Source organism: Lissotriton vulgaris, chromosome 9 (assembly GCF_964263255.1).
Source record: "Lissotriton vulgaris chromosome 9, aLisVul1.2, whole genome shotgun sequence".
NCBI classification, from domain to species: Eukaryota; Metazoa; Chordata; class Amphibia; order Caudata; family Salamandridae; genus Lissotriton; species Lissotriton vulgaris.
The window spans coordinates 129299568-129443746 of NC_141697.1; positions in this window are offsets into that span (position 1 = coordinate 129299568).

Consider the following 144179-nt stretch of genomic DNA (forward strand, 5'->3'; position numbering starts at 1 on the left):
CTTGCCTGCTTTGCCAACGCTTGTCTCTGATTTTGTATCACTCTCCGTATTTGCACCTTTTATCATCATGTCTATGTAGCTGGAATCTGCCCAGTAATTTGGGGTAAGGGTGAAGGTGTTAAAAATTCGACTCTTGTAGGTGGAAATGTTCCTGTTCGAATTAGTGCCGCACATTCTTTTCCCGTTGTGCAAACAGGTTTTCCTGTGTGTTTGAGGTTTTATGCTTTGTTAAAAAAAATACTTCTAATCCTTGTAATAATTGTAGGCAAACTGTAGAACAGCTTTTACAGGCGTTTTGTGTACACTTCTCCCCGTTCCAGTTTCTATTCTTTTAAGGCTTCTTTCGATTGGCTTTGTTTTCCTATCTAGCTGGCACAAGTGTATGAGCACGGAAATCGAAGGCATTTTGTAATAAAGGTCCGGTTTTTGGAAAAAATCATCTTGTTATTTTTTTTGGTGATTAGTTAAATTAACATGGAGAATGCCCCCTTTGTAGTTCAGCCCGCCTGCTGGTGAGCAGTAGCTTGGCTAACAGGACCCTCGCATCTCCATGGATACCACCAAAGTTTTCTGTATGCTCCACTTTGAAGAAACGTTACTTCTACATTTTAGCTGCATCGGATACAGGGGTATGATTTTTCTGGGTTCACAGACAATCTGTAGTTTCTTCTTTGCGCTCACAGGGGCGGTGGTGGTGGGTGTAACGATGTGTCAGAGATCGTTTAAAGCAGACTAAGGTACTGTGTCATGAACAGACTAATCACTGTCAGGCGTTTTAACGGTTGCTGTTCACCGGAAACAAGGGCATTTTCTATGACCAATGAGCGGATTATTTAACGATTACTCCACGGCCCTGGTTTATTCCTAGAACAAACAATACTATTTCATAGCTCTCACAACTGTAAGCTTTTTCATTTACTTCAGAAATGTGCTCAAACAAACGTAAACCCATTAGATCATGTGCATGTCACATTATGTGGGAAAGTGCTTAGGCAAAGTGACGAACTGTGAATCAACACAGATTTATAGAAGTCTTAGGCTGCATTTAGATTTGTGGCAGCCTTGCCTCGTTCTGTGAATCCCTATCGCTCCTTGACAACAACATCTCTTCAATTTCTCCACCAGTCACATTACCTGGCGGACATCGTGCAGATTCCCAAGCCCCCCTACTGCCAAAGATCTTTCTAGGTAATAGTAAATGCTGAGAACAAATGCTTCCATTCGCTCTTCCTCTAGCTTATCGCGCCTTGATATCGAGGGAAGCACAATTCCCAATCATTTGGATAAACTTGCAATTAGCAGAAAACCAATGGTGCTTTATATACAAAAAGAGCAGCCTTGAAAAACCTAGTGTGCCCCCGTCACAATAAAAACACTGAACATAATCTTCACAAACGTTATTTACAAAAGTTTAAGCTATTGCCATTTCAAATTAAATAAATTATTTAAGTATTAATTATTTAAAAAAATTAAAAGCCATTGTTATTTGTAATATCAATACATCTAAGTCACGTAAATACAAAACATGTTGCATTACAAATGCTATAGGTGGCACATTTGCGAAAGTTATAACTATTGGTATTGTAAATGACAAAGCTATTAATTTAGCTATTTTAAAAAATAACACTTAAATTAAAAAAATTCATTTATAAGACCAATAGCTCAAACTTTCCTATTGCGAGCCCTATTGCATTTCCAATGCTTGTTTCTTTTTAGTTCTATTTCTTAGTACAAAAGTTTTCTCATTTATCAATGTATTGCATCAGTTTATATGATTTTCAAAAAACACATAGTATAAAACACATCATATTATAATACCATCAGTAAAAGACTATTCCATGCGTATTAATTTGCACTTTCATCTGCGATCCCTCAGACGCAGAATCAAGAATGAATGCAGTATGCATGATAAGAAAGGGGTGTATGTGTTTGTGAGAATGTTTATTGTTTTGTATATCGTTTTCTCTGCATGGAATAGTCTTTTACTGATGGTATTATAATATGATGTGTTTTATACTATGTGTTTTTTGAAAATCATATAAACTGATGCAATACATTGATAAATGAGAAAACTTTTGTACTAAGAAATAGAACTAAAAAGAAAAAATAATAAAATTATAAAGTTCCCAAAAAATATTTTTTCTCTTGATGTTTGCCCTTATGTGTTAAAATACAAAAACTAAAATGTTGGATATGTTCCATTGAAATTATAAAGGTCAAGGGGGAATATATATTATTGGTGGCGGGTAATAACAGGAGGTGTTTTGAATTGCTGTTTAGATGGGAAATACAAGTCGGGTCATCTAATATCCGTCGTTCTGTTGCATAAGCTGGATCATCACTAGGTCCATAACGCCATTCATTAATCACCTGGAGATGTGAGGGTCTTTGATAGGCTAGCATATCTGCGGCTGCGATACCACCACGGTACATAGATTGAAAACATGTACGGATAAAGCAACTGCGTCAGGGATATCATTTTAAAATAGCAGCTCTCTCATATAAGGATAGGGGCATCCCCGTCCAGAGTTTGATGTTGGATCGCACTTTTTCGGTGACAGCACTCAGGTTCCTATCCCACGAGAACAGGGGAGACTCCGACAGGAACACACCCAGATATAGTTTTCCGTCCTTTGCCAATTGGAGGTTTTCGGCCCATCCGTCTTGTCTCAGTGCACTCGGTAGTGTCCATATTGTGGACTTTCGGGGGTTCAGGTATTAGCCCGACGTCTCGCCAAAGATCCGCATAATCTGCAATATTCTGGGCCCGGTTTTATTTGGATCTGTGAGGAAGAAAAGTATATCATCTGCATATAATGCTATGCAATCAGATATGTCTATTGTCCATTCAAATCCCCAAATGAGTGCATCTTTCCGGACCCATATGGCGAGCGGCTCGATGGCCAGCACAAATAGGAGTGGGGATAGTGGGTACCCCTTCCGGGCTCCCCGTCCCACTGGAAAGGGGGTCCAGGTACAATTGGCAACTCAGATTGTTGGAATCAGATCGGTGTACTGAAGTTTGATATATTTTATAAACTGTGGGCCAAAGTTGTAGCGCGGCAAGAATGTAAACAAGTATGTCCAACTAATGGAGACAAAATCTTTATCCATACCTGCTAGCAGTAAAGCTGCAGGTCTATTTAACCGGTCTTCAGCTGCGAATTCATTATGTGCTCTCTGAATGTTATGTCGGGTAGAGCGGTGGGACATAAAGCTAGCTTGGTCCAGGTGGACAATATCGGGCATATACAGTAGCAGCCTATTCGCAAAAATTTCGGCTAAAACTTTTGCTTTGGTGTTTAGGAGAGATGTTGGGCGGTATGAGGAGTGTTGCTCGGGAGGTCTGCCTGGTTTTGGGAAAACCACTATCTCAGCATGCGCCAGTCAGCTGGCAGCTGTGCTTTCTCTACTAATTCTTGGATGGTATTAAGAAGATGAGGGCCCAGGTGAGATATAAATGCTCTGTAGAACTCCCTAGGAAAGTGTGATCGTGGGTGAACAGCGGACTGGAAAATCAGGCGAGGAGGCCGGATATAGTGAGCGATAGTGTTTTATTAAGTTTATGCACAGTGGGTTGCGGTGACAAAGGAAGGGGTCGGGTCTAATGCCGGTCCGGGTGTGTGTCTTCTTCTCTGTTCTTCCAAGTCTTCCGAGGGGTAGATGGGCGTCCGGGTCTTGCGTGTAGCCGTCTCTGGGTGGTCGGAGAACACCTCGGAGGGCAATAAGAGAAGAAATGGGAGCCGTTAGTATTTTGGACTCGTGGTCCGATCCCGTCACCGTTACCCGGTCGTGTGAGGAAACGAAAGGGGAGTGAGGAAGGTACGGGTGGAGGGAGGAACGGGCAAGAGTCGAGGATGGGAAAAAAAAAAGACGTGCACAGGGTGGTGGGGAGAGGGGTGCTCTTTATACAGTGCCTGGTGGATGTCTATATACAAACTGTCTAGTGCCTAATGGTGACGTGCCTAGGATAGTGGGGAACAAATTTACAACGAGAGGGGATTCCTACTATGTACACAGTGCACCTAATGTGCTCTTAAGGGGAGCTGGTACTCACGCGCTCCGCCGTAACTCTCGTCCGAGTTACGGCCGCTCTTCAGCCACCTCCGTGGGACTCCACCACTCTTCGGTCCACTCCTCGCTGTCTCCGTTCCCGTCTTCTCCGTCCGTCACCGCTCTAGCCGAAAGCTCCTGCCACGATCCTTCGACGGCATCAGTCTCTCTCCTTCCGTCTTTTCTGTCTCCGGCCAGCTGGAGGGAGGCGGGACTTCCGGGGTCGTAGGATAGTCCTTCCGGTTCCTCGTTCCACTGGATTGGATCCTGCATGGGAGAGAGGGGCGGGATTTCGGTCGTCATGGACGCTGTTGTTGGGGACCCTTGGCGTCTACTCGGGCATGATGCGGGGCGAGGTGGCAACAGAGGTAAGGGGTTGACTCGGGGTCGGGTGTCCCGAGGAGCGGGATCACATTCCCTTCCCCTAGCTGTCTTTCTTGTACCCGGTGAGGAAACAGGGTATCGAGACAGATAATCAGCGTTACCTTGTTCTAAGCCCTTCCTGTGTACGGTTGTGAAGTGGTAGGGTTGGAGGGACAAGAACCAGCGAAGGACTCGATCATTGTGCCCTTTATTCTGAGCCATCCACTCGAGGGGAGCATGATCGGTATAGATGGTGAATTGTCTCCCTTCTAAGTAATACCGGAGGCTTTCCACGGCCCATTTGATGGCAAGTGCTTCCTTCTCTACCACGGCATAGTTTTTTTCACGTGGGAACAGTTTCCTACTTAGGAAGAGAATAGGTTTCTCGTCACCCTGAGAGTTTTTTTGTGATAGGCCCGCCCCGAGTCCTTGTTCGGAGGCGTCTGTCTGTAGTATAAAGGGTAGGGTGTAGTCAGGGCTTACTAACACAGGATGGGAGGTCAGAGCGTTTTTCAGATCGGAAAACGCCTGTAGCAAGATGGTTGTGGGCGTCCTAAGAAGGGCGTCCGTTTTCACGGATTTCTTTAAAAGGTCTGTGAGGGGCGCTGCTCTTTGGGAGAAGTTGGGTACGAAGCGTCTGTAGTACCCCAATAGCCCTAGGAAAGCACGGAGGTCTCTTTTGGTCTGAGGAAAAGGGAGGGATTGGATGGCTTCAATTTTACTCTCTTGAGGTCTTATTAACCCTTCACCCAGGAGGTAACCGAGATATTTAACAGTCTGGGCGGCTAGAGTGGTTTTCGCGGGATTTATGGTGAAACCATACTTTCCCAGGGAGGTGATGACCTGTTGAAGGTGCTCTAGATGTTGGATCCAGTGGTCACTGTAAATGACAATATCATCAAGATACGCGCCTGCATATAGTGAATGAGGCCGTAAGATTGTATTCATGGCCCGTTGGAACGTGGCTGGGGCGCCATGAAGACCGAAAGGTAGGACCAGAAATTGATATAGGCCATCAGGGGTGGAGAAGGCTGTCTTTTTTTTGTCCTCTTCTCTGAGGGGGATCTGCCAATACCCCTTACAGAGGTCTAGCGTGGAGATATATTGTGCCTTCCCTATACGTTCGACCATTTCGTCGACGCGGGGCAATGGATAGGTATCGAAAGTGGATATTTTGTTGACCTCCCTGAAATCTATGCAGAAACGGACAGATCCGTCCGGCTTGGGTACCAGTACTATCGGGGAGTTCCACTCGCTTGTGGAGGGTTCTATGATTCTCATCTTTAACATCTGTTCGGTCTCCTTTCGTATCACCTCTCTGCGAGCTTCAGGGATTCTATATGGCCTTTGTCTGACTACCTTCCCGGGTACTGTTTGTATAGAGTGTTCGGTGATGGTTGTGTGTCCCGGGGAAGAGGAAAACACATGTCGTAACGGAAAAAGGACTGTCTCTAGTTCCTGTCTCTGTTGTGACGTGATATCGTGGTCAATACAGGGGTTGAAGGAAAGGGGACCTGGGTGGTGTGCTCCCGATAAAACTGGACGAGGGCCTTCCCATTTTTTTAGATGATTGACATGATATATTTGTGTCACCCCACGGGTATGATCAATCTCTATCTCGTAGGTGACCGGGGTCACCTGACGCAGGATGGGATAAGGGCCCTGCCACTGTCCCAGGAGTTTTTGATCAGAGGAGGGTAGCATCAATAGCACAAGATCGCCTGCTACGAAGGTCCTGGGTTTGGTGCCTTTATCGTACTGACCCTTTTGCTTGTTCTGGGCATTCTCGAGGTTCTGGCGTACTATGTCTCTAATGACTGCTAAGTGTGTTTTTAGATTCTCCATGTACTCGGGAAGAGGTCGAGTACGATCTGGTTCGGCTTCCCATGCTTCTTGGGCCATATCCAGCAGGGTACGAGGGGGTCGCCCATATAGCAACTCGTAGGGCGAGTATCCGGTGCTACTCTGAGTAGCGCAACGGATGGCAAACAGGGCCAGGGGTAGCATATCCTCCCACCGTTTGGCTTCCAACCCCAGCAGTTTCTTAAGGGTCTGTTTCAGTGTGGCATTGTACCTCTCGACGAGTCCGTCGGTCTGGGGGTGGTATGCGGAGGTACGGATTTGTTTGATACCTAGGTGGGAGCAGACCTGTTTCATCAGGGCAGAGACAAAAGGGGTACCCTGATCGGTCAAGATTTCTCTGGGAAACCCCACCCGAGTAAAGACTGAAATGAGGGCCTTTGCAATGTTCTGTGTGGTGGGCTGCCGCAAGGGGAGAGCTTCAGGGAATCGGGTTGCATAGTCCACAATGACCAGGGCGTAGCGACATCCGCTGCGGGAGGGTAATAGGGGTCCAATAATGTCCATCCCTACTCTACTAAAGGGGACATCAATCACGGGAAGGGGTTGTAGCGGTGCCCTAGGGGGTCTGTATCTGCTATGTCTCTGGCATACTGGACATTCTTTACAAAACCTTTTGATGTGTTGGAAAATCCCAGGCCAGTAGAATTTATCCAAGATCGTTTGGCTAGTCTTTTCCTCTCCGAAGTGACCTCCCAGAAGGTGACTATGGGCCAGGAAGAGTACCTTCTCCTGAAAGGGACCGGGGACCAGGAGTTGGGGATTCTGTTGGTTCCCACCCTTGCGATATAATAGCCCGTTTTTCTTGAAAAAGTAGGGACCTACGATAAGGGGATCCTCTTGTTCCACAGCCCTTCCCCAGGCTTCCTGTAATAGAGGGTCTTCCTGTTGTGCTGCCCTAAATTCACGGTCCGTGTGCCAAGGATGGTCATCCGGGATCACTGGATAAGCGCCTGTATATTCTCTTCTTTCTCTTCTTTTCTGTGCTTTGGACTGGATTGGTTTACGTGCCTGTACGGGGGAGGACATTCAATTCGGAAAGGGTGCTTCTTCCCACCAGTGGGTCAGGGACTCCGTGGTGTCTCGTAACAGTTCAGGTAGTCCTGGATAATTGCTTCCCAGAATCGCCTGTTCCGGTAGGGTGGGGATCAACCCCACAGTGAGAGCGGTACCAGGATCCTTGTCATGTCGAACCTTTACTTGGGTGGTTGGATAGGTCTTGGTATCCCCGTGAACACACTGAATGGCTACCGTGTTGGACGAAGGTTTAATAGGGTGTGATAAAGCCTGAGGTCTTATGACGCTCTGTCGACACCCGGTGTCTGTTAGGGCCATTAGGGTTTGTCCATCAAAACTCACTGGACATCGAAACGGAGGGGGGGTGGTCCCTGGTACTGAACACACGTAGTTACGTGCCAGACCAACTTCCATCGGTTCTTCTTTGTGCGGACATACTCTGGCAATGTGACCGAATCCGCCACAGCTGTAGCATTGTGGTCCAGGATTGACAGGACGTGGTATCATTGGAGCGGGGAACACAAGTGGTGGGTCAGGCCTTCTGGGAACAGCGGGACGAGGAGGTCGGGGACCGGTAGGAGGGTGTGATCTGTGGGAGTGATCCTCTCTTCCCCTTTGAACTTCCTGGGCCCGGCTATAGGCGCTTGCAATTTCGATTGCCGTGTCCAAGGTCAGGTTGGCATGCTGGCGCACCCATCTTTGGGTGTTGGGATGCAGGGATGATAGAAATTGTTCCAGGTATATCTTTTCTAGAATGTTCTCTTTAGTGGAGGTATCTGGTTTTAGCCAGCGATTGGTTAAGTCTTTTATACGGAAGGAGAGGGCTCGAGGGGACTCTTGGGGACCTTCCTTTACCTGTCGTAGTCGTACTCGGTACGTTTCCTCGTCAATACCCAACCGTTCATGGATGCATTTCTTCACGTCTGCATATGGGGTGTTGCCCTGAATGTTCGCTTGCTGGTAGGCGGCCTGTAGATCCCCTGTTAGCAGAGGTCCGAGATAATGAGCCCATCGATCGGCAGGCCAGGTGGCCGCCTGTGCTAGCCTTTCAAAGTTAGTAAAAAAGAAGTCAGGGTCCTCCCCCGGCACATACTTCTGAAGAACCACCGACGGGAGGGAGGACATCGGTCTCGGTTGACCTAAGACATCGGTCAATTTCCCCATGGCTTGTTCATGGGTTGTTCCCTGTCCCTTTAAGACATCATGGAGTTGTCCACGGTCATCCTCCGCTGTCTTTAGGAACTGCTCCATTAGTTTGCCCAGCTGTTCCTGGGACTCAGCCATCCTCTTCATCACGGCCTCCATACCTCCAGGTAATCCCACTTCTGACACCAGATGTGATCGTGGGTGAACAGCGGACTGGAAAATCAGGCGAGGAGGCCGGATATAGTGAGCGATAGTGTTTTATTAAGTTTATGCACAGTGGGTTGCGGTGACAAAGGAAGGGGTCGGGTCTAATGCCGGTCCGGGTGTGTGTCTTCTTCTCTGTTCTTCCAAGTCTTCCGAGGGCTAGATGGGCGTCCGGGTCTTGCGTGTAGCCGTCTCTGGGTGGTCGGAGAACACCTCGGAGGGCAATAAGAGAAGAAATGGGAGCCGTTAGTATTTTGGACTCGTGGTCCGATCCCGTCACCGTTACCCGGTCGTGTGAGGAAACGAAAGGGGAGTGAGGAAGGTACGGGTGGAGGGAGGAACGGGCAAGAGTCGAGGATGGGAAAGAAAAAAGACGTGCACAGGGTGGTGGGGAGAGGGGTGCTCTTTATACAGTGCCTGGTGGATGTCTATATACAAACTGTCTAGTGCCTAATGGTGACGTGCCTAGGATAGTGGGGAACAAATTTACAACGAGAGGGGATTCCTACTATGTACACAGTGCACCTAATGTGCTCTTAAGGGGAGCTGGTACTCACGCGCTCCGCCGTAACTCTCGTCCGAGTTACGGCCGCTCTTCAGCCACCTCCGTGGGACTCCACCACTCTTCGGTCCACTCCTCGCTGTCTCCGTTCCCGTCTTCTCCGTCCGTCACCGCTCTAGCCGAAAGCTCCTGCCACGATCCTTCGACGGCGTCAGTCTCTCTCCTTCCGTCTTTTCTGTCTCCGGCCAGCTGGAGGGAGGCGGGACTTCCGGGGTCGTAGGATAGTCCTTCCGGTTCCTCGTTCCACTGGATTGGATCCTGCATGGGAGAGAGGGGCGGGATTTCGGTCGTCATGGACGCTGTTGTTGGGGACTCTTGGCGTCTACTCGGGCATGATGCGGGGCGAGGTGGCAACAGAGGTAAGGGGTTGACTCGGGGTCGGGTGTCCCGAGGAGCGGGATCACAGATAGCAATTAGGACTGGGGGCTTTACCCATCCGTAGCTTGGACACAGCAGCTGTGACCTCCTGCATTGCAATGGGTGCATCCAGGGAGTCTCGTGCATCCCCCGGGAAGGTGCACAGTGGGATATCATCAAGGAATTTCTCAATCAATGAAACATGTATCACCTCTCTAGGTCGATATAATTCACTGTAGAATTGCTCAAAGCTACTGGCGATGTCGGTTGGATCCATGATGATCATACCCTGTACATCCTGAATAGGAGGAAGGGGGGTGGATGTCATTGTCTGTTTACATAACCGGTATAATAACTTGCTGGACGTATCACCCCATTGATATATTCGGCTTTGGATTGCCAGCCAAGCTTTTTTTGCTTCTTCCATTAATGTACTTTGGTATTATTGTTTGGCCAGCCGTAGATTCCTGCACGCTATGGAAGATTCGCGCTAGTGGCAGCAACTTTTTAGTGTTGTGATTTGCATTTCTAATTGTAGGAGCACCTGCGTCTGGTGCCGTCGCTCCGCTGTAGTGTAGCTTATTTCCACCCCACGTATAGTGTGCTTCAGGGCCTCCCAAAATATCTCGGATAATGACACAGTATTCTCGTTAGGGGAGAAATACTCCACTACTGCTTTATTTATATGGTCCATATTATTTTGATTTTGTAAGTACCATGGGGAGAGCCGCCACCGGAAAGGGAATCTATGCGGCCCGGTCGCTAGTGTTGGTGTAATTGGAGAGTGATTGGATAGGCTGCGGGCAGGATTGTGGCTTCAAATATTCTCTGAATATGATTCCCGGGTATGAATAGAAAATCTAGTTGAGAAGATGTGTTGTGTACAGCTGAGTGATATGTGCAACCCTTGTCAGTGGTATGCCTGATCCTCCACGTGTCTACCCAACATATTCACAAGAGACAGTAATTATGATCCTGGGATTTTGACTGAACATTATTTATTTATGTTAGTTATTTATAAAATTTCATATAGCACGAACAAGATCCTGAAGGATATCAGAGCGCTTTACAAAACGATGGAAGGAAGGCGATAATGCAATATCGACATCAAAAAAGAATAACAAACATGAATAATTACAGGACAAAGAGGTCACAGGAGAATAATACAATAACTGATAAATGGTGGGCTAAGAGAGGGGCAAACGATGAGGTAAAGAAGAGTAGCATCCAATGAAGGTCTAACGGTTGTAGGATCCGTGACTTAGAGCAGGTGATCCTAACCCATTTAAGGTAAGAACTTGTTCATTAGGAATCTTTTGGCTTACAATTTGAAAGCAACCATGGAGGAGATTCTGCGTACTTCCGGTGGAAGAGAGTTCAAGATCTTCAGGGCAGCACCGGAGAAGGCTCGGTGGCAGGATCTCTTTTTGCTAAAGATGTGTGGTTTCAAGAGGAAAGAGTTTGCACTTCTTGAGGGTCTACCACTCCTGGATAATTCAAGCTTTTGCGCTAGGTAACTGTGGGGGTTGAAATGGAGGGCTATTTGTGCCAGACAAGCAATCTTTAGCTGAATTTGAGCTTCATAGGGCAACCATTTAAGGGATTTTAGGACGGGATATGTGCACATTTGTTTTGGTACCTGTAACCAGTCTAGCTGCAGCGTTCAATGATGCCCTTAGTGGAGCCAAGGTATATTTCGGGAGGCCACAGAACAGAGCGCTGCCATAGTCAAGTCTCAACAACACAAGCGATTGGACCACCTGTTTTAAATCAGTTTGAGGAAGGAATAGTTTGATATATCTGAGTATCCTCATCAAGTGATTAGCACCCTTACAAATATTGCTCATATGATTCTTCATGTTCAGATGCTTGCCCAGGCTGATTCCCAGAGATTCGGCTGAGTCAATATATGTGCAAGGTTATTTTGTTCTGCCCGGCCTTAGGCCCACATGCATCAAAAAAAGATTTCGCGATTCTGAAATAGCGAGAAATAAGGAATTGCTATTAAAGAATCGTTAAACCGTATGCACGAAAAAAATCGGTAAATATTTGCGATTCCTTAAAAATCGCCAAAATATTTACAGATTACTTATTTACCTAAACTGTATTTGAGAATTCGCATTTACAGAATCGGTAAATGCGAAAGCGCCAATCGTCTCATGTAGATGACATCACAAGCAGGAAGTGATTCCCAGATTCCACACACCTGTGCACAGGGAGAGACTGAGGAGGAGGAAGACTTTTGGTGCTCAGTCTGGAAAACACTTCTCCCTGCAGCTGAGACAAACAAGCACCATGGACACAGCAAAAAACCAGCAAACAGGAGAAGGAAGGAAGAGGAAGATCAAATTCAGCGAGAGAAAATTGAAATGAAATGAAATGAAATTAGATTTGTAAAGCGCATGGCTGCCCGCAAGCGTCCCAGCGCTATAGAATAAAAAATACCAAAGACAGTGCCAGCAGCTAGGGGTCTAGGGGGAACAGGAAGGTTTTGAGGAGCTTTCGGAACTTCGGATGGCTCAGCTCCATCCGAATTCTGAGTGGGAGAGTGTTAGACCAGTCTGGCTTTTTGGCGTAGTCCCTCCTATTTATTATTTATTTTGTCCCCTTTTTGCCCCTCATACCCTTGATAATTTTTGTCCACTGACTTTTTCTAGGTGTTGGCCCAGGGGATAGGTGTTCTTTTCCCCCCTCATAATTTTTCACCTCAGGCTCAGAGGCCTGTTCTGACAGGAAAAGTTGGAACCACACAAAATGGTGGCTACCAACTGCCCTAACTGTCAAACTCAGAACTTGGCCATAGCCTAGCATAGGGCGTTCTAGAACCTTCTGGTCCATTCTGGACCACTGAGGGTCAGCCTATATAAGGCGGAATGCGGGCAGCCATTTTGTCTACCTGTGAGAGTCAGCTGGAGGACAGGCTATCTTGGAAGGTGGGGGGAGACTAGTGAGAGGGTTGATCTCCTGGACTGGGAAGCAGCCTAATTAATCCACTTCTCTACTCCTCCTTTGGGATCCTTGTTTTGTCCCCGCTGTGGAAGTTTCAGGGAGATCCTGGGCGCCTGACTGACCCCTAGCTTCAGAATAGTGGGGTGTAAACAGGAGAAGGAGACTGCGGTGCTGTGGAGCGCAGTCCTGTGCCCAGTGGGAGGATCTGAACTAAAGAGGACTCCTGTGCCCTGTTATCTGTCCAGTAAGGAGGGCTGGTGTTCCAGTGCTGGAAAAGTGCACAGTGGCTTTATACTGAGGAAGCCCTTTGATCCCCCCTCCCTTTTGAGGGCAAGAAGTAAGCTATTGGCCTGGGTGGCGCTGGGCACCTCTTACCTGTGTCAGGACTGGTAGCGAACCGACCCTCTCTTAACTTTTAAGGTGGTGGAGAGTGGAGAAAGGTCCCATCTAATCTGGGAAGTCTTGAAGGTTTTCGCCGTGATCGGGACCCCGGGGGTGCCTAGCGCGCTCTGTGTCAGCGCACCGGTGGACTCAGAAGAGTGAGGGCGTTGTGTTCATGCCCGGCGCCAGCGCGCTGTTTCCTCACTGACTGGGGGACTGCCTTGCAGGAGGGGCCTAGGACCGAGCAGGCCCAGTGCGGAGACACTATATCTCCGCGCATGCGCGGAAGAGCCCTCGTGTGGGGGAAACGGCGGCTTTCGCCGCTGAGGGGAGCTGAGAGGAGGCGTCTTCGTCGAGTGCCTGAAGACCGTTCTGCGCGCCGTGGGACAGATCCTTGCTGGTGAGGAGCCTCCGCTCGTGTGGCGGAATCACCGTGACAGCGGCCCGGGTTGCACCTGAGAGGGCCTCCGCTCCTCTGCGAGGGAGCGAGGGGGCCGATCACCGGAGGAGAAGCGTTTGGGAAGCACAGTGGGTGAGCGGAGGAACCGCCTGCCGGCCGCCTGCACAAGTAAGCCGGGAAGAGTGAGGGGTGGCGAGGGAGTGCTGGTTAGGCCTCCTGTTCGTCTGTCTTCTTCCCCACATGGGACAGCACTGACCTAGAGGAAGGGGGTTGAGGGCCTGTAAGAAACGAGTGGCACAACTTACAAAACTTCACCGCCTCAAGAAGCCTGATTGTACCTGAGGGGAGAAGGAAGTATAAAGGCCTCATTGAACCCCGGGCTCTTGACAGTTATGACAGTTTGCCCCCCTGGGTGGAGTAGAATTTGAGAGGAGCAAAAGCAAAGCACACTGCCTATTTAACTGGCCTATGAAGGGATAAGGGTTGCCTGCCAGATATGGGTATGGTGTGTGACCAAATGTAGTGAACTGTTAACCTAAGTTGATAATTTGCATAGCAGGTTGAAAGTATAATCGCTAATTCTTAGACCAACTGTAGAGTACAGGCCATATCTAACCGGCCTATGGAAGTGTAAGCGTTACCTGCCAGACAGAGTTATGGTGTGTGACTAAATATATGGTACTGTAAATACTGGTTGCTAAATTGTGTTAGTAGTTCAAGAGTATAGTAATTGCTTTCAAGACAAATTGTAATGCCTAAATTGTAAGATTCTGAAACCAAAGAGCAAAGATATATTTTTATAAAGCAGTACTTATTTTCCCACATTTTGGTGTAGCGTTATTTTTGTGTGTTATTGCGTGGTTTTACTGTTGGGTGGTTTGCAACCTTCACACTTGTGCCTCTGAAATGCATGTCTTGCCCTAGGCCAGGCTACCCTAGGTGACCTGACATCCCAGGTTCTAACAGAGAGCATTCCACAAGGTCACTGAGTTCACTGAGAAGCGGCGACCCCCAGTCCGCATCCGCCTAACACTCTGAACAATTGCCAGATTGGCATGATTGGAGCGGAGCGATCTAGTGGCCTTGTATGGGCGAACAAAATGCTCTAAGATAGGGGGGCCCTTCCCCTGTAGGGATTTATGAGCAATGCATAGGGCTTTAAATTTGACCCTTTCACGAATTGGTAGCCAGTGAAGGGCTTTTAGTGCTGGTCTAGCTGACGATCTGCGTGAGGTGCCAGTCAGTAGTCTCGCTGCCGAGTTCTGGACTCGTTGAAGAATGTTAATTGTAGATTCAGGGGCTGCCAGGAGGAGATCGTTGCTATAATCCAGTCTAGATAAAATTAGACCCTGGATAAGTAGCCTCCTTGAGATTTCTGGCAGTAGGGGGAGTATTTTTCGAGCAGAACGGAGTAACCCTATGCAAATGCCAGCTGTCTTTTTTGCCTGGGTCTTAAATGTTAAGTCCTGCTCCAGCCATACTCCCAGACCTTTTAGTTCATTCTTTGGGGTCGGTGCAGGTCCCAGGCAGGCAGGCCAGATGGACTTTGGTAGAGATGTTATATGGTGGCCTAACAACATGAGCTCTGTTTTAGTCCCATTCAATTTGAGACGTGAGACATTCATCCACGAGTAGATTTCTGAGAGGCAGGTGTGAAGGTTTTTTGCGCAGTGTTTTTCTTGGGAGAGCGCGACGACCAGTTGGGTGTCGTCGGCGTACGTGACTTTTTTGATCCCAAATGGACTCACCACATCTTCGAGGGGGGCCATATAAACGTTAAATAAGGTAGGGCTCAGTGATGAGCCCTGTGGGACCCCACACTCGAAAGGGGTTATCTTGGAGCGTGCTGATCCCTCCCACACCTGGAAGGTCCGATTCTCCAAGAAAGATGTGAGCCACTGGAAATACAGACTGAGGAAATTGTGCAAAGATATGACCAGATGTTTGGTAAACTATCCCTGCATGTTGCAGAGTCAGTGAAGAGGAAGATCTGGCTTGGGATACAAGCCAGGGTCAATTGTGTGGGGGTAACACACCGTGACATCACCAACCTACAGAAGAGATGGTATGACCTTCACAGCCGGCCAAAAGAGAGAGTGGCTCAAAGGCTGGCCTCTTCAAGTAAAACAGGAGGGGGAATATCCACTCAGTCTGCAAACACCCCACTGGACGACCTGGTGGAATCCATTCTGCAGCCAGAGGCAGTTGTCGAGATCACGCAGATTGACACCTCAGGACATGCCGGGACCTCCCAAGGTAAGAGCACAACCAAGCATATTTTCACAGAAATGTAACCCAAACTGCCACAAATGCAGAACCTGGGTAGTGTAGCAGACATGAGTCCAGTCCATCTCTTTCTTGCAACCCCCTAATGCATTGTGGGAGTTGTATGCATACAAATGTAATGGCTAAGCATGGAGGGAGTAACACCGCTCAACTGCATCAGAGTATAGCAAGACATTGACAACAGTAGACTTTCTACATCACAGAAGTCAATTTATTAGACCCCTGTGTAAGCGCATTGTCACAAGCATGTGCAAAAAAACAATTTTCATTTTTCTGAAAAAAAATTATCTTGCACTGTTCCCCTCACAGCTGCAGCACAGGAGAGTGACGTGCCAGACGTCCACAATTCTGAGGGACATACAGAACAGCCAGATGAGGAACTAGAGATGCAAGCATCCTCGCCCCTACCTGTTCCCACTCATCACAGGAGAAGAGTCCAACTACTGCCGGATTTGGATAGTGATGAGGACACCCAGACATGAGCGGACCCACGGGGCACTGCCCAAACACCCCCACCCCCACCACCAGATGGAACAATCCTGCAACGTCACAGTCCGTTCCGCAGGTGAAGGCCAAGTGCATTTCTGAGGTCTGCTGGGGACGATGGTGAAGCTGCCTGCAGTGTGCTGCAGTCCAAGATGCGGAGAGTCCAGCGCCTGCAACAAAAGAACATGCATATTATGCAGGAGCAACTGGGAACAATGGTCACACACATGGGTGGTATATGTGACTGCATGAAGGAGCAGACAACCGCAGTTGTTGAGGGGCTCAGGGCACACAGTGAGAAATTTGACCGTTTAGCAACAGCCATTGAACAGATGTGCAGGGTCATCCAGGCTGAGCATGTCTCTAATGCCAGGAGGCAACAACATTCTATGGGGCGCATGCGCGGATACACCAGGGCCATCATCAGGCTGAGTACTACAACAGTTTAGCTTTACATGTGTGCAGTCGGCATGCACGTTGAGATGACCCACTACTGTGGGGATGTGGCCAGGGGCCTAATCCAGGTCACCACTGCTGTGGAAGGGCTACAGACAGCAGCAGCCAGTGGGAACCTCATGCATGGAGGGGGGGGGGGGACAGTGAGGAGGCCTCCAGCCTTAGCAGCCTACTTGAGCCTGTGGCACATAGCAGGAGGCGCAGTAGCAGAAGTCAGGCAGGAACAGAAGGCACCATGTCAGATGTAGCTGGGCCTACTACAAGGGCCACAGGAGGGCGTCGCAGGAGGAGTTAGACATTTGGACATTGAAACAATCTGGTGAGGCAACCAGATATGCGTTGCATATTCACACTGTAGTTGCAGTCCCAAGGCAATGAAAAGTAATTGTCTGTACATGGTATGTGTGCATTAACACAACCACACAACTGTCACATTAAACCTTCAAGCAAATACTGTGTTGTCATGTGCTTACTCACCTCAGAAGTAATGTTGCGTGATTTCTGCTCTTCTTTGTCTGCCCTCTGCTGCATTTAGGCCGCCTGCTGCATGGGGTGGTTGTGTCGGCTTTATGTCCTGTTCTGGCTCGCTATCAGAGTCCACCAAGGGTATGCCTCTATTAGTGGCTATGTTGTGCAACATAGCACACGTTGACACAATCTTACAGTATTTCTCCGGACTATACTGTAGTGCACCCCCGGTCTTGTGTAGGATGCGGAATCGTGATTTTAGTACCCCAAATGTCCTTTCTATCACATTGCGTGTCGCTATGTGCGCACAATTGTAACGTTGCTTCCTTTGTGTGGCAGGATTCAGGTATGGGGTGAGTATGTAAGACCTCACAGGGTATGCACTATCACCTACAGCAGAGGTATTCAAACTTTTCCAGGTTGAGCCCCCACAGCTGAATTCCCCAGATGTTGGGCCCCCCCACCACCCGACTGAAACCTCGGGAATCCGGCACACCACATGATCGACTGCAACGCGCACACCACAGGGCATATCCGGCAAACAATGCTCAAAACAACAAGAGTGCCTAGCAAACTGCAGGCCTGTGAGTAGGTGTGGCAAAACGACAGAGGAGTACCACACAGCTCAAAACACAATCCTGCAAGGCAAAGGACGTCATCACAACCCTCCCCATCCATCATGTACACCTTGTCATCCACCAACTCCCCCACCATTCATTCCGTCCCTCCATCCGTGCCCCATCCACATCCAAACCCCTTCAACCACTTGCAAACCCATCCAACATCCATCCATCCTTTCACCCAATCCATCCCCTCACCAATCCATCCACTCTTCCACCCATCCATCCACCCACTCATCCATCCAACCACTCACCCCTTCACCCAAGCTATCCTCCCACTCATCCATCCACTCCTCCATTCATCCATCCACTCTTCCACCCATCCATCTACTCCTCCACCCATCCATCCACTCACTCATCCATCCAACCACCCACCCTCTCACCCATCCAGCCATCCCCCCACCCACTTATCCATCCACCCAGTCACTCATCCGTCCACCCACTCAACCCCCCACTCATCCATCCACCCACCCATCCATCCCTCCCGCTCTCCACCCTCCCCCCACTCATGCATGCACTCTCTGACCCATCCATCTCCATGCTCCTCTCCTCACCCATCCATGCACACACCTGCCCATCCACTCTGCCAATCATTCATCCATGTCCTCACTCATCCATCCATCCATCCTCCCCCTCTCTCTCCATTCCCCCCTCACCCAGCCACCCTCCATCCACCCTTCACCCATCCACCCACTCATCCATCCACTCATGAATCCATCCATTGACCTCTCACCCACCCCTTCACCCCTCCATCCATCCCCCCGTCCACCCACCCTCCTCAATCACCCATCCATCCCCACATCCACCCCTTCACTCATCCATCCATCCATTCATTCATTCACCCCTTCACCCATCAATACATCAATACATCCATCACCTCTCTCATCCATCCACCCACCGACTCATCCACCATCCACCCCCCCCCCATCGATCCATCCATCATTTCACTGATCCATCCATCCCTCCACCCATCCATCTACCCTTCCAACCATACACACATCCATCCACTCCCATCCATCCCTCCACTCATGCATCCATCCTCTCTCCCACCATCCATCCACCCCTTCACCCATCCATCCATCCCCTCACTCATCCATCCACCCCCCCACACATACATCCACCATGTCACCCATACCTCCACCATTCCACCCATCACTCCACCCATACATCCACCACTCCACCCATACATCTATTCACCCACATGGCAACATAACGGACGTCTGGTGGCCGGCTCCACCCGACATCCCTCACACATTTCATGATTCAAATTCGAATATGCAGACCAACATCCCTGAACACAGACACTTCGGTGCCCCACACAAAGATCCTCATGAGTTGATGACCGCAGACCAGAGCTCACCGTCCCGATTCATGGCCCAAACCCGGATTGCAACCTCTCCCTCCCTTCCCTAAAATAACTGAAGGACTCCCGCCGACCCCCCCCCCCTCCCCCTCACTCCCACCCCCCTTGAAAGGCTGGGGCCCTGGGCCAGAGCCCACCCCGCCCTTGCCTCAAACCCTCTCCGGAAACCTTCTCTCCCTTCTGGGAAGAGCTAACTCTCTCAGGAGGGGGCCAATTCACGGCGTCAACAGCTTCAGCTGCAGTGGGAGGCAAGGGGTCTCCTCTGCTAAAGCTGAAAGCGTGTCTGTTTGTTTGCTTTAGTTTTTAGCAGAGGAGACTCCTTGCCTGCACTGCAGCTGAAGCTGTCGACCCCATGAATTGGCCCCCTCCTGGGAGAATCACCCAGACAAAGGAACGGGCACAAAGGGAAGATCGGCGTGGAGCGCGCGCCCCCCCTGGGCGCGCCCCACAGTTTGAAGAACCCTGACCTACAGGATGTGAGAGATAAACATACATTAGTCACTGCTATGTGTCACCATGGCGAACGGTTTTGAACTCCAGCATTATATATATTTACCTAGAAGATATCCTTCTCCAAACTCCCCCGCAAGTAGACGTCTGTGTATACCACTGTGCCGAAAGATGTAGGCGTCATGTGCACTGCCAGGGTAACTTGTCACTATGTCAGAGATGAGTGTTTTGGAGTTGCATGTTACCTGTATGTTGAGTGAATGGTAAGATTTCCGGTTGCGGTAGATAAACACGTTCACTGCAGGGGGACATATGGGTACATGCGTCCCATCGATACAACCAATCACATGTGGGAACTGTGCAACCTGATAAAAATCTAATTTGGTTTGCATCAATTCTTGTGGTGTCGTGGGGAACCTGATGTGGTGGTGTATCCTCTGCAACATGGCATTTAGGAAACTGTTGAAAAAGCACGATAGGTCACTTTGGAAGACCCCTCCAGCTGCTGCAATTACTCCCTGGAAGGTCCCTGAAGATAGGAGATGCAGGGAACACAGGACCTGCACATGGGTGGGTATGGCATGTGTCCTGCGGGTCTGCCGCTGCAGTATAGGGTCTAACTCAGCAATTAGATCTAGGATAGCTGCAGCATTTAGCCTATATTTATCATAGATCTCGTCCTCCGTCTGCCCTAGCAATCTAAATATTTTCTCCTAGATCCTCCTTCTCCTGTGTGCTGCTGCTCTCAGCCTCATCCTCCTCGCCACGACGTAGCGTGCTGCCATTGTGGGTCATTGTGATACATTCTGGGACTGTTTAAGTAGTTTGCTGATCATTTCCACCTGTTTTTACCTATGTGTAATTTTTACCACTTGATTTGATTTCTTCTAGTTTAAAGAATGCAAATACCGATTTTTGGCTAGTTCTGTATTTGCGAAGACATGATGCATCCTATTTAGCGAATTCTTAATTGTGCTTCATAAAATACAGAATCGGTATTACCGATTCTGTATTTTTGAAGTGCTAAAATTGCGAAAAACACAAATTTTTGCGAATTTGCTTAATGCATCAGAAATAGCTATTTTGCGTTCGGAAACAGCATTTGTTACCGATTCGCAATGTTTCCGGTCGCAAGTTAGCTTGATGCATGTGGGCCTTAGCCCTTGGACAAAACATACCGATGCAGCTGTTGTTTGGAGAACGTACTTTGCTTCTTAGTTGGGTACACGAATTAGGAAACAGACACTTGGAAAGGGACCTTTCCAGGGAGAAGAGCGAAACAGCACCTGTGATTTAGATCTACCATCTATAGGATGAGGTATAGGGTCTGCTGACAAAGCCCATAGATCTTCTAATATATAATAATACTGATTGTAGTAAGGGGAGGGAAGATAGGCTCCACAGTCTTTTTATGATGACAACTCCCATCATGATTTATGGACTGACTAACTGCTATTCCGACTATATTTGTATTATGCATTTTCATGCTTGTTGTGGCATGTATACTGCATGTTGGAGCACGTTTGTTAAAATAAATATTTTAAACTATTTTGTGACTGTCAGATCTTATTGGGGGTGAGTACAAGAGTGCTAGCAAAAGGGTGTGCCTTGCTACTGCAATTCCTGAGAGATCTGGGAGTGTTGTGTTCTGGGGTGTCTAATCATTTGCTTCTCTGTGAGTGAGTAGGAGAGCAAGTGAGACACTATAGCTAGTTGGTCCTGGGCTCATGGGTACTATAGTGGAGGGAAGACTCATCCCCATACACCATGGTCCTATAATCCTGCGCATTGTTCTGTTTTTGTGCAGAATCGCTGCAACATGGTGCCACCAATGTTTGGTTTGGTACTTATTCCTGAGACCCCTAAGCAGCGTTTGTGCCTGGCCACAATACCCGCTCACCGTTTCCGAAGATGTGCGCGGTGGGGGGGCTTAGCCTCCTATATTTATAGGTTTATAGGTTTTTCAAGCTTGAATTTGAAAAGCGTTTTGTTTCTCTGTTAGACCTGGTTTTGCGCTACCATCCACACTATTTCTTTGTCCCCTTTCTACTATGTCACAACCGGTAGCTTCCCTAATGCGGGGGCTGACTTAATTTTTGTAATCGAAGTGGATGCGACTTTTACTCTTGGGTTACATTTCCAGCAGTAGACAGGAATGGTAATCTCTTTCATGAATATACACCAGCGAATGTTCCACATAATTATCGCCCTTATCGGTTACTCGAAGTTCCGTTGACAGCCTGGGAGCATACCATATGGTTTAATGCAGTCCGTTTACAACCCTTATCGGTCGATGGGGTCACTTGACCCGTGTTGGCTAGTTTTACACAACATCCTAATTATCTTGTTACACTCGCAGAGTTACTCAATTACATATGTCTTTGATTCATATTCACAGAAGTGCCATACAGTTTGTCACTTAATATCCAAGTGGCTCCGGCTGGAGCCACTCAAAAGCCACCTGCACATGGTGGTGGTCTTGTTCTGAGTCCCATCATGATCAATTCAGTGATGGGCAAACGTCCTCAAAATAGAGATGAGTTTTCATTTTGGTTAGCAGAAAAATGTGAGCAACTCGAAGCGGTTTCCCACATACTACTCCTGTGGAAAAACACATGATACTTACAATGAGTTTACCTAGTGGTATTATTCTGGCTTTAGCTGATTGTACCACCTGGGGGAGGATGTTTGCTGCAGTGCACACACTGTGTTTTGGCACCCCTTCGATGAGTGTTCTACCAAGCGTTCTCAAAAAGGTTCAAGATGAACACAGGGCTGGTTCCGACCTGGAGTTGGGAATGAGATTAGGTAATATGTTCCCTATTGTGTTTGACATGATTCTGGCCAATGTCAAAGTTGAGGCAGTTAGCTTGCAAGTGCGTCAACGCCTATCGACTGTGGCGGACGTTGACAACCAGTGACAGTTGCCGATCATTATTGCAGATGTCTAAACATCTTTAGGACGCAATAGTTTGGGAGTACGACCTTTTACTCAGGTACAAAATAAGAACCCTCCTGACAAGGAGGGTCATCCAGTCTTCCCTAAGAAGGCTTGGAATAAAAATCAGTGGCAGCAACAACAGAAGCCACCTTCTCATGCCGGTTTGCCACCACCAGACGCTTCTGAACGTAGATATGATTTGCGTGACCGCTCTAAGATTTAAACACGAGAGAGGTTCCAGGTTCCTGATCCTTGTTCTCCTCGTTCTTTTCAGGAATCGTCAGAACAGCAGTTCAGTGGGGGAGGACGTCAGGATCGCAGAGAAGGCAAGTCTGCACAAGCAAGACGTGACCCATAGCTCTAGTTTGAAGTGCAACCAAAGCAAGAGGGACCACCTCAATTTCATGCCCCATTTCAGAAGAAAAAAGTAGCCGCTTTGACTGCAAAGTATGGCTCAGACGGTGAGAACCATACTTCTCGACTGGAGATAGGCAGTGACGCTCCTCAACAGCATGGCTGAGGTTACCATAGTGTGGGAGGCACTCCGCCAATGTCTGGGGCGAAAGCAACTGACACTTTCATTACAGTGAAAACGAGTTGCATCCCCCACTAGGCTATATGAGATAGGGCTTCAAATTGAAGGTGATATTTAATGTACAGTTAAGGCGGTCTTATGGAACAACCTTACTTCTTCTTATGATATTTTGGTTGCGGAGGTTGACTGGCCTCTCCCATTTGTACTGGCTTCTTCTAAAGGGGAGGATGTTATTCTCCCGAGTTTTTTTCTGTTATGTTTCGAGGAAGCTAAACCTGAATAAGCACCGGAGTGGGCATTTAGCGCTTGCTCCGGCTGTTTATCACAATCAGGTGGGTTAAGAAAAGGATTCCCCTGAACATGAAATTCCATTACGCTCTATGCTGCTGCTCAAGCTTCCATAAGTGATATTCTTACCCATTTGGAGTACCAGGGTGTTATCCAACCCTGTGTCTCGTCCATGAATAATCCTCTTTTTCCGATATTAAAACCGGACGGTTCGTATCACATAGTTTTGGTTTACCGTCATTTGAAAAGTCATGTTCGTACCTTTGCTGTACAGAACATCCACAGCTCTGCATTTGTTGATAACCTTGTTCATAAAAAATATAAAACAACTCTTGATATATCTAATGGTTTTTACAGTCACAATTTGGGCCCTGAGAGCCGTGACTGGATAGCGTTCAGTGCCGTCGGCAATCATAAAAGGTATGCATGCTTACCTATGAGATATAAGAATAGTCCCAGCACTTTTGCAGCACACGTAGTGTCCATTCTTCATGAAATTGACCCTGATGCCTTCTCATACGTCGATGATATCTATTTGACGGAAAATGAATTGATACCGCATCTTGTGCATGTGGACCACCTCTTAATGTCTTTTGCTACCTTGGGTTACAAATTTAACTTTGCCAAGTCGCACATTGCGTTTTTGGCAGTCCTTTTCCTCGTATATGAGCTTAACAATGAAGGTCGGGGCTTGGCCCCCCACTTTCTGGAGAAATCAACACAATTGCAGCCTCCATCCTCTCTCAAAAATTGCTATCATTGCTGGGTTTTTTAAATTTTGGTAGGACATATATTCCTGATTATGGACAGCGTATCAAACCTCTTTACTCTTTGATACAACCTACTTACTCAGCTTCCTGTTGGTTTCTGGAACACACCGCAATTCTTCGGTCTCTGCAGTCTGATCTGCTTGCGACCAACTTCTTGTTGACATGGGACATTCGATTAATTTAGTAATAGGAATTGTACCAGGCACGTTAGGTTTCACCTACTTGATGTTCAATGAGGGGGACATGGTCCCCATTGCTTACAAATCACATTTGTACACTTCGACTGAGATGCATTTCTCTTCTACAGAAAAAACTTTGATGGCTGTGCAGATGGCAGTTCTTAAGGAACGCGCTCTGGCTCAAGGCAAAAGCATTTGATGGTCTCTCCTGTACCTGCTTTAGAAGCCTTGCATCCCCGTTGGATACAATGGGCTAGTTCTTTGTCGTTGGCTGATGTCAATTTTATCTTTGATCCTTCTTTACAAACACAGGAGATTTTGCAGTATGAACATGCACACCCTCCTCCTTTATCTTTACTTCCTCTGGATCAATACAAATTTATCGTTTACACTGACTGTTCTGCACAACCGGTTCTAACCATGCTTATTCTGCGGTCTGGAAGCAGAATGATTTCCGTGATTCTAAAGGTAGTGCAATTAAGCATAAAACGCTTTGGGTTTGAGTGGCCACTCTTAAGTAACATTTGACACATACACATGTTATCCATACTTTGGGCCTTCAATGCATGGGAGGACACACTGTTGGTAATTCGCTCGCTGATGAGGCCGCCAAATCTGCAGTAGCCACATGTTTAGTAGAAGCAGTCACTAGGTCCATGACAAAAATTGAGGATGATAATCTGGCGGCTATCGCTGCAACGAAGGAGGGAACAGAACTTCCCCAAGGTTTTCCTTCACGTTATATATATCACCTCTTCTGATCAAGCCCCATTTGCAACTATTCTGTCCGTTGGGGATCGGCTGATTCCCAACGAAGACCGCAGACTTTCTTTGATCATTGCCGCTCATGACGGCGTAGCTTCTGCTCACGCCCGAGTGACAGCGACAGTGTCTCTTTTATAGCAACAAAAAGTATCCAGGAGTCCCGACTCAGTGTTTTAACTCGAGACTTACCACTATGTGACTTAGACTGTGTGTTTATTCAAGTGTAAACCAACATTCAGTACGCAGCTTGGGTAGGAATTTTCCCATCAGTTGCCGCTCTATACCACCATTATCACATCATTTGGGTCCTCCATACCCAGGAGTTTGTACACAGAACCGGTCACACTATGAATGGTGTGAGGACTATGTGAGTAAGGAGACCGATGTCATATGTGTTTGTTAGGTGGTGTCTTGAAAGTGATGTCGACAAGGTTTACACCTGAGGGAAGCAGTGCAGTGAGGAAAAAGTGAAGGTGAGTAAAATTAGGTGGACCTGAGTAGAAAAAGTGATTTATTGGTTTCTCTCAGACCCCTAAGACTAAAAACAGGTGAAAAAAAGTAGATTTAACAAAATATCTACAGGCAAGTGGTCAACATGTTTCTGCATTTACCAGGAGTGTTTCCTATGCATTCTTCAGGACCAAGATATTGCTACTGCTTGCTTACATAAGTGAGAGTAAAATAAAAAGGAAAAATTTCACCTGAATATCAGGTGTAGAATCTCCGCCACAGTCCAATGCTTGTGGGGAAGGCGCCTCACCTCACCTGGCAGAAACATGTTGACCACAAATGATGTGATAATGGTGGTATAGAGCGGCAACTGATGGGAAAATTCCTACCCAAGCTGCGTACTGAATGTTGGTTTACACTTGAATAAACACACAGTCTAAGTCACATAGTGGTAAGTCTCGAGTTAAAACACTGAGTCGGGACTCCTGGATACTTTTTGTTGTTGTAACTGTACGAGTGGGGCATGTATCCAGTGTAGAGTCATAAAACAGCCCTTAGACCCTCCCCTAAGTAGTGTGTTTTTTTGTCTCTTTTATAGCAACCTTTCTGGTGGCGTGGTTTAAATTAGTAGACACGTAAATATATTTTTCCTGTGACATTTGTCAACAGATTAAGCTTTCTACTGTTGCCCGTCCACCACATACTTAACTTTTTATTTCAAATCAACTGTTTGGTTGTATCTGTCTTAATCACTGTGGTCCTTTGACTTCTGACACTGCTTTTGAACATATCTTGGTTGCAGTGGATTTGTGCACTAGATTCCTTTGGGTTTGGCCGCAACGTAGTGCTGACACTCGAATTGTCATTAAAGATTTGCATATCATTGTCGGGACGTTTGCCCGTGGCACCTTCCATTCAGACCAAGGTCCTGCGTTTGCATCTAAGGCTTACAGGGATGCGAACAAGTCACTGGGGGTGCAGGTAGAATATTAATCTCCATACCGGCCTGAGGACAATTCAGTTGTGAGGCGAATTAACCATGACTTGAAGCAATCTTTGACAGCGAGAGTCTTAGGTACTGGCAGGGGTTGGCATGCATTAAATAATCTCCTAAGAAGATCTCTGGGTGGGCGAACCCCATACAAAACGATCTTTGGCATTACAATGTTTGTGCCAGACCTTGATGGTCTAGTCGTTGTGGCGACTGCAGCAACCTTTGACGTAGATAACCATTGTGCTGAGTAACAGGATCTACAACAAGTTTGTGATTCAAGCGCAAAGGCGCATTTGCCTCCTTCCACGGATCCAGCGGTAATGATTTCTGGCTGGCTGCCTAAAGTTAGAGATCTGGTCCATGAAAAAGTGGAGAACAAAAAATAATTTGATCCTTCAGACCGTGCACCAGTCAGAGTCCTTGGCTTGAAAGGCACCAGTACTGTGATCCTGCCTCCGTTGCCTGGTCATAAGGAAAATCAATATATTTCAATTGAACATGTCAAGCTACAGTGTAGCTGCTACACCATATGGCCGATACTGAATAGTATGCCTCCAAGTATTCCAGGCCGAGACCTTTCACTGAACCCAATGGCTTCAGCTTCCTCGACTACTGCCCGTGTAATGAAAAGGGGAAACAGAAACTTCAATTGATTTCTTGCCTGTTTTGCCTCCTACTTCTACCAATGCAGACATGGAGTATGCATCTCCTCCAGTTGATATTATAGTTGACATTCCTGAGAGTACCATACATCTGATGCTGCACAACCCTCGTTGCTTCAGCAGGGCTTGAGTGGCCATTATATGGACCGTGACAGCTTTTCTTCAGACTCTTCTTCTTCGTCTGCATATGTGGCAACACCCCCTACACGCACCAGTCTTTTTATCTCCTGGTTCAAAAAGACGTACATGGTTCCCCCCTGGACATACGTCTGGATGGTATTTACACTGCTATTCCTCTTCATGGGGATTGGGTTTGTGACAGTTTTTTCTGCTCATCAATGGTCACTATTTGCCTGAACGCTTTGCTGTGAACTTGGTTGACAGAGTTCTAGCTCCCCATACATCATCACATATAATGAAAAGAGATCAAGCCCGTGTGAACATTTCGACTTTCCCTGTTACTGATGGCATCGTTTGGGATAAAGTAGCTTACGATATTCATAGCCCGAGTGAGCTCCCGAACATTCCATACGTATTCCGTATTCCGTATTTATTAGGAGATGTAGTTTCACCAGACATACACTCTGACTGGTATGTGCAGGCTGTTCATTTATTGTTTTGTGATCTAAAATACTATGCTGTTTTTGACACTGAAGATTTGTATTTGAATTCAGTAAATTATGCAGACTTATTCTGTTATTAACAACATTATGGCCACATTTGTTTACACATAACTGGCAGGTGCAGGGCACTGAAGCTTTGCATCGTGTATGTCTTATACTGTCTCAAATTTCGTTCTTAAATGACAAGGTGCAGCAAACTACTTGTTTTGGGTTAGCCACAGCCAAAAATCTACATATTCCCTCCATTTCCTCATTGGCTGAGTATGCTACATGGCGTAAACACACCAATTACACAATTGATGACTTAGTTGCCATGTTCCAAAATGGAACCATAAATTCTTCTTACTTTGACCCCATGGGATAGCCGACATGGTCCAATGCATGTCAACTGCATTTTTTAAATACGACTAACGGGTTTAGACAAAGCAGATCTGATCCATGCTTCCCGCATTCCCATTTTGTCACCACATATGGTGGGTGAGTTGTGCCAACAATGGTTGGGACACTCTACACTGTCATCTGTAAAACAACACCTGTCCCTTTTATTGGGTGACATCAATTTGGCTGATTTTATTTTGGTTCCAAGATCACCTAAAAGAAACAATTTATTTATGGAGCATACAATGAATTGTGGAAACTGTTGCAGATGGAAGCATGAAACACTTTCCTGTTGGGAGGTTTGAGCCCCTCTGCAGCACATTTCTTCATGAATTGTGGTCATTACCTTTTTTTTTTAGTTTTTCAAAACTTTTATTGAGGAAATTCAAGTCAGACACATTACACTGTGCAACATAGCAGCTTAGATTGAAACAGGAAAAATCAAGTCATGCAGTTGGAAATAAGTAGATTACACCTTGCAACACATAGGAATAATTTAAGGTTGAAATCTTAGCATCACTGCCAGGGGTCACACATAAGGAAAGAAAATCAGTGGGGAGTGCCGAAAGGCGGCGGCCAATAGGGAGGGTGGAGGCAGTCATTGAACAGCACAGGCAGCCGCCACAGGGCGCAGGGCCGGCGGGGAGCGCGGGAGAGGCAGCACCACTGGGGTGGGAACGGGAATGTAGATAAATCACCAAAGGACCCCAAATGTCAACAGTATGGGACTTGGCGGGCAGTAAATCCCAGAGCACTGATAACAGAGTCTGACACCACGAGGCGTCCTCCAGCCAACTCGCAGTTCCAGGGGCAGTTCTACGACCTCAAAACATGGCCACCCTACGCCTAGCCAGGACCAGCAGCATCACAATCAGGCATCGGGAAGCACCAGGACAGAATTATACAAAACCAAGGAGGCACATGGGAGGGTTAGGATGCACTGTGGCATTAGTAATGTCAGAAATAGCTGAACACACCTCCCGCCCGAAAGACCTTAGGTCACAGTTTTCCAAACTGTGTGGCGCAACACGTTTCTGTGTCGCGCCCCATGCATAGGTGTGTCGCGCGATGGGTTACGATGACGTCAGAGGCGGCCGATATCGGGTAATGCGACTCCAGCCTCACTCAGTGTTTACGTTGTGCAATGTGGAGTAGCAGCGGAGCCTCGTGGTCAGGAGCTCCTAAAGCTATACCGAGGTTTAGTGGGGGCATTGTCAGAGTCTCAGCGGCGGTCTCAGTAACGGTGTCCCAAAAGTAACCCCCTCCTCCCGCCCCCAGCAGTTCACTTGAGACCCATCCACCTTCCTGCCCCCAAAAGTGACAGATGCTCAGAGGAAAGTTCGCATTGGCCGAGGGAAGACAAAAGCAAACATCCCCTCCAAGAAACTACAAGAAATGGAGGGCTGTGAGCTCTGCTGTGAGAGGCTTCTACCCACCCCTGTTGGACCATAAACCTCTCACAAGTGCACGGGTTCGGGGAGATGGGGGCCAAAGAGGAATGGAAACTGGAGAAAAAAAACCTGAAAAGATAGTGGGAGGCCTGAGACGCTGGAAAAGGGGTTATAAAAACACGCCTTCAAAAGCTTTTATAGTGGGTGCAATTTACAGGCCAGTCAAGCGTTCTAACACACAGAATAAAGAAAACAAATACAAGGGCCACCACAGGAACATTCCATGCGTCACAAAACCTTAAAGTAGCACATGCATGTACAGGGGCAGGCCAGTTCTTGCATATATGTCAGCCACACTTTAAAACACTGCTGGAAATTCCACTAGACCAGCTGCTAATAGGATCTTTTATGTTCTGCAGCTGGCCTCTGATATTTAGATATTTTATTAATTTATTTCAATTTACATAGCGAAAACATTATCCAAAAGTGTCAGAGAATACAATAGAACGAAGCAAGTTACACAAGGTACACAAGGTATTCATGATGAAGTTTACATATTAACAAGTTACATATACAACCACGATTATACAAATGGAAGGTGGCATCATTGGGGTCAAACAAGTATAGGATACATATTTACAAAATTGGGCTCATGTGAATGCTATGAGAGTCATGACCAGGGTTGAAGTATTCCTGGGAAGGTCTGTAGCTGCCTTGTATTTTGAGTTTATTGTCCAGGTAGCGAGGGGGTGGAGGTGGGTATGACTGTATGGGTGATGCAGGTAGTCTTGTAGATTGACCTGGCTTCAATGGGAAGCCAGCGAAGAGAAAACAGCAAGGGTGTGTGTGTGTGTGTGTATGAGTGTGTGTGTGGGTGGGGGTTTGTGTGTGGGGGTGTGTGTGGGTGTGTGTGTGTGGGGGTGTGTGTGTGTGGGTGTGTGTGTGTGTGGGGGTGTGTGTGTGTGTGGGGGGTTGTGTGTGTGTGTATGTGTGGGGTTGTGGTGGGGGTTGTGTGTGGTGTTGCGGGTGGTTCGAGCCAGCTCTCTGTGATCACTCTCGTTACTGTGTCCCTGAAAAAATGTTCACAAAAAGGTGTGTCACCAACATGAAAAGTTTGGAAAGCTATGCCTTAGGGCATGGCCACGCTAAATGTGCGAAGTCCGCGGCAGAGGCAGCGCAGCGCATACAAGTATCCCTTGGAATGAGCCTGTGGAGCTGAACGGGAGTGTGGTACAACCTATGTAAATACTTAAAATGTATCAGACGGAGTCGGTAGTTGGGTGACAGCTTCTTCGTAAGGTTACAGCAATATAGCCAGTCAGCCTGCGCAATGTCCATACCTAAATCAGCGCCCCAAGCCTCCCATTCCCGATCCGAAGAAATAGAGGCGGACGACAGAGTGAGAGGGTATAATTTAGTAACTAATTTGTGCGGGACGGGGATGCATCCATGTTCAGAGCCGGCATGGTGGGCAGGGCCTGAGGGAATGTAAAATGTAGTTTCCGGGATATAGCGCGTATCTGGTAGAATAAAAGCGTGTCCAGCGGGCCCGAGGAGTCAGGAGGAGAATAGAAAGTGTTCCCAGGGTAAAGGTCCGCCACCGTCCACAGGCCCAAACGTGTTGCATGCCTAGACATGCCAGAAGGCTGAAGTGGGGGAAAATCCGGGTGCTTCGCTATTGGCACAGCATTAGCTGAAAGCAAAGAGAGATTGGAGAGCCGGCGTAGGCCAGACCAGGCCCAGCGCAATGTCTTGACCGTATCGACCTCAGCCCGCGGGGGCACCGCCGGCGCGAACAAGGCCGTGGACAGGGGCCAAGGGGATGCTATATCCGTCTCTACAGCAACGTGAAGTTGATAAGGGGTAGGGTGAATCCAAAAGTACAGGAAGTTGGCCTGGGCGCAGAGGGCATAGATCTTGAAATCTGGAGCGCCCATACCTCCGACAGACATGGAGAGAGTGAGGATGTTGTATGCGACTCTTGGCTGTTTACCAGCCAGACTAGTGAAATAATTAGGGAGCGTAATGTGCGAAAGAAATGAGAGGTGAGAGGGATGGGGACATTCAAAAACAGGTAGAGAAATTTAGGCAAAGCCACCATCTTAGCGATTGCGATCCGGCCAGCCAGGAATAGCGTATTCCAGCCAATCAACGGCACAACCAAAATTAGATCTCCACAGTTCGTCCAGGTCCCTACTCAACCAGATGCCTAAATAACGCGTGGGGCCCGTGGCCCACACAAACGGGAAGTCCGACGTGAATGGCGTGGTGGCATCAGTCAAGGGAAACAACACTGACTTGCTCCAATTCACGTGGATGCCGGAAAGTCCGCCAAAGCGTATGATTTCCCGAACCAGTGGGCTGAGGTTTTCCTGAGGATGACGGACGTAAAATGTAAATGTAAATTGATACTTGTACAGCGCACTACTCACCCGCAAGGGTCTCAAGGTGCTTGTACGAATACCGCTGTGGAAACCATCCTGGCTTTCCCTGTGAGGCGTCCACTCCTGGGCACCCCCAAGGTGGAGGCCAGGCATCCTTAGCGTTGTGGGGGCCGTTGTGGAGATTAAGCAAGCTATTGCCCAGAGTTGCAGAGTGGGGCTCCATGATTGGAATAGGCACCGAGGCGAAAATTATCAGGTCCGTGGAATTTTTGAGCCCAAGACCCACCGAGGCGGGGAATTGAACCCTGGTCCTGGGCTAGACCTCTGCATCAGGGTCTGCCGCTCTAACCATTGAGCCACACTTCTCCACTATAGAGTTACATCGTCTGTGTACATGGAGACAAGAAGGGAGTGGGCCGAGGAACCTATTCCTCTGTGGGTGTGGTGCTGCCGGAGCCTGGCAACCAAAGGCTCCATAGCAATGGCGAAAGCATGGGCGATAAAGGGCACCCCTGCCGGTTGCCAGGAACAATACTAAAGGGGTCGCAGACCTGGCCATTGATACGGAGACGTGCCAAGGGATTAGTGTAGTCGAGCTTGATCTAACACATGAACATCTCGCTGAAGCCCATGCGAGGCAGGATGTCAAACAAAAAGGGCCACTCGAGTGTATCAAACGCCTTTGTAGCGTCTAGGAGAGCAGCCACCGCCGGAAGATTAGGATTGATTTGGTGTAAAATAGAGAAAATTGTACGGAGGTTGTGCGAGGTGGCCCTGCCAGAAATAAAACCAGATTGGTCAGGAAGGGCGATGAGGGGCATAAGTAACAGAAGGCGGGAGGTGATCAGTTTATCAAATGTTATCAATGTTAATTAGGGAAAGGGGCGGTAGGAATCGCAGAGGTCAGCAGGTTTGTCAGGTTTGAGGAGCAAAGGTATCATTGCCTCACGGAGCGACTGTGGAAAGATGCCATTGTTGACGGACTCATTATACATAGCCACCAAGTGTGGTTCTAGGAGATCAGCATACATTTTGTAGAATGAGGCCGGCAGGCCATCCAGGCCTGGAGCCTTATCCCCGGGTAAGCTGCTAATGGCGGCAAGTATTTCCTCCCTAGAGAATGGTTCATCTAGAAATTTCCAGTGATAGTCCTCTAGCCAGATCAGCGCAATAGGCTCAAAATATTAATCAAAGGCCTCCCGTGGAGGAGAAGTTCCGGCAGAATATAGCTTTGTATAGAAGTCCAGGAAGTGGGACTTAATTTCCTCGGGGGAAGTAGTCCTACGCGAACCACCGTCACTTAGGGCCGTTATATAGGAAGCAGCTCGTGGTGGGCAGAGGAGATGCGTCCCTGCCCAAGAAGGATAGTTCGCGGTCAGCTTCTTTGGAGAGTTCAGTGTGTTTTTGACGTATTAATGCCTACGTCTCAGGACCGGAGCTTGCAGCCTGGGCGGCGTCCAGATCCTTGATTTCCGCCTCAAGCTTAGCCAGAGTAGTGCGAAGGGAACGGAGAACACCGGCCTGCTTAGAAATACATTCACCCCGAATGACGGTCTTAAACCCTTCCCACAGTACCGAAGCCGAGTCCACGGATCCCGTGTTTAATTCAAAATAATTAGTTATAGCTGTTTGAATTGCCGCACAAAATACTGTGTCCTGGAGGGCGTTTGGGGGGGGACAGCAAGAAAAGCTTAACCTCACAAAAGCAAGGGAAGGGTGTCATCTGCCTTCTGATAATAATAGGACGTAGAAGCGTCTCAAAAATGATAAAACACAACAATATTCTATAACCCAAGAGAGAGTGTGGTACAGAATGTACACAGTAGGAAAACAAAGATGCAAAAAAGACAAAATTTATTAATGATACAATATAATGAAACAAATCAAAAATACAATATATGGACAGATCAAAAGACAATGCAGATCTCAATCATATACTGTGCTGAACAAGAAAAACATTGAAACCACAAAATAATTTTTGATAATTTTTTGACGTAGACAATTCAAAATATTTAGTCCCCACTGACAGAGATATCTAAAAAATATAAAACAAATGTCTGACACATACAAGCAAAACTCACATTCCACAGTCTACACACTCAGTCAAACCGACTTACATCCAGCATTTATACAATAAATATATATACATATGTACAAAAGAGCAAGAAACAAGACCACAGTCAAGAAATGTAAGTGGACAATAAGGTCTGGGTATTAACTAGAACACCTTGTCCAAGAGTCTCAGTCCTGCACGGTACCGGTTTTGGGGGAGACGCCAGGTGAATGCACGTTGCGGAGAGTGGGGAGGACGGAGGTGGATCTGGACCGATGCATGGTCGGAAAAGGTGCGTGCCATGTGTGCAGCGTCTAAGAGCCAGGTCTTGGCGTCTGGGGAAGTCAGCCAATAATCTATGCGTGACCAACAGCCCCTCGCACCGGTAACACAGGTACCCTCACTGGCATCAGGCCGAAGGTGGCGCCAAGCATCGTAAAGAGAGTTATCAGTTAAGATGGACGTGAGGGCCGCGGTGGCACCTGGGTGGGACGTATAGTAGCCAGACTGATCCAGGGCCGCCCATAGGTTGACATTAAAGTCCCCTCCCCAGACCCAGACACAGGGCCACAAGCAGAAATGAGATGCCAAATGTAAGTGAAAAAGTCTGGATCGTCTGAGTTGGGACCATAGACCACGGCGATCGTCACGGGCTGGGCCAAGAGAGAGCCGTGGAGGGTAACATACCTGCCCTCTGGATCAATAATTGCCTGGGCGGTGTGCCAAGGGAGACCCCTGCATATCATAATGGAAATCTTCCTAGCATAAGCAGAGTAGGTAGAAGAGTGGGATTCCCGCCAGTAGCGCGCTTGGAGTCTGGAGAGGGATCCGGACATCAGATGCGTCTCCTGTAAGAAGCATATATCTACCCTGTGCCGCTGTAAATGTGAGTGGATCAGTCTGGCCTTACGGTGGTCATTCAGACCATGGACATTCCAGGCCCAGAAGACAACGTCAGTCATGGGGAGGTGGTCAAGAGTGTAACGCCATGCAACGCAGGCGGGGAGCGCCACAAGCAGACGCAGCAGTAATGAGAATTTGGTCCTAAGTGCAGTGATATGCAGCACAAGCGGGGGCCCTGCAGACAGGTGTAAGCAGCACAACAGGGATGTCCACTAACAGGGCAACACGGGGAGAGCGCGCAAGCAGCAGACTAGCATTTGTGGCCCTGAAGCGCAGAGCGCGCCGGTGAATAGGGGTGACACCCATTGCACCCAGACCCAGGGAGTGCAACAAGACAGGGGGGAGGGACCAGAGGCGCAACGCGATCACGGACAGAGGGTAACCTGTGACTTGAAGCAAGGCGAGGCAGTAAGCACAGTACAGTGTCGCAATCAAGAGAACAGTACTTAACAAACATACAGTGGAGAACTGAACCCACCTCCCCAATAGGGAGACAGAAAACCCAACCCCTCAAGCGACCAAAAACCCCCCAACCCCACACCCACTCCAACCCCCCAATTAGGCTGAGTAACCCACCCACTCCACCCCGGGAAACCACAACTAGGAGAGGAAAGGCCAACTTTAGAATAGGGAATCATCCCAAGGGGCATGGCAGGACTAGGCATACACCCCTGCATTTAAGCAGGGTGGCCAAGCTTAGGTGGAGTTGGGCTTCACACAAAACAAGAATAAACGAGAATCAATGTTCACACTTCAGTCATTGTCACTTAGGCGATCTACACTGTCAGTCGGAGATTTAGAAGGAGAGGAGCGGGTCGCTTTGTCAAGCTTCTTGGCGAAGGCGAGAGCCTCTCTTGGGTCAGGAAAGACACGTTTTTTTGCCCCCTATGGACTCTCAGTTTTGCAGGGTAGGCCAGGGGGTACGAGACCTCATGCTTTTGAAGAATGCGCTAGGCCGGAAGGAACTCTCGCGGGGCCGCCTGTACGATAAGGGTGTAGTCCGGGTAGAAGGAGAGTGTGTTACCCTGATGGGTAGTGGTGTCCCTATCTCGTGCCGCTCGAAGAATGGCGTCCTGATTCGGAAAATTTAGAATTTTTACAATGATGGGACGTGGAGGGAGCCCGGGACTCGGACACGGGCCAAGGGAGCGATGTGCGTGCTCCACGACGAAAACTGGAGAGAGGGCATCGCCGAAGAGTTCCCTTATCAGCTGTTCCACAAAGTCCTCCATTTGTGAAATGTTGGTGGATTCCGGAAGGCCCGTAATACGGAGGTTGCTCCGGCGGGAGCGGGCCTCCAAGTCCTCGTTCTTCTCCCAGATGCCCACCAGAAATGAATCCATCTGAAGAAGTTTCTGATGGTCCTGGGTGGCAGCATCCTCGATGTCCGACACCCTGGACTCGACATGAAGCAGACGATTGTCGTGGGAGGCAACACAGGCCTTGACCGAGTCCAGACGGGCAGAGAGTTGGTCCAATTGGGTCGCGATGCCAGTCACGGTCGACTTGACATCGAGCATTATGGATTTCAAATCGCCATCGCGACTGGGGAGGGCATCCATCGTGGCAGCCGAGTCGGCACCCTCGAAGCTAGCTCTGTCCTGTCGGGGAGACCTCCGGAGCTCAAAAGTAATCTTGGGCTGTTTTGGGTCAGTGTTCCCCATGATGAAAGACCCAGCAGTTCGGAAGAAGGCCAATGGAAGGCGGAGATGCAACAGAAGACAAAAGGAGCAAGCTGTCCCCCAGTAGCTGGTATTACAAGGTGAGAGGCAGTTCAGCAGAGTCCATGCAGTGGAAGTAGCTGTGGTCCAGTGGATAGATTCCTGGGGCGATGGGGGAGGTCAGGGGACGCCAAGCCAGTGGGTCTGTCTAATGAAAAGTGAATCTGCATCCACAGTCACACGCAGACACTACTAGCAGTTTATGAAGATCAGCAGCCCGAAGGGCAGCCCCAGACACTTCAGCAAGGCACCAAGGACACAGAAGAGCAGGTCCAGGGGGAGATTTCACAGAAGTAGATAGCTGAGTGTTAACACACCCAGTCCCACAACACTCATGGTATGCACAGGAGAGACACTCAGGCAGGGAGAAATGGCCAGGCGGGTCCCCCCTGTCAGGCAGCGTCTGGGGGACACCCACAACAGGAGAAGGAGTGTCCCCAGTGCAGAAGGGCCTCCGCAGAGGCCCCAGCGGCCAGCGGCAGTCAGCAGGAGCCAGATGCAAGGCACAACACGAGGCCGGCGCCGGGAGTCCACAAGGGAGAGGCCCCGCAAGGTATGCACCCGGGGCTGCTCCGCCAGTCACAGGAGCCAGGCAGGCGATGGTGTGCTGGAGCAGATTGAGCTGGGGCCCAAGTAGCAGGTGGGCCACAGGCAGAGTCCAGGCTGGCCACCATGGAGACATTGCAGCGCGGTGGCAGCAACGCAGGGGGTCCCAGCCAGGCTGGGCCTCAGCGGAAGGCAAACGGGGGGCGAGCAGTGCACAGGGGGCAAGGCAGGCAAGAAGACAGGGGGGACCGCTGCCCCAGTCACCGGGCCCGGACGTAGGCGGCCGCCATTGAAGATGGCCAGAGGGAGGCGGGGCAAGGTAGCAGCGGCAAGGCCGCGATAACCCGGACCCGGTGGTGCGGCCCACGGACCATCAACCACGCCATTAATAGCCCCCCCGAGGTGGCGCTTCTCATTGGGGACTCGATGGTCGGACCTCCGATCCCGGCCTGCAGCGGGCAGCGCCAAGAGTTCACGCGACCCGAGAGGAAGTCGTCTCGCCCCACGCAGGAGCCGGATCACAAGCCAGGCGCCGCTTCACAACGGCGTAACACAGCCTCCCGGCTGTGCAGGAGGACAGAAATAGCACCAATCGATTCTCTTGCCGTGGGAACTCAGGACTCGGCGTTGAAGTGCAGGTAGGAGTCGTTAGCCTGCAGGATTATTCCGGATTATAAAGCTTGGTCGGCAGAGCCCACTAAAGTGCGGCCATCTTGCAGCTGGCCAAGCCACGCTCCCCCACTGTGGTCCTTACCTTTCACCTATAGATGTCAGCGCACGGATACAGACGTTTTTCTAAAAGGGTAGGATTGCAATTCCCCAGTAGGACATTCCGTAGTCTGTAAACAAGTTAAATTACACGGCACCTGTAAAGTTTTGGCCCCTAATCTGGCTTGCTTTATAAAAAGGTACGTTGTCCCAGCTATTATTCCCCACTAACTTTGCTTTCAAATGACAGTTATCTAATTTTGAACAACCACGATCGCTGTGGCTTACGGGCCGGCTTCCCATATAAAGTTACAGTTTCACAGCGTGTTACATGTTGTAGCAATGTCCTGTTTCCTACCGCGCATGGAATTGTAGATAGTTCGATTCGGCCTTCCATTCCAACTTTGAAAACAGATTTCAATAAACTATGCAGACTCAAAGCGCTATTGTTTCAACAAAAAGTGGCTCTCACATCAGTGAGAGAGACCTTCGAATTGCAGGTGGAGAGAACCACAAGTGAGAGACACTTGCTACTAACACGAATCTCCCACTCCATTTTGGGGAATTAATACACCAAATATTTACTGCGTCTTATATCGAAGGCCTTGCCCGCTTTTTTAAACTCGTGGGATCCGGCCTTGTTTCTTCCTTTCAGATTATTTTTGGAGTAATACCAGCCTTTATTTATTCTATTTTTTCCAGCGCCTTCGGAGGGTTTCCCCTGGTGCTCCTGTTGGTTTGCGGAGTGCACTGCTGGTTCTTCTATTATGTTATGTTATGTTATGTTATGTTATGGTCATTTATTACGTGCACAGCTGCTCTAGCAAAGGAGCGTCCTGGCGCCCGACAAGGTACCAACACAACACAACTTAGAGAGGGTATAAAAAGGGAGCAGATTTAAGAAAACAGAAAGGTCTTGATGGCGCTACGAAAGGAGAGCAGATCACCAAGGGCATGTATCTCTGGGGGAAGAGAGTTCCACAAGGCCGCGGCGCGTACACGAAATGAGCGGCCGCCAGCACGGCTACGCTTAAAACAGGGGACTACTGCAAGTTCAAGGTCAGATGATCTTAAAGAGCGGACCGGAGCGTAGGGAGACAAAAGATTCAAAAGAATCAGAGCAGGAGAGCCCTTGAGGATCTTGTGAGACACACAAAGTACTTTAAATTGGATCCTCTGCTTGATCGGCAGCCAATGGAGAGAACGCAAGGTGTTAACAGCAGAACAAAACCTGGGAAGACCTACGACTGCTCTGGCGGCCGCATTCTGCACGCGTTGAAGGGAGGTGATTTCGGCCTGATTTAGCCCTACCAAAAGGGAGCTGGCATAGTCGAGCCGAGAAATCACCGTCGCTTGCACCACAAGTTGCCTGGTTGATGCATCAAAGAATTTTAACACAGGTTTTAGGCAGCGCAGAATGCCAAAGCAACAAGCCGCAATGCGCTTTGTGTGGCAGACAAAGCTGAGGGTAGGGTCTAGCCACACCCCGAGATTTTTTATCTCCGACACCGGTATCGGCGTGGGACCCAATTCCGAAGGCCACCACATATCGCCCCAGAGTTCCGTTTGCTTGCCGAAGATCATAATTTCCGTCTTTTTTGCGTTCAACTGGAGACAGTTGGAAGTCATCCAGCTGGCGACCACCCGAAGTCCATTCTGGAATCTAGGGGCATCCACTTGTGGAGCTCCCAAACCCGGCTCAGCTGCGCCTGTACCACGATCGAATGTGGCAGGTTTTTAGTCCTCAGCCAGTGACATCTTTTGCCATCAACTATTGGCTGACTTTCCGTTATGCCTAATTCACCTATATGCAACCTGTGTTTCACTGCCTCCGGTGCGCTTTTCAATGGGCCCTGGATGTCTGCCTCTCCAATACCATGCTCGCTGCCCTGGCTTACGATCTGCTATTGGGTCCTGTTAGACCTGGCATCTTTGGCGTGGTTTCCCTTGACTTTTTGCCTCCACCTCCTGTATTTATGATGTTGTGCTGGATTTCGTTTTTGCTGGTTTAGATGCTTTGGGCACTTTGCCACTGCTGATCAGTGTCAAAGTGCCAGTGCTCCCTGAGTAAATTGTAATGGTTATTGGTTATCCATGATTGGCATATTTGTGTTACCAGGAAGTCCGTAGTAAAGTGCACTGAGTGTGCCAGGGCAGGTGATTCAAATGCTACTAGTGGGCCTGCAGCACTGATTGTACCACCCACATGAGTAGCCCTAAAATTGTGTCTTAGGCCTGCCACCGCGGTGCCTACGTGCAGTTGCTAACTGCCATGCTGCCCTGACCAGTGTCCCCACTGGCCAGGCCTAACCCTTCCCTTTCTGTACACATTGGACACCCCTATAGAAGGCCCTATGTACCCCCCTGGGCAGGGTTCAGTGTATAGGCAAGGTACATGCTCTGGTATATGCTCTGGTAGGGAATTACTGACATTTTCTTTTTTCACTATTGAGAGGGCTATCTTGCCCATAGGCTATAATGGGGAATGCTGTATAATGTTTACCTGCATATCTTCCCATAGGAGCAAGATAGAAGAATAAAGTCTGGTATCCCTGAACTCAGAATTTAATAACACATCTTTTAGGAAGGATGGTTTTTAAATCCTGTGTTTGAGAACAGCACTTTTAGAAAGTGGCTGTTCTCTTGTCTGACCTTTCTGTGTTCCTTGGCTTGTTTGTGAATTGACTGTCTGGTTTGTGAGTGACAGGGGCAGGGGAGCCCCCAGGAGGCTGGATGAGGCAGCCCTAGGCTGAATAGCTGCATCTGCATCATGAGTAGTGGGAGGTGAACCTCGGCCTGAATAGCTGGAAGACTGAAAAAGAAGGACTGTCCTGCTGTGTGCTTGTGGACTGACCTGCAGTTGCTTTGCTGCCAAGTAGTGGGGAAGGACTTTGCTGTGTGCTGTGTCCCCTTGCTTGAAAATATCTCCAAGAGCCTGAGGAGAGTTGGCCTCCTGTTAAGTAGTCCCAGAAACAAAAGGACTTCACCCCCAGCTTCCCCCTGAACTCTGCTAAGAGAGTTCTGCCCTTCCTAGAGTGCTTGATCCAATTGTGGGGCCTCTGGAAGTTGTGCCTGCTGATTGGAAAGCTGCACAAGGAGAAAAGAAGACAATCTGTAATTTCATGCATCGCTCGCTTGCGGAGCACATCCCCGACAGTGCGAGGAAATTCCCACCACTGCGAAGATCGAGATCATCGCAGCGCCTGTTGCCGCTGCAAGAACCGACGCACAGTTCACTTGCGAAACGCATCGCCCCGGTGCAGGAAGATTCCTGTCGCTGCGAGTATCGTCGCAGAGCCTGTAGTCGCTGGGTTAGATCGTCGCACCGCTTGCTTGCGGACCGCATCACGTCGCTGCGAACATCGTCGCTGAGCCATCGCATGGAGCGGGCGCGAGAGGAGAAGATCGACGCTGCGCCGCGCATAACCGCCGCACCTGAGATCGTTGCCGTCCCGAAGATCGTCACATCGTGCCTGTGCGAGACGCTTCCTACCGAACCTGCGCACCGGAATCCATACAAGGTATTGCATCCCTCCACATACAGACCGGATTCATCGCAGCACGCCCGCTGCGTCCAGCGGGGCTGTCACATCGCCTCCCCAGGGTCTCAGGAATGATGTATCGCTTGTTTTTCAACGCTGCAGCTTTGGTCGCATCTACAGGTACTTTGGGCTAAACGTGATGCTACTGTGGATTATATTAACGCAAACCCTGGAACTCTTTGAAAATCATATCCTTGAACTGTGTATGTTGGATTTTTGTCGTTTTGGTCTTGTGTAGTTTAGATAAAGATACTTTCTTTTTCTAAACTGGTGTGGAGTCCATTTGTGGTGTTTTCACTGTGTTACTTTGAGTGTTGGTACAAATACTTTACACATTGCCTTCGATAAGCCTATCTGCTCGTGCCAAGCTACCAAGGGGGTGAGCAGGGGTTATCTAAAGAGTGTATCCCCCTTACCCTGACTAGAAGCAAGGGTCCCTATTTGGACATTGGTACCTACCTCTGCCAACTAGACACCCCCAGATCTAACAGGTCCTTTGAAGGCCCATGATCAGACATGTGCCATGGGCGGGCGCCTGTTGTGCGATCCTCTGCTTGGCCCGACTGTAGGCATGAGTACCTGTACCTGTGTGCAGTACCTCATTGAACGGAGTTTCATTGAAGTTGTTGCAGGTAGCCCTGGCATGCTCCTAGCAGCTTCCAGATATGAGGCTCGTGTGTGCTTCTTCGATCTGCTGAATCAGATGGCATCCCCTTTTAATATGGAAGGTACAGACCACATTCTGGAGTACATGGCTCTCCGCTTTTCCTGCCGCATTTTCGACTCAGAAGAGTACCTATGAATGGATGAATTTTTGAGTGCCCAATCGGTGAAATTTTTGTAACCAGCACTTTTAATTTTACTTCATGACTACCCTAATTGAAATTACTTAGACGCTTTTGTGAGAAGTTGGCCCGATATGCAGCGTTCGCTATTCTAGCGACCGCTATGTATCGTTCCAAACGACCCTTATGATGATTGGTTGTAAGTCAACCTATAGACCAGCTATCCTAGTAGCGTGGATACGAGCAGTCTAAGGCTAAAGACTCGAGAGGGCGTGTTAAGCCAGCTGTTTACCACACATGTACCCCTTGAACACCAAGTGAAAGGACACCACACAAGTGTTATGAAAATAAACAGGATATTTATTAAGATTCACAACAGCCCTGGACTTTTTATGAGGACAGGGTACTAAGCACAAACCAAATCTCTTAGGAAAATACTTCAAGTGCACAATTAAAACAAGTGTCCGAGGACACGGAAAGTTTAGTGGTCTCGGGCGGACCCGATAAGGCAAGTCGGAAGCGAGGGACTCGGGACCCTAGAGTAAAGAGGCTATGCAGGCACCGAAATGCCGAGTTACCTAGCCACGAGGGCTGCGGCTGCACAAGTCTTACAGGCGTCGGGGTCTTCGCTGACGAGCCAGGAGCCGGAAGAAAAGGAGTTGCTGGCCGGCGCCCAGTGATGAATAGTTCGTAGAGATCCAAGCCTGGATCAGAGATCGTTGACACCTGAAAGCAGAGGGGACCAAGTTCGTACTACTAGCCAGTAGTCAGAGGGTACCAGGAGGGCACCGGTTGGCCGTCACCTCGACTAGGTGAGTGGGCGACGCTAGGCTCTGCAGTCTCACGGACCAGGAGGCGTTGTCGGCGACCAGGATGGAGGTGCGAGCTGTCCCACGAAGGATGATGCTGTCGGCGTCGCTGGGCCCAGGATTGGGGCAACAAGCCTTGGCAGATTTCAGGGCCACGTGGTGGGCCTAAAATGGCGTCTTGAGTTGACCAGGAGGGTCCGGGATGCTTCTCGCAAAGATGGAAGCAAGGGCCAGTCTGGAGCAACCAGACCAGCAGTGATGATTGTCGGATGTCGTCACGGAAGGGCACAAGCCAGCGGCTAGTGACCGGACAACGTGCTGAGCAGCGAGCAGAAGGGCCCCACGCAGATCGTGGAGATGCTGGGAGACTGCACTTCGGTGCTGGAGCGGCTCAGGGTCGGGGCTTCTCGGACCCCAGAGCACTCACCAGAGAATTGCTTCGATGGTCGTGCTGGTTAAGAGCGTGCAGGTTTTGATGATGGCCGGTCCCTCGAGGTCTCGTCGCACCCACAGGTCACAGCTGAGCTGATGACGTGGGTAGAGGTCAGAGGTGCCAGGGAAGCCGGTTCTCGTTGAGCTGGGCCGTCGGATTCCTTGAGGAAGGACTTGCAGCAAACCGCAGAGTTCTTAGATGGTGCCCGCTGATGCAGGGTGACTACTCCTTAGTCACAAGGGAGAAATCTTGAGAAGAGTCTTGAATGTCCTTTCGTAGAAAGTAGTTCTTGATTCAAAGATGATCTAATTTGGAAGGGTCCCCGCTCCGGCCTTTATCCTAAAGAAAGGGGTGGGTACATGACTAGGTCCTGCCCTAAGGGTGGGACCAGGAAGGGGGGTAGATACACCCCTCTCCCCTGCCGGACTTTCCCCAGGCCAGGGCTGGCGCCCCTGGAACTGGTTCTGACCGGCAGATGCGTAGTGAGCACCGGGGTGCCACTCCGCAGTCACCTTCTCGCAAAAGCCCTACCTACCCAGAATACACAAACCCTGTCTGGGACGGCGCGAACACCGCCCTCGACAGGAAACCCTTTGTCCAAGCGCTCCTCGCTGGAAGGACTCCCAGCAGCAGGAGGTCAGACTCGTGTCTGTGGTGGCAGCATCCATTTTGTGGAGCTGAGGCTTTAGTTAACTTTAACCGGGGTTCACAGTTACGTACATGTCGTGTCCCTCTAGAAGGGCGGAATGCTAACCTCGTCGCCAGAATTGGTGAAGGGGCAGCATCCCGATTCGTATGACACCTTACTCGACATGTCTTGATAATGCGATACCGAAGTTACCGATATGGTACGCATTATCATGGAACAGCCATTGGGTCTTGATTCCGCAAGCTGCAACCGGGCTCGGCTCGGGCCAGAACACAGTTCACACGAGCCCACGCACTCTGCCTTCAGGATTGTCAAGGCCTGCCATAGGAGTGACTGATAGGAACTCGGGTGTCCATTGTATGGTTAGATATAGAGCTACTATACCTAAAGCAAAGAGTGATTACACGACTTCGCCCCAGCTGTCATGCAGCCAGTTGTGTCAAATTTAGGAGGCCAGCCAGGGGTGGCATAATACATGCTGCAGCCCCTGGCGGCCCTGGGTACACCTATGCCCTGAGTTACAGGGTCTGATAAGGTGGCCCAGTACCAATTGGTAAATGCACCTAGGGTACATGGAATCCATTTTAAAGAGAGAGCAGTAGGCCTGGGGTCCTGATTGGCAGGGTCCCAGGTCGACTATGTCCAAAACCAGCTAAAACACAGGGCAAAAAGTTGGGGGCAACCATAGTCAGGATGATGTACCTTCCTACACAACCCCCCCCCCCCCAAACGAAAGGAGATAAGGCTATCCTTGTCCAGGTAAGCCTCTATTACCTAAGTGGCCATATAAGGAAGGACCAGCTCTGGCTTGGTTTCCCCCTGTGTCATGGTCCACTAGGCAACCCCTCACCCTAAGGGTATCTGAGGGTCTCCACCATAGGGAATCTCTGTCTCTGGTGTGTCTTGGGAAAGAAGAAGGCTGATGCTGGGATGGAGTACTGAAGTGAGGCTCCTCTACCTTTGGGCTCAACTTCCTCCAATCACCATCCATCATGTGTGCCTTCCTTTCTTTAGCTGAGATGCACTGAGCTCTCAGGGTCAGCCTCTGGCTACCTAAAGCTGGAGGCTGAGTCCCTCTGTTTGGCTTACTGGAGGGACAGGTCAGGTCTGGGGTTTTTAGGCCCCATGTTTGGCTGCGCCCAACAGTGTCCAGCTGGGGGAGTTCCCTAACTACTTTTAAGGGGGATCCCTCAGGAGTCGGTTCTATTTTCACTTGGCTAGGTTTACCAGCTTCAGTGATCCTAATCTGTTGATTAAGGGGTTCTTTTGGACAGGGGGCCCTTTTGGGTCCACCGCTGGCCTCCCTGGTCTCTTCAGCCCTGGGCTGACTGAGGCAGGGTAGAGAGGTGCAGGTTACCTGCTCCAGACTGGGTCCCACCTGGGAAGGGTCCACTGCCATCAGGGGCTCTGCCAGGCTAGGCCTGACTACCTATGGGGCAGTTCCTTCAACAGGGGTAGAGTCAGTTCCCTGAGGAGGCTGGCTCTCACCTAGTGTCTGGGAGGGGGAAGACTCTTCTTCCTCCTCAATGCTCTCTGTTTGAGTGGAGTGATCCATTGTTTCAGGCTTCACAACCTCACTATCTGTCTGAGTAGAGGCTGAGACCATTTCAACCTTGCCAACCTTTTCAGGAGGGCACTCAGTCTGTGTTTGGGCTGTGATGTCACAGCCCTCCTATCCTGCTCTGGAAAGTCTGTCCGAGCCTGGGCAGTGGCTACCACTGCCCTTCCAACCTTTTCAGGGAGGAATGGTGCTTGGACTGGGGCTGTAGCTATTACTGCCCCACTACCCTGTCTGGATAGGCCTATCATTCTGGAATGAGTTTCTTGCTCCACCTCAGCCCATGCTGAGAGTTCCAGGTCATTCCCCAGTAAGCAATCTACAGGTAGGTTATCTGTCACTGCCACTCTCATGGGCCCTGTGACATTACCCCAGCTGAGCTTGACTACTGCCATGGGATGCCTTCTCTTCATTCCATGAATGTCCGTCACCTGATAAGTAAAACCAGGGGTCAGTTGAGCAGAGGGGACCAGATGGTCACTCACCATGGTGAGGCTGGCCCCTGTGTCTCTGAATGCCTCAACCTTCTGACCATTCACTAAAACTTCTTGTCTATACTTTCCCAAAATGTGGGGTCCGGTAGTGAAGTTGGCAAACCCCATGCCAGTCTCACAGACAAGAGTGTGGTCAGGGAACCTGGCTAGGCCATAGTCCTCCTGATTGCCCAAAGTAATGCCCACCACATTCTTGGGGGCACTCCCACCACCTGGGGGATTACCACTAGTGGTAACAGGAGGTTTAGGAGTATTACCTGGTGGTATGTTTTCCTTATTGCTATTTTTAGGGCACTTGGCATCACTTTTGTAATGGCCCACCTGTTTACAGGTAGGGCAATAAGGTTTCTTCTGGTCTGAAGGAGTGTTCTGGGACCCACCACCCTTGTTGGAGTTTTGGGGCCCTTGGGAAGTCTTCTCTGTGGATTTATCCCCACCCTTCTCTTGAGGCTTGGTTGATTCCTTTTTCTGGTCACCACCCTGGTTTTTAGGCCTAACCCTGGTTCTGACCCATTTGTCTGCCCTCTTACCCAATTCCTGTGGAGAGGTCAACTCAGAGTCTACCAGGTGCTGATGTAATAACTGGTTCTGACAATTATTTAAGATTTGCTCCCTCATAATTAGATTATACAATCCTTTAAAATCAGTAACCTTACTACCCAGTAGCCAGCCTTCAAAAGCCTTAGTGGCACAATCAACAAAGTCAGTCCAATCTTGAGACTGAGTTTTCTGGGTGTCTCTGAACAGCATCCTGTATTGTTCAGTGGTTAAACCAAACCCATCAACCAGTACATTCTTCAAGATTTGGTAATTGTTAGCATCCTCCACCCTTGTGGTGAGGAGCTTATCTCTACCTTTACCTTCAAAGGAGAGCCACAAGATAGCTGCCCACTGACTCTGGGGAACACCTTGCACAGTGCAGGCCCTCTCCAAAGCAGTAATCCATTTGTGGATGTCGTCCCCTTGTTTAAAGGGGGGCACTATCTTACCAAGGTGTTTTGTATCAAAACTCCTTTCCCTATTGCTAGGTACAATGCTGCCACCAGTTGGGACTACCCCACTTAACTGTTGCTCTCTAGCAAAGGCAAGCCTTTCTTTGGCCAGGGCAAGTTCTTCCCTTTCAATCCTCAGATTAGCTGCCCTTTCTTTAGCTTCGTACACTCTCCTCTGAGGGGACGTCATCCCTCTTTGAGAAGAGTTGTGAGAGCCATTGGTTTGAAGGGATCTGCCAGAGTCTCTTGACAGAGATCTGGCTCGTCCATTCCCAATGTTAAGCTGACCTGATAGTGGCCCCAGGGGTCCCCCAGTACCACTGTCATGTTTGCTTAAGTTGGACCTGCTTAGTCTAACGACTTCTACCTGTCCCTTATCTGCCTCATCCCCAGAGGGATCCTCATTCTCATCATCCTCTACATCTTCATTCTCGGCTGAGAGGAGGATTAGGTCAGGGTCACCTCTGGTTCCCTCGAGGGGAGGCATGTCTCCTTCTGGATTAGAAGGGCTAAGAAGCTTCTCAGCCTTTCTGGCATCATAAGTCTCTAGGAGACCAATCAGAAAGGAGGTGGTGGGGTTAGCCCCTTGCTTAATCTTCCTAGAGTTACATACTTGTCGTAACTCGCGGAAGCTAAGCACAGTATATCTTGAAGGAATGACCTGTGGAGGGTCAACTGACACAAGGGGAGACTCAGAGTTTCCTCCTTTGTCCGACATACTGTTTCTAGTGTGGTGTAAGTGATGCACCTACCTACACTATGTGTTTACCTACTGGTCCCTTGCTAAGAGTTGCAGCCAAGGTGTGCTAGGCCTTGAGGAGCTGCAACAGCTGGTTCAGTAGAACTCAGAGTATTCTAAGCTTAGTTATATGTACTAACAGTACTTATGTGATCTTTCAACAAGATATTCTTAGGATACGTGTGGTAAAACAACAGCAAGCTCAAATCCCAACCGCTGCTCACCAATGTGAGAAGTTGGCCCGATATGCAGCGTTCGCTATTCTAGCGACCGCTATGTATCGTTCCAAACGACCCTTATGATGATTGGTTGTAAGTCAACCTATAGACCAGCTATCCTAGTAGCGTGGATACGAGCAGTCTAAGGCTAAAGACTCGAGAGGGCGTGTTAAGCCAGCTGTTTACCACACATGTACCCCTTGAACACCAAGTGAAAGGACACCACACAAGTGTTATGAAAATAAACAGGATATTTATTAAGATTCACAACAGCCCTGGACTTTTTATGAGGACAGGGTACTAAGCACAAACCAAATCTCTTAGGAAAATACTTCAAGTGCACAATTAAAACAAGTGTCCGAGGACACGGAAAGTTTAGTGGTCTCGGGCGGACCCGATAAGGCAAGTCGGAAGCGAGGGACTCGGGACCCTAGAGTAAAGAGGCTATGCAGGCACCGAAATGCCGAGTTACCTAGCCACGAGGGCTGCGGCTGCACAAGTCTTACAGGCGTCGGGGTCTTCGCTGACGAGCCAGGAGCCGGAAGAAAAGGAGTTGCTGGCCGGCGCCCAGTGATGAATAGTTCGTAGAGATCCAAGCCTGGATCAGAGATCGTTGACACCTGAAAGCAGAGGGGACCAAGTTCGTACTACTAGCCAGTAGTCAGAGGGTACCAGGAGGGCACCGGTTGGCCGTCACCTCGACTAGGTGAGTGGGCGACGCTAGGCTCTGCAGTCTCACGGACCAGGAGGCGTTGTCGGCGACCAGGATGGAGGTGCGAGCTGTCCCACGAAGGATGATGCTGTCGGCGTCGCTGGGCCCAGGATTGGGGCAACAAGCCTTGGCAGATTTCAGGGCCACGTGGTGGGCCTAAAATGGCGTCTTGAGTTGACCAGGAGGGTCCGGGATGCTTCTCGCAAAGATGGAAGCAAGGGCCAGTCTGGAGCAACCAGACCAGCAGTGATGATTGTCGGATGTCGTCACGGAAGGGCACAAGCCAGCGGCTAGTGACCGGACAACGTGCTGAGCAGCGAGCAGAAGGGCCCCACGCAGATCGTGGAGATGCTGGGAGACTGCACTTCGGTGCTGGAGCGGCTCAGGGTCGGGGCTTCTCGGACCCCAGAGCACTCACCAGAGAATTGCTTCGATGGTCGTGCTGGTTAAGAGCGTGCAGGTTTTGATGATGGCCGGTCCCTCGAGGTCTCGTCGCACCCACAGGTCACAGCTGAGCTGATGACGTGGGTAGAGGTCAGAGGTGCCAGGGAAGCCGGTTCTCGTTGAGCTGGGCCGTCGGATTCCTTGAGGAAGGACTTGCAGCAAACCGCAGAGTTCTTAGATGGTGCCCGCTGATGCAGGGTGACTACTCCTTAGTCACAAGGGAGAAATCTTGAGAAGAGTCTTGAATGTCCTTTCGTAGAAAGTAGTTCTTGATTCAAAGATGATCTAATTTGGAAGGGTCCCCGCTCCGGCCTTTATCCTAAAGAAAGGGGTGGGTACATGACTAGGTCCTGCCCTAAGGGTGGGACCAGGAAGGGGGGTAGATACACCCCTCTCCCCTGCCGGACTTTCCCCAGGCCAGGGCTGGCGCCCCTGGAACTGGTTCTGACCGGCAGATGCGTAGTGAGCACCGGGGTGCCACTCCGCAGTCACCTTCTCGCAAAAGCCCTACCTACCCAGAATACACAAACCCTGTCTGGGACGGCGCGAACACCGCCCTCGACAGGAAACCCTTTGTCCAAGCGCTCCTCGCTGGAAGGACTCCCAGCAGCAGGAGGTCAGACTCGTGTCTGTGGTGGCAGCATCCATTTTGTGGAGCTGAGGCTTTAGTTAACTTTAACCGGGGTTCACAGTTACGTACATGTCGTGTCCCTCTAGAAGGGCGGAATGCTAACCTCGTCGCCAGAATTGGTGAAGGGGCAGCATCCCGATTCGTATGACACCTTACTCGACATGTCTTGATAATGCGATACCGAAGTTACCGATATGGTACGCATTATCATGGAACAGCCATTGGGTCTTGATTCCGCAAGCTGCAACCGGGCTCGGCTCGGGCCAGAACACAGTTCACACGAGCCCACGCACTCTGCCTTCAGGATTGTCAAGGCCTGCCATAGGAGTGACTGATAGGAACTCGGGTGTCCATTGTATGGTTAGATATAGAGCTACTATACCTAAAGCAAAGAGTGATTACACGACTTCGCCCCAGCTGTCATGCAGCCAGTTGTGTCAAATTTAGGAGGCCAGCCAGGGGTGGCATAATACATGCTGCAGCCCCTGGCGGCCCTGGGTACACCTATGCCCTGAGTTACAGGGTCTGATAAGGTGGCCCAGTACCAATTGGTAAATGCACCTAGGGTACATGGAATCCATTTTAAAGAGAGAGCAGTAGGCCTGGGGTCCTGATTGGCAGGGTCCCAGGTCGACTATGTCCAAAACCAGCTAAAACACAGGGCAAAAAGTTGGGGGCAACCATAGTCAGGATGTACCTTCCTACACAGCTTTGCCTCTGTTTATTTTACGACCTGGCCAAGGGTAGGGTGTCATGTGGCCCGTAGGGACATTGTCATTTTTCACTAACTTAGCATGAGCACGCTGTAGCTTGCCTGCTGCTTTTGCGCACATTACCACACGTCTCTATTTTTGCTACATTTAAATGCCGGCTTTCACATGTGTTAAGAAAAACAAGGGACCCCAAGTGAGTCAGCATAGGACCTCGGGGAGCATACTTTGTAAAACAACAACGGTCCCATGCATAAGAGGAATATGCAAAGCAAATGAATATAGACAAAATCAATTCTATATTTGGAGCGACATGTCCAGCCGGACAGTGGTCTTCAATTGTTTACTCAATTGAAAATTTACACAAAATATTTACATTCAACAAATCACCAGGAAGCAGATCCCATTACCGACTAACCCGGTTATTCCTGGCATCGCGGAATCACTCTATCGTAACGTGGGTACCTTGTCTAGCACCCGATCCTGGGCTGCTCCACCTTACTTGGCACCCTACCGTCCAGCTTGCTGCATGGTTAGATCAGGATTACTATACCCCGGTATTAGAGGCTTACAACCTTAAGGCATTTATTAAATGTCCTGATGATGGTCCCCATGATTAATTAGTGGGACCGAAACGCCGTCGACCTTTTGTGCACCTTATACAAAAACTTGATTTATTTGTTATGTATATGTAATGGTGCTTGCCTGATTTTTCTGTACACCTGCATTTTTACAGAAATCGCTGCTTTTGCCTTAAAAAGCCCTGTTTTGTCTTCTGACCACCTTCTGTTCTGATCCGATTGTGTTTGGGTACAGGCTTGTGCCCCACACTGGTGATTTGTTGAAGGTAATTCTTTTGTGTAAATTTTCAATTGAGTAAAAAATTGAAGACCTCTGTCCGGCTGGACATGTCGCTCCAAATATAGAATTGATTTCGTCTATATTCATTTGCTTCACACATTCCTCTTATGCATGGGAACGTTGTTGTTTTACAAAGGCTTTCACATGTGAACTCATTGCTGTGTTCACATACTGCCTGTTCCTGGGATTTTGACTGAACATTATGTGCAAGGTTGAACAACAACGTCCCTTGTTATTTGACCTGGCCAGGCCTTAGGCCTTACACAAAACATACAGATGCAGCTATTGTTTGGAGAATGTACTTTGCTTCTTAGTGGGGTACACAAATTAGGAAACAGACACTTGGAGAGGGACCTTTCCAGGGAGAAGAGCGAAACAGCACCTGTGATGTAGATCTACCATCTATAGGCTAAGGTATGGGGTCTGCTGACAAAGCCCAGATATCTTCTAATACATAATAATACTGCTTGTAGCAAGGGGATGGAGGATAGGCTCACTGTCTTTTTATGATGACATCTCCCTTCATGATTTATGGACTAGCTGCTATGCTGACTATATTTGTATTATGCATTTTCCTGCTTGATGTGGCATTTTCACTGCATGTTAGGGCACATTAGTTAAAATAAATATTTAAAAATATTTCGTGACTCTGTCAGATCTTATTGTGGGTGAGTACAAGAGTGCGAGTGAAAGGGTGTGTCTCGCTACCGCGATTCCTGAGAGATCTGGGAGTGTTGTGTTCTGGGGTGTCTAATCATTTGCTTCTCTGTGAGTGAGTAGGAGAGCAAGTGAAACACTATAGTTATAGCTATAGTTATAGCTATAGTTGTAGTTATAGCTATAGCTAGTCGGTCCTGGGCTCATGGGTGCTAATGTGGTGGGATGACTCAGTCCCCATACACCATGGTCCTATAATCTTGTGCATAGTTCTGTTTTTGTGTGGAATCTATGCAGCAGTGCACTATCCCCAGAGTAACCGTCTTGTATAGAGGTGAAACAGGACACTGAAGGAGGGCTTACAACTTTCTTTGACTGGTGGAGAAGACTGGAGAGGGGCTATGAGGAAGTTGTGCTGGGAAGGGAAACTGATATGACGGTGATTATGTGATAGGTGATTGGGTTTGCGTGCAGAAGGGGCACAGGGTCAATATAAGTATTCTGAACCTCTTCAGTATAAGAAAGTGAACAAATACACACTTCTGGTGAGTGATTGAAATGTTTGGAATCAGAAAAACATTGTAGGAGCTCCATCAAGGAAGGAGCTGGAAGGGCAAAGCAAAGTAGAGTAAGATTCCAAGACAGGGACTTATGGGGAAAACATAACCAGAGGCCTCAGGGATCACAAATGAATAAATGATTCAAGGAAGTTTGATGATTTTCTGAGGTAACTCAAGTTTCATGTGGGTTGTTATGTCTTTATCATGTAACAGTTTATGTTCATAGTCAGCCATATAACTTGGAAGACATATAGAAGACAGTGGTTTGGTAGGGTTTAGCTATGCACAGTGTATGGCGTAGGAATATTGTATTTTGTTATATATGTGTAGATTTTAAAACATATGCATACATATGTAATGTTTAGTATGTTGGTCCCTATTTCTGTATTTTTTGTTTATTTTTTATTATTAGTGTTTTTCTTTTAAGTTTTTAAAGAAGGGAGGTGTGTTATATACTTGCTATGATTTAGGCCTAATAGAATGTCGGTATGGTGTTCGGGAGCTTTGCTGCGGCCATGTTCTGGAACACTGTCATCTCGGCAGTTGGCTGCCTGTCTCCCTCCTGATCGGACAAATAAACACATCCTGGGAACTTACTGCTTTGTGCATGTATATCTTTTCAACTATGTTCCAATGAAAGCTTTAAATATACTTGTTTCTGCAAAAATTATGAGGATTACAAATTTATCATTTTATTGTCAAGGATTAACAGTGCAAGTTGTGGAACTGTTAATGATATTCAAAAAAAATATTTTGTAATAATTTTAGTTTACAAAAATGTTGTTTCCGTTGTCTGATGGAATGGTTTGAAAATTTATTATGGTAAATAGCAGTTTACGTATGGTTTAGTCAGAGATACTGATTGTATATCATTAAGGCAGTGCATGCTTGAGTCCAGGTGATGCAAAACCTGGCCACCACATATATACAGACCCGATACAGTCAGGAGACTCCATATTTATTTTTTTATAACCAAATTTATTGATTTTGATAAAAGGCGAGCATAAAGAAAACAGGAAGAAAAAACATAAGCATAAGACCAGCAGCAAATAGGAGCTACAGTGCACATCAATGACATGACAACAGTAGGACAAAAGGTACATCTTGAATGTTCACAGGCGTATGGGGGAACAGCAAACAGGGAACACCTGTCATGTCTCTGACCGCCCCGGGGAGCCTCAGTCGACTATCGCTCCCACCCATTTGCCCCACATTTTACGATATTTCTTAGGGCATTCCCTGGCTGCATACAGGGTTTTTTCTTGCGCCGCACATCAGTCCACCCCTCTGCCCTAACGTGTCAAGGTAGGTGCCATTGGGCACAGCCAACTCGCCCTAATGTCTCTCTTGGCCACCATCAGGGCTGTGTTGAGAAAGAGTTTGTCAGTCGGAGAACCATCCAATCCCTCAGTCACTCCCAGGAGCACATTCAGCGGGCCAAGCGGGACCTCCCAGCCCAGGACCTCAGTGAGTTTTCTAACCACTAATTACCAGTAACGAGTGACTGCAGGGCCAAGCCAGACCATGTGATAAACATCTGCTGGTGAGTGACTGCAGTGGGGGCAAGACGCGCCTGGCCTGAGCCCTGCGTGGTGGAGGTGCAGCGGTGTGAGATAGACAGCATGGAGGTAGTAGATTTGGACTAAGCGGAGCCTCGCGGAAGCTGTGATTGTTTTAGGGGACATTAGCACATCTCTCCAATCATCGTCTTCTAAGGTCCCAAGCCATCCCTCCCAGCGGTCTCTGAGGCGGTGTAGTGTGTTGGGAGTGTGGTTTGTAAGGGAGCGGTAGATGTGGAAAACCCCTCCAGGTCACCGGTCACAATTTGGACCTCGGGTGGACTGTATTCAGGCAGGGAGGTGCCATCTGAGATGTGGGAATGGTGGGGGGTGGCGCAACTGTAAGTAGAGGAAAAACTGTGAAGAGTGTAGGGAGTGCCGATGCTGCAGGTCTTGAAAGGGGCGCAAACTGTCCCTTCCCCAAACATCTCCCAACTGGGAGATCCCGATGAGATCTCATGTTTTAAAACCAGAGAGACTAGCTACCCCCCTCAGCCAAGTGCCCTGCCAATGCGGGGTGTATTGCGTCAGTGTGCCCAAGCAGCAGGTGTAGCGCAAGGAGGCCCGCCACGCCAAAAGCACCCCACGTGTGACAGTAGGCAAAGTTCTAGTGATGGTGCATCCATATAGCATCCCCTGGATGCTGGGTAGGCCCAGCATGTGTAACTCTAGTCTGTACGCTGGGTCAGACCAGCCCCCTTTAAACCAATCATGTATAGTGAGGAGCTGGGTCGCCAGGTAGTAAAGGAGCAGGTTAGTCATCCCCAGGCTGCCGTCGTAGGGTGGAATCTGGCACTGGGTGAGAGCCAACCCGGGCCTTCGACCCTCCCAGAGGAACTTGGTAGCGAGACCGTCAATCTCCCTGAACCACCCCCTTGAGAAGAGCAGGGGCACATTCTGAAGTACGTATAGGAATCTGGGCAGGATCATCATTTTAAATAAGGCTATTCTGCCCATTGGGTTCATCTGCAGCATCTGCCAGCGGAGGAGGTCGGCTCAGGCCTTTTTCACCAGTGGGGAAACATTGAGTGACCAGTCGTGGTCTGGGAGAAGGGCCACCCAAATCCAGAGGTACTTGAAGGACTGCCTCCGGAGGGGTATTGTAGTCTGTCTGCCAATTGAAGCATTCCCTCGAGAGATGAAGGGGGACTAGAATGGATTTAGCAGGGTTCATTTGGAGACCAGAGACCCGCTTGAAGAGAGACAAAGGGCGAAGGCACCGAGGAACCAATTGCGCTGGTTTGGCCAAAAAGAGCAAAACGTCATCAGCGTACAGAGCAATTTTGTCTCCCCCCAATCCAGGCCACCTCCACCTCATGATTTGCTCATCTGACCTTATTAGGCAGGCGAAGGGCTCCATTGCCAATGCTAAAAGGAGGGGGGAGAGGGGGCATCCCTGCCTGGCGCCCCTTCTAATGGGGAAGGGCTGTGACAGCGTCACATTGACCAATACCAATTGGGATTTTTTCTAACGATCAGAGGCTGACAGTAACCGACCCCCTCCATCTTTCATGGTCGGATCATTTGGCCGTTCCCTTTAATCTGACCTATCCGATCCAGGACACTATTAGAAGGGTCCCGAGTACAATGGAAGTGCGAAGGAATTTCAAAAACATCAGGGAAAACTCTTTCTATCCGTGGACATCTAGTCTGTCCACTACTCAGGAGATGGATGTTCCTTCAGCGGTTTCACAATACGAAAAGACCATCTCGGAGGCCCTGGATGAACTGGCTCCTGCTAGGTCCTGTTACTCAGCCAGGAAAAGACCTTCAGCTCCCTGGTTCTCAGAACAACTAAGGCTCCTTAGGCAAAAAGTAAGGAGACAGGAGTGCCTATGGCATTCTAGCTGGGACCAAAAGGATAGAGAAGCCCACAAGATCCTGCTAAAAAGATACAAGCTGGAAGTGATTAAGACCAAACAAGAATACTTTACGGCCCTCACATCCTCACTTTCATCTCCTAGAGAGCTCTTCAGGATTGTTGATTCTCTTACTTCTCTCCACATCCCAGACCCTGTTGTTGCATCTCAGGAGCTCTGCAACAAGATAGCCTCCTTCTTTCAGTCCAAAATTTCAGACATTTACATTGCCTTGGAGTCGCAAAGATCCTCTACCGCTGAGCCTCCGGTGCCCGCTGTCTTGGACTCTAATTTTGCAGAACTACCTCGGCTCGTGGGTCTGGAATCCTTTCCCCCTCTCTCTTGCCAGGATCTTGAGATTCTTCTTAACAAAACCAAATCTGGTTCTCCGCTAGATGTCTGCCCGTTAAAGATCCTCAAGCAGTGTAGAGAATCCCTCCTTCCCCCTTTGGTTGACATCATGAATAGGGCGATGAAGGAGGGCATTTTATCCCAGCAGTGGAAAAATGCAGTGGTAAAACCACTGCTCAAGAAGCCCTCTCTTGACCCTGGGGTATTAAAAAACTTTCGCCCCATCTCACTGCTCCCGGCTCCCGCGAAGATGTTAGAAGCCCATTTAAATAAACATCTTGCTGCCTTCGTGGAGAGTTCGGGTTGTCTGGATCTATCCCAGCATGGATTCAGGAGGGAACATAGCACCGAGTCTGCCCTCACCATAGTGCTTGATAACATCCGCACGCAGGTAGATGGGGGACAGACCTCCCTCCTGATCCTTTTAGACCTCACGGCTGCCTTCGATACCCTTTCTCCCTCGGTATTAACATCTCGACTGACGGAGATTGGAGTCCGGGGGGCGGCCCTGGGGCTCCTTTCCTCTTTTCTTGATCATAGAGAGCAAAGGGTGATGCTGGGTCAGTTTCTATCTCCATCCCGGTCTGTGCAATGTGGGGTCCCTCAAGGGTCAGCGCTTAGTCCTACCCTTTTTAACATTTATGTGACCCCCCTTGCCAGACTTATTAGATCTTTTGGGATGGAGGTAGTCTCCTATGCGGATGACACCCAGATCCTTGTCTCTCTCTCCCAGTCAGTTACGTCGACTGCCGCCAACTTTAGATCTTGCATGGAGGCAGTCGGCCAATGGATGATTCACAATTCATTGAAACTGAACGGGGAGAAGACTGAGGTGATGGTGTTTGGAGGAAAGGAAGAGATCTGGTCAGCTGAGTGGTGGCCGTACTCACTGGGTGCCTGCCCTGATCCTACCTCCTCAGCCAAAAACCTGGGGGTTATGATCGATCCTATCCTTAGCATGTGCCAACAGGTCAACAGGACTGTATCGACCTGTTGGGGTATCATCCATATACTAAGGAAAATCAGGCACTATCTCTCTTTGGAGGCAAGAAAGCAACTTGCCGTTGCCCTCCTGGGCTCTCGTCTGGACTATTGCAATGCGCTGTATGCTGGACTGAATAAAAGCCAGCTACAACGCTTGCAGGTGGTCCAGAACGCAGCAGCCAGATTTGTTCTCGATCTACCGCGACGTGCCTCTGCCACCTCTGCCCGGAAGCAGCTTGTGGTAAATAAAATAATTACCCTGTCGGAATTTCTATACATTAACAAGGATCATGCATATAATGAGAGGCAGAGTCTGTGGTGTCCGATTCAGAAGGGCTTTAATTCAGTAACTCGAGTTAAGGGAGAATCGGGTTCCATCACCACTAGGGATCAGGAAGGATCGTCATCTGAACTTTATTCACAAAGTGCATTATTTATAGTTAAAACATACATTAACTTGCATAGAGAAGGCGGAGCACTCCAGGCGGAGCAAGTGAAAGAGAGATAAGAGCACATGGGCGTGTAAGAATGCGTACACGTGGGTGTCCACTTAATGAGTCATAGGTGTGTCATAGTTGGGTGGATACATGGAGGGGGTCTGCATGGTCAGCAGGAACCTTTACCCTACTTGTGCGCGCAAACTTGGTCATGACGTAGAATTGACGTGTAACTGGGGGAAGCTGGGGGGAGCTGACTTTCGTGCTAGTAGAGGAGTCTTGGATGTCAGGACGACCTGCACCTCTGGTATTATCTGATATCTTGAGTTTGGAGGATGTATTATCTGACTTAAAGGTCGCTCGAGCAAAAGCTGCTCCTCACTAAATACTAGTGTGTGCATATATTTCTTCGTGCATTGCGTGGGGCCATGGGCCTTCTATGGATGCGGGTTCTGTAAATCACTTGAATGGAGACAGAAAGGCTAGGCCCTATCTTCTGCAGGCGGAATATGTTTACCCTTTTCATTAAGCAGGAATGTGTTTCTGTGGAGCATAGCAGATAACTGTAGGCAAAATACTGTCTTGGCAGGCCGAGTTGGGCACCTCTCGGCTGAGCAGGAAGTATGTGAGAGGTCAGGGATACATAGCCAAACTGCAGTTTTCAGAGTGTCAGGAGGCATGGAGCCTGAATTCGGGTCCTGGCTCGGCTGAGCCACAAAAACGAGTTCACCTCGACTTTTAAACGTGTACCATGTAAATGCATTGGCAACATAGGCCTCAGTGCAGAATTAACGTTTCTTCCATGGAGGGCCTGGTAACTGACATATTAACTTGGACGGAAATGCAGAGGCATTATTATTACAGGCATGAGAAGGGAATTGCATGGTGACATGGACATACATGGGGTATATGTATATACATAGGGTGCATGCAGGGGACACACTGGCCACGTAAAAATTCTATTTCCTCATTCCCTCCTTGTCCCCTACTGTGCCCTTCAGGACACATCTATATTCATGATACCATATATCTGATCATACAGCATCATTTGCTCGTCTTTTTTCTTTTGTATACGTGGATGGGGAATACAGGCAGTGGCACACAAGCCGCAAATCGCCGGGCCACATTGCAAACAGAGACAGCAACTGAATATAACTAATAGTATCACCCCTAGGAACGACAATACTTTCCATCCCCATGCTGATATTACACTCCAGAGCCAACCGGACCAAGTCCATGTGCCTGGGTTTTGGTGTATCTCGTGAGCTCTCTTATGGAGTCTTGTTATTGCTGCGTACACGGACGGCGCGTTATTAGGAATAAACACACAACAACTGGAGCCGATCACTCTACAAGCCCCGCCCCTATCTGCCAGGATGACGTCAAGAACAAGGCGATTCTGAAGAACAACAAGTCTCATAGCAGACTGCTCCTCGGTCAAGTTAGCTAGGGCAGAAGTAGTCTCATTCACTACTGCTTCAAGAGTTCTTGTTAACCTGCGTATTAATTTACTGTTTTGGACGGGACCTATGAAAAAAAAGAATCCTTTATTGAAATCTGTATATTGCTCCAAAGCTGTCTCAGTCTGATCGACAACTGGGGAATCAGTCTCCCTCCTGTGTCTAACATGTACTAGTCGGGAATCTCGATGATAATGGGATGGGGCTAGAAAGACGGGTAGCAGTAGGAACGCTATATAACACGTCCCACCCCAGTCTAAGGGCAGACGTACATAGGCTGTCTGACCGCAAATAAAATAGGAATGGCGCTAAGCTTTGAAAGTAGACTTTCCTTTATCATTGAACTCGACCACTGTATTACAATCACTGTGTCCTAAATGCACTGATCCTTTCTTTCTAACGCATAATTCACCTTTTACTGGTAAGACTGTTATGAACGGTGGACCTGTATTTTTCTCGGACTGAACATTCAGAATCATAAAGTTAAGGGAAGCATTTCCTTGTTCGTACACTTCCTTTTCTAGATCTGTTCCTTTTCTCTGGGGAAGACAATCTTCGTCTGGGTAACATGCCTCATTCATTACTTTATTTAAATCTCCCCAAATCCATTCACTCTGGGAATCTGTGAACTTTCTGTCTTGTGATGACATTAAAGCAAACCATGCTCCGCACGAACCATTGTGCGAGAACGGGAAAGGAAAGAGGGGCAGAACTCCCTTCGTTTTCTGATAAGGTGGGAGTCGGCCACATACCCAACAATTCGTTACATTGCTGGTCTGATGAGAATGGTGCAACATTCGAATAAAAGTATTGTTGCTCAGTGCTAGTCGATATGAGAGTTCATGGGGTGGCAGATCACTGAATGTGTGCTCTACAGTGTTGTTAAAGGAAGAATGTATATGTGAACCAATAGGAGGAAAGAAAACATGTAGCATCAAGCTGATACATATAATCGATATACTTAGAAGAAACATAATAATCAGGGTTACTATACATCTACTGCGTAAGGTCTTGCAGTATTTCTCTTTCTTATCTCTCTGTCTGCTATTCTGGTCTACAATCTTATACATGTCAGGAACCTGTCTAACCGATTCACCACAGGGTGGACTTAAACAATTAAACGCTGCCTGACTTACTAGACCGTAATTTGGACCTATACTCCTGTTGCGGAGTCTTTTCTAGCAAAGGGGGCTTTGAGTCACTAGTTTCAGGGCAGTCTTTTGTTTCGATTACAGTTCCGGTATGTCCATGGAATTTCTTGATGTGTTGGGCATGGATCCAGCCCTTACGTCCCTCGACCTTGACGGCAGTCCTCGTTGTAAGCAGTACTAACTTCGGTGTTCGCCAGCGGGGCTCGAGAGGGCTTGAACGATCAAAATTCCGCACCAGCACTACGTCTCCTGGAACAATGGTGTGCTCTTTAACTTGGGTGTTGTCGGGGAAGGCGGCTGCAACCTGTGAACGACGAGAGAGGAGTGCAGACATCAAGGAAGCCAGGTAATCTGTCAGCATATTACTGTCAACATCAGTAATTTTCTTTGGCATAGGCGTACCCCACATATTCGGTGGTCTACCAAAAACCACCTCGTAAGGGGACAGTCCTGTTCTGGAATGAGCTACCATACGCATGTAAAAGAGGGCAACCGGCAGGGCTACCATCCAATCCACGCCTTTTTCTGCACAGACTTTCGCTAATTTTGTCTTAAGTGTCTGATTGTGTCTCTCTACAAGTCCGGCTGCCTCTGGGTGTCGTACACAATGGAACTTCCACTGGTACCCTAACAGAAGAGATACTTGTTTCATTAATTCAGAGGAGAATGGCTGACCGTTATCTGAGTACACGACACGGGGCAATCCGTACCGCAGAAAGAACTCTCGAACCAACTGCCTGGCAGTTGTTACAGCAGTGTAATCTGGGACTGGGTACGCTTCTGTCCATCTAGATAGTGCACATACAACTACTAGGACATATTTGTATCCTCGACATCTGTCCATCTGGATATAATCCATCCGGGGGACTTCAAAAGGGTGGTCAGGAGGATAAAATCCACCTTGTTCCACTGGAATGCCTTTGCCTGGATTGAACTGGCAACAGATCATGCAGGTACGCACTTTCTGTTTTGCTGCTGCTCGCAGGTGCTTGTTGAACCAAATATTCTGTAAACTGTCTAGGATAGCCTTTTCTCCTAAGTGTGCTGGACTATGTGCTGTATTTATGATGACTTGTACCATAGAGTCAGGAAGAAACCATGTAGCTTTGCCTTTTGTCATCCAACCCTGGTCAGTCTGGACCCCTCCTTGTTCAGTCCATTTCTTTATTTCGCCTGGAGTGGCATGTGTCTGTATGTCGAGTACATCTTGTGTGGGATCCCTGACTGTCATGCAGTTTGTCAGTGATGATACTTCTGTCTTTGTCATGTCTATTGGAGTGTCTGTTGGAGTCTGGGCTGTAAGTTTAGCTGTTCGATCTGCCAGGTCGTTACCCTGGGAAATGGTGTCTGTGGCTTTCGTATGTGCTTTGCACTTCATGATGGCTATGGCTGTAGGCATGTGTATAGCCTCTAACAGAGCCTGAATAAGGGGACCATGCTGAATCTTGGCCCCATGAGAGGTCAGGAAACCTCTCTCCTGCCATAACACTCCGAAGTCATGAATGACTCCGAAAGCGTACTGTGAATCTGTATATATGTTTACTTTCAAGTTCTTGGCTCGTATGCAGGCTTGTGTCAGAGCGATGAGCTCTGCTGCTTGGGCTGACAGTGTGTCTATTCGTTGTGTCTCTATGACTTCAGTATCAGTGGTCACGGCATATGAGGCCACTAACTCTCCTGTGCTTGTTCTCATGCATGAACCATCCACATAAAGTGTCAGGTCAGGGTCTGGCAATGCAACATCTGTCAAGTCTTGTCTTGGCTTCGTCACTGTATTAATTACTTCCACACAGTCATGTGGGGCAGTGTCTGCTGTGCTTGAGGGCAAGAGTGTAGCAGGGTTCAGAATATTGCATCGTCTGATCTCTATGTGTGGCTGAAATAATGTCAGTTCATATCCTGTCAGTCTCGCTACAGTCAGATGTTGTGTCTGAGTCCTGTTCAAGAGGACTTCCACTGAGTGTGGAACCTGTACTGTCAGAGGGTGTCCTAACACTATGGAATCACTCTGTCTTATTGCTAGGGCTGTTGCTGCAACTGATTTCAGGCACGCAGGCAGAGCCTGGGCCACTGGATCCAATGTACTAGAAACATAAGCACAAGGCTTGTGTTTTCCTGCTTGATCTTGTGTAAGGACAGATAATGCTGTACCCTCTCGTTCAGTGACAAAAAGCGTAAAAGGCTTGTTGTAACAAGGAGTCGCTAAAACTTTTGCTTGACATAGAGCTTTTTTCAATTCTTCAAATGCAAGTGTATGTTCTTGTGTCCAAGGGAGGACAGTCGAAGACGCTGCCTCCTGTGTTGTTAGCTGTATGAGTGGTTTGGCTAGATATGCATACTGGAGAATCCATTGTCTGCAGTAAGAAGTGAGGCCAATAAAAGCCCGTACTTCCTTTTGTGTCTTGGGCTGTGAAAGATTGGCAATTAACTGAATACGATCTTGTGTTAGCTGTCTACCCCTCTTGGACAGCAAGTGTCCAAGGTACACCACTTGCTGTGCACAGAATTGCAATTTCGAAGGGGACACTTTGTGCCCCTTGTCTGCCAGAAAGTATAAGACTGTCAGTGATACATGTTCGCAGTCTGGTTCTGTTCGTGCTGTGATCAGGATATCGTCTACATATTGGAGCAGTGCAGTGTTGGCAGGCATATGAATACTGTCTAATTGTCTTTTTAATGCTTGGCTGTAAATACTAGGACTTTCTGTGAATCCTTGAGGAGCTCTCGCAAATTTTAAGCTGCGTCCATTTAAACAGAATCCGAAGAGGTATTGGCTCTCTGGATGTATTGGGACACTGAAGAAGGCGTTCTTTAGGTCAATTACAGTGAAGAACGTTGCCTCGGAATCAATTGCAGTCAGTAATGAAGAAATGTCTGGGACCACTGGGTATTGTGGTATTATACATTTGTTCAGTTCTCGGAGGTCAATCACTAGTCTGTAGACTGGTGGTGCATTAGGGTCAGTTCGTTTAAGAATAGGGATGACAGGTGAATTACATACATTTGAGTCAGTTTCTACTACCACTCCCTGTGCAATGAGTTCATCAACAATTTTCAGTAATGCTACTACGGCATCAGGTGGTAACTTGTATTGTCGGATGCGTGGCAGTACTACTCCTGGTTTGAGAGTGACACGATGTGGCGTAATGTGCATGTAACCTACATCAGTCGGACCTTGTGCCCATAAATGCTGTGGTACATTCTGGAGTCTGGGATCAAAATCTTTCAACACATAATGTCCTTTAAAATCACGTAAAAACAATCGCACTCCTTCCGGAGAACAACAAATAACTGCTCCTAGTTCTTTCAATGTCTTTATACCAAGAAAATTTTCTGGACATGACTTAGTAAGTAACAAGTCTGTGGTACGGGACAATGGACCGACTCCTAGGGAAACTGGCTTTGACACTTCGTTAACAATAGGCTTTCCTGAAAATCCCAGGGAAATAGTCTGTGAGCCTGAGAGGGGTGCCCCTGGAACCTCGTCATGACTGATGGTAGTTCTGCTCGCCCCTGTGTCAATCAGAAATTTTCTGTCTTTTCCCAATACACGACTATGTACATAGGGACCCTCTTGATCTACAGGAACTTCGATAAGGGGCAAGCCAACCTCCCTCTCTAGGCTGTTTCATGAGTACTGTTGATATTCTGGATAGTCTGACTGTGCGTACTGGTACATTTGTTGCGTGACTTGTTGTGTGGCAGCTACTGGTGGGGGTAGAACTACTGCCTGTTGCGTGTTCTGTGGGGTGCTATTCTGTCTGGGAGGATACGGTCTTTCTTTAGTTTTGCCTGTAGCTATATTGTGTTTCAGGACAGCACATTCATTTACATAGTGACCTGGTTGCTTGCAGTAATTACAGTTCCCTTTAACAGGTGCCGTGCCCTTTTTATGCCCATCAGCTGGTACCGATTGTGCAACTAGCACTTTCATTTTCGTATCTTTCATGCGTCTCTTTTCATGTTCCTGTTCCTCTCTAATTCTGTTCTGGTGGTATTGTAACATTTGCAACATTTGGGAAGGGCTATTTGCTTGCCAGGTACTCTCAACCTTCAGTACTCTATTCTTGATCGGGGATAAGGAATTCTCTACTAATTTGCTCACAAAAAGATGTGGATACGATTCACTACTTGGCTTCAGGCCACTATTGATAGAAAAACATTTTTCGAATCTAGAATAACAAGCATTGGAAATGCAATAGGTCTCGGATTTATTTGAGTTAGAGCTAATGGCATCTTGAATGGCAATGTCTTTTAGCCATGTGTTATGGAGTGTATGCATGTGGTGTGTAATGGAATTATGTGGTATGGATTGGAATTGTTCACCCTGCGCACTCACTGCTCTGCACTCACTGCTCTGCACTCACTGCTCTGCACTCACTGCTCTGCACTCACTACTCTGCACTCACTACTCTGCACTCACTACTCACTACTCTGCACTCACTACTCACTACTCTGCACTCACTACTCACTACTGTGCACTCACTACTGTGCACTCACTACTGTGCACTCACTACTCACTACTGTGCACTCACTACTCACTACTGTGCACTCACTACTGTGCACTCACTACTCACTACTGTGCACTCACTACTGTGCACTCACTACTCACTACTGTGCACTCACTACTCACTGCACTCACTACTCACTACTCTGCACTCACTACTCTGCACTCACTACTCACTACTCTGTACTCACTAGTCTGCACTCACTAGTCTGCACTCACTAGTCTGCACTCACTAGTCTGCACTCACTACTCACTACTGTGCACTCACTACTCTGCACTCACTACTCACTACTCTGCACTCACTACTCTGGACTCAGGACTCACTACTCTGGACTCAGGACTCACTACTCTGGACTCACTACTCTGCACTCACTACTCACTACTCTGCACTCACTACTCTGCACTCACTACTCTGCACTCACTACTCTGCACTCACTACTCACTACTCACTACTCTGCACTCACTACTCTGCACTCACTACTCTGCACTCACTACTCTGCACTCACTACTCACTACTCTGCACTCACTACTCACTACTCTGCACTCACTACTCTGCACTCACTACTCTGCACTCACTACTCACTACTCTGCACTCACTACTCACTACTCTGCACTCACTACTCTGCACTCACTACTCTGCACTCACTACTCACTACTCTGCACTCACTACTCTGCACTCACTACTCACTACTCTGCACTCACTACTCTGCACTCACCACTCACTACTCTGCACTCACTACTCACTACTCTGTACTCACAACTCACTACTCTGCACTCACTACTCTGCACTCACTACTCACTACTCTGCACTCACTACTCTGCACTCACCACTCACTACTCTGCACTCACTACTCTGCACTCACTACTCTGCACCCACTACTCTGCACCCACTACTCTGCACTCACTACTCTGCACTCACTACTCACTACTGTGCACTCACTACTCTGCACTCACTAGTCGGCACTCACTACTCACTACTGTGCACTCACTACTGTGCACTCACTACTGTGCACTCACTACTCTGCACTCACTACTCACTACTCTGGACTCACTACTCACTACTCTGGACTCACTACTCTGCACTCACTACTCTGCACTCACTACTCTGCACTCACTACTCACTACGCTGCACTCACTACTCACTACTCTGCACTCACTACTCACTACCGCCTACTCTGCACTCACTACTTTGCATTCACTACTCTGCACTCACTACTCTGCACTCACTACTCTGCACTCACTACTCTGCACTCACTACTCTGGACTCACTACTCACTACTCTGCACTCACTACTCTGCACTCACTACTCTGCACTCACTACTCTGCACTCACTACTCTGCACTCACTACTCTGCACTCACTACTCACTACTCTGCACTCACTACTCTGCACTCACTACTCTGCACTCACTACTCTGCACTCACTACTCTGCACTCTCTACTCACTACTCTGCACTCACTACTCTGGACTCACTACTCACTACTCTGCACTCACTACTCACTACTCTGCACTCACTACTCTGGACTCACTACTCACTACTCTACACTCACTACTCTGCACTCACTACTCTGCACTCACTACTCACTACTCTGCACTCACTACTCTGGACTCACTACTCACTACTCTGCACTCACTACTCTGCACTCTGCACTACTCTGTACTCACTACTCTGTACTCACTACTCTGTACTCACTACTCTGCACTCACTACTCTGTACTCACTACTCTGTACTCACTACTCTGCACTCACTACTCACTACTCTGCACTCACTACGCACTACTCTGCACTCACTACTCTGCACTCACTACTCTGCACTCACTACTCTGCACTCACTACTCACTACTCTGCACTCACTACTCTGCACTCACTACTCACTACTCTGTACTCAATACTCTGCACTCACTACTCACTACTCTGTACTCACTACTCTGTACTCACTACTCTGTACTCACTACTCTGTACTCACTACTCTGCACTCACTACTCTGTACTCACTACTCTGTACTCACTACTCTGCACTCACTACTCACTACTCTGCACTCACTACGCACTACTCTGCACTCACTACTCTGCACTCACTACTCTGCACTCACTACTCTGCACTCATTACTCTGCACTCACTACTCTGCACTCACTACTCACTACTCTGCACTCACTACTCACTACTCTGCACTCACTACTGTGCACTCACTACTCACTACTGTGCACTCACTACTCACTACTCTGCACTCACTACTCTGCACTCACTACTCACTACTGTGCACTCACTACTCACTACTCTGCACTCACTACTCTGCACTCACTACTCACTACTGTGCACTCACTACACTGCACTCACTACTCTGCACTCACTACTCTGCACTCATTACTCACTACTCTGCACTCACTACTGTGCACTCACTACTCTGCACTCACTACTCTGCACTCACTACTCACTACTCTGCACTCACTACTCACTACTTTGCACTCACTACTCTGCACTCACTACTCTGCACTCACTACTCACTACTATGCACTCACTACTCACTACTATGCACTCACTACTCTGCACTCACTACTCACTACTCTGCACTCACTACTGTGCACTCACTACTCACTACTGTGCACTCACTACTCACTACTCTGCACTCACTACTCTGCACTCACTACTCTGCACTCACTACTCACTACTCTGCACTCACTACTCACTACTCTGCACTCACTACTCACTACTCTGCACTCACTACTGTGCACTCACTACTCTGCGCTCACTACTCACTGCTCTGCACTCACTACTCACTACTCTGCACTCACTACTCTGCACTCACTACTCACCACTCACTACTCTGCACTCACTACTCTGCACTCTGGAAACTCACTACTCACTGCTGTGCACTCACTACTGTGCACTCACTACTCACTACTCTGCACTCACTACTCTGCACTCACTACTCACTACTCTGCACTCACTACTCTGCACTCACTACTCTGCACTCTGGAAACTCACTACTCACTACTCAGCACTCTGCACTCAGCTGGTGGTGTCTGTGTGTGCATGGCAGTGGTGGTGTGCGTGTGTGCATGGCAGTGGTGGTGTGCGTGTGTGCATGGCAGTGGTGGTGTGCGTGTGTGCATGGCAGTGGTGGTGTCTGTGTGTGCATGGCAGTGGTGGTGTCCGTGTGTGCATGGCAGTTGTGGTGTGCGTGTGTGCATGGCAGTGGTGGTGTGCGTGTGTGCATGGCAGTGGTGGTGTACGTGTGCATGGAACCTACTTGCAATCAGACGTGTTGGTTGTCACCAGAATGCTTCGTTACTGCTGCCGGTAATGCTGCTGGATGCTAGGACGTGAAGAGCACACCACTCACTTGAGTCGGGTCCAGCAACTTTTTAAATATCCGACCTCACTTCCTTCCAGAGGAGGATGCGAGGTCACAGCCACGACACACATAACCACTGCCCGGGTCTCCATACTATTAGGCAGTGAGTCAGTGTTCATCTTTCTTTTCCCGCTCGCCAGCAGTTAAGTCACCCATTCTTTCAGCTCAGTTTGATTCTGGTGGTTAAGTGACACCGCGGGAGCATTTCTTCATCGCTCCAGCGGTACTTAGTAATCGTCTCGGGCGGCATCAATGCTGTAGCGGCTGGGAGCCGACAGAGGGCGCACTAACAGCAACAGTCAGTGAGGTAATAAATAGCATGTGAATAAATGTGACATGCAGTAGACACGGCCCTGATAGGTAAGTGCCGGTGCTAAGCACCAGAAAGCACCGGCACAATTAGCAAAGCAACCCGCTTCTCCCTATGTACTGGCGACCTTAGGCCAGCTGCTTCAGCTGCGGGGGGCGCGCGCAGCCGTGAACGGCGGCTGCGCGCGAGCACTAGCACGCAATCTGAGAGGCAGGAACGGCACGCGACTGGGGCAAGCCGGTGTGTCCTGTTGAAAGAGGGTACCCCTCCTTAGGTGCTCGGTGACTTGTTGGGGGCCTGTTGACGACTGTGCACCTGCCCGTCCTTGTGCAAGACAGTCTGTCCAGTGCTCACCCTCATTTGGCGAACGTCACCATGGAGCGCAAAGACACGCCGAGACGAGGTAGGAAGGGGGGGGGTGTCTCTGTGTGTGCTTGCGCATGCGCTGCGGCGAGGGGGGGATGTTCTGTATGTGTGTGTGTGAGTGTGTGTGGGTGAGTGTGTGTATGTGCGGCGAGGGGGTGGGGTCTGTATGTGTGTGCGTGCGTGTGAGTCTGCTTCCAAGGAGCCATGGGAGACAGGAAGCGCGCGCGACCTGATCCCAGTTCCAAGGTTGCGCGTGCACCTCGCTTGTCTGTCTCCCTTGACTCCTCGAAAGCCAGAATGATTACAATAGAGTCTCGGAACGACAGATTGCTTCGCAATCTGTTCGCAGTTCCGAGACCTAAAAATCACCAGTGTCTTCATCTGGTTTCTGTTTACAGGCTGAAATAGCATCCCAATCTTCCTTTTTAGTAACCAATAATCTTGGCAAGACCTGTATCAAGAGTTCAGGTAGTGCTTTAGCTTTTTCCCCAAGACCAACACCAGGGAGCCGGCCTTTATCCTCATTTTCCAATTCTGTCCAACTTATCTTTTTCTCTCCCACCTCCCAGTCTTTCTCTTTAAGTTTTTCATAAATACCTGCTGGTAACAGTACTTTTAATAATTTAATGATGTCAGCGTACGTGTAATCCCCTATGCGGAGAATGTCTTTTAATTCACGGTGGACCCCCCCGGGTCTTTATCATGGCAGGGCAGCATCCTTTTCATTTCCAGTATTTCTATTTTTGTCAAGGGTGTGTAAACGTATACTCGCTGAAACTCACCCGCTGTATTTTTAATGGGATGAACCTCTCGTACGGGGTTCTGTCTGTCTATGTGTAAACCCTTTCTGTCATAGTGTGGGGCAGGAATCATGCATGTGGTCAGAAAAGTCAAGTACTTATGTCGTTGGTCTAGAATGACATTAATTAATTCGGTACCTAGGCCTATCCATCTCTCTAGGAGTATATCATCCAGTAATGTATACAAGGGACCGGGATCAGAATGTTGACTCTCGTACAACGTGATCAGATGTTGAACCATGTAAATACCAGCCAAACGCTGTTCGTTCGGAGGAAGGCTCAAAAAGGTCTGAGCCACTACGTCACTGTTATATATGTTAGAATTAGACACCCATTGAACGGCTGACCGTGCTAATTCCTGTTCGTGTACGGTGTGGGGTCTATCGCACTCTACTCGTCTTTTCAGTGCGTTCTCAGTAGCTTGGAATAGATGTTCCAGGGAATATCTTTCTTTTATAGGAGGTCCCTGTTTGCGGTAGTCGAGGCACTTAGGCCTGTCAAACTGTCGAGCTTTGCCGACATAATTTATTTTACCCATTTCCTCTGTTTCATGCTCAGTATCTTCTGATGCTGAATCCTCTTTCTCGTCAGACTCTTTCCTGTGTAAGTTTAGAATCTCTTTTCGTATTTTCCTGTACATGCATTCTGTCTTTCCTACTGTATCATGTTTACCGGCAGCTATGTTGTCACTCCAATCAGTCATACCTTTAGTTACTCCTTTATCTGGCTGGTCTTGTTCCCTGATCAGACAGTTAATCAAAAAACGTAAAATTGTGCGTTGAACCTCCACCTTTCTTTGTTCCATGGCCTCTTCTATAATCTCGGGTCCCTCCCCCGTTCTAATGAAATGGTAGATTTTGTCTAAATTGTCCTTCATGCCTGGTAATGTGATCAGATACTCTACAGCGCGTCTTAGTCGTAGTGAGAACACGAGCATTGCACCCACACCTGGTACTGGATCGTATATACAATGTGAAATCGTTACATTATGCTTATAGGGTGATGCTGTCATTTGCGGCGTTCGTTGTAATCCTAACTCTTGCAGTGTTCGCGTTGGTGGCAGTGTTTGTGGCGTGTTTGTGGGCCCCCCTCCTACTGCCCCTTGTCCTAAGTCGTCTTTCACGGTTGGTGGCGGAAGCAGTTGTGCAAGCTGATCCTGTGGTGGGGGCGGAGGGAGAAAAGGATTGTTGACGGATGGGACAGGAGGAGGAAAGTCTGCGTTAACATAATCTGGGGCAGGCTCCGCTAGATAGGAAGAAATAAAAGCCTCAGCTTCTGTCTGTCTATGCCTACGTACTTTAGTCGGTATCAGTGGTGGCGGCAAATTACCGGGTACTTCGGAGGGGGTCACTTTAGCTAGTCCTTCAGCGAGGATGGGATACATACCCGTGATGGGAGCATTTCTTTCTCGATCTGCTTGTTCTGCCTTGACCCGTTCCCCCTCTTCCTTTAGCTCTTTTTCTCTGGCTTTTTCTGCTGCCTCTTTACTTCTCTCTGCTTTGTGGAATTCTTTCTCTGCTCTCCTATGCGCTTCTTTACGCCATAACTCAATGGCATCTTTCTGGGACGGTCTAACTTTCTTTTTCCATAGTGCTTCCTCTACTCTCATAATGCATTCAGCATCCCATGTTCCTGAGGCAGGCCATCTATACTTTTCTTCTAGATCCTTTGTGTGATCTACCCATAAGTCTAAAAACAGTATGGCATCTAGCCCATGCTTCTGATACATGAAATGACCAGGTGTGTCTCTAGGCGGGACGGGAACTGACTCTTCGAGTATCCCTTTCCTGGTCCCTATCTGACGTAATTTCGAAAACAGTGGCATGTTGGAACTAACTTTAACGAAAACACAAAATACACAAGAATAGACTGAAAACAACCATTCACACTACAACATTAAAACATTAAAAACAGATACATCCTAACTAGTAAATAGAAAAAAAACATGATCCTTAAAAACTGTTTACTTTATGTACTGCAAAACAGTACATCCATACCGGTCTCATAAAGAGACACGTCTTTACCGTGCCCACTGAATGGGACACGTCTTTACCGTGTCTGTGTACCCAGACATGTCTTTACCGGACTCAAATAAATGAATCCGTCTCTATGCGTTCCCAATAACGGTACTCACCGGGAAGCAGAACTGAAGGCCTCGGAAACTCGATACTGCGTGACTGCTACTTCTGCTGCTCATGCGCATGCGCCTCGGAACAGGTGAGCCTCTGGATACCTCGGACCTTGCTCTCTCGGCTTGGGCTCTGGTTGGGATGGTCCGCAATCCTCACCGCCTCGTGTGGATGCCTGGTCGCAGTCTCCGTCTCCTCCGTTGGCCTGAGGGAGTAGGCAGGAAGTCCCGCTGTCGTGTACACTTGAAGTCCGTCACGGCTGTAGAAGGGGGCAGGGGGCTGGACCTACATCGCCGGCGCGTGGGGAAGGGGACTAGTTCCTGTTCGGGCGCCAGATTATGTGGTAAATAAAATAATTACCCAGTCGGAATTTCTATACATTAACAAGGATCAGGCATATAATGAGAGGCAGAGTCCGTGGTGTCCGATTCAGAAGGGCTTTAATTCAGTAACTCGAGTTAAGGGAGAATCGGGTTCCATCACCACTAGGGATCAGGAAGGATTGTCATCTGAACTTTATTCACAAAGTGCATTATTTATAGTTAAAACATACATTAACTTGCATAGAGAAGGCGGAGCACTCCAGGCGGAGCAAGTGAAAGAGAGAGATAAGAGCACATGGGCGTGTAAGAAGGCGTACACGTGGGTGTTCACTTAATGAGTCATAGGTGTGTCATAGGTGGGTGGATACATGGAGGGGGTCTGCATGGTCAGCAGGAACCTTTACCCTACTTGTGCGCGCAAACTTGGTCATGACGTAGAATTGACGTGTAACTGGGGGAAGCTGGGGGGAGCTGACTTTCGTGCTAGTAGAGGAGTCTTGGATGTCAGGACGACCTGCACCTCTGGTATTATCTGATATCTTGAGTTTGGAGGATGTATTATCTGACTTAAAGGTCGCTCGAGCAAAAGCTGCTCATCACTAAATACTAGTGTGTGCATATATTTCTTCGTGCATTGCGTGGGGCCATGGGCCTTCTATGGATGCGGGTTCTGTAAATCACTTGAATGGAGACAGAAAGGCTAGGCCCTATCTTCTGCAGGCGGAATATGTTTACCCTTTTCATTAAGCAGGAATGTGTTTCTGTGGAGCATAGCAGATAACTGTAGGCAAAATACTGTCTTGGCAGGCCGAGTTGGGCACCTCTCGGCTGAGCAGGAAGTATGTGAGAGGTCAGGGATACATAGCCAAACTGCAGTTTTCAGAGTGTCAGGAGGCATGGAGCCTGAATTCGGGTCCTGGCTCGGCTGAGCCACAAAAACGAGTTCACCTCGACTTTTAAACGTGTACCATGTAAATGCATTGGCAACATAGGCCTCAGTGCAGAATTAACGTTTCTTCCATGGAGGGCCTGGTAACTGACATATTAACTTGGACGGAAATGCAGAGGCATTATTATTACAGGCATGAGAAGGGAATTGCAGGGTGACATGGACATACATGGGGTATATGTATATACATAGGGTGCATGCAGGGGACACACTGGCCACGTAAAATTTATATTTCCTCAAGCTTCATTGGCTTCCTGTTGTGGACCGTATCCTTTTTAAGACCATGTGCATGGTCTATAAGGCTTTAGCTAAAACCAGCCCTACTGGCATTGGATCTATTTTGTCCCATTATAATCCTGGCAGGAACCTTCGTTCCTCAAACAGACTTCTTCTTTCTGTTCCTCGTATCCGGAAGGCCAGATGGGGGTGTAAAGCTTTTTCCAATCTGGCCCCTAAATGGTGGAATGCTCTCCCTCTTGAAGTAAGGTCTCCCCCCACTCCTCAAGCTTTTAGATCTGCCCTAAAGACCCACCTCTTTGTATGCGCGTACCTGTAGTGGTGCTTTGCAATTTTGATCTTTTTTGATAGGCGCCTTGACACCTTCGGGTTTAGTTTGCGCGATACAAATTGCATAATAAATAAATAAAATAATAAATAAATACCCGGGACCGCGGCCCACTGTAAAGAGTTTTAACCAGGCTAAGGAAGTATTCTCCGAATCCCATCTCAGTCAATACATCTTTGAGATAGCACCAGTCCACTGAATCGAAGGCTTTCTCGAAATCAACGAGAAGGAGCAACAGATACGGAGTAAGTCGCTGACAGTTCTCCAGCGCGACATGGAGACGTCGGAGACGTCTGGTGCCCCGAGAGGGTATGAAACTGCACTGATCGGAGTGAACCAGCGCCGTCAAATGCCGTCGCATGAGGTTGGCCAAGATGGAGGCAAACACTTTGAGTTCTGAGTTGATAAGAGAAATGGGGCGGGAACAGTTCCTCGAAGAAGGCTGAGACTTGGGGATCACTACAATGGTGGCGATGTCGGTTTCGAAGCGAAACAAACCCTTATTCACCGCCTCAGTGTACATTTCTAAGAGGTGGAAGTCCATCCGACCCCGGGGTCTTACCAGAGGCCATGTGAGATATGACCTCATTGATCTCTTCTGGAGTGATCGGGAGGTCCAATGCCTCCATCTCGGGCTCGCTGAGCCGTGGGAGAGAGATCCGATCTCGGAGGAGCAACTCCGAGTGTGAGAGAGTGGGGGGCTGAGCGGAATAGAGGGTGGCGTAGTAATCAGCAAAGCACTGGGTTACCTTCCAGGGGGTGTGTTGAGGCGAGTCATCCGGGGCCATCACCTCTGGTATAATGCGGGTGGCCAAGGGGTACGTAGCCAGGTGATGGAGGAGCCATCCGTTTTTGTCACCAAATCCATAGAGTCTTGCCACCGAGGACAGCTACAACAGCTTGGCAGCGTCCAGAGAAGTCTGGCGAATCTTGTCCCTGAAAAATGCAAGTCACCTAGTTAGGCCGTCAGATCTGCTCTCAGGCGGCTCGCTCTCGATGAGGGTGGCTTGAGCCTCCAAGAGCGTAAGCCGGGCATCTTGCGCAGTATGCTGGAGTTTGAGCTGGCTCTTGGCAAAGCCACAGATGGTGGCCTTGCCTGCTTCCCACAATGTACCAGGTGAGGAGACCGAGCCATGGTTGGTAGCGAAGTAGTGTTGGAGCTCATCACCCAGTCTTTGTCCTGGAGTAACCAGGCATTTAGCCTCCAAATCAGGTGCAAGGACTCCGGGAGGCCATTGGTCTTCATCAGTAGGGGTGAGTGGTCAGAAATGCCTCTGGGGAGGATGCTGACAGCTTGAACTGCGCAACAGTCCATGGTCAGGAAGAAGAGATAGTCTAAACGTGCGTGTGTGTGGTGAGATGCCGAAGTGTGCGTGTATTGTCAGGTCGTTGGATGCCAGATTCTCCAGGCGTAGCACAGCCCCGAAGTGGCTACCTAATTCGCCAAAGCATTGGCGTAAGTGATTCTAGTGGTTGAGGGGTTCCTGGTAGTGTCAATATCAGGATTCATGACTGCGTTGAAGTCCCCCCCCGACAACGGTTAGTCCCTGGGGCAAGGCTACAACCAGGGCTGTGACACGCTGAAGGGTTGAGGTCATCAATGTTGGCGGAGAGTACAGGGACAGCAAGTTCAAAATCCGGTCTCCTATAGTCCCCTCCAAGGCCACAAAGCTACCTGATGGGTCAATAGTGGTCCTGCGTAACACATATGGGAGGGTGCGGCTCACTAGGATGGCTACACCCCCGTGGCCCTTGGCTAAAGCCAGAATGCCAGACCTTGCCATAACCGTATCTCGCCAAGAAGGGGCATCTGTTACCTGCAAGGTGTGTTTCATGCATCATCAGTATGTCAACTGCATGGCACTGGGCGTGTTTCAGGACCGCCGTGCGCTTGACCCTATCCAGCAGTCCATTAACATTCCAGGACATTATAGGAAGCATCCCCGGTCCACTATGAGGATTAGCCATGGGGGACGTAAAGGTGTGGTGAGACTCGCTTCTGCGCGGTAGGTGAGGGAGGAACACTGCACCTGTGCAATACAGTGGATGCTTCATTGTAGTGTGGGCAGTATGTGCGCTTGCTATGCTGCGGGTCATTAATGCCGGTGTGAAGAACAAACATGTCAACAAAAACTGGGACAATGGTCCCTCTCCACATACCCTCTCCCCTCCCTATACTCCAGGGAACGGACGCATCTGTCGACCCGAATAAGAGAACTGGAGAAATTAACCAAACTAAAACGCTGGGAATGGGGAATCGTGGAGGACCCCTCCTCGCATCAGGATGTACAATGACAGTGTCCATCAGGAATGAAAGCAGCGACAAGCTTGAGTGTTGTTCCACGGCTGCAGGCCTGGTCCCAGCCATCAGATCATTGCAGGGTCATGGACAGGCCTTGAGGAGGACCGGACTCCGGGAGAGATCAGTGTCAGTTAAGGTAGGCAGGGGTGAGCGAGGCGGAGTGCCTCCAGGATCTGAGAGATGTGGGGACCCAATACGGCATGCAGATGGTTGCCCACTGGCGATTGCTCCGGGCGCAGAGCACTGACTGGGACCTGGAGGAGTATCCGACCTGGCATGCCGTGTGCCCCGTTTCCTGCGCAAACGACTGTGCTGAGGTTGCAGCTCAGGTAGGACGCTTTCAAGTACCCTCCGTGCGGGTCTGAGAGGACTGGTCCAGGCCGCTGAGCCGCACAGGGTGCTCCTCCGTCAGCCACGTCCAGGCTTCCATGGGGGAGTCAAAGAAGAGGGTCTTGTTTTGGAATACCACACGGAGGCGGGCCGGGAAGAGAAGCCTGTATTGGATGTTTAACTTCTCCCAAGGATCATCGTTGGCCCTGGACCTCCCTGGTATAGTCGGGAAAGATCATGATCGCCTGACCTTGGTACTGAAGACGTTGCGGTTTACGAGCTTCTGCCAGGATGCAGTCTCGATCTCTCAAATTAAGATTGCACATGATGATGGGTCGGTGGGAGGCACCCAGCAGCAGTCTGGGGGCGAGAGAGCGATGGGTCCGCTCAATCGCAAACCACTGGGAAAGGAAGCCCTCGGGCATCCACAAGCTCAGCCAACGTTCTACGAAGTCAGATATGCCGCCCTTTTCCGAGCCCTCCGGGAACACCACCAGGCGGAGGTTCTTCCATATCGATCTGTTCTCGGTATCTTCAGCCCGCCGATGTAATTCTTGGGTTTGAGTCTGAAGGCGGCCAACCTGTCTTTTAAGTTGTTGTATGTTGTCCTCTACTTGGAGATGCGAGACTCTGTTTCTTTGATGCCGGCCGTGGTGTTGCAGAGGTCTTGACGGATTAGAGTAATGTCGACCGAGACCTCTTCGATTTTGCTCTCTACCGAGGATTGGGAGGTGTGGATGGCCTGAAGGACAGTGGAGAGATCCGTGGGGGCATCTTTGTCCACGGGGCCCGCGGTTGCCCCGTCTCGATGGTCGTGTACTGATCCATCTTGATCTGTGTGCCGGGGTGTCTCGCCCCCTGTTTTTCCCCAGTGCCCCAGTTAGTAGGAGGGGCCGAAGCTCCAGGTGCATCTACCAGGGAACGGCGGGGGGACAGGGAGCAAGTATGTCTGCAGCCACTACCCCCCAGCAGCTCTGGCAACGTGAGGGTTGCAGATCCAACCGGGCTCCGGTCTGTGACGCAGGGAAGGATTCGGCAAGTCTCACCAACTCAGGCACCCCCAAAACCGTCGGTCACAACGGGGGCAGGGATGAGGAATCAGTCCGAAGAAGAGCGAGCCGTGACTCCACCAGGCTGGGGTGGGACCCAGGTTGTGACCAGAAGCTGTGCGCACTCTATGCTGACCCTCCAGCATTTCGCGATTTTGCGATTCACGAAATAATCGCGAAATCGCCGGCTGAAAAGCGCGATAGCCGTGATATTAACTATTTTGGCCGCAAAAACAGGTCTCCCAGCAGGCATAAAAAAATTATGTCTTTTATTTGGCTGTACGCGCATACGTCACAACGTGAACTCTGCTGTACAGCCGGAATAGCTGGAAACAGGAGAGCGCCCGTATCTGAATTGCAAAGAAGGGCCATTAGCAGCTGACTTGATTTGTGCCGTCGGCGCCATTGAGCATTTTAAATCCTAAACGAGGCGGCGCCAAACCAGAACAACCATATTATTGTGAGTTAGGAAACCATTCCTATTTATTAAAGAAGCATTCCATGCAGCCATGTGTGTGTTTGAGATTCAACACAAACACTAGATATTCATTAAACTCGTCTACCAGCAGCTGCCAGCCCGGTTCAATTACAGCCCACATCTTGTAGCTGCGCCGCACACTTATAAAGGGGATCATATTGTTCAGCAGAAACCAAACGAGGCGAAAAGCACAGAACACCCAATCATGGATTGGGCCACAAGGATCACAGAGGCCTGGACTCCATCTGCCTGAGATGTGCATCAACCAACCACGCCATTCAGTTTCACACTTCTCCTTTTGTATGTATCCAGACTCTCACCGTGAACACTCAACTGCGGAGTTTGTCTCCATAGAGTAGTTCAGGAACAGCTGGAACCAGGTGTGAGGGAGGTTACGCTTATGACTGATAGCTGTGCGCACAATATCTGCGCTCCTTCCACAGACACACAACATCTAGGCACATTCATGATAATGACAACACAGGTGTTCTTGTGACCCTTTCTAACATGCAACCGAGCTGCAGAGTGTCCTCACATTGGATAAAGATGTACTTAACTATAGAGCTATCATAGTTTGACTATTAACACAAATAAACCAAGGGGTCCAAGCTCTGATTTGACAATCTGTATATTGTGTTATTCATGTAAAACTGTTATCAGAGTTTCAAAAGCAATATCACCTTAGAAACAAGATAAAGCCATTCAGCTTTAGTACCCTCAGAAAATGAAGGCAGAAAGGGGTGGTGTTTTTGCTCATCAGATTGTTCAGAGGCTGTGAGCACAAAGCGTCTAAAGAGCAGGAGGCTGAAATATTAATGGTGAAAGTTGGGATTGTTCTTTGTCGGGACCAATTACTGAGTGCCTGCGTAATACTTAGGAGCGTTTGATGGCACGAAAGGAGAGCGTTGCTGTGCTGAGACATACTTGAAAAAACAAGGAACCTTGATGTGCTATAATGCACACTCCCCGGCACTGCACACTTGCACGAGTACAGGCAGCAGACCAACAGCACAGCCTTAGGCACTGCATGGAAGAGCACAGGCAGCAGGCAAACAGCACACTTTATGGCACTGCACATACAGGCTGCAGACCAGTAGTAAAGAAAATGGTACTGCGCATACGAGAGCAGCCTGGAAACCGATAGCCCACTCCATGGCAGTGCACATACTAGGGCAGGCTGCAGACCAACAGCACAGCCCCAGGCACTGCATAGAACAGGACAGGCAGTAGGCAAATAGCTCACTTCATGGCACTGCACATACGAGGACAGGCCGCAGATCAATAGTACAGCCCGTGGCACAGCACAATTGCGGACACACTGCCTACAAACAGCACTGTTCATGGTGATGCACAAATGAGGACAGGCTGCAGACCAGTAGCACAGACCATGGCACTGCATATGCAAGTCCATGAAGGGGGCAAAGTGTTGCCCCAACCGACCGTACTATTGCATGGCGCCTCTCTGGCAGACACTTTCTTCGTTTTAATTGTTTTGATTCAATATTTTACTTCTTCAACCATTTTTAATCTGTTTATCTGAAATTATCATCCTTTTCTTCCATCCACAAACGGGATGCTCATGCCATTTTCAAGTTTCTAGTGAGAATGCTGTGCCCATCCGGACCTCTTGCACAAACACGACAAATGCAGGGGTTCTTCCAAAACAGCGTTTATTAAAAACCAATGCATTTCGAGCATCTAGTGCTCTTCGTCAGAGTACGCTGTAAACAATACAGAAACACATGTATATTAACTTCATTACAATGCTACGTATATAACAAAGTCATACGAAGCTTGTATCCGGTCCAGGGAAGACATGGCTTGGCAGTTCGGGCTGGACTGTTCCCATGAGGCACAGGGTCAGACTGATTTGCATATAGCCATGTCTGAACTGGGGTGGCAGAGTGGGCTAAAGAATGGTGATGGATTAAACCCAGATCTTTTGACTGGGTGTGAGTGTTTGATTGATTCAGATGCTCTGTCCATCACCACCCCCTTTAGTACTACGTATATAACAAAGTCATACTTTATCACTGCTTGATGCTTGATACCTAATTAAGAAGCTTAACTCTTTACCATTGCGTGCTGAAAATATCGTTTTTCAAGGCAATCTCTAAAGCCATTCTAGAGTGATCACTTTTTTTGACGTGTAAACACATAAGCAACGGCCCTTTTAACTTAATGTGACCTCCCCCTTTCCATGTATCATTTGTTATCCTGCCACTCTCTAAGTTGCCACCCTGTGTATTCTCTCTTCCCGTTCCATATTGACTCACCACCTTCCATACTGCATTCACTCTCCGCTTCCCGTCTTTTAAACGCATCGTGTAAACACGGGCATCATTAATCATTCGCTCCCCTTGTAAAGTTATACTCCTTATCAAAGATGGCACTGGGCTGGGTAAGTATTAAGTTAACTTTATTATTAAGTGTGACATGACAGAGGAGCGCCGGCCGGCGCTTCCGATCGTTATCTCGTCTTCGCGCGCTCTGCCACTGCTGCGCGCGCACCTTCTCACATTGCCGTCGCACGTCACGCCTACGTGACGTGCAACAACTAGACGGCGTATGCTACATATCTCCCCCTTTTTATTAATCAGGAAAGAGTCACTTACAGTTCATCGTCCAATTCAAAATCTCGGTATCTGGAAGGTCTTACCACCTGCCTTCCACTCCTCGTGACCTTGACTGGGTTCCCCATAGACTCTTGACTCAGAGTCCCAGGGTTTACTGTCCCCTCATTCTCAACTCGTCCTTCCTGCGTGCTTCTCTCCTGCCTGTCCCATTCAAATCCTAGACTACCATTTTCTCCTTCTTCTCCGCTTTCCGTTCCGGCTCTCTCTCCAACTTGCTGTTCCGCAGCTGCTTGATCCGTCTCCACTTCGGGACCCTCCATGTCTTCCCAGTCGGCGCTCTGTTGTTCCCAGCCCAAAACTTTGTTGCACCTGGCCATGCGGTCTTGGGACCACACGTTCCCGTCGCTTAGTAGAGCAGCCCGATCATACACTTCTACCACTTGCAACGGCTTGCTGTACTTGCTGTCTCCCTTCTTCTGCAGGGTGGCCAATCTTACTCTTACCCACTCTCCTTGTTCCAGACCTGTGCCTTTGACATTCCTTCGTTTGTTGTAGTGGTTGCTGTATATTGTCTGTGCTTTCTCCAAGTTGGCCCGCACCACCGCGGGGGACCATTCACTGGTGATGAGCTTTTCTTTCCAAATTCTGTTGTCGTGGGTAAAGGGTTCACGTCCTCTCAGTATTTGGAATGGACTATACCCCGTTCCTGTAGGAGTTATTCTGTAGGCCCATACCATGTTCTCTAGCGCCTTCTCCCAGTTCTGTTCACTTGAGATGGCCGCTTGTATGGCTCCCATCACTACCCTGTTGAATCTTTCCACTAAACCGTTCCCGGCCGGATGGTAGATTGAGGTGTGTTTGACGGTGACGCCATTTCTGTGCATGAACTTATTCCATTTTTCTGACGTGAACTGGGGCCCATTGTCACTCAAGATTGCTTTAGGAATTCCTTCCCTCGTGAAAGTCTCCGACAGAAACTTAAGGATGTTCTCCGTGTCCATGGCTTCATCTACTCTCAGTTCTGGCCACTTAGAATATCGGTCCATAAGCACACACACATATTTCTGTGTGCCTTGGTCGTCTAGGACCGGTCCCAAAATGTCTATGGATAGTTCTTCCCACGGGTTTGAAGGGGGGTCAAACTTTCCTATCGCTGGCCTCAATGGTTTTAATGTCTTGTCCGCCCGTTGACATTGGGGACACTCTCTGACATGCCTTTCAGCCCTTATGTCCATGCCTGGCCACCAGTAGTTTTGTTTAGCGCGTGCCTTGAGTTTCCCTATGCCCAGGTGTCCCTCATGTAGCAAGTCCATCAGTTTTGAGGTGAGAGTACTTGGGGGAATCACCTTATCTCCTCTGTATATGAAGATCCCTCTGTCTCCTATCGACAGTTCTTCCCGCACTTCGAAGTACGGCTTGAGGTTTGCTCTCACGTTCCTTTTATCCGGCCATCCATGTACGATGTATTCCTTCACTTCCTTTATGTCGGTGTCTTCTTCATATGACCCTGTCCACTCTTGTAGACTGATCAACTTCTCTTGGTCCTCTATTAGAGCTACCAAATCCCCACCGCCGGCAGGGTCTTCCTCTCCTGGCTCCATGGCGGCTGCCCTGCTCAGATAGTCCGCTACTCTGTTCCGGCTCCCCGGAATGTACTCAACATCATACCTGAACTCGAGCAACTTTAGAGACATCTTGGATATCCGAGGGGTGGCACTGGCATGTCCGCTCGACGTCAACACCTTCACCAACGGTTTGTGGTCTGTTCTGAGTACCCTCGTCGCCACTGTAAAGTTATACTCCTTATCAAAGATGGCACTGGGCTGGGTAAGTATTAAGTTAACTTTATTATTAAGTGTGACATGACAGAGGAGCGCCGGCCGGCGCTTCCGATCGTTATCTCGTCTTCGCGCGCTCTGCCACTGCTGCGCGCGCACCTTCTCACATTGCCGTCGCACGTCACGCCTACGTGACGTGCAACAACTAGACGGTGTATGCTACACCCCTTCCATGCGTTCTCGTGTGTACTCTCCTTTCAATACCTTCCCCTCGACCTTCCAAAAGAACCTCCTGCTCTCATTCTCACAACACATGACTCTCAAACGTGTCGATAATCACTCAGAAGAATAAGCAACCAAACCCGTAATTAACCTTCCACGCAACTCTAAAACCTCCCAACAGTCATTCAACAGAAAAAATAGTAGTCAATCTTCCATACCCTCCTGCACCCATATTGCTCATCCAACAAAATCATACATCAGATCAAATGTATCCACATACCTGTTTCAGACGTTCTCCGTCAGCCCGATTCGTATCACTAAATGACCATGGTAATCACCCTTATTTAAATTCCTCCCTTGTGTGATCCCTCCTACTAATTACGTTAATGATTTAAATTATTAATGAATTTCAATCTACAAGTTTGTAAAACTGGACTATGTTTGGAAAGGAGCTATATACTATAATCATGTTTGTGTGCTAGAACTTTTTCTAGAGCCCCCTCAAACCATATTGTATTAACTTGTTTTTAAAAGTTTGGCGTTTATAACATTGAAAATAATCAATATTAAGTGGTCTTTGGGCTTTTTTTGTTTCAGTTTTAATTAGTGCAAACTCAACCCGAAGATATTACAGTGCTTTACATAAGCACCAGTTGCATTACAGACGAACACATTCATTTTAAGGCAGAGAGTGATTTGCCCAAAATCACAGTCTAAGCATAAGCCTCCCACCAGTCTCGAACCCGGTTCACTCAGCTTCAAAGTCGGAGGTGCATGGAAATCCCACCCAACATATTATAATGCGTCAGTGTGCCCTGCTCCACTTCATCCAGAAATTACACTTCGTATTATCGCGCTTTTGGGCTGCGTTATGGTTACTCCGATATTTTGAAGAATTGGTGCGGTTTTCAAGAGTGTGCTTCCCGCCAAGTGTGCTTGCATGGCGCTCTAGGCGGGCTGTCTGCGAGAGAAACATGAAATTCTTTGAGCGCGGGAGGGGGGCGAGAACCCTCATTCTCTGCCTTCAGATGGTTGGCTTGTTGTGTGCTCAGCCAGTGAGTTAGAGGGGTTTAAGTGCACCGGATATGACATGAGCCACCTAAGCTACCCCCGGGCTACAGGAAGTGTGAGGGGGAAACCAGCAGCAGCTGAGCCACGTTACCGAGCAGTGAGTGCAGTGTGCAGCTGCAGCCATGTGGAGGGGCGTGCAATGGACGGCAATGTTGATTAACAAGAGGGCAACTAAAAAAAAAGTAGGCACTGCAGCTGCTCGCTCCTGCAGGCAAAACGCCTTGGGATGCGAGGAATGCAGCTACAGCGTCCTACAAGTGTTGCGCGCGCGATGTAAGGAAGACAAGTGCGGCCGCGAAAGTAAAAGCGAGCTTTGTAACAGATGGCACCCTGCGCGCCGCTGCTCGATCCCACAAGGTGGAGGCGGTGGAAGTTAACATTTACTGGGAAAGGTGGGACATGCACCCGCTTTTGGCCAATTGCATGCTTTCATTTTTGGCTTTTTTTTAGCAACACGCACAAGTTTGCTGAAAAGCTGACGTGAATTTAAGAGGTCATTTTCTAGACCTAAAAATGTCATACACCAGAATTACAAATTCAAGCCTGTAATGTTGGGCCCTAGGCCTGCATTAGGTGAATTAGGGAGGCACAGACACAGTGTAGTGGGTTAGCAAACTGGCCTCGAGCACGTGTGCTCGGCCTCCTTTATTCTCAGGGTCACCTAACTCGTGACGCCTGGGGTGGGTGGGTGTATAGTGTGGGTTACACTTTTCAAAAGACTAGAACGTGTCTAGCAGGACACTTAATTCCTCCCAAACTTTAATAAAAACTGAAAGGAACAAAGTCCGAACCTGCGGGAGAAAATAAACAAGATATGTAAGTATCACAAATTTCAAGAAAATCCCTTTGGCTGCTTGCTGGATGACGATGGTGGAAATTCGCAGCTGGGACCTCTAGTCCACATGGGCACAACGTCCTGATGCTCTGTGGATGTGCTCTTCTGTACTTACAGCCTCGCTCTTGTGGTGGCGACAAACAGATGACAAGATGGTAGATTTGCTGGATGTTGTTTTCTACCACTCAGTCTTGGTTTCTTTAGTGTAGGCAGCATGGCTTCCCTTTACAAAGGGGGAAGTAGTTGAAAAACATCCTTCTCACTAGGATGCTCCTCTTGCGGGTGTTCCCCTGCCACAAGATATCCCGGAGGCCCTCGTCCTCAGATTTCCACTGGGCCGGGTGTTCTCCGCAGCGTTGCTCCAACTCCACAGTCTGCGTGTGAATGGAGGAGACGATGAGAGTACTACCTCAAAGGCTGTAGCTCCACCTGGAGGGTGGTTGTTCACTCCTGCCTTTGTACACAAGTTCCTCTTCTTCCTGGGACGTGCAGGATAGACGGCGGTGGATCCATTTCTCTTGTCGGGACCCTCTGCCACCGGTGACCCTGAGGTCTTTGCACCTTGGATATCCACGGGCTGGTGTGGAGTGGTCAGTTCTCCTTCTGCCGGGCGTCTGAGCGCTCTTCCCATCCAGACTTCCGCTCAATCCCAAAGGTAGGTGTTGCCAATGGTCCGGCCTGTTCACTCCTGCAGTCGACAGGTTGTCAGAGGACTTGTAAGTAGATGCCTGTGCTTCTCCTAGTACCACCGATGTTCTCCTGGACATGTATGTCAATGTGCTCGATATTGTGGCGCGTGTCACCTTCTCTTCTGGTGTGTGGGTTGACCTGCCACACCTTTTCTCATCTTCCTGGACGCTGTTGTCTCTGATGGTGTTATGCCACTTGACTCCTTTCTTTTTTCCATTTCTTCTTTAAGTCTTCGTGCTCGTCTTTCTCCATCTTCCTTTTCGTGACGCTGTCCGACCATCTTCCTGTCCTTGTCTTCCTGACCAGGCTTCTCCGAACAGCGTGCACTCCGCTCGTTTCTTCTGGTCTTTTCCTAGCTCTAGGACACTGTCTTCTTTCCACTCTGTGACTGGACCAGTCGCCGCGACCTTCTTTCTTTGACTGTTTTATTTCTGGTTCTTGATGGGTGTCGCGTCCGTCTTTTTCTGGTCCTCCTCCTGGATCCCTTGTGCGTCCTCTTCCGGACATCCGCTCCACGGACTTCTACTTCCCTCTGATCAGACCTCCTGCCAGGTCTCTCATCGCAGGTGACCATCTTGCTGGTCGGATCCTTCTTTTCTTCATGGGCGATCATCTGGCTTTATCTTCCTTGCGATCAGACTGGGTGGTCGGCTTTCTCTTCTTTGCGACCAGACTTGGTGGTCGGCTTTACCTTCCTTGCGACCAGACTGGGAGGTCGGCTTTATTCTCCTTGCGACCAGACTGGGTGGTCAGCTTCCTCCTGGTGAATCCTGATGCTCCTGGTTGTCTGGGCAACCATTTTTTCCTTTTTGTCGCAGGTCGGTTGCTTTGGCGCGCTTCCGGATGCACTCTTCCGTCGCTTCCTTGACTTGCTGCTTTGGGCTGCTGTCTTGGCTTCTGCCCAGTGTCTGTCTAGTGCTTCACTGTCGTCTGCACTGCTGTGCATTTGCTTCATGCGCCTTTGCACTTTCCTGTTGCAGAGTTCTGGAACCACCGTCGGTTCGTGTGGTGGTGCTTCCGTCTTCGCCATACTGCTGCAGCGATGGCCTGTGGCCACCAGGCATCGCTGTACTTTCTCCCGGTGTGACTTAAGTGCTTCTGGAGGGTTGCACCACCTCTCCATCGACCTTCTCCTGGTGACTCCCTTTTGCGCGCAGATGGCTGCGCTCTTTGTTTGCTTCTTTGGGCGCACTTGCTGCGCGTTTTCTTCAGTGTCCTGTGTGGAGTCGTTGCACTCCTGGCGTGTTCTTCGCGCTTCTGGCGCGTTCCTGCGCCGTCCCCTTATCCTCAAGGTTGTGTGATGACTTGGCGCCATTCGGGCGTGGCAGTGTTCTTGCGCTTTGTCAGTTTCTCCTACTCTCGGGGTAATGTCTTGGCATCATTGTAGTCAGCGTTACAGTGCATTCACTTGGCGCATCCTTGGCTGTACGTGGTAGTACTCACTGTGCCTTAGTGTCCAGTGTTGCTTTCCTTAACCCCTTCGACGCTGATGACGAGCTGGGCTCGTCATGGCGTAGCCTCCTCGCACGCTGATGACGAGCCCAGCTCGTCACGTAAAGTGCGATTTAGAAAAACTCAGCGCAGGAGCGGAATACCGCTAGCGCGCATGGAGTTAATTTGCTTTGCACTGGTGCTCTTTACCTCCAGCCATGTACTGAGAAACAGCCTGTTCTGTGCTGCTGTTCCTTTGTCTTGTCGCAGGCTTGTTTCTTTCCTCCTACTTTGCAGTACTAGACAACAGCCACTAGATGGCAATGTTGCTTTACTCAGGCTTACTTTCACTGTTCCTGGCTTCCCACAACGTTGCAGGCTTCGTGCTCACTGCCGTCGTGAAAGAGCACCTTCTGTGATGGCCACTGCTTGCAGTGTTTCACCCGGACACCTTTTGGTAATTCTTTATTATCCCTTTATTGTTATCTCCCTCCATGAGTGGGACCCTCGCTGTATCATGCCCTCAGCAGCCTTCCACTCGCTTCAGCGCTGTGGGTGCATGCAGCGGTACTTCACAATTGCTTTCACACTCTGGGGAAGTTTGAGGGAGGGGGCTTAGCATGCTTTGCTTGACTGCCACGGAGGGAACGGCATGCCCTCGCTTATCCTCTTACTGTTCCCAACTCGCACTGGGACATCGGCTGCCTCTGTTTACTTTGCTGGGGAGGGCTGGCTCCATTAAGACGCTGGTCGCTCTGAACAGCGATGAGCTGCTCGCTGTCTCTTATCTCCTGTACCCGCCCACGGCAGCTTCCCTGTTCACCCGCTGCGCGGAGGGGGGGGGGTGAAGCGTAGGCGCTACTGCTGGAGACTGCCTGCTCTGTGCTAGTTTACTTTTCGGCCACGCACCTTCTCTTCCGCTGCTTCGCCCCTCGCCAGTGTCCTTCTCTGGCCTCACGTGTTGCGCCGGGGGAAGCTTGGTTCTGCTTGCGATCGACTCTGGTGTTGGGCCACACCATTTACCATCCGCGACAGGGGCCCACAAGCTGACCACTCTCTTGCGGCCCTCACTGTCATTCACCCCGCCGCTGCAGCAGCCTCATGTCCACGCGCGGCAGGGACGGGGTTCGCTGCTGGCGAACCCCGGGTGGGCTCCCCCTTACTATTGTCCGGGGCACTGTGCTGTCGGCCGTTGCAGCGGGGTAGGCTCCCGCTGGGCTTGCTTCACCCGGAGATCGCTTCTCCCCACGCATGGGCTCACCTCCGCCTGGCGGGCCTCTTCAGTCACGCGGGTGGGCTCCGCGGGGTTCTCTGCTTTCCAGGGCACAGTCGCGGCCGATGCGGGAGGGCACCGCTCGGCCTGCACTCCTCTCTTGGCGCTCCACGCGTGGGGCGCTCACACAGGCCGATTGCTGAGGTGCGGGGTGGGCACCCGGTCACCTCCTGCTCACGCTGTGGGGCATTTCACTTGTGGCCCAGTTGCGGCCGATACCGGTGGGCTCCGATCGGCTCGTTCTTCACCCCACGCAGGGGTCAGCTCACGCTGGGCTCAGAAGGTGCGGGGTAGGTTCCCGGTCACCTCAGGTCGCGCTGCGGGGCTCCGTCCTCCCCGCATGCTTCTCGGCGCGTCACGCCTCAATACGGGGGTGCCCTCTGCACAGGCAGCTCCTTCACTCTTTTCTCCACCGGCGAACAGTGGCTGCACACGCGGGAAAGACCCGCCTCGTCGCCATTGTAATATGTTGGGCCCTAGGCCCGCATTAGGTGAATTAGGGAGACACAGACACAGGGTAGTGGGTTAGCAAACTGGCCTCGAGCAGGTGCGCTCGGCCTCCTTTATTCTCAGGGTGACGCCTGTGGTGGGTGGGTGTATAGTGTGGGTTACACTTTCCAAAAGACTAGAACGTGTCTAGCAGGACACTACAAAGCCGTTGTCTTTCAATGCTTCCAAAAGAAACTATATAGATCCCAGCATGCCTCAAAAACACAGCCTTTGTACAAAAGAATCTTTTTTTTATTTGCAGTCAGTCATGAAGTTGTAATGAACAAAAATATAAATTCATGGCCCTTTTTTTTCTTCACAGGACGTTCCTGTTAAATTGCAGAAGTTTATGGACTCATTTAACAAGAGGAGAGATAGTAAATGTCCAGAGTGAATTACATACATGCATTTTGCCAACAAAATGATCCAGTAACTGTAATTAACATTTGCTGTACCTTCTGTCTCCACAGATATGAAATGCGTGAAAATACTCTAACCAAGGCATCATGGACCGCATAGGAATCCCCATAGTAGAAAGAGAGGATTTCTCTAAAAACGCTGTACCAGGAAAACAGTAATTGACAGTGTTCTCTTCCTTTTTCCATGGTATGCTGCCACCCTGTGGTCATTTTAATTTTTGTTTTATTCCTTCGGAGAAACTTCTTTAGGACGGCGTGCCCCGGCACATTTCTTAATAATAATACATGTTCGTTTGAGTTACACTTGTGTAAATGTACAGACGTTCTTGTAATGCAATTACATGCAAATCTACAATTTCTGCCAAATCACAGAAATTACGAGCTTAAGGGAAGGAACCCGTGGGAGGAGAGCACTTCCTTCCAGAGCTGCCGACTTTGGAGCTGGAAAACCAGGTTCGAGCATGGGGTCTGCATCCTTTTATTCATTTATTTATTTATTTAATGCGATTTTATATAGCGCGAACATTACCCAAAGGTGTCAGAGCGCTTTACATAAGAACCAGTTGCGATACATAAGGATTTAGGATTACATGAGTTACATAAAAGATGCAAACAGAAAAAAATTGTAAATGTACAAGTGGTAAAGTCACACCAGGAAGATATACAAGCAGAAAAAAATGCAAATGTACAAGTTGTAACGTCACTCAATGAAGAGATAGAAATGGATAAATTCTAAGAGTCACATAGGAATGGTATAGAGTACAGGTCTACTACATATACTTGTGGTTAGAATTATCTCTATATACATGCATAAACAAATAGTAGAACTTCTCAGGTCAAGGCCCCCCAAAAAAACACAAAAAAAAACAGGAGAGCAGAGTTCCATTAAGGGGGATAAAGGGGGGACGTAGTCACAGCACCGTGGGAGGGATACAAGGGTATGTAGAAAAGGCAAATCAGAGGACCGTTAAGGGGGAAAAGAGGGAAAAGGGTAAAGGACAAGGGAATGGACAAGATGGCGGGTCAGGGTCCAGAGAAAAACGGCCTAGAACAGCAGCAAAATAGCAGGCAGGACAAAAGTAGATAAGTCCATGAGAGTGACCCAGTGAGTTCTTAAGGTGCAACGGAGTCAAGGGAAACTGCTGGGACCTCGCTGCCGCAGCAGCAGTCGGTCCTTACACTGGGCCACCCTGCAGACTAGTCCGGCGGTCCGTTGGTTGACCCTGTTGCCCCTGAAGCTGAATCTCGATCTGCTCCGGAGCCCAGGGAATTTGTTGGGTCCTCGATGCCATAGCTTTAATCTCACCATGCCTACCACATTTCAATGTGTCCTTGATTGGCGTAACTGGTGCTCATTAAAAGCGCTGCAATACCTTCCGATCGAGTTGGCGCTTTATAAAACTGCAAGAAACTAAGGAAAGAACCTCAGGCGACTCTAGATCTATAGAATAACATTCTGTGTAGTCATCTGCTATGGCGAGAGAAAGTCTCAGGCTCCAATGGTTTACCAGCCCTTTTAAAAGATTGGGCTGTCGGGCCTCCCCTTCTCTGCTACTCTTCCGTAGCTGGGGCGTATTTACCATTGGGACAACTGAAGGCCCCCACTGAACCCTGACAATTGTTGTATTTACTACAGAGACGTATTAAGGGATGGGCAAAGTGAGCAATTGCCCAGGCCCGCACCTTCTAAGGGGCCCCCCATGTAAGAGATTTGTATCTCTATTTCACCTATATCTAACCCATTTCTCTATCTAAACCTCTCACCCTCTCTGCCTACTTCTACCTCTGGCTCTGTCTCTCTACCCCTTGCAATTTTAAGGTCCCACACAAGCCATATTTTTACTGTTTTTGTGTGAGTCTGTTAAAGTTTAACATATCATTTAGTATGGTTTGGCATCATGGCAGCTTTAAATAGCAGGAAATGGACAATAAAATTCAAATTTGTTCCGTACAGGGGCCCCCAAACTATGTCTTGCCCCGGCCCCCCAAAATCCTTAAGATGACACTGATTTACTACCCCAGCAGCAATCAAAGGGCCCATTTTCCTTGCTTTCACCAGGGCCCATGACATCCTTGCTATGTTAAAGGTAACAGTGATACCGGTGTCCTTGAAAGGTCCTCTCTTTTGATCACTACACAAGTAGGGTGGGATGTATGAACCCAGTAATTAAAGGATGATTGCACTGATACATTTAAAGGCAACATTTACATCACTACTTTTAAAGGACCTTCCAGAATGGGCTATTCAAAATTATTTCATCTCATGGTTTCAAACAGGGTTCCAGGTTGGAGCAGCACAAGTGAGAACATTGTAGCTCTCTCAATGTTGGCAAATTGGTGCAATTCACTATTGTAGTGTGAGCAACTCAAAATATATTAACCACACAAAATGTAATCAAAAGGCAAGAAATAAAAATAGTCCAGGCAGCTCAGTGCTCTTATAGTTGAGACATTTTCTGCTAGTGACTGTAGCCACAGATATGTCATCCAAATACGCGCTAAACAGAGAACGCAGGGCTTGTGTTTGTCGTTGTGGAGTCAGATCAAGTGGAGGAAATGGAACCTCAATGGCAACAAGACATGACTTTGATCGAGATTGAGCCAGCTCTGACTCAACATCAGAGAGGACAAATCTACCCTTGTTTTCCAGCGTTGATGGAGTCAGCGTCAATGTGCTAGGGACTGGTGCGGAGCATGGCGCCATAGGCAGAGTCAAGATTAGAGACGGAGACAGCCCTGTTATGGTTTAGGAGAGTCCAGCTGGTGCTGAAGCAGAACTTAACTGATGGAAACCCAGGTGCAAAACTTCTCAGCTCTGTCGGGTCGGCATGCACGCCAGAGGAAATTAGCAAGGATCCAAAGAGTCGGAGCATGGCCGCTTGAAACTCTGCGATGTGCCTAGGAATGGCGATGGCCCCAGAAATTCAGGTTGTGCAGGAACAATTTGCGATATCAGCTTGGAAGTTGAACAACTTCGGGAGCAAGATCGAGATGTGTTTCATATTTCAGGGGAGTACGAGTGGTGGGAAGTGGCACTAAAACTTCTTGTGTTGTTTCTTAGACTGTAGAACAAGAGGCATGAGTGTTCGACACCCATGTAATCACACAGTTAGCAAACAATCTCGCTTTTATTGGTCTTGTTTTTAATAAGACTTACCACTTTGATGACTATTTTCAGAATATCATGCAGTTCTTCACTGAGTTTTCCTGCTGCCAGTCCTTCTCTATGTATTATACATTTTCTCCAAACAGCATTAGGTGCTTTAGGCCGTATGCAAGCTTGAAGTCATTAGTAGCATTCTGCCATTGACTGACTCCGGTCTGTACAAACTCCTACCCATCTCTCCCAGTCAATCCGATTCTGTACCGTAAAATCGTCCACAGCCGCAGACAAGTCTTCACCAATAGTTCCACCTGTCATTTCTTTACAGAACAACAAATCCTCAACAATTAATTTTGTTAACAAACCTGACATATTAATTTAGATAGGTGTGTTTTGGTTATGTGCAGTCTCGGCCGGTACAGGTAAGAGCAGTGGGGCAAAGCGGGCTGGGTGGGGTTTGGGGAAGTCAACATACAATGCAGTAATTTAAATTAAATAAAAATAAGACCACTTACCTTCAGGGGCTGCTCCTCCATTAGGGCGGAGGAGCGTTGCTTCACTACTTTCTCGCAGTGTGAGAAGCAGAAACATAAAATGGTATTTTAAATACCATTTTATGTTTCTGCTTCTCGTTCTACGAGAAAGCAGAATGGTATGCCTGGTTGGGGGCGGGTGGGTGGGCGGGTCATGGAGGAGTGGCTTGCCCAGTGTTATGGGCACTGACTGTTTGCCGACCCAACCAGTCATGCACACTCTGCATTTTCTCTATGTATGCTGCATACAGCCTACATGGAGAAAATGGCCTCCCTACAGGCACCTGGCTGGGCGCTGTCTGCACCAATCACAAAGCTGCCATTGCAGCATTGTGATTGGCTTAGGGGAGGGAGGATGCCTCCCCTAAGCCAGGACCCAGCCAGGAGCGAAGGCGACGCAAGACCCGGTAAGTGATGTTTTTTAATTTAATTTTAAATTCCTCCTGCGCGAACACCTGCGCAATTGCCCCACCCACTCCCCCATCCTCGAGTCATGCAAGCTGCAACTGCTTACCTTGCATTTGCCCCATTGCCGAGTCACTTAGCCCGTCATATGTACACTTCCCCGACACCCACCCTGCCACGCCTCACCGATCTTACCTGTGCCGGCCACCACTGGTTATCTGTTGCCTCGTCCAACAGGAGGCCAAAGAATTTGCCTTTTAAATTACAGATGAGCTTATCGTTAATATCTTCAGCCATATCATTTATCCTCCAGCTGATAGTATTATTTGAAAGCGGCACTTTGAGCAGCTGTTTACCTGAATCTTGGCCGAGCATGATTGTTACCATATCAACAGCCGCAGGCAAAATCAGCTCTTCTTCAATTGGGTGATTTTTGTTACACTGCACAACATGATAGACCACTATATAAGAAGACAGGAGGGCATTACTTTTAACTTTGGCTTGTTTTGAGATAGTAGACTGTTGTTTGGATTCTGTACATTTTCTTATAAACAGTTTGTAATGGTCCCTTCTCTTCTAGTGTTTTTATCATCTCCTCTCGTGCATGCTAGATTTAGTTCTTATTTAGAATGTTGATTGTGTTTTGTGTCCTGCGAGGCAGTTACCCTCTGATCCTGTCCCCTGCTTGTTGCTGTGTGGCACCTGTGCACAATAAACCTTCTTATACTACAATTTATACTTGTCTAAGCGGTTACTTACCACAGATTATTGTGGCGACGATGCACAGGTGCCAGAAGAACCCATGCGTGGATCCATCGCTGTACGCAAAGAACTTCGAATGAATGAGACGATGTGAAGATGACCTTTAGATGACGGAGACGAGGTGAAAGCATTCCTGTTTTCTTCGTTGAGTCAAGAAGGTATTTCTCTTGTCATTCGACGTGGCTAGCACAGTTAGCGGCATACTCACTACACAGTTCCCTTGGCTTTCCACCTGAATTTGGGTGGAGACTTTCGAGATGACGCTTGAGTTTACTTTGAAGCATGGATTCTGAAGCCAAAACCTTTAAACAGATTGCACATTGAGGACGCTCCTCATTATTACCCTATGCACATATGAAACCATAATTTAGATACCTGTCGTCATACTTTCTGTACTTGTATTAAAAATCTCTTCATTGTCAATCATAAGGATGGCACACAGCTCAGTACTGAAACACTGTAATTACTCTCTGAGGCGGACCATTCCGAAAACATGACTAAAGATAAATTTAATTATTAATTTCATTTATATTATGTCTTTCATCATGTTTCGGTATGGTCCTCCTCAGAGAGTAATGACAATGTTTTAGAGCCACCCTGCCAGCCCTGTTTAACTCCCCTCTTCGCCACTCCCCCGCCTCTCGGCTGCGCAATGGTTTTCGCCCAGAAGTAAGCCCAGGCGGAGAGCAATGACAGGAAGCTCAACGCTTCTTGAGTGGACTGAGTGACTGCGCTTGTTGGAATTTGATTGCACATTACTTTGGAGTTTGTTCTATTATAGTTTACCTGCCATATCCTAAAAGCTGAACTTGAAGGTGTGGAGCCGTGAAAGGCTCCACGCTGCATCAGTTGACTGCACAATACTTGGTTCTCCCTGTTATTACCTGGCTTGTTGTGTTCTTGATGTGCATCTGCTCACAGCGCCCCAGGCTAGTTTTGATGGCGCTCTGGGGTGCTGCTGTTCACAAATTGGGAACCACTGCCATACATGAAGCTAACATGATGATAGGTGATCCCCTCTGCCGCTGAGGTAGGCCACTGTATATAGACGTAACAGTCCTTAGCCTCCACAGTATCAATATAGTCATAGATCTGCTTGAAATAAGCATTTAAAGAAAAATCTCCTCCTGAAGAATGTACATGCAATGAATTAAAATCAAAAGTATTCAAACTCCCTACAGTGGGAGCAAGAATAATAAAGGTAGGCTTAGGATTGAGTTTCACTTTTGAAAGGGGTGAGTGAATACAACCCTAAAAGCAAAACAATTAGCCCTACAACAATAGCCACTAACACTCCAGATAGTATAAACCTATGCCTATTACGGTTACTAGTTTCCATGACTTTACTAAAATCAGACTGTTGAGTAGTTAATAACTGCAAACTGATTTTTCTGTGAACGTTTCTACTTGTACAAATGGCAAAACCAAGTTCAAGATGATACGTGATTTACTTATTTACAAAGGTAACCAACCTACTCTGTCTTCTTCTAAATGGACACCCTTATGCTCCTGCTGCAGCCTCGGGCCTAGGGAGTCATCCGTAATTCTTTAAACAAAGTTCATTAAATTGACTCTACTTTAAATAAATGTCAACGTTCATTTCAAAGATCAGATCAAATACAGCTCTGGTCTGTTCATTCGGTGTTAGGCCATATTCAAAACGACACTCCACAACAAATTTGGATTCACAATGGTTCAGCTTGTATCAGACTATTATTGTCCAAATCACAAAATAAACTTGGGCTTCAGTTCCCCCTGGGAGAGCATGTGGTATGTTTTCTACAAGCAAACTTGGTCTCTCCCCCTCCTGTGGTCTCAGCCAGTCCTCTCCAGCTCAACCTCAACTGATTATACCAATAGGCCCTTTGCCAGATTCAAAGTTGGCTTCCTCTTGCACCACAGGCCAAGACTGTCTCAACTCCAGACATTGACAATCAAGACCCCCCTCAGGCTGAGGATATGGTACCGCAGATTCTTGGGCTGCAGCTGAACTCTGGTTTCTGCTCCCCCCTCAGTCCGTCCTGATGCTTTCAGTTGCTGATTGCACCTCAAGGAGATGTACCATCATATCATCCAGGGGGCTCCTCAACTCTCTGGGTGTGGGCTGCATGCAGTCAGTTGGGGAGACAGCCAAACTCAACAGCAGTGTTTGTTACAAGGATGACCCGGAATGTCTCCCTCTAACCAGGTGCTAGGCATGTTTTTCAAATGTGTTTCTTTACCAAGACCCAGTCTCTGGGACTGAGATCATGGCATTGCTCCTGGTGCGGAAGGATGGTGGCATCTCCAGCCTGGTGAGACACAGACTTAAATCACAACAGCTAGTCATTTGCAGGAGAATCATGTCATCTGTAATATTAACAAGCACATTTGCAGGCACTTCAAGCAACCTCATGGCTTGCCCCATGATAGTTTCATGGGAAGACAGTCCGTTCCTACGATCAGGAATACTGCAAAGACTCATCAACACCAAATTCAAAACATCCGGCGACTTCAGAGATGTCGATGCACACACTTTTTTTTTTAAGTCCTCATCACGCAAAGTTTCGACTAATTGAGTGTTGTAGCAAAGTAACCACTTAAAAAGAGCCTTTCTAACTGATCTGTACCTTTCGTGGCCCTTCCCCGGCACTAGGATCGTTCCATATCCTTCGTGGGGGTATCCTAGCGGCTTGTTAAGCATCTCTTAAGCAGCTTGCCCACTCCTTTCACAGGCTATATTCTATACCCGATACTCAAAACTATTAATGCGTTTAATCATTGGACCTCAAAGGTTTGCCGAATCATGGTTTCTTACATTCTCTCCGCCCAGTACTGTTCCCAGTTATTCCAAAATTCCAGCCTATTACTATATTACCCCGCTTTATCCAATTTATTTATTCTAATGACTGAATTCGACCATTCTTCTACTGTGGGAGGAAGGGGATTAACCCAATTTATACAGATCTCACATCTGGCTGCTAAAACCATAGTAAATAATACATTCCTATGCCTTTTGTTAAGACTAGATCCCCAGTATTGTCTAGTTTCACCCCAAATACTATCAATTGAGCGCTTACCTGTATTTCTTGATGGAGGGCCTCTGAGAGGATCTTACCTACATTCTCCCAATAAGACGGGAGGTGAGGGCACTGCCAAAACATATGGATGTTGTCCACTCTCTCTTCGCTGCATTTGAGGCAACTCCTTATTCTCCCTTTGTTCATTTTCGACAACCTCTTGGTTGTTCAATATGCTCTATGCAGAGTAAACAAGAAGTTCTTTTTCAAGGGTGCGGATTTAATCACATCCCCACATGCAGCCACAGATACTTGCCATAGTGTTGATACATCCTGCGATGGCAGCGCCTTCCCCCATATCTCGTTAGATGCACACACTTTAGCTAGCCTTGATTTCAGTGTGCCATTCACCTGCCTCATGATTCCTCAGACCTATAGGTACAGTGCAGTCTTTGTTCCACTTGCAGTGGTGCTCACAACATTCTCAGGATCTCATTATTAAAATGAGTCCCACGGTCTGACTCCAGCGAAGTCAGGAAACCAAACCTAGGGGTCATTTCCCAGATCAACAACTTAGCTACAGCAAGACTGTCATGTCTCTGGTTAGGTAAGCTTCAACCCAATGTGTGAAAATACACACAATCACCAGGACATATCTCAGCCAGGTACACACAGGCATCTCGATAAAGTCCAGTTGCTTGCTTTTGAATGGGCCTTGTGACCTCCCTATGTGACTCAGCACCACTGGTGTCCGTCTGCCTACATTCATCTGCTGACAGACAACATATCTGTGACACAGACACTCAGCAATTAATCTAAACCAAGGGTTGAACTAATTCATTCTAAACAGCCTGACCATGGCATCTCTCCCAACGTGTGTGAGACCATGGAAATGCCTAGCCATTGGAGGTACCAAGCTATTCGACAACACAGGCCTTCTATCTGTTGATTCCTAAATGTCATCATCCCTCTTGACACAACTCAACCCTGCTGTTCTGCCGCTGGTACTTCTTCCTGCAGTCTCTTCACTTCTTACCAAGTATCAGCTACTGCCAATAAATGTTTATAGTTAGCCTCATTTTTAGATGTATTTAGATGTTCACCATTAAATGTTCTGGAACCAGGATCACAATACTGTGCAATCTCACCAGCATAATGAATATCTGGCCTCAACTTGGTGCATAGTTCTGTGACGTACAGACAGTCATGGTCTACCTCCCCATTATCATTTTTATCCTCAGACAATTGTAAGTAAGTTGCAGGATTCAATGAAGCACACGCTTCAATATTATGTTTTCCTAGGCAAATATAGTCTGTTCATACTTGGTTAACCTGCTGTTCGTCAAGTGCTGAATGCAAGTACACATCAGCAATATCTCAACTGAGTGGGGCACCATGACAGTAAGGGGGTGTCCCATGACTATACTCTCACATCTTCTAATGCTAAAACCAACTGCTGCTAAAGCTTTAAGGCAACCAGGCAGTCATGGGTCTATGGGTTCAATAGTAGCAGAAAAATAAGCCACAGGTCTTCGAGCATCTCCATGCATCTGCGTAAGCACCAAGAATGCTCAGCCCTTGCTCTCAATGCAGAAACGTGTAAAGCTTTGTTGTAATCAGCTATTCTTCTAGCTCTAGGAATGCAACCAAACAGTTTTTGTCCTATGGTATCGGATCAGACACATAATAATAATAGGGAGGTTTATAAAGCGCCTGTTTACGCACACCGGCGTGTCCCCGCACTATGGTGAGTGGGAGTAACAGAGTCACAACAAAGAAACAGAGCTAGTCTACTGGATAAACAGATGATTTTTGAGTTTCCCCCTGAATCTGGACTCTGATGATTCAAGGCAGAGTTTTACCGGGAGCCTGTTCCAGCTTCTTGCTGCTAGAAACCGGAAGGACCTTCCCCCCCATACGTGCCTTTTTTACTTTGGGAATTTTTAATAGCCCCGAGCCCGAAGACCTCAAGGCTCGGGCAGGCTCGTAAGGAGTGATAAGGTTCTGTAAAGGCTTCGGTGCCTTGCTGCATATAATATGGTGGCACGTGCACAAAGCCTTAAACTCAATTCTGCTCCTGACAGGAAGCCAGTGAAGTGCCTGCAGCGCTGCCTTGAAGGCAGATCTTTTGGGTAGCCTCAGGACCAAGCGAGCCGCTGCATTTTGTAACACCTGAAGGTGGTCAAGGCTCTTTCCCGTGGCATCCAAATAGAGAAGATTGCCATAATCCAATCGTGCAGTGACCAAGGCATGCACCAGCGTCTTACGGGCCTCCGTGGGGAGAAGCTCAAGAGTCTTCCGCAGGCCTTTCAGAATGCCAAAGCATACCCCCACCACACGACTAATCTGGGGCACAAATGTTAGCTCCGCATCGAGCCAAATGCCCAGATTTTTGGCTTCCTGACAAGGAGTAGGGGCCGACCCCAGGCAGGACGGCCACCATGCCGATGACCACAGAGACCCCCCCCCCCCCACAACGAGCACTTCCGTCTTGCTACCATTCAGCCTCAGGCAGTTGGTCGACATCCAGGATGCAAGCTCCTGCATGCATGCTCTGAACCTGTCAGCAGCAAGACCGGGCGCGTTCGATAGGGAGATGACCAGCTGCGTGTCATCGGCATAGGACACTATGCGCAGCCCATGGGCCTCAACTATGGCTGCCACTGGGGAGACATATAGATTAAATAAGGTTGGGCTCAGGAACGAACCCTGAGGTACGCCCTGACTCAAGTTGATGTCTCTAGAGTAGCAGTCCCCCAGCCGGACCTGAAAGCTCCTGTCTACTAGAAATGACTGAATCCATTTCAGCGTGGCACCTGAGATCCCACCTTCATTCAGACACTGCAGCAGAGTGGCATGTGCTACAGTGTCGAATGCCGCGCTGAGGTCCAGGAGGATCAGGGCCATAGTTTGGCCCTCATCCACCACCTGTCTGATGGTCTCAACCGCCATAACCAGGGCCGACTCAGTAGAGTGGCGGGGTCGGAATCCAAACTGAGTGGCGTGAAGAAGATTAGCTTCCTCCACATATTCCATCAGCTGGATGTTCACGACCTTCTCCGCCACTTTAGCCATATAGGGTAGAAGAGATATGGGACGGAGGTTCTCCAATTTCTCAAAGCTGATGTTCGGCTTTTTTTGAAGAGGGAGTACCACCGCCTGTTTCCACCCTGTAGGTACCGTATGGGTCCTAAAAGATACCTCCAGCAGATGTCTAATGTAGGGTTCAAGGGTCACCAGGCTTTCAGTGAGTCGCTTGGGCAAGGCGGGATCCCTCGGGGAGCCCGACTTTATCAATCTGCAGATCTGTATAAGTACCTCCGGGGAAGGGGTAATACATTTCTCCAGCCCCTGTCGTCCTCTGACTACCCCTGTATCTTCTGAAAACTCAGACCCTGTTACAATTTGCCCTGGAAAAGAGGAGTACATTTTTGCCACTTTTTCTGCGAAGAATTCTGCAATACAGTTACATGAGTCCACAGAACAATCCGCCGGCGCAGCGGAGGAAATAGATTTATAGATTTTAAACAATTCCTTCGCGTAGTTCTCTGCCTCCCTAATCCTCTTGGCAAAGTAGGCTGCCTTAGCCCTTCTAATCAGCCCATAGTAGGCTCGCCTCTTTGCCAAGTACTCCTGTTTTGCCTGGCTCGAGAAGGCCACCCTCCACTGCCTCTCATAGCGCTTACATGCCGCCCTTGCCAACCGCAGCTCGTCGCTAAACCAAGGAGCCGTTCTATGTGAGCGGCGGCTCGCATTAGTCAAACATAGTGGGGCGGTAGAGTCCAAAGCCTCTGTAATGCGCTTATCCAAATTACTGCTAGCTGTTTCTATATCCACCCCGCCCAGCGTCCTCCTTTGGTGGGCGCTTCCTCAAACTTGGCCTGAGAGAATTTCGCCCATTTCCGGCTAGGATAGTTACGGGGTGCCTGTTCCAGTGCCCTTGCACCTGGAATCAGCACCACAAACGGCACAAGAAAGTGGTCTGGCCAGGGAACCGGGATGGTAGGTTTGATCTCCACTTCCTCCCAATTAGCAAATATTGGGTCCAACAAGTGGCCCTGCTCATGGGTGGGGTCTTAACTCTCAGGTCTAGCTGTAGTGCCTGCAATTCCCGACAGAAACTGTCCAGAGGATCTTCCATATGCATATTCAGAACCCCTAACATGAGAAACTTGTCTCTGCGTAGAGCGGCTTCTGTAATACCTTCTACCAAGCTGTCTGTAAACCTGGTGTGAGGACCCGGAGGTCTGTAGATCAGGAAGCCCTTCACTGTAGTACCTGCGTTCACCCTGATAGTGAAGGCGTCTACCTCACTCTCCGTAACCGTCATTTGCTCCATTTGGCAGCACAGAGGCTGCTTGAAAACAATGGCTATGCCTCCGCCTCTACCCGTAGGCCTATCTTGCCTGACCATCAGATATCCTTCCGGCAAAGCCTCGATAATATCCGGGTCAGAGTGCGCATCTAGCCACACTTCCGTAAGGAAAAGGAGATCAAATTGTTTTTCTGTAAGGAGATTATAAATATCTAGTCTATGTTTGCCCAAAGATCTAACATTAAGTAATCCGCAGACCAGACTGGTATACTCCTGTTCTCCCTTACCTCCTGTACTACACGCAAATTGACAGTGCTTACTGTGTCCTCCTCCACTCTCATGCTATGGAGGCGTGAGTTAGGGGTGCCTCTACAGAAATGCAGGAGTTGTTCTCTGCTCCACTTCGTTCTTACCACAATCTGACCAGGGGATGGGGCCCTGGCCCACGCCCGGCCGTAGACGGGCGCAGACGGGCTCGCCTTTGGCGTGCCGCCGGCGCGCCCGCTGCGCTCGTCTGCTGCTTTGCCGAGTGGGCATCCACCTTTTAACCCCCCAGCGTCTAAGAAGACTAGAGCGCTGACCGTCCTCCCCCGCGCACCGGAAGTGGCTGGCTCGGACTTTCCACTCCCTCTGCTCAAACGGTGCTTGTCACCGGCGTCAGAATAGGGCGGGAAGGAAGGAAACGAGCTCAGCCCCCCTGCGTGATGTTGCTGCTTTCAGGTAGGAGACCTCAGCAGCCCAACAGTGCCACCAGTGAACGTTTTTAAAAATACCTGCGGGGTAGCTGCCAGCAGGAGACACAACAGTCCAGCGGTACAGTACAGTGCACAAGTGAATTTAAAAAACAAACACGGAGGGAGCCTAGTCGCTCTCTTCCCTATGCCCCCTCACAGTTAAAAGCACGTGTAAAATTACACCACAGGTCGCGTTAGCGCTAGCGCCTTTAAAGCAGCTGGGACACTACCACTGTCCACTCACCACCACGGGGGCCCGGGATCCTGTGCCTTTTAACCCCCCAGCGTCTAGGAAGACTAGAGCGCTGACCGTCCTCCCCCGCGCACCGGAAGTGGCTGTCTCGGACCTTTCACGCCAACTGCTCAAACGGTGCTTGTCACCGGCGTCATTACAGGGCGGGAAGGAAGAAAACGAGCCCATCCCCCCTGCGCGATGTTGCTGCCTTCAGGTAGGAGACCTCAGCAGCCCAACAGTGCCACCAGTGAACGTTTTTAAAAATACCTGCGGGTAGCTGCCAGCAGGAGACACAACAGTCCAGCAGTTCAGTACAGTGCACAAGTGAATTTAAAACACAAACACGAAGGGAGCCTAGTTGCTCTCCTCCCTATGCCCCCTCACAGTTAAAAGCACGTGTAAAATTACACCACAGGTCGCGATAGCGCTAGCGCCGTTAAAGCAGCTGGGACACTGCCACTGTCCACTCACCACATCACATCACATCATTGTGGCTTGGCCACTGGGTAAATAAAAACTGGGTATCCACAGCTGGAAGTAGCCCACCATTCCCAAAAACATCCTGACTTCTCTTTGGCCCGTAGGTGGATTCATTTCTAGACTCACCAAGATTCTCTCTTGGGACACCTTCTTTGCTCCCTTTTCAATATGGTGTTCTAGATACATGACTTCTCTTTGACAGTATTGCAATTGCTCGGGGACACTTTATATCCGTTCTGAGCCAAGTGGTTCAACAAAACAATGGTGTATTGTTTACAGGCTTCCTAAGTGTCTGATGCCACGTACACATCGTTGATATACTGAAATAGGACAGAGTTACAGGGCATTACAGAGGACTCCAGATTTTTTTTCTGGATCTGGGTGTAAATCGAAGATTCTCTATATACCCCTCAGGGGCTCAGCAACATGCCAAAACACAGTTTTGGAACCGGAAGGTGAAAAGGTACAGGCTGTCCTCATGCAAAGGTATAAAGAAGAAAACTTGACACAAATCAATCACAGTGACCAACTCAGCCTCACAAGGAATTTGAAATACTATTCTAGCAGAAATTGGTACCACAGGGATGACAATGTTGTTCATCTTACTATTGTCCTAACCAGTGCAGTATTTACTGCTTGGTTTCTGCAGGCCCATAATGGGTGAGTCACATGGACTCTTTTAAAATGCCTTGTTGTATCATTGACTTAGTCACCAGTGTAATCCCAGCTATTGCTTCAGGTGTCAAACTATACTAAGGTGTTCTGGATGCTCAGCATTTGGTTATACTTTTATACGGACAGGCTCCGCTCCTTTTATGAGACCTATGTCCATTCCTGAGAAGTTCCAAACTTCAGCCTTCACTGAAAGATCTTAGAACCTGTGGTAAATCATCAGTGGTCATCAAAGGGTACTGTCCAACCACTGGCCCTTGCCTTGCCAATTTGAAATCAACATCTTCATCATGAGTCAGAAATTCCTCACCTTTTGGTCACATCCTCAAGGTTTACAGTACTAGAATCACATACCGTAAATTGGTCTCTCATTAAAGGACCCTATTTTAACTGGAACTTGGAACTTCTTTTGTATCAGGGTTTGTCATCTGTTTATTAACAACTCCTATAACTTGGATTCTTTTTCCCGAGCGGGGTAGGTTCTGAACGTTCGCTGTTCTAACAATGGAACAGTAATACCTGTGTCAATCAGGAATGACACAAGTATCCATTCACCTCACCTTCTATAAATGGAAACCTCTGGTCTACCTCTAAGACTGCGCCAAGTACGCAATTTCTCGCCCTCAGTCACCATCATTGTGACTGATAAGAGCCGTAACCCTAAAAAAAAATCTAACATGGGAAATTGTAGAAATGGATTATGTTTTTGGAAAGAGTTCTAGTTAAAATTTGGAACCTGATTAGTATTGAATCAAGAGTGATTTACATGCTGCTTATGCATAGGCACTTGCAGGTCCTGCATCACTGGAACTTGTGGCAGATTAGGACATTGCATCCTTGACCTTGGTACATTTTGTGGTTGTACGGGGTTACCAATCTGAGTCTGCACAACCTTTAATTTGGTACTCGATTATCGTTCATTCCGATGTTGGCGTTGAGCTTCCAATGCCCTCACTTATTACAATAATGACAAGGATTAGATCTCTTCAATGATGCCACCTCAATCCCAGTACTCGGGTCAATGGAGATGCCACGATTTCTTACCTGTGGCTGATTCTGACCTTTCGTTTCTGCTGACTTTACCGGAACCAGCATAAACATTTCCTTCAACCACTTCTGTTTCATGTCCAATTCATCACTGAGGTATTTTACATATCTCAAGATCTCATAAATTGACTTATTCTTCCAACAAACCAAATGCTGCTGAATCATCAAACTAATCTCAAGCCCAATCCCGTCACAAACTGGAACACAAGTCTTCCCATATCCTTGCTTTTGGGATTCTCCATCCCATTATGCTGCAACAATCGCTCATAAAAAACATGCACAGTTTCTTTAGGCTCTTGAGTAGTTCTGTCAGTCTTGACCCAATCAATATCCTATCTGGGCACCTTCGCTTTCAAAAATGTATTCACCTGTTGATACTTTTTCATCATCATTGGCAAAAGGGGATGAGCCATTGGGTTCCTTTGAGGCTCCTTCTCTGGCCACAGTATAGCCACTTTACATTCTACCGACAAATCAATTAGGAACGCAGTATCAAAATCCACCCATGAAAAATGTTTAACAAATCTGTCAACCTGGGTGTACTACAATACTTGACTTTCCCTCAATTTAGGATTTTTTTAGCCCATCTGCCTTCCCACTTTTTTAACTCACTTCACTTCCGTATACTGCTGACCAGCTCCCTAATGTGCAGTTTCATCCCTGAGACTGTCATACTTGTGATGGCGTCATCATTGAAGCACACATGATAATTTTTCGGGCAGGATTTCGTTTTGTTAAGGTCTATGTCATGCACTCTAGCTAACTCAGAAAGCTTGTCATGAACTTGCCCTGCATTACATGTAACATCCTAACACATATACACAAGCTTATTCTCTTGATAAGCGTCTCTGGGGGAGGAATATAGATTTCCTGAAATCAATTTGTCAAATTTCAACCTTAACCTGGCCACATCCAAAGGTCTGTCCCTCTCCAAGGTCTGGGTTTTCACTCTTTGTTCTGAAATCTCACAACCTCCAGAGGGCCCATTAAAGAATCTAATCAGATCATCAATTTCCTGTGAACTAGCACCATTTTGTGACTCAGGGATATTAAACGTTAATCTCCCTCTTGTGCTACTGCTTAAAGGATCTTGTGGTGAATTCCAAATGGATATATGAGAATTTCTTGGTATCGAGTAGACTCCTCTATAGGAGTAAGTTCTGCTGTACTTAACATTGAAGACAGCGGGACGTTATGCAGTAGGGCTACTTTAATCAGGAGCACAGGGACTTGGTTATTAGTATTCATTCCAGTAGGTACCGTCAAAGACTGGTTCCTACCTCCAGATGACCCTGACTCATACATGGGAACAGCATAACCAATAGTAACAGGAACAGTTATTGCATCTGGAGCATCAAGTACAGAAAGATTTGCAGGCTCACAAATCCCTGAAACTTACTTCAATGGGGTATACAGGTGCAGTGTCTCCAGCGGGGTTTCCACCTGCGAATGCACCACTCATCCCATCAAATGCAGCATCATTATAAAGTGGTGGATGAGCCAACAACAGCACATCAAAAAATCCATCACTAGAATGACTATTGTCCTCTTCACTGAACCCTCTACATTCTCTATTTTGTTCCACCATCGTCTTCTTCCTTTTCTGTGACTCCTCACTTTTCAACACCTTGTACAGCCACGTTTGCTAAAAAATATTTCTGCATGCCACTTTTGTTGTTCTGCATCTCACTTAGTTTCCACACAACTGCGCACTGCCCTCCTAACTTCTACTTGATACTTCTCTTTATTTTTGACCGGGGCCACATACATCCCAAGCATTAAATGCTTCATATTGTGCGGGTCTGGTTAATTTTTCACAATACTCTTCTCAAATTTTCAATAATTCTTAAATGAAATATGTCATAGCGATGGAATGTCAATACATCTTCATTCTCAGTGATCTTGTGCCATTGGCTCAACCAAATTCACGTATGGAGCCCCCCATGTGCAGCTATATAATGGCCTGCTGTGCCTTCTGGTGGTGCTTCCTTGCCCTCTCGAATAGCAACCCTCATGTCTCACCTGATCATCTCTTTAATAACTCTAAAACATTTAATTTTTAATGACGATTTCAACAATCATAAACACAATTTAAAATAAAGAGGCTAACTCCTCTGTCAACCATAATTTAACCTCATCTGACATTGATAGTCCATCTCAGCACGGTACCTTCAGCCCTGCCCTATCGCAGCACAATTCTTAATGACATAACAACCAATAACAGCATGGCATCGACTCCAGACATATGATCCCAGTGACTATGATTTACTTTTCACTCTTTGCATTGGTTCGCTGTTGGGCTTGGCCCTTTTTGCAAGGTTATCCCCAAGCTTTTAGCTTCTTCCTCCTATTTTTTTCCTGACCTGTTGTTCTTGGCTATAGGACTCTGGGCTTGTACCCCTGCTGATCAGTGCTAAAGTTCATTTGCTCTCTGTGTAAATTATTATTTTGGATTGGTGTTTCCATGATTGGCATATTTGATTTACTGGTAGGTCCCTAGTACAGTGCACTGAGTGGGCCAGGACCTGTAAATCAAATGCTGCTAGTGGGCCTGCAGCAGTGATTGTGCCACCCACATGAGTAGCCCTGAAAAGCCTCTACCCCCTCTCTGAATATGTGGTGGGGACAGATCTGGTCACTTTACGCCTTGGAGACATTAACTGCTATTATATGGGATTGAGTGGCCAAGTTCGATGTCATATGGCGCCCCTTCACTATTTACATATGATGCATGCAGCGGGTGGGCGGGCTCCACATGACAATGGCAAGCACCCTAAGGGCATCTGATATGCACATCATGTCCCCATCTGACACTGATGGGCTCTGATCGAGAACTGAGCTTCCAATTGGCGGACAATGTTCTTTTGGAGTTTGATGAAGGGAATGATGTTTTTCTGTATGCGCTCTGAGTGAAACTGTATTTCATGGATGCTAATGGCCTTGCTTTCCAAATTATGTAATTCTCACTACATCATTTTGAAATGAACTGTGTGGCATGTTCTTTTTTTTGAAAATGCAAAATAAAACCGTAAAAAAAAGTATATTGTTGTTGCTGACATTCAAGCGTCACATATGCTTTTACTGACTCTGCCGGTGCTTGGTATCAGTAGTAGAAATGATCTCTTACTATGATGAGATTCATCCTAGATTCAACATGCATTTCCATTATCCTTTTTGCTCCTACGCAGGTGTACCCCTCTTTTCCCTCTTATTTCTTGGCTCTGCTTAAATGATCAAAATAACGGTATTCCCTCGGCGCCTCAACTGTTGTATACCGGAGCTCAATTCCTTGCTGCACGATACTTTGTTCCATCAATCGCAGTTAAAAGCATTTCAAAACGTTTTATCAACTGAGATAATTTCTGATTAGATGCTTCGGATAGATCCAGAAACAGGTTTCAGGCAGTGATACTGGATTCTTTACTCCTAGCATATCGACTTTGTACTGTTCTGGTAACACTGCTCTCTTTTTCTGACACACGTGGAGTGGTATGGTGCAGCGGCCAGAGCAGCTGACTGCAGAGCACAGGGTTCGATTCCCGGCGGCAGCTCAACACAGCACCATGTGACCTTGGGCAATAGCTCATCTAATTTCCACGACGGCTCCCAGCGCCTTGAGACCCGTAAGGGTGAGTAGTTTGCGCTTTACATTTACGGCTACTCTTGTTAAAGGTGTTATTAGTCCTTCATTTCAGTTAATCAATCAGTAATCTTATAAAGCATGACTGTTCACCTTTGAGGGTCTTAAGGCGCTGAGTGTGTGTGTGGTGGGGGTCTGCAGTTCAGTCGAAGAGCCATGTCTTGAGGTCCCACCCATTTGAGCTATGGTTGCATGTGGGGCCCATTGGCCCTCATTTATGAGCAACAGCACTTTATTTTTTCATCAGACTTTAACCTAGAGCAAGAAAGGGAAAATAAAGAAGAGGAAAGAGGGAGGAATAGAAAGATGGAATATCTGTGACAAAGGGAAAAAGCAGGAACCTGCACGAGAGAGATAAAGGGGCAGAGTGTATAGTGGTTGTTAAAGAGGCAAGGGGTGGAATCTATGCAGCCTTGGTGTTTGCATGCTGATATTTAGTTGCAACAGTCATGGCTTTGTGGTCAGAACTTTGGGCCCGGCACTTATTCTTTTACAAATTAAGAACTGTGATCACTTCCTTTTTTAATTTCCCTTCTTGTTATCAACTGTGTACATATAATTATTTTAACTGCACAATATAATAGTCACACACACACACTGTTACATTTATTTTATTTATTTATTTGCGTTTTTTGTAAAGCGCGACACTCATCCCATGGGATATCACGGCGCTATGTACCAGGAGGACTGCTGAGGTGTGTGCTGAGAAGTTAAGGATTGGGGAAGAGATGCGTTTTTAGTTTTCTTCGGAACTGGAGATAATTTGTGGTATGTCTTAGGTCAGAAGGGAGCTCATTCCACCTTTTTGCTGCAAGGTAGGAAAAGGAGCGGCCGCCTTTTCTGACTTTGTAGATGCGTTTGGTTTTAGCCAAGGCTGATTGGCATGAGCGTAGGCACATAGAATTCGATCTTCTCTTGGTGTTCTGAAGTTTAATATTGAATTTCAGTTCTTGACATCTATCATGCATTGTTTTTGCATATTGAAAATTGGACAATGAAAAACAAAATCAATTTATTTTCTAGTTGTTGTCTGCCCGGTTTTTCTTTTACAGCAACTCTACCACATAAGAATGGCAGCAAACTAATTAGGGTTACTTCAAGCAGTCCGGCACAAGGTGTGGCTGCCCATGACCTACTTTTGACTCTAAGGATGCCAACAAATCATGCTGAGGCACTTGCCAAAAACATCATGAGTTGTTAAATTATCTTTCGGTTGGTGCATGCATATTCTAGCAGCTACCTCGACTTTGGACTGAAGAAATGAAATGTAGCGACACACCACTCCTCAGCTAATAGAGCGCATGCTCCACTTGTCCTTGCCAATGCAAGTGCGCTTATTGCCTCAGTCATTGACTTGTTAGTCTGCTGAAGCAAGGCATTACCTCTCATCCGTCTTCCTGGATGCAGTCCTTACGCTCTAAATGCCTCTCCTCTCTGACAGAACCAATTCCCCAGCTGAAGCAAAAAGGTAGATGGCCCCCAATATCCAGGAGCCACCACAAAAGGGCGGAACTATTGATGCACATCGTGTAATACACCACACAAGTTAAAGAAGTATAACGCACGAAACTGAAAATAATCAACCGGCATGCCCGTAGTGGGAGGTTGGGACTCAGGCTGCATCAAGGAAGACCAGAACTCGGAGTATTGAAGATTACCGGTAAGTATCCAAGGCATCACACAGCATTTGAGGAGATTCTTAATCCAAAACGGGTAGAATTCCACACAGTCTTAGTCCACCAGGGCCACTTTCCTGAATGATTTCAATGAGTGGCAATTTCTGCTCCACTGGTGGATGGCAGACCTCGTGCCAATGTCTAAATGACGCCTATAGTTCATAACAGGAACTGAAGGACCTGCAGTGTCTTAGGAGGACAAGAAAATGTGACGCTTGACCATGACAGTCCCAAAAAAATGTCACTACATATTGTTAATGTGTCATACTGTAGTTGAAGTGGGTACAGACTAGGTAAGGGAAAAGCCTGGATTGGGGCTTTTATACCTTGACTCATGAAAGATTCCGCAGCACATTATTTAGCCCAGTATCATGTTGAGGCTTGCTCAAATGTCAACCAGTTGGAAGACTCATTGGAAAACTGGGAACAGGATTTCAGCACTAGTCCAAAAAAGTACAATCTTCCCAGCCTTCACAACCTGCTGAAAACTTTATCCTCTATGTAAGCCTTCCTCGCCGGAAGCTCCCATAAAACCTGACTGATCTTGTGGATCCCTTGTGAGATAAAGTATTTGCCACCAAAGAAAATTAAGCTCCATGAAAATATTTAGATTTGAAGGGAAAATGACTTTTACGTATGCTCTTTAAAAAGACCCATAGTTCTTCTTCGATGATTTTAGGGCTTTTATAATGGCTACTCCCACTGACTATTGAAAATTGTGAACCTAATAGCAAATATAATTTGTTATCAAACATTTTATGGCATTTGGTTATTTGATATTTGTTTTTATAAGGTCCCCAAGATGGCAGTGGCAAAAACTGTGGCTCTGCATTCATCTTCGGTGGTAGGGAGTCCCAAATCTGGTTATATCTCTGCATACCTCTGCAATCGATGCCTGTATTTGCCATCATTGCAGAGAAATCTAGTGCATCTACTTGCCGTGGTACCTTGCAGTTGCTTAGTCAGCCATAGAAGCCTGTATTGGACCAGAGTTGATGAGTCTCCATCAGAGGACTGTATTGGTCCAGGCTGATGTGCCACTGTGGGATCCCCTTCATGTCTATCTGTCTGGAAGTTTTTGGTGGACAATATGCAGACATGCCCATGGAAGGTCTTCTGACTTTGGCTTGCTTCAGCATTAGTCGCGGTGAGTGCACTTCTCTTCTACCGAATGCACTGCTCCCTCCTCCCACCGCCCACACATCTGGTCACAGGCTAGTGAGTACTAGACCAGCTACTTCTCTCAAGTGTCCTTTCCCCCAGTAAAAGCAAAGCTCATCAACATTTGGAAGAATGCTGGAACGGTGGACCAAGGCCAATCCTCCCCCAAAATAGCCTTAAATCATTCTCAATCACATAATAATAATAATCATCGCCTGCAATATATGCTCTCACATGCCATGTCCACTATCGCATTCCCTGTATTGAGATCTTTGTTGGTCTCTGCACTTTATCACCTGCTCTTTAGACCCCCCTTTATGGAAGTAACAGCTTCATACTGATATCACCTATGCCCTGCATGCCTTGGTGCCAATAATAAATACTATCTACATTCTGAACAGACATTATTCTTCATGTTCGGGCCTTCGCCTATTGTTCTCATGCCCACAAAATGGCGTAAGGTCTTCAAATTTGCAGGAATCTTGATTTGGAGAGGTCCCTACCCCAACACCTTTTTATTACTTGTTCATGCCCATGAGTCAACTAACAGCTCTAAATTGCACGTCACACATCATTGATTCCACACGCTGACTGGGAATAATGCTAGACAAGGGTCTGAATATGCAGAAGCATATTAGTACACTCACCAAAGGAGCAAACTTCCAACTCAGCCGCTTAAGGAAAAACCTTTCCTCCCTTCGCTTGACTTAAAGGTTGCGGTTCAAGCCCTAGTGATATCTAAGCTTGAGTATGGAAGCGCAACCCTTTGTGGCCTTCCCAGAGCGAAGACGGACCCTCTCAGGGCTACCCTCAATTCTGCTGCCAGGCTTGTAACAGGCTTGAAAAGATACAATCATATCACGCCTGAGTTGATATTCCTAAATTGGCTCCCTTACGAAGCTAGGATACAATTTAAAATGTCATGTATGGCACATAAAGCCATTCATTTCAATATCCCATTGTACCTCGCTCAAACGTTGGAGCTCTCGGGTGGATCTAGATCCTCACGAAGTGCCAGCACATTACTGCTCAAACCACAAAAATGTAACAAAAAAAACGTACAATCGAGCCTGCTCAGGTATCTCCCGAGGATTTGGAACGCCTTACCCCCTGGAGTCATGTGGAATCCCTCTACTGCCCTTTTCAAAAAGGATTTGAAATTGATACTGATGAAGAAACTCTCACCACTGTAATGGATCTTCCAAGTCGCTAGATGACACCCTTGTCAGACGGAGTATATGAAGTCTGTCTTGCTGATCTGTTGGTCCTCTATTACTTCCACTCCATTCTACTTGCAACTGATATATGGTAATGTGCTATTATACCCCCTATGACCATGGGCGCAATATTGACTTTATCCCTATTCTTCCTTACTCAAGGAAGTATAAACCTTATGGACGAAGAAACTGTTGCCTGGACTCATTGCTTCCATTGCTCCCTAGGGCGCCTTGCCTTATGGGACTGTTGTGGCTGTTTTTTGTTTGGTTGATCTGTTTTTTACCCCTTGTATCCTTCAATGACTGACTGTAAAGCACTCTCATACCCCCGGTGGTCTTGTTAGCACTATTGCCATTTTTTAAAATAAAATAAAGAAATTCCTATGCCAGTCCTCATCCACCTCATACTACTGACCTTCAGTTGCTTCACCTCTCTAAACATGGACATAACTCCTTCCTATTGCTTTTCACCCAACGTTTCTAGATGTGCAATGAAAAACCTTCAACTTTTCTAGAAATGTTTAGAAACTTTTGATTGCTGCCCAATCCCACTCTGAAAGCATTTGCAGCCTGAAAACCCATCTTCTCTTCTTCACTTGCAAACACCATTTTGAAATAGACGACCTGACTGCATCTAAAAATCTTGACTTGGTCTTACTTACAGAAACATAGCTCAACACCTCCTCTCAAACAATTCTGGAGCTTCCACTACTTTCGGGCTACAACATAATTTGCCTGGACTGCGAACTTAGAATAGGAGGTGGCATTGGCAAGATCAATTCCTCATCTTTCATACCCTTTCCATAGAAATAAAAAAAATCCTGACAATAAAAATTACATTTTCCTCACAATTATTTACCGTCCAGGAAACAATACACTATTTACTTAAAATGTACTTGAGTTTCTAGCCAAAATATCCTACATAAATTCCAAAAACCTCTTCTTTGGTGATTTCAATTTGCACTGGGGAGACAAAAAGGACAAGGGGGTATCAAAACTAGCCCAATTGTTTCTTAAATATAATGACCTCTAACAAGTATGGTCAGTGTCCTGTCCACAAAAGCCTCCACATTGGACTACACCATCTCTGAAACAAATACCATCACTTGCAACAACACCATACCCATTCTTAGGCACTGCAGCTCTGGTGAATGCCTACAACTCTACTGTGATTGAGGTAGCAGAGGAGGTAGTCCCATTTAAAGCATTAAGACTAGAGAGTTTATATTGGAAAGAAAGGTCCTAGAAAGATTTACAGGAAAAGAGGATATGACTGTGAGTGATAGAGAAATTGTGGTGGATCAATTTGTTATCCCTAATCTCGAAACCGTAAGAGCTAGTTGGAAATTTCACAAAACATACATACTCAATGTCAAAGCATCCTTCATTAGAAATTAAGGGGGCAGATTTATGTTGGACTTACGCCACGTTTGCGGCATGCTACGGCGGCGTAAACGTGGCGCATCCCTGAGACCTATTTACAACGTGACGCATCTAGGCAGATGCATCACGTTGTAAAGCCCTGCGCCACATGTGGGCGTTCCGGTGCAGTGTGGGCGTTCCGGGGCAGGTGCGCCTTGCAAAAGTGGCTGAGTGAAATCTACAAGATTTCACTCAGTCACTTTCAGACCAATGCTGCGTCAAAACCCTGCACCTGCTTGAAGCAGGCGTAAGGCTTGACGCAGCATTGGACAGACAGGGCACCCCGAGCCTTGCTGGAGCTGCGTCTCGCTTGCGGCGCAACTCCAGCAATGCGTCCCCTTTACGGCACAGATGCGTCACGCATCTGTGCCGTTTTTGCCCCATGGTGCGCTGCATTGTAAATGCAAAAACAACAAGTGATGGACCGAATGTGGATCAATGTCACACATTCCCCCAGTCAAAAGATCTGGGCCCAAATCCATCGTTTTTTTGCACTCCACACCACCCTGGGTTAGACAATGGCGATAAGCAAATCAGCTCTGACCCTGTTGCCCCATGGGAACAGTCCAGTCCGAACTACAAAAGCCATGTCCTTCCCAGAACGGAATCAAGCATCCGAGGACCGGACCGGTTTCGAGGTAACACCTCTCATCAGCCCGGCTAGCTTGACTCCAAGTGGTGTGGAGTGCCTGGGACCCACGTCTGGGCATCCCCAGCGCACTTAGGGCGGCAATTGCAAAAACAACAAGTGATGGACCGAATGTGGATCAATGTCACACATTCCCCCAGTCAAAAGATCTGGGCCCAAATCCATCGTTTTTTTGCACTCCACACCACCCTGGGTTAGACAATGGCGATATGCAAATCAGCTCTGACCCTGTTGCCCCATGGGAACAGTCCAGTCCGAACTACAAAAGCCATGTCCTTCCCAGAATGGAATCAAGCATCCGAGGACCGGACCGGTTTCGAGGTAACACCTCTCATCAGCCCGGCTAGCTTGACTCCAAGTGGTGTGGAGTGCCTGGGACCCACGTCTGGGCATCCCCAGCGCACTTAGGGCGGCAATTGCAAAAACAACAAGTGATGGACCGAATGTGGATCAATGTCACATATTCCCCCAGTCAAAAGATCTGGGCCCAAATCCATCGTTTTTTTGCACTCCACACCACCCTGGGTTAGACAATGGCGATATGCAAATCAGCTCTGACCCTGTTGCCCCATGGGAACAGTCCAGTCCGAACTACAAAAGCCATGTCCTTCCCAGAACGGAATCAAGCATCCGAGGACCGGACCGGTTTTGAGGTAACACCTCTCATCAGCCCGGCTAGCTTGACTCCAAGTGGTGTGGAGTGCCTGGGACCCACGTCTGGGCATCCCCAGCGCACTTAGGGCGGCAATTGCAAAAACAACAAGTGATGGACCGAATGTGGATCAATGTCACACATTCCCCCAGTCAAAAGATCTGGGCCCAAATCCATCGTTTAGTTGCACTCCACACCACCCTGGGTTAGACAATGGCGATATGCAAATCAGCTCTGACCCTGTTGCCCCATGGGAACAGGACATGGCTTTTGTAGTTCGGACTGGACTGTTCCCATGGGGCACAGGGTCAGAGCTGATTTGCATATCGCCATTGTCTAACCCAGGGTGGTGTGGAGTGCAAAAAAACGATGGATTTGGGCCCAGATCTTTGGACTGGGGTGAATGTGTGACATTGATCCACATTCGGTCCATCACCTGTTTTGTTTGCAAACTCGCCATAAGTGCGCTGGGGATGCTCAGACGTGGGTCCCAGGCACTCCACACCACTGGAGTCAAGCTAGCCGGGCTGATGAGAGGTGTTACCTCGAAACCGGTCCGGTCCTCGGATGCTTGATTCCGTTCTGGGGAGGACATGGCTTTTGTAGTTCGGACTGGACTGTTCCCATGGGGCACAGGGTCAGAGCTGATTTGCATATCGCCATTGTCTAACCCAGGGTGGTGTGGAGTGCAAACAAACGATGGATTTGGGCCCAGATCTTTGGACTGGGGTGAATGTGTGACATTGATCCACATTCGGTCCATCACCTGTTTTGTTTGCAAACTCGCCATAAGTGCGCTGGGGATGCTCAGACGTGGGTCCCAGGCACTCCACACCACTGGAGTCAAGCTAGCCGGGCTGATGAGAGGTGTTACCTCGAAACCGGTCCGGTCCTCGGATGCTTGATTCCGTTCTGGGAAGGACATGGCTTTTGTAGTTCGGACTGGACTGTTCCCATGGGGCACAGGGTCAGAGCTGATTTGCATATCGCCATTGTCTAACCCAGGGTGGTGTGGAGTGCAAAAAAACGATGGATTTGGGCCCAGATCTTTGGACTGGGGTGAATGTGTGACATTGATCCACATTCGGTCCATCACCTGTTTTGTTTGCAAACTCGCCATAAGTACGCTGGGGATGCTCAGACGTGGGTCCCAGGCACTCCACACCACTGGAGTCAAGCTAGCCGGGCTGATGAGAGGTGTTACCTCGAAACCGGTCCGGTCCTCGGATGCTTGATTCCGTTCTGGGAAGGACATGGCTTTTGTAGTTCGGACTGGACTGTTCCCATGGGGCACATGGTCAGAGCTGATTTGCATATCGCCATTGTCTAACCCAGGGTGGTGTGGAGTGCAAAAAAACGATGGATTTGGGCCCAGATCTTTGGACTGGGGTGAATGTGTGACATTGATCCACATTCGGTCCATCACCTGTTTTGTTTGCAAACTCGCCATAAGTGCGCTGGGGATGCTCAGACGTGGGTCCCAGGCACTCCACACCACTGGAGTCAAGCTAGCCGGGTTGATGAGAGGTGTTACCTCGAAACCGGTCCGGTTCTCGGATGCTTGATTCCGTTCTGGGAAGGACATGGCTTTTGTAGTTCGGACTGGACTGTTGCCATGGGGCACAGGGTCAGAGCTGATTTGCATATCGCCATTGTCTAACCCAGGGTGGTGTGGAGTGCAAAAAAACGATGGATTTGGGCCCAGATCTTTGGACTGGGGTGAATGTGTGACATTGATCCACATTCGGTCCATCACCTGTTTTGTTTGCAAACTCGCCATAAGTGCGCTGGGGATGCTCAGACGTGGGTCCCAGGCACTCCACACCACTGGAGTCAAGCTAGCCGGGCTGATGAGAGGTGTTACCTCGAAACCGGTCTGGTCCTCGGATGCTTGATTCCATTCTGGGAAGGACATGGCTTTTGTAGTTCGGACTGGACTGTTCCCATGGGGCACAGGGTCAGAGCTGATTTGCATATCGCCATTGTCTAACCCAGGGTGGTGTGGAGTGCAAAAAAACGATGGATTTGGGCCCAGATCTTTGGACTGGGGTGAATGTGTGACATTGATCCACATTCGGTCCATCACCTGTTTTGTTTGCAAACTCGCCATAAGTGCGCTGGGGATGCTCAGACGTGGGTCCCAGGCACTCCACACCACTGGAGTCAAGCTAGCCGGGCTGATGAGAGGTGTTACCTCGAAACCGGTCCGGTCCTCGGATGCTTGATTCCGTTCTGGGAAGGACATGGCTTTTGTAGTTCGGACTGGACTGTTCCCATGGGGCACATGGTCAGAGCTGATTTGCATATCGCCATTGTCTAACCCAGGGTGGTGTGGAGTGCAAAAAAACGATGGATTTGGGCCCAGATCTTTGGACTGGGGTGAATGTGTGACATTGATCCACATTCGGTCCATCACCTGTTTTGTTTGCAAACTCGCCATAAGTGCGCTGGGGATGCTCAGACGTGGGTCCCAGGCACTCCACACCACTGGAGTCAAGCTAGCCGGGCTGATGAGAGGTGTTACCTCGAAACCGGTCCGGTCCTCGGATGCTTGATTCCGTTCTGGGAAGGACATGGCTTTTGTAGTTCGGACTAGACTGTTCCCATGGGGCACAGGGTCAGAGCTGATTTGCATATCGCCATTGTCTAACCCAGGGTGGTGTGGAGTGCAAAAAAACGATGGATTTGGGCCCAGATCTTTGGACTGGGGTGAATGTAAGACATTGATCCACATTCGGTCCATCACCTGTTTTGTTTTGATGGAAGTTAAGAATATGATCTCAGATCTGAATCCATCCTCCCACTTATCAGACCTTATACTAGCCACTGTTCTAAAGTGCATAAGTCAAGTCAAGTCAAGTCAAGTCAGAGAATTTATATAGCGCCCTACATACCCGGAGGGTCTCAAGGCGCTTAAGGAGGGGTGGGGAATTACTTGTCAAATATCCACATTTTAAGTTGCTTTCTGAATGCTAGGTGGTTCTGGGTAAGGCGAAGGTAAGTGGGAAGTGAGTTCCAGGTTTTAGCTGCCAGGTAGGAGAAGGATCTACCTCCCATGGTGGTTTTGTTGATGCGAGGTACAGTGGCAAGGGCTTGGTTGGAAGATCGTAGCTGGCGGGAGGGGGTGTAGAAGGACAGTCGTGTGTTGAGGCATTCTGGTTCGATTTCGTAGAGTGCTTTGTGTGCGTGGGTTAGGAGCCGGAAAGTGATCCTCTTATTGACGGGAAGCCAGTGGAGGTTTTTCAGGTGACCAGAGATATGTTCTTTACGCGGGATGTCGAATATGAGCCTGGCTGAGGCGTTTTGGATTCGTTGGAGTTTTTTCTGGAGTTTAGCGGTAGTACCGGCGTAGAGGGTGTTTCCATAGTCCAGTCGGCTCGTGACCAGAGCGTGGGTGACCGTTTTCCTAGTTTCGGTGGGGATCCAACGAAATGTTTTTTTGAGCATGCGAAGAATGTTGAAGCAGGATGAGGAGACGGCGTTGACTTGTCTGTTCATTGAAAGTGAGGAATCCAGGATGACGCCCAGGTTCCGTGCGTGGTCTGTCGGGATGGGTGCTTTTCCAAGGGCTTCTGGCCACCAAGAGTCGTCCCATGCGGAGGGGGAGGTACCTAAGATGAGGACTTCTGTTTTATCTGAGTTCAGTTTCAGACGGCTGTGTTTCATCCATTCGGCTACTTCTTTCATTCCTTCGTGTAGGTTAGTTTTGGCGGTGCTAGGGTCCTTGGTGAGTGATAGGATCAGTTGAGTGTCGTCCGTGTAGGAGATGATGTTGAGGTTGTGTTGGCCGGCGATGGCCGCGAGGGGGCTCATGTATACGTTGAAAAGGGTGGGGCTGAGTGAAGATCCTTGTGGTACGCCGCAGATGACTTCAGTGGCCTCTGACTTGAATGGTGGAAGGCGGACTCTCTGGGTTCTTCCGGTGAGGAACGAGGTGATCCATTCCAGTGCTTTTCCTTGGATTCCGATGTTTCTGAGGCGCTGTAGAAGGGTGCTATGGCAGACTGTGTCAAAGGCTGCGGAGAGGTCGAGGAGGATGAGGGCGACTATGTCTCCATTGTCCAGTAGAGTTCGAATGTCGTCTGTTGCTGCGATGAGGGCGGTCTCAGTGCTGTGTTTTGCTCGGAAGCCGGACTGTGAGGAGTCGAGGGATTTGTTGGCTTCGAGGAAGGCGGCGAGCTGGTTGTTGACAGCTTTCTCGGTGACTTTGGCCGGGAATGGAAGGAGCGAGATGGGGTGGTAATTTTTGAGTTCGGTGGGGTCCGCTGTGGGTTTTTTCAGAAGGGCGCTGAGTTCAGCGTGTTTCCAGCTTTCCGGGAAGGTGGCGGAGTTGAAGGAGCAGTTGATGACGTCTCGGAGGTGCGGTGCTATGATGGAGTCCGCTTTGTTGAAGATGTGGTGAGGGCATGGGTCTGTGGGGGATCCTGAGTGGATGGAGTTCATCAGGCGGATGGTGTCCTCAGTGGAGATTGGGTTCCAGTCATTAAGGATGTTCGAGGGGGGTGAAGGTTCAGCAGATGGTTGGGTGGGTTGGTCTCCGGGTTGGTTGTCGAAGCTGTTGTGGATGTCTGCAATTTTGTTGTGGAAGAATGAAGCTAGGGAGTCGCAGAGGGCTTGAGAGGGGGTGATGTCGTTAGAGTTGGCCGAGGGATTGGTAAATTCCTTGACGATGTTGAAAAGTTCCTTGCTGTTGTGGGCGTTGTTATCTAGTCGGTCCTTGAAGGCGGTTTTTTTTGGCCTTTCGGATCAGTTGGTGGTGTATGCGGGTGGCGTTTTTGAAGGCGTCCTTGGTGCTGGTGGTTAGGACTTTTTTCCAGGCCTTCTCAAGGGAGCGGCAGAGTTTCTTGGATTTCTTAAGATCATCGTTGAACCATGAGGCCTTCTTGCTGCCAAGTTTGCTTTGTCGTTTTTTCAGTGGTGCTAGGATGTCGGCGCTGTTGGATAACCATAGGGTGAGGTTGGTGGCGGCTTGGTCGGGGTTTGAGGAGTGGGCTGGGGGATTTAGAAGAAGCGATGAGGAGATCTGGTCGATGGTGATTTTGTTCCAGTTTCTTTGCAGAGTTGGTTGGGGGTGGTTGTTGAGTTTGGGCTTGTTGTAGGTAAAGTGAACGCAGCTGTGGTCAGTCCAGAGGAGAGCCGTAGTGTGGCTGAAGGAGACATGATTGCTGGAGGTGAAGATAGGGTCGAGAGTGTGACCTGCGATGTGGGTGGGGGAAGTGACCAGTTGTTTAAGTCCGAGGTTGGCGAGGTTGTCCAAAAGGGTGGTGGAGTTGCGGTCGTTGTTCTTTTCAAGGTGAAAATTGAGGTCTCCCAGAAGGATGTAATCTTTGGAGGGGAGCGCGTGTGGAGTGATGAAGTCCGTGATGTCCTCACTAAATTGTGCGCGGGGTCCTGGTGGCCTGTAAAGGAGGGTGCCTCTGAGTGTGGTCTTGGGGTCGATGTGGATCTGGAAGTGAAGGTGTTCAGAGTTGGCGAGATTGACGTCAGAGCTGGTTGAGATGTGGATGGATTTCTTATGGACGATAGCGATTCCTCCTCCTGTGTGGCCGGTACGGTCCTTGCGTATGATCTTATAATCTTCTGGGATGGCAATGGTGATGTCTGGGGCGGAGGAGGCGTTCATCCATGTTTCTGTTAGGAAGGTGACGTCCGGAGAGATGGTGTCTAGTAGATTCCATAGGTCAATGGCGTGCCTGTGGACCGATCGGGTGTTGAGCAAGATGCATTGTAGGTGGTTGGGGTCGGGAATCTGAGGTGTGATCGTAGCGGGGTTGTTGACGGTGCCGATGAATTTGCAGGAGTAGCATGAGAAAGGTCCATGGGTGTGTCCAGGAGCGGCTTGGACGCAGTTGGGGGAGCGGCCGGGGTTAAGGGCTAGGAGGGTGGAGGCATCGTAGGTAATGCGGGAGGGCTGGGCAATGCGAGGGCCAGGGGAACTGGCGCTGGGCGCGGTCCAGGTGCGGACGGGCGTAGACGGGCTTACCTTTGGCGCACCTTCGGCGCGGATTGGGCGCGGTCGCTGCGCGTAAACGCTGCGCGTAGAGACGTCGGTCATATATGGATAGCGGAGGGGGAGGGGCGAGGGAGGGTCAGCAGGGAGGCGGGGCGGGCTGTGGGGGCCGGTCAGAACAACAACAACAGGCGTAAGATGGCGGCAGCTATGTGAAATAAACGCTACTTGCGTTATGCAGAGGCACAGGTAATTGATTAAGCTAGCAGCTGAAACGCCCTCTATAATTTAATGTTAAAGATGAAGCGCCGACAGTACAGTGCCCCCAAGCGTTCCTAAGTCTATTAGTAGCTCTATGAGCGCCGAGTCTGCATTCCCCGAGGCTATTTAAAAATGTCCCAATTAAGAGTGGCAGCGCTCGCGCTGCAGCGCTATGCAGGCAAATCAAATGTTGATGGAAATAATGCAGGCAGATGAAAATCAAAGCAGTTTGAATAACGATACCGCACAGGAGCAGGCAGCAGGGCAAAGGGAGCAACCGCTTCTGAACTCGTCAGCAACCCAACCCATTCCTAACACCTACAGTGACTTCCTTTCTCGGTCAAGGCATTGCCCCAGACTCCCTGAAAACCAGCCAGGTCCCCTCTCTACTAAAAAACAAGGTGCAGACTCTAACCACCTCAACAACTTTCAAGCAATGACTGATGTGCTTGCCTCCACATCAAGGAAAGCAAACTCATGGAAGACCTACAATGAAGTTTCAGATCAAAATGCATCACTGAAGGAGCCATGCTTCAAATAGTTGATGTTGCCCTTTAAACACTAGCCAATGGAAACTTTTGCCTCCTAGCTGTCCTCAAACCTTGAGGTACCTATGGGACTAAGAGGCATATCATCAAGACAATGATCGCCGCTTAAGCGGCCGTTTTCGTCCGGAAAGCGGCGATAATTGTATCGCCCTATTAGCAAGGTCACGCTATCCCATGAATCCTTGCTTCAGCGTCCTTTCCATCAACACCCAGCTTTGCATCTCTAATTAGATGCAAAGTGGGCGTTCCTCCCCAGAATAACGGGAGAAATGTCGCTAACAGACATTTCTCCTATTATCTAGCCTCACGCTAACCTGCAGAGCGATAAGAAAAGTAGCGCTAACCTCGGTTATCGCTACTTTCCTTACGCCTGCTTTTCATCTGACTTATCCATGATATCCTATGGAAAGTGGATATCATGGCTAAGTCTGCCCTGCCCTATCAGCAAGCATTCGCCAAACGTTGTGCGATTATGGCTGGATTTCCAGCGATAATCACACATTTGGCAGCTTGCGCCTTGATTTTTATCGCTGTTGAGATGATCGTTGCTGATAGCACGCTAACTCAGCGATAAAAATCAATCAATCAATTAATCATTTGTAAAGCGCACTACATACCCGCGATGGTCTCAAGGCGCTGGGGGGGGGGGGGTAGGGTAGTGGCACTACTGATCGAACGGTCAGTATCCTCCTGAAGGTCAGCAGGTCTTTGGTCTGTCGTAGGCTCAGTGGGAGGGTGTTCCATGTCTTGGTGGTGGTTGTTCTTCAGATGCGTGGGATGGTGGCGAGTGAGAGGTCGGTGGAGGGTAGCTGGCAGTTGGGGATAGAGAATGAAAGCCATCTGTTCAGGTAGGCTGGGCCGGTCTTGTGGAGTGCTTTGTCTGCGTGGGTGAGGAGCTTGACGGATATCCTCTTGTTGACGGGGCGCCAGTGCAGGTTTCTCAGGTGGGGGGTGATGTGGCCGTGGCGTGTAAATCGAGGCGATAATTATCCTCACGCTAAGCGCGCTGATCGATAATTATCGCCGGTCCTTGCTGATATGCCCCTAAATTGCAGTGTTCTAAAATGGTTTGAATTCTAACTAACCACTAAAAGCAAATAAAACTAGCAAATATTCCCTCAAGCATTTACCCCATTACTGATGAGTCCTCCAACAGTTGATTCTCTCTCCAACCTGCTCAGCCGGTACATGTAGCATCTTTGCTCCTTGCTGTCTCTTACATAACATTTCACCTTTATACATGACACAAAATTGTACAAAAGCGTTACTTCCACAGAAGACATTAAAAACCTATCCCACACTGTGGTAAATAAAATATTACCCTGTCGGAATTTCTATACTTAAACAATGGGTCATGCATATAATGAGAGGCAGAGTCCGTGGTGTCCGATTCAAAAGGGCTTTATTTCAGTAACTCGAGTTAAAGGAGAATCGGGTTCCATCACCACTAAGGTTCAGGAAGGATCGTCATCTGAACTTTATTCACAGAGTACATTATTTATACATTTAAACATACATTACATTGCATAGAGAAGGCTGAGCAAGCGAAGGAGAGAGATAAGAGCACATGGGCGTGCAAAAGGGCGTGTAAGAAGGCGTACACGTGGGCGTTCACTTGAAGAGTCATAGGTGTGTCATAGGTGGGTGGATACATGGAGGGGGTCTGCATGGGCAGCTGGAACCTTTACCCTACTTGTGTGCGCAACTTGGTCATGACGTGCAATTGACGTGGAACTGGGGGAAGCTGGGGGGAGCTGACTTTCATATTAGTAGAGAAGCCTTGAGTGTCAGGGCGACCTGCACGACTGGTATTATCTGATATCTTGAGTTTGGAGGATGTATTATCTGAAGTAAAGGTCGCTCAAGCAGAGGTTGCTCATCACTAAGAGCCAGTATGTGCATATATTTCTTCGTGCATTGCGTGGGGGCCATGGGCTTTCTATGGATGCGAGCTCTGTAAATCACTTAAACGGAGACAGAAAGGCTGGGCCCTATCTTCTGCTGGCGGGTTATGTTTACCTTCTTCACTAAGCAGGAATGTGTTTCTGTGGAGCAAAAGCGGATAACTGTAAGCAAAATACTGTCTTGGCAGGCCGGGCTGGGCACCTCTCGGCTGAGCAGGAAGTATGCGAGAGGTCAGGGATACATAGCTAAGCTAAACTGCAGCTTTCAGAGTGTCTGGGAGGCATGGAGCCTGAATTCGGGTCCTGGCTCGGCTGAGCCACAGAAACGGGTTCATCTCGACTTTTTAAACGTGTACCATGCAAATACATTGGCAACATAGGCCTCAGTGCAGAATTAACGTTTCTCTCATGGAAGGTTTGGTAACTGACATTCTAATGTTGGACGGAAATGCAGAGGCATTATTATTACAGGGGCATTAGAGGGAAAGTGCATGGGTGAACGTGGGTACATACACTAAACGTGGGGTACATGCAGGGGACACATTGGCCATATAAAATGTCTATTTCCTCATTCCCTCCTTGTCCCCTACTGTGCCCTTCAGGACACATCTATATTCATGAGACCGTATATCTGATCATACAGCATCATTTGTTCGTCTTTTTTCTTTTGTATACTTGGATGGGGAATACAGGCAGTGGCACACAAGCCGCAAATCGCCGGGCCACATTGCAGACAGAGACAGCAGCTGAATATCATAAGCAGTATCATTCCTAGGAAAGACAACACTTTCCATCCCCATGCTGATATTACACTCCAGAGCCAACCGGACCAAGTCCATGTGCCTGGGTTTTGATGTATCTCGTGAGCTATCTTGTCGAGTCCCGTTATTGCTGCATACACGGATGGCGCGTTATTAGGAATAAACATGCAACAACTGGAGCCGATCACTCTACAAGCCCCGCCCCTATCTGCCAGGATGACGTCAAGAACAAGACGATTCTGAAGAACAACAAGTCGCATAGCAGACTGCTCCTCGGTCAAGTTAGCTACAGCAGATGCAGTCTCATTCACTACTGCTTCGAGAGTTCTTGTTAACCTGCGTATTAGTTTACTGTTTTGGATGGGACCTATGAAGAAAAAGAATCCTTTATTGAAATCTGTATATTGCTCCCAAGCTGTCTCAGTCTGATCAATCGGTCTCCCTCCTGTTTCTAACATGCACTAGTCGTGAATCTCGATGATAATGGGATGGGGCTAGAAAGACTGGTGGCAGCAGGAACGCTATATAACATGTCCCACCCCAGTATAAGGGCAGACGTACATAGGCTGTCTGACCGCAAATGAAATAGGAATGGCGGGAAGCTTTGAAAGTAGACTTTCCTTTGTCATTGAACTCGACTACAGTATTACAATCACTGTGTCCTAAATGCACTGACCCTTTCTTTCTAACGCACAAATCTCCTTTTACTGGTAGGACTGATATGAACGGTGGACCTGTATTTTGCTCGGGCTGAACATTCAGAATCATAAAGTTAAGGGAAGCATTTCCTTGTGCGTACACTTCATTTTCTAGATCGGTCCCTTTCTTTTGGGGAAGACCATCTTCGTCTGGAAAACATGCATCATTCATTACTTTATTCAAATCTCCCCATATCCAATCGCCCTGGGAAACTGTGGACTTTCTGTCTAGTGATGACATTAAAGCAAACCATGCTCCGCACGAACCATTGTGCGAGAACGGAAAAGGAAAAAGGGGCAGAACTCCCTTTGTTTTCTGATAAGGTGGGAGCCGGCCACATACCCAGCAATTTGTTACATTGCTAGTCTGATGAGAATGGTGCAACATCCGAATAAAAGTATTGTTGCGCAGGGCTAGTCGATATGACAGTTCATGGGGTGGCAGATCACTGAATGTGTGCTCTGTGGTGTCATTAAAGGAAGAGTGTATATGTGAGGCAATAGGAGGAAAGAAAACATGTAGTGCCAAGCTGATACATATAATCGTTATACTTAGAAGAAACATAATAATCAGAGTTACTATACATCTACTGTGTAAAATTTTGCAGTATTTTTCTCTCATCTTGCTCTTTTTGCTATTCTGGTCTACGATCTTATACATGTCAGGAACCTGTCTAACCGATTCACCACCTAGTGGACTTAAACATTTAAACGCTGTCTGACTTACTAGATCGTAATTTGGACCTATAGTCCTGTTGCGGGGTCTTTTCTAGAAAAGGGGGCTTACAGTCCGTACTATCGGGGCAGTCTTTAGTTTTGATCACAGTTCCGGAATCTCCGAAGAATTTTTTACAGTGCTGGGCGTGAATCCAACCTTTGCGTCCCTCGACCTTGACGGCAGTCCTCGTGGTAAGCAGTACTAGCTTCGGTGTTTTCCAGCGCGGCTCAAGAGGGCTTGAACGATCAAAGTTCCTTATGTATACTAGATCACCAGGGACGATGGTATGCTCTTTGACTTGGGTGTTGTCGGGGAAAGCGGCGGCAACCTGTGAACGACAAGAGAGTAGTGCAGACATCAAGGAAGCCAGGTAATCTGTCAGCATATTACTGTCAACATCAGTTATTTTCTTAGGCATAGGCGTACCCCACATATTCGGTGGTCTACCAAAAACCACTTCGTACGGAGATAGGCCTGTTCTGGAATGAGCTACCATACGCATGTAGAAGAGGGCAACCGGCAGGGCTACCATCCAATCCACGCCTTTTTCTGCACAGACTTTTGCTAATTTCGTCTTAAGAGTCTGATTATGGCGCTCGACAAGTCCAGCTGCTTCAGGGTGTCGTACACAATGAAATTTCCACTGGTATCCTAACAGAAGGGACACTTGTTTCATTAAATCAGAGGAAAAGGGCTGGCCGTTGTCTGAGTACACGACACGGGGTAATCCGTACCGTGGGAAAAACTCTTGTACCAATTGCCTGGCGGTGGTCACAGCAGTATAATCTGGGACTGGGTACGCTTCTGTCCATCTAGATAGTGCACATACAACTATTAGGACGTACTTGTAACCTCTACATCTGTCCATCTGGATATAATCCATCTGGAGGACTTCAAAAGGATGGTCAGGAGGATGAAATCCACCTTGTTCCACCGGAATACCTTTGCCTGGATTGAACTGGCAACAGATCATACAGGTACGTACTTTCTGTTTCGCTGCTGCACGCAGGTGCTTGTTGAACCAGATATTCTGTAGACTGTCTAGCATTGCCTTTTCTCCTAAGTGTGCTGGACTATGTGCTGTGTTTATGATGACTTGTACCATAGAGTCTGGGAGAAACCATGTAGCTTTGCCTTTAGTCATCCAACCCTGGCCAGTCTGGACCCCTCCTTGGTCAGTCCATTTCTTTATTTCGTCTGGAGTGGCATGTGTCTGTATATCGAGTACATCTTGTGAAGGATCCCTGACTGTCATGCTGTTTGTCAATAATGGTCCCTCTGTCTTTGTTGTGTCTGTTGGTGTCTGGGCTGTAAGTTTAGCTGTTCGGTCTGCCAGGTCGTTACCCTGGGAAATGGTGTCTGTAACTTTCGTGTGTGCTTTGCATTTCATGATAGCTATGGCTGCAGGCAAATGTATTGCTTCTAACAGAGCCTGAATAAGGGGACCGTGCTGAATTTTAGCCCCATGAGAGGTCAGGAAACCTCTCTCCCTCCATAACACTCCGAAGTCATGAACAACCCCAAAGGCATACTGTGAAACTGTATATATGCTCACTTTCAAGTTCTTGGCTCGTATGCAGGCTTGTGTCAGAGCGATGAGCTCTGCTGCTTGTGCTGACAGTGTGTCTATTCTCTGTGTCTCTATGACTTCAGTATCAGTGGTCACAGCATATGCGGCCACTAACTCTCCTGTGCTTGTTCTCATGCATGAACCATCTACATAGAGTGTCAGGTCAGGGTCGGGCAGGGCAATGTCTGTCAGGTCTTGTCTTGGTTTCGTCACTGTATTTATTACTTCCACACAGTCATGTGGTGCAGTGTCTACTGTGCTTGAGGGCAAGAGTGTAGCAGGGTTGAGAATATTGCATCGTCTAATCTCTATGTGTGGCTGAAATAACGTCAGTTCATATCCTGTCAGTCTCGCTATAGTCAAGTGCTGTGTCTGTGTTCTGTTCAAAAGAACTTCCACTGCGTGTGGTACCTGTACTGTCAGAGGGTGCCTTACACTATGGAATCACTCTGTCTTATAGCTAGGGCTGTGGCTGCAACTGATTTCAGGCACGCAGGCAGAGCCTGGGCCACTGGATCCATTGTACTAGAAAAATAAGCACAAGGCTTGTGTTTTCCTGCTTGATCTTGTGTAAGAACAGATAATGCTGTTCCATCTCGTTCAGTGACAAAAAGCGTAAAAGGTTTGCTGTAACAAGGAGTCGCTAAAACTGGTGCTTGACATAAGGCTTTTTTCAATTCTTCAAATGCCAGGGTATGTTCTTGTGTCCAAGGGAGGACAGTCGAAGACGCTGCCTCCTGTGTTGTCAACTGTATGAGTGGCTTAGCTAGATAGGCATACTGGGGAATCCATTGTCTGCAGTATGAAGTGAGGCCAATGAAGGCCCGTACTTCCTTTTGTGTCTTGGGCTGTGAAAGGTTAGCAATTAACTGGATACGTTCTTGTGTCAGCTGTCTACCCCTCTTGGACAGCAAGTGTCCAAGGTACACCACTTGCTGTGCACAGAATTGCAACTTCGAAGGGAACACTTTATGCCCCTTTTCTGCCAGGAAGTGTAAAACTGTCAGTGATGCATGTTCGCAGTCTGGTTCTGATCGTGCTGTGATTAGGATGTCGTCTACATATTGGAGCAGTGCAGTGTTGATAGGCATATGAATACTGTCCAGCTGTCTTTTTAATGCTTGGCTGTAAATGCTAGGACTTTCTGTAAAACCTTGAGGAGCTCTCGTAAATTTGAAGCTGCGTCCATTTAAACTGAATCCGAAGAGGTATTGGCTATCTGGATGAATTGGGACACTGAAAAAGGCGTTCTTCAGGTCAATTACAGTAAAGAACGTTGCCTCAGAATCAATTGCAGTCAGTAATGAAGAAATGTCTGGGACCACTGGGTATTGAGGAACTACACACTTGTTCAGTTCTCGAAGGTCAACCACAAGTCTGTAAACTGGTGGTGCATTAGGGTCTGTTCGTTTAAGAATAGGGATGACAGGTGAATTACATACATTCGAGTCAGTGTGCAATGAGCTCGTCAACAATTTTCAGTAAGGCTACTACGGCATCAGGTGGTAACTTGTATTGTCGGATACGTGGTAGTACTACTCCTGTCTTGAGAGTGACACGGTGTGGCGTAATGTGCATGTAACCTACGTCAGTCGGACCTTGTGCCCATAAGTGCTGTGGTACATTCTGGAGTCTGTGGTCAAAATCTTTCAACACATAATGTCCTTTAAAATCACGCAAGAATAGTCGTACTGCCTCCGGAGAACAACATATAACTGCTCCTAGTTCTTTCAACGTCTTTATACCAAGCACATTTTCTGGACATGACTTAGTAAGTAACAAGTCTGTGGTACGTGACAATGGACCGACCCCTAGGGAAACTGGTTTCGACACTTCATTAACAATAGGCTTTCCTGAAAATCCCAGGGAAACATTCTGTGAGCCTGAAAGGGGTGCCCCTGGAACCTCGTCATGACTGATGGTAGTTCTGCTCGCCCCTGTGTCAATCAGAAATTTTCTGTCCTTTCCCAATACATGACTATGTACATAGGGACCCTCTTGATCTACAGGCACCTCAATAAGGGCCAAGCCAACTTCCCTCTCTAGGCTGTTTCATGAGAACTGTTGGTATTCTGGATAATCTGACTGCGTGTACTGGTACATTTGTGTCGGGGCAGTAGCAGGTGGCGGTGGGGGTGGTAAGGTCGCTACTGTCTGGTTTGTGTTCTGTGGGGTGCTATTCTGCCTTGGAACGTGTGGTCGTTCTTTTGTCTTGCCTGTAGCTATATTGTGTTTCAGGACAGCACAATCTTTTACAAAGTAACCTGGCTGTTTGCAATAATTACAATTCCCAGTAACAAGTGTCATGCCTTTTTTGTTCGCATTGGCTGGTACTGATTGTGCAACCAGCACTTTCATTTTCGTATCTTTCATGCGTCTCTTTTCATGGTCCTGTTCCTCTCTGATTCTATTCTGGTGATATTGTAACATTTGCAACATTTGCGAAGGACTATTTGCTTGCCAAGTACTCTCAACCTTCAGTACTCTATTCTTGATCTGGTGTAAGGAATTCTCTACTAATTTGCTCACTAAAAGATGTGGATATGACTCGCTACTGGGCTTAAGGCCACTATTAATAGAAAAACATTTCTCGAATCTAAAATAGAAATCACTCGTGTCCTCGTCTTGTTTCTGTTTACAGGCTGAAATAGCATCCCAATCTTCCTTTTTAGTAATCAATAATCTCGGCAAAACCTGTATCAGGAGTTCAGGTAGTTCTTTAGCTTTTTCCCCAAGACCAACACCCGGGTGCTGGCCTTTATCCTCTGTTTCCAATACTGCCCAACTGATCTTTTTCTCTCCCACCTCCCAGTCTTTTTCCTTAAGTTTTTCGTAAATACCAGCAGGCAACAGTACTTTCAATAACTTTATAATATCAGCGTACGTGTAATCTCTGATGCGGAGAATGTCTTTTAATTCTCGGTGAAACCCCCCCGGGTCTTTATCATGGCAGGGTAACATCTTATTTATTTCCAATATTTCTATTTTTGTCAAGGGTGTGTAAACACACACTCGTTGAAGCTCACCCGCTTCATTTTTGACGGGATGCACCTCTCGTAGGGGATTCTGTCTGCCTATGTACAAGTTCTTTCTGTCGTGGTGTGGGGCGGGAAGCATGCATGTGGTCAGAGAAGTCAAGTACTTGTGTCGTTGGTCCAGAATGACATTAATTAAATCAGTACCTAGGCCGATCCATCTGTCTAGAAGGATATCGTCCAGCAATTTATACAAGGGACCGGGATCAGAATATTGATTCTCGTACAACGTTATCAAATGTTGAACCATGTAAATACCAGCCAAACGCTGTTCATTCGGCGGAAGACTCAAAAAGGTCTGGGCCACTATATCACTGTTATATATGTTAGAATTGGACACCCATTGGACGGCTGACCGGACTAATTCCTGTTCGCGTGGAGTGGGGGGTCTCTCGCTCTCTACCCGTCGTTTCAGAGCTTTTTCAGTGGCTTGGAATAGATTTTCAAGGGAAAATCTTTCTTTTATCACATGTCCCTGTTTACGGTAGTCGAGACATTTGGGCCTGTCAAACTGTCGTGCTTTGCCTACGTAATTTATTTTGTCCATTTCCTCAGTTTCGTGCTCAACATCTTCCGGTGGTGACTCATCTTTCCCGTCAGACTCTTTCCTGTGTATTTTTAAGATCTCTTTTCGTATTTTCCTGTACATACATTCTGTCTGTCCCTGTTTATCATGCCGACCGGCAGCTATGTTGTCGCTCCAATCAGTCAGACCTTTCTTTACTTCGTTGTCTGGTTGGTCTTGTTCCCTGATCAGACAGTTAATCAAAAAACGTAAAATCATGCTTTTAACTTCCACCTTTCTTTGTTCCATGGCCTCCTCTATACAGACGGGTCCCTCCCCCGTTCTAATGAAATCGTATATTGTATCTAGGTGTTCCTTCATGCCTGGTAATGTGATCAGATAATCGGCAGCATGTCTTAATCTTAGTGAATATGCGAGCATTGCACCCTCGCCTGGTACTGGATCATATATGCAACGTGGAACGGTTACAGTATGCTTAAATGGTGTTGATGTCATTGGCGGCGTTCGTGGTAGCCCTAACCCTAGCAGTGTTCGTGTCGTTGTCGGTGTTCGTGGCGTTGTCGGTGGCCCCCCTCCCACTGCCCCTTGACCTACGTCGTCTTTCACGGCCTGCGGAAGCTGTATCTGTAGAAGCTGATCCTGTGATGGGGGCGGAGGGAAACTGTGGGGAGGAGGGAATTCTGCGTTTACATAGTCCGGTGCGGGCTCCTCTAGATAGGAGGAAATAAAAGCCTCAGCTGCTGTCAGCTTCGTTCTACGTACTCTAAAGGGTACTGGTGGTGGTGGCAACTTACTGGGTACTTCTGAGGGGGTCGCTTTAGCTAGTTCTTCTGAGAGGACGGGATAAATACCAGCAACGAGGGCATTTCTTTCTCTTTCAGCCTGTTCTGCCTTGACCCGTTCCCCCTCCTCCCGCAGTTCTGTTTCTTTGGCTTTTTCCGCTGCTTCTTTACTTCTCTCTGCTTGGTGGAATTCTTTCTCTGCCCTCCTATGCGCTTCTTTACGCCATAACTCAATGGCATCTTTCTGGGACGGTCTTACTTTCCTTTTCCACAGCGCTTCCTCTACTTTCATAATGCATTCAGAATCCCATGTTCCTGAAGCAGGCCATCTGTACTTTTCCTCTAAATCCTTCGTGTAATCTACCCACAAGTCTAAAAACAATATGGCATCCAGCCCGTGTTTCTGGTACATAAAATGACCAGGTGTGTCTCTAGGCGGGACGGGAACTGACTCTTCGAGTATCCCTTTCCTGGTCCCTATCTGATGTAATTTCGAAAACAGTGGCATGTTGGAATCAACTTAACGAAAATGCAATATACACAAAAATAGACTGAAAACAACCATTCATACTACAACACTCAAAACATTGAAAACAGATACATTCTGACTAGTACATGGGGAAAAAAACATGAACTTGAAAACTGTTAACTTTATGCACTGTAAGACAGTACAACCATACCGGTCTCATAAAGAGACACGTCTTTACCGTGTCCACCGAAATGGACCCGTCTTTACCGTGCCTGTGTGACCAGACACGTCTTTACCGAGCTCAAATAAATGAACCCGTCTTGAACTATATGCCTTCCCAATAACGGTACTCACCGGGAAGCAGAACTTGAAGGCCTCGGAAACTCGATACTGCGTGACTGCGGTGCTGCGCATGCGCCTCGGAACAGGTAGGCCTCTGGATACCTCGGACCTTGCTCTCTCACGGCTTGGGCTCTGGTTGGGATGATCCGCAATCCTCACCGCCTCGTGTGGATGCCTGGTCGCAGTCCGTCCTCCTCGTGGGCCTGAGGGAGTAAGCAGGAAGACCCGCTGGCGTGTACACTTTGAAGTCCGTCACGGCTGTAAAAGGGGGCAAGGGCTGGACCTACATCACCGGCGCGTGGGGAAGGGGACTAGTCCCTGTTCGGGCGCCAGATTATGTGGTAAATAAAATATTACCCTGTCGGAATTTCTATACTTAAACAATGGGTCACGCCAGCACTGTAAAAAATTCTTCGGAGATTCCGGAACTGTGATCAAAACTAAAGACTGCCCCGATAGTACGGACTGTAAGCCCCCTTTTCTAGAAAAGACCCCGCAACAGGACTATAGGTCCAAATTACGATCTAGTAAGTCAGACAGCGTTTAATTGTTTAAGTCCACTAGGTGGTGAATCGGTTAGACAGGTTCCTGACATGTATAAGATCGTAGACCAGAATAGCAAAAAGAGCAAGATGAGAGAGAAATACTGCAAAATTTTACGCAGTAGATGTATAGTAACTCTGATTATTATGTTTCTTCTAAGTATAACGATTATATGTATCAGCTTGGCACTACATGTTTTCTTTCCTCCTATTGCCTCACATATACACTCTTCCTTTAATGACACCACAGAGCACACATTCAGTGATCTGCCACCCCATGAACTGTCATATCGACTAGCCCTGCGCAACAATACTTTTATTCGGATGTTGCACCATTCTCATCAGACTAGCAATGTAACAAATTGCTGGGTATGTGGCCGACTTCCACCTTATCAGAAAACGAAGGGAGTTCTGCCCCTTTTTCCTTTTCCGTTCTCGCACAATGGTTCGTGCGGAGCATGGTTTGCTTTAATGTCATCACTAGACAGAAGGTCCACAGTTTTCCAGGGCGATTGGATATGGGGAGATTTGAATAAAGTAATGAATGAGGCATGTTTTCCAGACGAAGATGGTCTTCCCCAAAAGAAAGGGACCGATCTAGAAAATGAAGTGTACGCACAAGGAAATGCTTCCCTTAACTTTATGATTCTGAATGTTCAGCCCGAGCAAAATACAGGTCCACCGTTCATATCAGTCCTACCAGTAAAAGGAGAATTGTGCGTTAGAAAGAAAGGGTCAGTGCATTTAGGACACAGTGATTGTAATACTGTAGTCGAGTTCAATGACAAAGGAAAGTCTACTTTCAAAGCTTCCCGCCATTCCTATTTCATTTGCGGTCAGACAGCCTATGTACATCTGCCCTTAGACTGGGGTGGGACATGTTATATAGCGTCTTAGCCCATTCTTTCTTTTTAGACCTGGTCTGCCATTGGAGATTCAGTGAAGAGTGTTTTCTATTGGCTAGAAAACGAAATGTTACATTTTCAAGCTTGTGTATCAGTTTCTTGGTTTTGATGGGATATAAATTTGATAAGGGCTGGAACAATCACAAGTGAGCAGGTATTCTTGTCAGACTCTGTGAATGGACCTCTTCTACCTTTACGCCCCTGGCCGTTGAAGCTAGTCGGAGAGATGTGAGGAATGACCAGGAAGCTGCCAGAAGGATGCTCTGGATCAGGGGTCTCCAACCTTTTCTGTAATAAGAGCTATTATGTTCAATGAAAATCATCCCGAGCTACTAATATTCTTAGTGTTGAAATAGTTATCATGCCAGACAAGATTACATTATTGGCCATCCCATGAGATATTACCAGCAGTGATCACCTTGGTGCCATTGGGCAGTGTTGCCAGCAGAAATGTACAAAGGCTTTTTAAATTTGGAATTGCTTTACAAGGGCATTACATGACAGTCATAGCTGCAATCCTGCTTACACTAAGGTATTAGTAATCCTGCATGATTTATCACTCAAATATTTGCTTTGAATATATTTTGGAAATCCATTTTTCTCCAAACATCCACTTATGAGTTCTAAAAATACACACATTTTCATCACGAAAAATGCTCTTTTTCAATTCTGACATACATATATTAATTCAACCACACAAAAGCTTCTAATTTAATAGCCTTGGCTGCACACAGGAAAGCTACTCCCAGGTAGCTGGAGAGCTACCAGTGGTTCCTGAGCTACGTGTTGGAGAAGCCTCCTCTGGATGCTGCTTGAAATTCTGCCAAAGGGAGACAAAGAAAATCTGCATCTTTCACAGGCGCATTTTTCTCTGATTTAAATGTCGCATTTTAAACCAAGGACCTGACAAAATAGATATTATGATGAGAGCGGCTGAACTGCTCTTATAAAGGATTTGGAATGACAAACATTAGAGGAAATATGCGTATAGCTATGATCTCCAAGGTTTGATTGTGGGATGGTTGCTAAAGTGCTTGCCTTGCTCTTGGTTAATTTTTACTTAGTCACTAATACTTGATTAAGAAATTGGATAGCGACCTCTTAGTATACTATTTTAGGCCCACATGCATCAAAGCAAAAACCGGTCGCAAACCGGCAGATTCTCAGAATCTGCCCCTTTGCGACCGGTATTTTGCATTTGGGATGCATCATCCCAAATGCAAAAATCCCAATTCTCTAAATTGCGATTACTCAAATTGCGATTGCATTTAAGGAATCTCAAATTGAGATTCCTTAAATGCAATGCATTCAAGTAAAAGAAATTGTGATTTCGCTAATAGGGGGAGCAAATTACCATGAAGTTGAACTTCATGGTAATTTGAAAAAACTTTGAAAAATGCAATAAAGTGCATTTTTCAAAGTTCCATTTTACACACACATGCCCTTGGGGCATGTGTGTGTGCAAGATGTACTCATATGCAGATTTCAGGGGTGCAACAGCGTGTCTTTTCACACCCTGGGACCCTTGAAATTGCATTCTCAATTTGCAATTCTCTAATTGAGAATCGCAAATTGGGAATGTCTTCACATTAATTCCTATGGGCCTCTATGCCCATAGGAATGAATGGGGAGGTATTCCTTAATTGCGACTCGCAATTTGCGAGTCGGAATCAAGGAATGTTTAGAAATCGCTATTTTTTAAGCGATTTCTACATGCATAGCCTTTTGCTATTCCTTATTAGGGAATCCTTATTTTTCGCTAATAAGGAATAGCAAAAGGCATTGTTGATGCATGTGCCAGCATGTTTCTAGACATAAAACGAACTAATGAAAGGTTTTCCGAAGTTAAATTACAAATATCCCAATATTTTCCAGTTTTAATTTATTCTGTTTAATAATTAGTATAGCTTATATAATTTCATGTATTATAATGATACACCAGATGAACTTGCAAATGATAACTAAATCTCCTTTGAGGCAATCGCAGTGAATAAAACTACATATAAAATGATATTCTTGTTTGATTATTTCTAGAGTCTAGTGTCCAAAGTCTAAGGTTTCTTCCCTATAAGCCTGTGGGTGTTTTTCAGGTATACTGTCTCTGTCAAAATGATTAGACATGATATAAATATGTATTTCGGCATGCACATGTTTAGTTTACTTTCCTTATGGCTAGAATAAACATCAGTGACATGTCGTTCTCCTGGGTTAAGAAACTAGGGGCCATGTTTATCTAAAAGTAAAGAAGCAGCGTAGCAAGTCTTCTTGCTGTGCTCCATTACAGGGAAAAGGGAGGAATGTGCAGTATTTATCACAATACGACTCATTCCTGCCTTTTCCCAGCGCTGGTGCACAATGGGCTGCCTTGCACTAATGAAGGCCCCCTTGCACCATTGTGCAAGTGATCATGCGTTGCGTGCGGGATTGTTTTTGAGCAGGAAGGAGCATCTTCCTGCACAAAAACAATCCCCTGAGGCATTGTCCTCTATTTATGAGTGCTCCATAATGCAGCACACATAGCTAGAGGAAGTAATGGGGAGAAATAAACATATTTCTCCTCATTACACCTTCCCTGGGAAGGTGTAGCATGTTGGCGCATTCCCAGGTCTACCAGTGATGATAAATCTGGAAATGGGTCAACACCCATTATAGTTGCATGGGAACACCCATGAAACACCCATGGAATGCCTCCCTGGGGCAAAGTAATGCAATGCAATGATTTGCACTGCGTTATGATACTCCTGATTTATCAAGCCACTGAGGGCCACGAAAAGTGGCCTTACTTGGCTTCATAAATCGCATTTTGAGGTTGCAATGCGTGGTGCAAAAGCAATGCAACCCCCTTGATAAGTAGGGCCTTTGCCTCGGATGTGCTTTATCTACAATAAGGTTTTTTGGGGTGAAAGTCGTGACATCCTATAGAGGCATGAAGCGTCTTCCGAATGGAGGACTTTGCTCCCAGAGCTAGTCACCCAGTCTCCTCCCCCATCTAGCAAAGACACTAAAAATCTCAGGAGCATTCTGCCCACTTTCAACCACTAACAACCTCCTCCTAGAAAACTCAGGCCTTCAAGAAGATGAAAACTCCACAACAATCATTCTCTGGAAATAGACCCCAAATCTGGTATGCTAATCCTTTCTCCATCAGAACTAATCTTTCATTCATTGCCTTCAAAAGAAAGCACAAAACCCTACTCTTTCACCAACACCTGAGGCTCTGAGCTTACAGGCCTATGCCCTAGGAACAAAATTAGCTTTTTGTGTCAATTTTATCTTGTCATGTATATTTACTTCAGCTATGAATTTTTACCTCAGCTGTACATTCCTACTGCAGTTTATTAACTTTAAAGCAAATATATGTATCAATTACTGTCTCTTCATTTACCTGTTCTTGGCCCCTCAGTTGTATATACCCACTGTATTCAATTTTATTAATTGTTAAACTGCTTTGATACCCGACGGTTTGATGTGCGCTTTATATAATCACAAATATTAATAATAAATAAATATTAAGAACTCGGTGTAGCCACTGTCATACCCCGTGTAGGGAGCCACGAGGCAAGCACGGGCTACTGCACCTCAGCCATAGGGGCTGGTGTCATTTGCCTTTCATGTCTTGGGGCCTGTCCTACTATAGCTCTGCACCTGGGCCAAGTACAACCCCTTCAGCTCTTGACTTTCAGTGGTAGTGATGGCAAGCCACCGCAGGCTTCTCATTGAGGTAGTGTGGGCATATACAAGCTTGTCTTTCAACATTTACCCAGCAGCGCAGTAACTGAATGTCCAACCCAATGCTTTACTTTGATTAAAAAAAGTTATTTTGCCTACACACTTAAAAGTTAAAACCTCACAGGCATCAAGTATAGAAACAATTGTTGTCTAGGCGCTAAAACTACTCTGCCTCATTGTCTGCTCTTGGAGCATTTCCTGCCTCAGCTGCAGTTGTTTGAAAAGCAGTGGGACGGCCAGCCTGGGCACAATCTTCAGAGCTGCAGCATGCTCTACTGCAGACACACCGATATCTTGTTAGTGGTAGCCTCCACTTTTGCACAATTTCTTGATAATGGTGAACTCCACCTTCACGCACGCTTCTGGTAGGCAGCATGCTTGGGCAGAGTCTTTTTGGGGACAGTAGTAATGGCAGCTCTCCGTAATTCCACTGGGAATTGTCCTCATGGAGTTTTTGCAGCCCACAAAACCTCAGAGCTTTCAAATCGCTCTCCTCAATCTTCCTTCGGTGGACACACCCACACAGCTCCTGGGGTTTATCTGTTCTGGTGCTTCAGGTCATTCACACCTCTGTAGGGTTGGCTTCCCATCTCTCAGCAGTAGGGTGGCTTCAAGGCACTTCAGGGCAGAGATTCTGCTTCATCTAGCAAGGCCAGACTTTTGATGTCTGGGAAGCTGGCTGTCAGGCAGACTTCAGCAGCCTCACAAGTACCTTCCTTGGATGAAGAGAACTGGGACCTTGAACCAGTGGGCCATTGGGTCCCATGTTTCTACAGTGAAAGCAGATAGTATGTCTGGCCTACTTTAAGCCATGTCTGTCATAATAGGGGTTGCCACTTGCATAATGGCCATGAATGAAATATGGCACACTGATGGTCCTGAGATAGTGGCGGCATTTTGGTATAATACAGGCATCCTTGGTGTTAATGTGAGCATTCATGATCTATGATTCTAATTCCTGGGCACTTGAGGTCCATGTGAAGCAGTTGTACGTGTGAGTACTCAAAATTTACAAGCTGAAGTTTGGGGAATGTAAATGAAAACTGCTTCTTTAAAAGTAAAAATTGTGTTTTTTTTGGGAATTTTTTTTTCTTCTGGGAGATTTACTTTGTTTGGCCAAAATAGAAAATGGTGGACAAATATGTGTATTTTCAGAAACTGATATGCTGATGAAGACAAAAGGTTGCAATTCTAAAACACATTTAAAGTTGATAGCTGAATGATAATTGAAGCTGAATTAAGGAGAGGTACTACTGTGGTTATGTAATTTGTGCCAGAAGGCATGTGATGATTTAAATGCTACTTCAAGCTTTTTGTTACCGTTTCTTATGGTAAACTTGTGTGGAATGCTTGACTGGTCACTACTGATAATCCGGTTTATAGTGGTTTTTAGACCTGGCATCCTTGGCGAGGTTTCCCCTGACATTTTGTCTCTACCTCCTGTTTTTTTGAAACTGTGCTGGATTTCGTTATTGTTGATTTAGATGCTTTGGGCACTTTTGCCACTGCTGATCAGTGCCAAAGTGCAAGTGCTCCCTGTGTAAATTGTTATGGTGCTTGGTTATCCATGATTGGCATATTTGTCTTACCAGTAGATCCCTAGCAAAGTTCACTGAGTGTGCCAGGGCTGGAAATTCAAATGCTACTAGTAGGCTTGTAGCACTGATTGTGCCACCCACACAAGTAGCCCTAAACAGATGTCTCAGGCCTGCCCCTGCAGTGCCTGTGCGCAGTTTGTTGATTGCCATGTTGACCTGGCCAGTGTACCCACTTGCCAGGCCTGACCCTTCCTTTTCCTTACACATTGGACACCCCTATGGTAGGCCCACAGTACCCCCCTTGGAAGGGTGAGTGTATGTGAAAGGTAGGACATGTAACAGTGTGGGTAACATGTCCTGATAGTGAAATACTGCCAATTTTGTTTTTTACTATTGAAAGGCTATCTTTCCCATAAGACTGAATGGGGAACATGGTGTAACATGTTTACCTGCACATTTTCCCATAGCAGTAAGATGGAAAACTGAAGTTTGGTATCCCTGAACTCAGAATTTAATAACACATCTTTTAGGGAGGATGGTTTTTAAATTCTGTGTTTGAAAATAGCACTTTTAGAAAGTGGCTATTTTCTTGTTCAACCTTTCTGTTTGCCTCTGCCTGTTTGTGGATTGACTGTCTGGTTTGAGAGTGACAGGAGCTGGGGTGGCTCCAGGAGTCTGGGTGAGTCATCAGTAGGCTGAATAGGCCAATCTGCATTTGGAGTGGTGGGAGGAGTAGCACCTGGGCCTGAATAGGGCTGTACCTGCCTTCCACAATGCTGGCACCCCCTCCTGCGGTGTGTCTGAAGACCCTGGCCAACACTGACAAAGTTGTGCACTGGCAGAGTGCACCCAGAACTGGTTTGAACTGGGTCCAGGATCCCTCACACATAGAGAACAAAGACTTTTAGTGTATAAAGTTAAGAGCTGAAACCCCAGTAAAATTAGACTACTTTGGAATCGATGAGGAACCTTTGCTAAGAAGAACAGCTGAAGAGACCGAGGAGAAGTGCTGCCCTTGCTGTGTGTCTGGAGCTGGCCTGCAGTTTGCTGATTCAACTAAGAAGGACACTGGACTTTGCTGTGTGCAGTGTTCCCCACCTCCTGCTTGAAGAAAGGACTTTGCTGTGTGCTGTGTCCTGGAAAGAAAGTCTCCAAGGGCCTTAGAAGAGCTGGCCTCCTGTTGCAGAAACACAGGGATATAAAAGTTTCCAGGACTACTCTGTGCTCAGAAGGACAAGGGACTTTGCTGTGTGCTATGTCCCCCTGCTTGACAAGGACTTTGCTGTGTGATGGGTCCTGAAGTAGAAGTTTCCAAGAACCTCTTTAAAGCGCTTTGTGCCTGTGACTGCACCCAAGTTGTGTCCTGCGTGGAGCCCGTGTTTCTGAGAAGGGCTAAACTCGTGATCTGTACCCAGGATCGTGCCTTCAACGTTTTGTGCAAATTGGTGCGCAGCCCAAGACCTGCGGTGAGTCTGCTTTGCCCCAGAGTGCTGCGTGTTTTCACAGCCGCCGGCCCGAGTCCATTACCCGAGCCGGACCAGAGAGTTGATGCAACCCGTCACCGCCGCTGGCCTGAGATCGTAATCGCCAGAAAGGAAAGAAAGGCTGTACAGAATTCCTCGGCTGTGAGGTGTTGCCCGGCAAACGGGACTCCCGTGACGTGTGGCCATAGCAGAGGGAGCCGCCCAGCAGGACGTCCACTCTGAGCTGAAGAGGAGCCGCGCTCAAGTGAGGGAAGGAACTCCCGTTCTACCCCGACACGTGGAGTCAAAGGAGAAGGGCTACAGTCGCAGGATCTCCAAGCATGGGCTTCAGCGCTGGACCAGCTCTCCAGGTAAATGCTTCCAGCCGCACTGCTGCGTGTTGTGTGACCGGGAGCCGGTTGGGAGTCAGCAGGCCTGCCGGGGACTGCCCGAGTGAAAATCCAAGCCCTAGAGCGGGATAGAGGCTGGTCATGTGGCCGGGGGCAGAAGCGGGTGACGGCTGGGCTGAGGAGAGCCCCTTGATCTGGTTGCCGGGGCCCGTTGGGGACTATTTGAGTATTTGCCTACGTAGTGTTTTTGCCTCTAGATAGTGGGCCCACCTCTGGGTGACATTCACGTCCCGTACTCGCACAACTGATAGTTGCGGTACCGGGGCCGGTCGTAAGGAGGTTTCTCGCTGAACGTACCTCCAAGCCTAATTCCTTGTGATTGACGCCGGAAACAGCATCCGGGGGGCATACTTTTGCCATCACGGATCTTGGAGCTAGCAGGCTCATGGGGGAGAGTTTCCCAGCCATAACAGCCCCGTGTGCAGAAGCTTAAGGCAACTGACTTGCGAAAATTTGTTGGAGTCTGGTTGTTTATCACATTCTATTTGCCTTAAAATACTACTACCACTACAAGCCATTTTTGGTCACAAGCACATTTCAAAGAACATTTCTAAGGAAAGATTAATTATGTATGTTGAATTTATGGTGTTTTGGTCTTGCATAAATTAGATAAAGATATCTATTTTTTTTTTATAAAAACCTGTGTGGTGTTTCACTGTGTTACTGTGGGTGTTGGTGTAAATACTTTACACATTGCCTGGGGATAAGACTGTCTGCTCGTGCTAAGCTACCAAGGGGGTGAGCAGGGGTTATCTACAGTGTGTTTCCCCCTTACCCTGACTAGAAGCAAGGGTCCCAATTTGGTCAAAGGTACCTACCTCTGCCAACTAAAGACCCCCATTTCTAACAGTGGTCATTTTGTAACATTAACATATGTGGTCACTATTTTACAGTAAAACAAATCTGTTAGTTGCTCAGGAGGACTTTCGTTCGGCAGAAGTAGTTCTCAGTATGGAAAAGTTGTAAACCCCTGAGATAGGGGATATTTATTCTCTGTCTACACTGCCAGAAAGGTTTAGGGTGGTTCTTCTTTCATCTGCCCTCCCAAGCACACCCTTTGTGCAGAGTGATGGTGCTCGCAGCAGAGTAGACTTCTTATTCGAGTACCCAAAAATAGAGTTACAATGAAGTGTGAGCTTTCTGCACCTATCTCATCAACAGGCATACTGACAATGATCAGGGAAGGAGACAAAAGGCTGTCCTCACCTAAAAGATCCTTCTCACCTTTCAGAAAAAGAGACTACAGTTCCAACCTCCAGCATCTACCAAATGGCATTGCTCAGAAGACTAATCAGCAGCTCCTCTCAGCAAAAGATCCCCGTAGAATTTTTAAAGTAGCCTGGACTCCTCTTTTCCACTTCTAGGTCTCCAATATCTTTCAGTGTCTGGAAAACAAACCTCACCTTCATCTTTTGCACATGAACACAGGAACCCACAGGTCTCCATTGTTCTGGTTCATGTACACACACGATGCATGTACTGCATAGGCCATGTGCATGCACATGCATAACATGCAAGCAGAATGTTAGTACTAGAATCTGTGTTGAGGGTTAAAGGGGGAACTTTATATGAGCGGGTCACCAAGCCTTCACCCCTGTAACATAGCTAAAACGTTCTAGTCACAACTACTGATTCACAAAACACTGTACGCTATCACCACGCTTCTATATGCTAAACCTGTGACATAAATGCTAGTCCACTGTCAGTCAAGTGATGGCATTCTTGGTGCATCCCAACAGGGCACAGGACATGCCCAGGACCTCACTTGTGTTAAGGGACAGACATAGACCTTCGTGCAAACACTAGATTAGTGTGGGACTGGGGCCAAAATCAAAGAGCAGGATACCAGATACAGTCAGGCACTTAGGGCTGAGAAATGTGGCTGTATACCATCCAAGGTACCTTACTATCCAACACACACATATTCTTGCATTGCAGTGTTGACCTGAACAGCCTCGAGCATCCCCTCAATGATAGACTTATATGGTGAGTATCTAGTAGAAGTTTGGCATGGATAGAGGTGGTGTTAGGGATCAGACATGGGCATATTTATCTTGCTCTGGTCACAGTGGATGGTGGCTAGGTTCCCCAGAGGGTGGACAAGTTACAGGTTGCAGGTGACAACAGCTGCAGCAGAAAAGGGATGGAAAAGGGATGGAACTTACTTCAAAGTAATCTCAAGATCCTGACCCCAATCCAAATGGCGGCCCAAAACTAGGATAGTGGCTTCCACAGAGCAACAGATAAGGTTTTCCAATACTAAGTGGTGACAGAAATAGAAAACGGTGGCTTTCTAAATTCACTCCCTACTTTCAAAACAAGCTCAACTGAGGTGAACTAGATTGTTGAACTTCCTCTAAAAATACCTTTGGTTTCTTGAAATCCTCAATGGTTTTTTTATGACTGTTCTGGACCTCTGAATATGCGAAACGAATTCTCTATCCTTACGTTAAACTCTTTTGTTGATTTTGCATTATTTCTACTGCAATTTGTCCTGTACTGCAATTGGTATTTCTAGAACAACATAGTCCTTGTTCTTGGACTAAAAGCTATTGCTGTGCACGGGTTGTTGAGTTGAGGAAAAGGTGTCATTTTTAGAATAGTCCCTTCTTGAACTCTGACACTTATACCTTTCTTTGGTGTTATTTTAGGCTCTGTGTCTGCTGGTTTGTTTACCTCTACGGGTTTCCACCTTGTTGCAGATGACCCAATCCCTGTTCTTAATCCTCCCAGATTCTCTGAATTTATTGTGATGGAGAGTCACGGAATCTTGGCTATGGTGGAAGTACATGTTATCTGAAGCTGTTTCTAGGGCGTCCATCTCATCCCTCATCAGATACCTGAAAGTTCGTGCAAGAATAATTTTTGTAAAATTACACATCACTGTCACACATATCTGGAAACAATTAAAACATTTGGGGCCCGATGTAGGTAAATCTCATTTACCGACTCTAGAATACCGAATTTGACCAATTCTGTATTCTAGATTCGGTAAATGAGATGTAGGAAATCATTCGGCAATTTTTAACGAATCAGTATGATTCAGTAATTACCGAATCGGTATTTACCGATTCGGTAATTGCCAATGAAGGCCCATAGGAATCAGTGTCAATTACCGAATTGGTAAATACCGATTCGGTAAAATTACCGAATTGTCAAGGGGGACAGGGTGTCACTTTGACACCCCGTTGCACCCCTGCTTCTGGCTTGTGTGCAATGTGACGCACATACATGCCCTTAGGGCATGTCTGTGTGCCACATGGCACAGGTGTACATGCACAGATGTGCATGTACACTGGAATTCGTTATTTACCACGAAATATTATTTTGTGGTAAATAACGAATTCTTAAGGGCCTGTGGCACTGTTTTCAGTGCCACCTACATCTAGATTTACCGATTCGGTAAATTTACCGATTCGGTATTTTACCGAATCGGTAAATTTACTGATTCTGTAGATGTTAAGGCCCCCTACATATGTAAAACCAATTACCGGTCGGTAACGGCCGAAATTGGCCGTTACCGACTGGTATTTGGTGTCCTACATCTAGCCCTTGCTGTTTTGCTGCTTTTAGTAGCAACCTGCCATTCTATTCTAGCGGGTATCTTGGCAGTGCCTGGCTCTTGTTTATGCAGCAATCTGACGTCCATCTTCTGATAGTTAACTTGGGAGCTCTCTAGTATTTGTTTACACTAGAATAGGCCATATCCTTAGACTATATTACCGTCTTTAACCGCATCCCATTCTTCTCTTATGGGGATTTCTTACACTACC